The following is a 144,179-nucleotide window of genomic DNA, read 5'->3' on the forward strand; positions in this document are numbered from 1 at the left end:
TACTGTGCTAACTCTTGAGACCTGTTTACACAGGAGATGTTTAACCCTGTTTTTAAGTCACTATCTCACACATGGCTGACGATACATATATGCTTCTATCATATTCTGTCAATACAGATGTCTACACAGGCTGCCTAATGGTGCAAACTTCACACACTATATGTGCACAAAGGTTCCACTTTATATTCCACTATTGTGCTTGTGTGTTGTGTTCTAAGCACTGCTGAAGTGTGGGTGACTTCTACTTAATACTGAGCAGAAATACATCACAGGCCCTGTAGAGAGTGTGTAAGTCTTGTTTTCACAGGTTTACAAAGGGTGATAAACAACCACAGAATTTGAAGGTAGCGTAGCCTACTTATGAACATAATTTCACAAACTCAACAGCCATCAAGGAAATGCATTGAAGACAGGCAAATGGCAAAGATACATCAAAATGTATTTTAAAATAATATCAAATGCTCAAATTTTAATCTATGCCATGCCACTTATCTGCTTTGCATCATCTGAGCTACAACAAACACGTGTGGTGGATGGGTTGACGTGTGGTGGATGTTATCTAGGCATTCACCAGCAGTAAGTGGTAATAAATGAAGAGCTTGGGAGCCGAAAGAGCCAGCTCTTGGAAAGGACCATGAGATTCATCATTATTTCTGATCTCAACAAGTCTGGGCAAATTACTGAGTAGGCACCAATCAGAGGCAGCCTTTTTATGATGTCATCAGTTACACTTCTCACAAAGTATTTAACAGTATTTTTAAACTACAAACATTTACTATAAATACTGTCCATTCATGACTGCAGGTCAACAAAAACACACTTGAGTAGGTATATGTGTGTGTATGAGAATTGTGTGTTAGGATACAGCGGGAAGTGAGGAGGGGAACGTTTTTACTAAGTGGCATCTCTGACCAGGCCGTCCTTGGTGGGAAGAGGTGTTGGGGTAAAACCAGAAAAGGACAGAGTGTTACTGACTTATTTTATATGTCTGTTTCAAATTTTTCTCCCTTTCTTTTAACCATCTATTTGTCTATTTTGGTTTTCTTTTGTTGTGTTAGTTTTTCCCTTTCCCCCTCCTTTGTCCCTGCTTTCTTGGCTTTCTCCTGCTTTGGGCCGCCCCCCCTGACCTGTAGGTGGTTGCTGGACCAGTGCAGGTCAGATCCCCTCTAGAACAGCCCCCTCCTTTACAGGAGGAGGAAATGCTGTTTTTCCATTATCACACAGTATATATAACTATTCTTCTAATATTTACTTCAATTGAAATAGAAAACACTACATATTGTTGGAAGTGCATTGGTTCATTTTGGAACTGCACCCCCCAACCCTGTGTTCCTTTCACTTTTCAATGTGGTCAAAGGTAAATGCAGTCTTAGTGTGGCCTTTCCCCACCCTGTTTTTGTATGTGATAGTGTTTGCGAGAGGGAGAGAGATGTAAAAGCTCCGTATTTGTATAGCGCCTTTCTAGTCTTTTCGACCACTCAAAGCGCTTTTACACTACATCTGCATTCACCATTCACACACATTCATACACAGAGCATAAGTGCTCAAACAGAAACTAACATTCATACACATTCATACACTGGTGGAACAGCCACCAGGGGCAATTCGGGGTTCAGAGAGAGGGATGTTAGTACACAGGACCTGTAGGAGTCAGATCAGTTCGCTGCCGAGCGATACCACTCAGATGCTTCCTGCATTCCTCAGACCTCCTCAACACAGTAGCATATTTTACAGCCCACAGCAAGTCATGTGCTCTGTCCAAGCATGCACATATGTGTGTGTGAGAAAGAGAGAGAGAGGCAAGGAAAGTTTATTGGAACTCCAAATGTTTGTGTGATTACGACTTTGTATTTTTATCCGTACATGCCTGAAAGTGCCTTCACAGAGGCAGGATGATGACTGACTTTGGACGTGGGCTTTGGGTTAGGATTGGGATTCCTGTTGATTTAGGTAAATTGGTGGATTTAGTCATGAACTGTAGTTGTTAGGGTAACAGCAACAATACTCTAAATGTGTGAGCACGTGTGTCCGCCCCAGTTTAGACATCTCTATCTCACCAATTGTGTGTATTTGTTTCTATAAACACTGAAAGACTGAGATACATTGTGTCTGTATAATTCTCAACCATGGATCCACAATCTAACACATTTCGTTTAGACTTTGAAAGAAAAGCCTTTCAAACTCGGTCGTTTGCTACCTTTCACTGCCAATCTGTGATTCCGTCACCACTGCTTGACTTGATTCAACATTTAATTAGTCACAGCTCAGCGGGGTCCTGTATGCGAGCGAATGATCACTCTTGGAATGAGCTCATAATGCCTCCAAAGGAGAGACAGGCGGTGGCCCTGGGTTTGTGAGCTATGTGTGTGTCTGTGTGTGTATGCATGTTTTGGGAGGAGGGTAATGAATTCAGCTACTCAAGAATGTTGCATGTCTTTTCTACAGTTTAAAATATGTTTTTGCACTAATTAATTGCTGTATCTTGCCTGCTGTAAAATTAATCATTAACAAAGGTGATAACTCTTAACAGCAGTAGATTCTGCATAACACTACCACTTGTATTAACGTTGCATTATTTGAAATAACCTGTGTAATCCACTCCCTCTCAATAGGCTTTTGCTTAATTTTTAGAAGCTGCCAAAGTGAGTGTTTTTATATAGGCTCAAATGACAATGTGCTGTATGAAAGGGGTCACTCTTAATCGCAAACCCACAGAGAATTATCACCAGCTCTTCAGTTCACCTTAGCTTTCCAAGTCTTTTAGCATCTTATCAAGTAGGTGGACATAAACACGTCTCTAAATGATTGCTAATGTTTCTCCGTATCTGCCAAATGTGTAAAGAAGCAACTGTTACCTGGTTATGTATTTAAATCTATCTGTCTTCTGCTAGGCGTAGCCAGGAGAGAATCATACGTTGTGTGCATGTGAGCATGTATTACTCATTATGGGGACTCACTTTCTTTTGGGGACAAAATGCAAGTCCCCATAACGTAAATCATTACATTTCAGGGTGACGTCTTGGTTAAAGGTTAGGGTGAAGTTAGGTTTATGCAAGTAGTGGATCTGTTTAAGGTTACTGTAAGTCTCCAGGAAATTAATGTAAGTCAACGCAACGTCCTCTGAAGTGATGAAAACACGACTGTGTTCATTTGTGTGTGTGCGTGTGCATCTGTCCACAGCTGATCTCCATACTACTGGACCCAGCAAAAAGCATTTGCAGCAATCGGCTAGGCTCCAAACAAGGCTTACCTAGCGTGTTGCAGGCCACCCATTGGCCTTTTTCATGGCTCAAAACTGACATTCATAGAAAAGTTTGGTCTCGTCTTGAGCAGGAGCATCTGCAGATGAATTCCATACCTGATATCTGATGCTCCACTAAAGTAAGCCATGATTTTTCCTTTCTGTTTTTGTAATCTCTTCCAACAAATTCAGTGAGACTGACTCATTGTTTGGTAGGGCAGAGGGAGGTAAGGAAGGGATTTGTTTTGTGAGCCGTGATACAACAAATGTTCTGAATAAATATCAAAATGTTCTAAATAAATAACAATGTTTAAATTCAGAAGCTTGGAGTTATCTTCACTGTTTTCTTACTAAGCTTGTACAGTTAGGTGAAACCCAAGACGCTCAGTAACAATATGTATTACACTATGCATCTTATAGAAAACTGAGACTAGACTAAAACACTTCACTGTAAATTGGGAAGGTGTTGGAAGCCTGACTGAGACTTGTGAGTAACTTTGTTTGGGACCCCAATTGAGTGAAGAGGGAGAGACACCCATAGAGAGACAGCAAGAGTGAGAGAGAGAGAGAGAGAGATAATGGCTGGTGGGAGGACGAAGGGGGGCTTACAAATTGAAGTTTGCGCGACTGAGCAAAGCAAATGGCGGTGGGAGGTGGGGTGGATCTCTTTTCAGATTCTTCCAGGCTATGTGAATAGGGAAGACAGAGCGACGGAGAGAGAATGTGAGTGTGAATGGCTCAGTTCTCAGTGCCCCTGTGTGCCAGTGCTGCACAGTGTTGGCACAGAGATGCCATTGTCAGAGATTAACGAGCTGAGGGCCACTTCATTCTCCCATCCCAAATGAGCATCTGTTTACAGAGTTTACTGAGTGTGTTACACTCGTAATACAAGCTGACAGTGGGGTGTCTGTTTGCTGTAATGTCAGTCTGTTGTGGCTGTGTTTTTTTTTTTATCACTATTGATGATCAGCCCTTTTGAGTTATTGGCCTCTTATATGAAAGATTACAATACAGTTTTGATGATGTCATCTTTATTGCAAAGATAGGCTGGTGTTTTTTTTAAATGTATTAATAACATTAATTACGTAAATCAACAGATCTCATGAATATACCAAAAGCCTTAATTTCTAAATACAGAGTGTGTTGAGAAAGTTGTGTTCTTGGGAGTTCAAACTTAGCAAGATGAATGGGAGTGGGAGCTGGCGTATGTTGTTTACAGTTTGGACAACATGTACAGCTAAGCTAGGATCAGATGATTACACTGCAACACAAATGTATAAACTTGTTATCCTCATTAATATCATTCACTACACTGCCTCTCTTCATTTTCGTTTATGTATGTGTTTTTATTGAAGTGTGACAAGATGTGTGATGCCACAGGTACATTATCAATTACCAGCTAAAACTAGCTAGCTCCACTAATGGAAGTTCACATCTTTATAAGTGAGCAGGTGGTTGAGATTTACTTTATGCTGGCATACTTGCCTTATATTGCTAAATGCAGTTCTTGGCCAAGATGAACAATGCATTAGCCTGTTTCTCAATACAGTTATTTCTTAATGACTGCCCTACCCTGTTTGTAATGCTCATCTCCAAGCTGAAGACTGCCTCTTTCACAAGTCACAGATCTAATTTTGCTTTTTACAATACGGCTCAGTAATTTCCTAAAGCAGCTGGACATTGTAATTTTTATGAAACATTTCAGGATGCAATGCTGCTTTAGTGCTTTTATGACTTTTTTTTCAGTGGGAGATAATCCACATTTGGTGCTCTAGGAAGTATTTCTGGCAGCAAGATGGTGTATGTGGGATTAATAAAGAGTGTGTATTCATGCTAATGGCAAAGCATCAGTAAGTGTAACAGTGTGGCTCACTGAAGTGTTTTTAATAGTGTTTGGATGACAATGGAGCTCTGGCACAGAGGAATAAAGTACTTCTGGCTTTGGACACACACACACACACACACACACACACACACACACACACATACACACACACACACACAAACACACACACTATACTGGTTAGTGGGATTCATTGATTTCATTCATAAAATTCAGCAAGTTAATACATTTTTAGAGTTGTAGAATGAGTAGTAGGGAGGAGTCATAGTGTAAGCATTAGCGATATTATTCAGGTTTGAGAGTGCCAGTGTGCCAAGATGATTTAAATCTAATCTAAATGCCAGAAATAATGTAAAATTGTGTGATTGATTCAGAATTTCTTGGCATAAAATATATATTTGTTATTTTTATATGAATATTTTTTCTCACAATGATTTCCATTAGTTTGTGCATTTATCATTCAATAGAAAATTTAAAGAATTTCATTGTGTTTCTTTTTCACTGTCATTGTTCCAGGATGTCAGTGCAGCAAATGCTGTGTCACAATGTTTGGCTCATAGATCAGCCCCAAAACAAGCTATACCAAGCTGGAATATGACTATACAGATATGTTTCCTCTTCTGTCTCAGCATTTCTAGAAAGCCTTCAAGGAAGTTGAATTGTGCAGCTCACTTCCTGTTCCAAAGATTGTTTCAAAGATGACTGGCCAATCTAGACTGAGTAAAGGGAGCATTGTAAGGAGGAGAAAAGTCAATTTTATACTCTGGGATTGTATTCATTTTACTTTTTCCTGGTTGAATGATGAGGTTAACTGATCAAAGAAACTTTATAGAGTCCTGGTGAATTATTAAATCTTGGACCATCTGTACTAGTCCCAGATGGTAATTTCTCTTCTCTCCCATTGGCAAGGCCAAGACAGAATTACTGTAAATGAATGTGTCTTTGTGAACACCTGCATGGTATCACACTGTATCATATCATAGTGTATTTATGTTGTACTGTATATAGTGTATCCAATCATATTGGTCTGTGTCATATAGGATATTTATGAATTTGTAACACATTGTTTTATATTATATATGTTTTATATTATATATTGTGTCACAGTATATTAAATTGTGTGTTGGATTTGGCTGTTGCTCAGGAGGTAGAGTGGGTTGCTCACTAATTGGAAAATCGGCGGTTCAGTCCCTGCCTCCTCCAGACTAAAAGCACTTTTAGTGGTTGCAAGGACCAGAAAGGTGCTATGCAGAGCAATTGCATAATATTGTTTAAATTGTATCGTATTGAAACGTTTTGTATCTCATTGTATTATATTGCATCATACTGTAATACTTGCTTTTGTACTACTTTGCTTAATAGTAGGATAATGTACATATGTTTTGAATGCAATATATACAATATATACATATACATTTTCACATCCACCATTTAAGTCAGGAGAATTGTTTCTGTACCAAGTGTTAGTTCTTGTGAGTGTCACATGTCTGAGTCACTCTCCCATCAGCCTACACAACAGATCCACTCATCCTCATCTCAATACCTTAAGGCAACAATATCCTTTCCCCCTCCCTTCCACATTTCTCCTGTTTGTCTGTCTCTTTCAGACCACAGCAATATCTTACATAATTCTGCTTTCTGACCCCATTTTTGCTGTCTCCAACCATCACTGTCCTTTTTTCTTTCTCTTTCTATTCAACTTCACTTTCTCACTCCAATTACTAATACACTGCGCACATCTATTTATTGCTGAAGATGCTCTAATTTTAATTAAACTATAGCTCTCTGCTTTGCATGAGTTACACCCACTAAAATAATTATTCATTTATTGGACCTGCCCTATTAGCACATTGCAGTGTCTCTATAGCCATAAGGTTACAGTGAAAGGTCAACTGCCTCTGTGCGCACGGTCCTTATAATAAGAATGAGAGTGGCTGTGCATTTTAATGTGCATCTGAATGACTCCAAGACCAGTTTTTATAATATCACTGTATATCAAGCATGGGTCAACTGGAGAGCTATCTGGAGCTATCAGGCACTGATCTGTAAGCTATGACTACATGTGTTTGATTCATGATTTAGGCCTGTTGTCTTGTGAAGGGAACTTAAATTGGATATACACAAGTGTAAAAATGTAATCCAAGAGAACGTCAATTTGATTTAGATCCTCACAGCGGAATCTTACTTACTTAGTTTCAGCAACTTTATCCTCAAACAGAAATAGCTCAGCATGTACTGTTAAATGTATCAGACTCACAGTGAGCCTTTCTTACAGCAGACATTTTGAGTTAAGGAACAGTATTTATGTCCCAGACTCTGCGAAAAACAAGGATGTGATGTGACCGGAAGCAGGGGGAAACAGTAGCCTGGCACTGTCCATAGGAAACAGAAACCTACGCCGACCTGTTTCTACGCCGACCTGTTTCTTTAAAGCACATGACTTTTTCTTGACTCTGAGCAGTTGCTAGGCAACCTACCCCCTATAAAACCACAAAATGTTGTTTTTACAATTTAGTTTTTGATTAAACACATTAAACAAAAAAGTAAATAATGTTAAATTAATTAATTTAAGAAGTGTTGCTAGTTGTATTTTGTTACCATTGGACAAGGCCAGGCTAAATGGCTGCTGGCTGTAGCTTCATATTTACCCTATATACTGTACATGAGAGTGGTCTCAATCTAACTAACTAACTTCCTGCATGAAAGAGAATAAGTGTATTTCCTAAAATGTTGAACTAGTGACAGTGAAGCACAATATTTGCCTCTGAAATGAACAGCATACAATGTGGCATAGAAAGGAAATATGTAAATAAAAAATTAAGTAGGTAGGTAGACTTATTTTGTCCCAGTATCACAGGTTATATAGTGAAACTGAGTTTGTAACTTCCCTCTGCTACATAGCAGACAATATACATTAACATAAAAGCAATTATAATAATGGTACACAGAAATAAACTATATTCAATGGAGCAGTGCTGTGGATGAATTAAACAGTCTGAGTTTTACAGTCTGACAGCTTGGGGGAAAAGCTGCTCTGCAGTCTGGTGGTGCGGCAGAAGAAACTTCTATATCTCTTCCCAGAAGGCAGCAGGGTGAACAGGCTGTGGCTGGGTGGGTACTGTCCTTTAGTATCCTTTGGGCTCTGCAGGCACCTCACCTCACCGATATCACTGATGCTCAGGAGATGGGTACCAATGATCTTCTGAGCAGTTTTAATCACCTGCTGCAGAGCCCTCCGGTCCTGGTCCGTGCACATCCCATGCCAGTTAGTTTTCAATCAGAATGTTTTCTAGTGCTCCTCTGTAAAGCTGACAAGAACTTGGCATCGGAATTTGGCCTTTTTAAGCTGCCTTAAGAAATGCAGTCGTTTCTGAGCTTTCTTCACCAGCGTGGAGATGTGAGATGACCATGTCAGGAACCTGAAACTGTTCACATTGTTAAAAAGTGGCTCATTTCTAGAATCATTTAATTGGTGAAATCTGCAAATATCCTGTAACTAACATCGAAGTGGAATGCAGCCATTATGTTATTAGTTACACCTGTTATTAAAGGTTTTAAATGTGTGTGACTCCAGATTTTAAGAAGCATTGTTCCCAGGGCTGCTTTCTGTAACAGGTCTATTTTACAAGGTTGCACTTCACAGTCAAAATGGCAAGCAGAAGTCCCAACACCCACATGAAAGATGTGATGACATCGTAGATTATTTCAACAAATGAATCAGCCGTCACAGAGGCCAGAATGAGGAAGCTGTCTTTCACTGCAGCTGACAGAAAAAGATTCTTAATAAGTGTGTATGTGTATGTGTATGTGTATGTGTGTGTGTGTGTGTGTGTGTGTTTGTTTGCTTATTTTAGGTTAAGTGTATGGTTGGTCACTCTCATGCAAGTATTTCCGTTGGGCTTGTGCTGTTTCACAAGGGTGATTCATTAAAAGGTTAACTTCCACCAGCCTTTACCCAACAACTCTCCCCCTTCAACACATCGAGAAAACTTCTATCTACAGAAAAATGTATTTCTTTTGATTTTCATCTACCTAGAAATCACATGACAACAAAGTTCTGTAGCAGTGTTTCAGAGATGACGCTCAGCTGCAGCCTGAGGTGGCACATTGTGGTGCATGCACACACGCAAGTAGCCTGGTTTTTTATAAAAACAAAACTCTCAGACTCAGAGGAGTGTCTGCCTTGTTAAAATCCTTCAGTGCACACATGCAAAGCACATAGGCATAGGAGAACAATGTGTATAGGAACTCATTACTTTTGTTATTTTACTATGAGTCCTGGGAAACACACATTTCCTCTTCAGAAACACAGAAAACAGAACAGATAATGCTTTGAGCTGTCTCGTTTGCCTGCATGTCATTGTGTCTTTGCAGATACTCACAAAAAATTAATGAATATTTCATGTTCACAATCTTTGCCTTTGGACTGAGAATCCAGACAAAATAATACAGAACATATAAGTGACTACAATTACATGTGGCAAGCAAGAGCAGAATAGCTTTTCTTGAAATGGATATGCAAGAACACTTTGAAGTTGGGTGACAATTTCAGTCCATCAAAGTGCATGTGTGGTGTGTGGCTTTTTTTTTCTGAACTAGGTATTCAAATGCTGGATTTCCTGTGCAGTCACTCAGCAGTTAGACTTTTACCATATAGGGATGCAACTGAGAGGAGGGTTAGTGGGCAAAGGGAAGAGAAAGAAGAACTAACAAGACTCACTTCTCAAGTCCCGACATGACACAGTTCATAGTAATCAAGCCAAGTTTCTCTTTTTTAAAGGAATGTGTGCGTATACACAGTCATATATCAGGGAACCACGTGTGTTGCCTGGTTCTGCCTGTATCTGCTTGAAACACCAATCAGGCAAAAGAAACAGCAGGAATAGGGAATGAAAAGAGCAAAGAGAAGGCATCAGATAGAGATTGTAAACTGGTTTGATTACACACATAGGTTTAACCACTGTTAACCACACATTGTGGGTAGATTACTTTGTAATGTAAACTCCAACTTTGAATAAGGAAGATCTTTTCTTTCATAATCCACCTTAATGGGCGAACGCCTGCTATTTATAATCTTTACTTGCTATGTCAGTAAAAATTGTTACACACTGATCTCTCCTCATTGAGTTACTTCCCTGGTAATTGCAGTGATGTCACAAAACATAAATTATCACTCTATGATGCAAAAGTTGTAAAATCCCGTCTCATAGTATTATGACCTGCTGTGCAGTGTCTGGGCATTGGAAAGTGGTTAAATGTATGGATTAAATCTGTTAAGGTATTATCATTCCAACATTTTGGAAAAAAACATTTAAGGTCAACATGAGTTTGTAAAGAAAGTGTAAACTGGGAAGCAGCAGCTGAACTGTACATTTATGTTCAGTTCTTTCACTTTTATAATGACCTTTCTCTGTGACTTGCAGATACATTTGCACTCACCTTCTCAGTTTCAACCACTTATAATTGGAACTAAAAGGTGGAGTTATTTTGGGTCTTATTTTGAATCTCTCCCTCTCTGATTTTGTTTACATATTTTTAATCTCACAAGGAGCAAATGTTTTGCTTGTGCATGAGCACAATTTATCATATCATATTAAGTCCTTTCAAAATACTGCCAATAGGCCTATGTACTACACAATGCTTTTTTACTTTTAGCTTGAATATAACAAGACAAACCTCTACTAGAATTCATCAATACTAACAGTAACATCTTGCATCATATTGCAGACTCTGCAGTCATAAGGATTTTATTTAAACTGAGTAGCATCAGTGCAAAGAGTTTGATCATTTACTTATATCCTGTGTGTTTACATGATGATCTGGCAGGGATTAAATGCTTCAGTGCCTGCAGCACTCCTTAAATGTCTCAGCTTACAGTGGTGGAAGAAGTGAAAATACTCCACTACAAGTAAAACTCCTGCATTCAAAAGCTTTCTTAAGTAAAAGTATCAAGCAAAATGTACATAAAGTATCAAAAGTAAAAGTATTCATTCTGGTCCCTGTCAGTGTTTTACTATTTATTTTATGTTTATTTGTATGGCGCCATTTCATGACAGAAGTAATCTAATTGCACTTTTCATATAGAGCAGATCTAGACTGTAGACCCAACAATTCCCAACATGAGCAAACACTTGGCCACTATGGCACCTCCGAACACACAGTAGCACAATGCAAGTTCCCCATACAGATGTAAAGTAAAAGTAATGGCAGTGTCAATACTAAAAAATATGACTATTAATAAGTAGTGTAGCAGCAGGTATTGAACATGGGGACAACAGGTGGCCCTATATGATGTTTTTTTTTACTGCTGCTGATTACTGCTGCATTAATGTGTATGTTGCATTTTACTGCTGTAGTTGTGTTCATTGTAGCTACTTGATACATTGTTGGGTAGTTTAATCTACAGCAATGCATCATATTCTGTAAGATCATCACATGTTTGTACCATCGCTGTACGGTGAGAACCATGTACCTCAAAAAAGTCAAATTTTCATGAGCTCAGAAAAACAGTCTTGTTTTAAGCTTTGTGATGACGCATTTTCCAGTTGATCAAAGTTTTTTTCATATATATATATATACTTAATTTAGCTTAGCGTGTTGTAGGATAATTTCCTAAGCCCATAAAAGAACACTTCATCCTTCTGTTTATTAGAAACATTGATATTCAAAACCACCAAATTTGGAGATAAATGCTTTTCACTGGACAGGAAGGATGTGACAGTGTGTAATCTGAAAAGTAACTAAAGCTGTCAGACAAATGTAGTGGATTAAAAAGTGAGATGTAGTGGAGTAGAACAATAAAGTTGTATAAAATGGAAATACTTAAATAAGTACCTTCCACCATTCTCAGCTTGTAGCACTGGTGAGTTGGAGACTCTGTAGGAACAAGTTGCCCACCGCTAAGCTACATAAGTTTCAACACGCTTATAGGCCTACATACAGTAAGAACAGGGAGAACACCTTACAATGTTGGTGATTCAGCACTGTTGAAACTGATACATTGACTCACTGTTTGTAGGGTCTAGACTAGCAGTTAATGATTCATCAATGGTATCCTGTTTACATCAATCTGTTTAGGCTACTTGACGTGGGCAGATGGCTGCATCTCACCTACACATTCGGCGGTGCGTCCACTGTCCTACAACACTTAATTACAACGCAACACACCCAGCCCAGTGCGCTCACACAGTCAGCCTCATGCCCTTAAAAGGCGTTTTTCAACTGCCTGCTGTTTCCTCAGAGGGCTCTGCCTCTCTTCAGTTACTCCTGTGCAGCCTCAACTGGTGAAAGTGGGGATAGGACTCTGAAATTACACTTCCTCCTCATTTTACTGTAGGAGGTTTTCTACATTTGTAGTTTAGTTTGCGTATATAATTTGTGTGTTTGCACGCGCAATGAGTTAATGGGATCAAATATATAGGCCTAATTAGGTAAGGGAAGGTCAGTGATGTCATCGCAATCTGTTTAGATTTATTTTCTGGAAACCCATATGAATATGTTGATGGCAAAAAGGTGGGAAGTCAGTGCTGGACTAGCCACTAACACTTCCCTTCAGTGTGATTAATGCCTTAAGAATGTAAGGCCTATAAAACCTATAAAATAATTAATTTCCTAAATGTTACTTCCAATAGTTTAAAGTATCAGTGTGTACTGTGATAAGATACTGGTAATACAAACGAGTAAAGTTCCAATTTCTTTAAGCTCTAACTAATAATTTTAATTATTAGTAAGACTGCTCTCTATGAATTCATGCATTTCATGACAATGAAAGCCTAATTACTGTCTGTGTGCCTTTCTGTTCAGTGCCTGGATGTCTGACTTTGTGGTTTAATGCTGCACGGGCACCAATAATTAAATTAGCTACGTCTAAACAAACAAACAAACAAACAAATACCACCTAGTGTGTTTATGAACATACCCCTACTAGACAACGGTCTATTGTTCCCGCCTCCCGATGTCATGGACCAGTCACAATGAAGCAGGTGAACGATTGGCTCTTGTGATTGGCTCCAATCTGCGTCAGCACCAGGAAGTTTACATTTGGCTGTCACTACATGCACGATGGAAAGCTTAGCTGTTGGTCTTTAAAAGGTTAGCGGCACACAGACCCTTTTCGAGTTAAGTTGCCTAGCTTTGAGAACATATAGTATGACATACATTACGTAAGTGACAAAGTGTTTCATTTTGTCTGCAGCCATTTGCGTAGGAGATACAAACGAAGGAACGTGCTAGCTAGCGTTAGCTAATCAATCCAGGTCCTTAAGACGAAAATGTTTTGTTATTTACCATCTGTAGGCTAGCTGTATTATTAAATTCTGATTTAAAATGTTTCATTGATTATTAGCAAGGGTCAACATCGCGTAGAATGGGACGGATCTTAAACAAAACAGGGTGCAGCAACACTTGGCAAAATGTAATTTAACACAACATTGCAAAACAATTGTCGTGGACGACTTACAGAATTTAAGTTGTGGGTGAGCCCTAGAATAGAGTTGAGATACATCGTTACTATAAAAATACACTGTTCAGGCAGCAGATGAAATGAAACAGGTGCCGAAGCTAACTTACTCCCCTGATCACTGGTTCCCGATTTGGGACCCTCCACGGGGTCACACGATACATCTGAGGGGTCACAAGAATTAAGAAAAGAAAGACACAGGCACAGATGTTTTTAAAAAATAAAACTGATTGATTAAAAAATATATTTCCTTGTTAAACACTGAACCTTCCTCTCTTCAACCTATAAAAATTACACTATTGGAAAAGATACACTGAAGCAATAACCTGTGATGGGGGGGTCACAAGTTGACATTGCTTCATTTTAAGGGGTCATTCCAGAAATGGTTGGGAGCCACTGCCCTAGATTCTGAAAAATGAATCAGTTCAGTAGAGACGACAGGACATTTTGACAATCTGCTGTATTCAGTTGGAAATGATATGTCAAACCTCTATGAGCCAACAAAGTCAGTCACTAACTGAGTGTCAAACTCAAAGTGATTCATGATATCTTAATTTTAAGGCCTGACAATGTGAGTTCCATTAGTAGTATCTCACTTTGAATATACTGTCTGAAAGCAGTATAGCACAATATAGTATTTGTTTTAGGGTGGGTTTCTCCTTTAATTGTAGCTGACTGTATTTAAACATAATGACTGGTGTGTGTGTCCTGCCATACTGTGTCGGACTGCAGAGCAACATGGGTAACACAGAGAGTGTGGTCGTGCAGAAGCGGCTGGCCCGCTTCCGCCCTGAAGAGCGGCCTGTGGTTGAGGGGGTTTTCGATAGGCTCCAGGGTGGTGCTGGGGGCCCTTCAGGAGCTCAGGGGAAAACACCAGCGGGGAAGACTCTAACGCTTGAGATGCTGCAGGTGTGACTGTGAACACATATTGTCAATGTGAGATTACAAGTTAATGCATAACCAGATAAAACTATTCTCTATTTATTTAGATAGAGTTATTCTTCTTTCTAGTTTGATGTAGTATCACAGATTACTTTAATCCTATACCTACAGACGGTTTATAAATATATAGAAATATACTGTGTTTCTTTAACTTTGAATATATTTTATGCTGTTGTTCCGCTGAGCATATGTTATAATCCAATGTATTATATCAGTGCATCTGTCAGGGAAAGGTAGTTTCTGCCAGGGTTTGTCTGTGGATCATCAACCCCTCCTTTTGTCTCTCCTAGTCTTCAATGGGCAGCCTGGCCCCAGACTCCATGGTGAGAAGGGTCTACCAGTGCATGTGTCAAATCGACCCTGGACCGGCAGCACCTGCAGTTTCTGGGAAGACCAGAACCTCTGCTGTCTCTGGGGTAGGTCGAGAGCAATTGGTCATCTTCCTAGCAGACACCCTGCGAGGCACTGCAGAAGAACGGGCTCCTCTCGCCATGGCCATGTCCCAGAATGGAGTGGGAGAATCAGCAGCGGTTGTCACATGTGAACAGGTAGCTGAGGTGAGTAGAGGGTAAAATTAAATAGTGGTATTTCACTTCTTATCTACTTTTTCTGTTGACACAACCCTACCTTTTCACTTCTCCGGCTTTTTCCCCTTTCTCCATAGTTCCTACAGGACCTGATTTCTGCTGTGGTTCAGATTCTTCTCAGCAGAGGGCGTCTGCAGGGCTGGAAACCAGAGAGAATGGGTGATTGCTCCCTGGGTGTGAAACTCCTGGCAGAGCAGATGTGTTCTGAACTCAAACCCTCAGGTAAACAGGTGACAGCAAGGAAACGTGACTGTAGATGCTCCCCCCTCTCCTCTGCTCTCCTTTCTTCACCCTGTTTTACTCCTCAGATCAGGGAGGTTGTGATGTTGCCTGTCTGGAGGACTGGATCTTCAGGGTCTCCCAGGTATCGTTGTACTTGGAGATGCTGGTAGCTGAGGGCCTAAATGTGTCCCTGAGTGGCCGGTGGGCCTCCACCCTGCTGCCCCCCTGCAGGGAGACTCCCTGGAAAGAGCTGAGGTGTCTACTGGACCTTCCCACCCTCATGTTTCTGACACCACAGGTCAGAATAAAAATGTATACATCATCATGTTGGTAGAGTTGGACCAAAAGTTGTTTACTTTCTTTGGTTTGACCACACTTTTGGTGAAAGTTCAAAACCATAGATTAACTGATTTTTTTAATGTTTAAAAGTTAAAAAATTAAAAACATTTAGACACTCGTTGTAGCACCACCATCAGGAGCATTGTCCCCATGTTAGGACTGCAACTTCAACCATCATTTTCATTGTTGATTATTTCCTTGATTAATTGTTTGGTCTATGGACCAATGTCAGAAAATGGTGAAAAATGGCAGTTAGCATACGTCCACAAATGTCTTGTTTTGTCCACAACCCAAAAAACATTCATTTTAATGTCCTAGAGAAGGAAAAAAAAAATCACATTTAAGAAGCCGGAATCAGAAAATTTTCTTTTGTTTCTTAAAAAATGACTCAAACAGATTAATCAATTTGCAAAATAGTTGGTTATTAATTTAATAGTTGACAAGTTATTGGTTAATCATTGCAGCTCTAGTTCCAGTATACATCATTTGCAGTGCTTAATTTGTAAATAAATAGATGTCGGTCGGACCTTTTGAAATGTTCCGCCCACTGAAAATAAATAATTAATGTTTTATGATCAAATAATTAATTATTTAAACACATTGCGTAGCCTACCTGCACATTCTTTTAAAGGACGAACAGAAACCATTATTTGCTATATACGCATAACATAAACAACAATTATCCCTAACATTTGTTATATTGAGACCATGCCAAGATACCGTGACATAATGCAGTTTAAAAATAAACTTTGTTATTGTTCTAAATAGTACAAAAGTACAACAAAGTATATTAAAGTTTTAATAAATAAGAGTCAAATGTATAAAACTACAGAAAACATTTTAAATATCTGATTTATTATAAATTACAGAGTACTACTACTAATGAACATTAAATCTTTATTGTTTATCTTTATTTATTAATCTAAATCTTTATTCTCTTATTTTGTATTGTTTTTGTATTATTGTCTCTTGGGTATTATTGTCTTTACACTTGTTAAAGCACTTTGTAACTTGTTTTAATCTAACACTATCAGAAATGACTGACTACTGTCAGAAATGGTTAAACCAGAGGGGACTTGTGAATAAACGTGTTATTCACAAGTCCCCTCTGGTTTAACTGGTTTAACCATTTCTGACACTACAGTTTAATCATTAGAACTGCCAAACTCTTCCGTAACATTAAACACACTGCTGAGCCTGGAGATGGCAGTGAAAAAGGGAGGGTTATCAAGTCTGGTCTCCGAAGATGAAAAGTGATGATGGCTATTTTTATTAATAATTCAAATTAGCTTTACTGGCATGAATGTAATAACAACAACAACAAGATTTTATTTGTGTAGAATGGCAGTGCAGTGACGGACTGTACTTTAGAGGTGCCAGAGCGCAAAAGGCTTAAACTCAGAGGTACTGGAGTGGCGCTCCAGCTAGCTCCGGCACAAATTAAGCAATGATTATTTGGGGATTGAACGGATGCTGTGTAACATTTTCTTACTTTTTATTGAAGGCAATATAAGTAAGAAGAAAGAAAGAGACAACAGAAAAAGTTAAAATAAAAGAATGGAAATGCAAGAAAGAAAGAATGACCTTCCAGCCCACTAGGCTTAGTCGTCTAATAATATCCTACCCTGCCTAACCGCATTACTGACATCAAAACCAGCAAGTATACCACCACCTCATATGCCATAACATTGTGGTGGAAGATACAGTAAAGGAAGTACAGCCCTATTATAACCCTCTGTTCTGTTTTTTGGCATCTAAGTATCCTTTTAATTCGTGGATCTGTTGTTCAAAATGGACTTCTGGATAGTGTTTCAAGTTTCCCATGTACCTAAAAGCAACACACCCCCACCAGCGCAGCTCCCTGTTTGCAGGCAGAACTGTATCTTTCCCTAACCTTAACCAAAGTGCTTTTTTTGTTACTGTTTTAGACAGTAACCCATGGGTTCTTTTTAAAACCTTTTTTGCCATTCTGCTTCATCTGAAGCACTCTGAAAACACGTGTGATGAGGGATGGTTCACATCAGCTTGTGAATAGATGAGTGTCCGTAACCAACATTTTTCAGGTGTATTGTATGGAAAGAGGCACACCTAACCCCTGACTTGTACTTACTTTTTAGAGGTTATTTGTGAAGAGGTTCACATGTACTATTTCAGAGTAGGATTTTCAGTATTGAGATAATTTAATAAATATGCCAATTTGGGAATAATATTTGAGAGTGTATTTGTCTATTATAGTTCGTTTGATGAAGAACAGACTCGAAAACGTCTCTGATTTTACGAATGACTGAAGTTCCACAGAAAGCAACATGGAATGCAACATACTAGGCTCATTATTTAGTGAGCGTAAAATGAGGTTTACCTTTCACACAGTTTCTCTTGACTGTCCCTGAATATTACGTTACATCTGTAGTGCCCAATCCGTACTGCCTGCCGGATCCGTTCTGCACATGCGCAAAAGTGGTCCTGTCTGTCAAAGAAGGTTACCACAAATGTGCCTGTTAATAGGGATCCTGCAGGCAGCACGGATTTGGTACCTACAACAACATTAGTCCAACATCTCCAAACCTGTTAGCCACATTAGCCGTGCAATATGCTAACTCCAAGTTAGCTAACCTACTAAATAAATAATAAAATTACACACAAACCGGCAACATTTACAGCTCGCAAGTCTGTAAATGGCGAGTCTGTTTCTGACAGCTTGGTCAGAAACATGCACACCAGTAGCCTGCTGGAGTTCATTTTGTAAGGCTCTGGCAGTGCTTCTGCTTTTCCTCCTTACACGAAGGAGCAGCTCTATTAGGGTAGTGGCCCATCTTCGGTATCTCCTCCATGTTATTGAAACTGTGCTGGAAGACACAGCAAACCTTGCTACAACACGTTTGGATGTGCCCTCCTGGAGGAGTTGGTCCAGCTGTGCAACCTGCATGGGCTGGAGGTACCACCTCATGCTACCAGTAGTGACAAGGACACTAGCAAAATGCAATATTAGAGAACAATCAGCCAGGAAAGATAAGGAGTGAACAATTTTCTGTGGCCGCCACCTGCAAAACCATTCCCTTTTTGGGGGGGAACTAACAGCACTGAGAGCATTGAATCAGGTTGAATTGCATGAACTAGAAACCCAGTGGCAGAGGAACAGGTTGTTCAGCAATGTGATCAGTTCCACCTGCCTTATTGTCATCTAGTTTTATTATAACTTAAGACAGCTCATCAGACGTCACTATCACCCCCTCAGTAACAATAAAAGTAAACCTGCACATAATTAATCAAGTCATAATATTAATGTTTAACTTCATTATTATCAGGTGGTAAATGAGTTTTACTGTTATTCCTAGTTTTGACCACACTGTTAATCTCTCCAGTTGCCAGACAGCTACAGTGCCCCCTGGAGACTTGTGTTTTCCACACGGCTGCATGGGGAGAGCTTCACCAGGATGGTGGCCGGCCTGACCAAGCGTGGGCCCACCCTGCTACTCATTAAAGACACAAAGGGACATGTGTTTGGGGGCTTTGCCTCCCACGCCTGGGAGGTCAAACCTCAGTTCCAGGGTGAGAGAAGCATTGTCATATTGCATGACTTCTGGACTTAGATGTAATTTGCCATTTGATGAATGCCATCTCTGGTTTATCAGCTGCCTTCAACAATTGTACAGAGCAAGCGACCCAGTGTTACCCAGTGTTTGAAATACTATGCTTGGTACAAAATATAACATGTATTTTAATAAAACAAACACAAAGTTATAGTATAGTTTTAGTTTTGATTATTGTCATTATTGGTATAGCTGATACCTAGGAAACTAAGCTTCTCCTAACACAAGCTATGGTTAGGCAACAGCTAACCAATGATAGCTTGATATCGAGAGTTACCAACCAAAAGTGCACCTTCATACTTTTAATTAATTTGCCACCATGTTGACATAATACATCTGCATTGGCCTTTGGGTTAAGAAAAATTTTGTCCAAGCGTCAGACATGAAATAATTTCTTCAGTTTATTTCTCCTAAAGACATTTTTCACAGCAGACATTTATTGCCCAGGGAAGACACAGGTCAAATGAATGATATTAATGATGGCTCAGTTACACTTAGGTGCATCCGTCTTCTAGTGGGCACATTATCAATGCACTGGCACTGGAATATCTGAATATAAAGTACAGTGAGGAGAACAAATATTTGATACACTGCAGTTTTTGCAGGTTTTCCTACTTACAAAGCATGTAGAGGTCTGTCATTTTTATCATAGGTACACTTTAACTGTGAGAGACGGAATCTAAAACAAAAATCCAGAAAATCACATGATCACAAATAATGAATTTGCATTTTATTGCATGACATAAGTATTTGATCACCTACCAACCAGTAAGAATTATGGCTCTGACAGACCTGTTAGTTCTTCTTTAAGTAGCCCTCCTGTTCTCCACTCATTACCTGTATTAACTGCACTTGTCTGAACTCATTACCTGTATAAAAGACACCTGTCCACACACTCAGTCAAACAGACTTTGCTTTTCTGCAAAGGGGACAGGACGACTGCACCGTATTGAGGGGAGGATGGATGGGGCCATGTATCGCGAGATCTTGGCCAACAACCTCCTTCCCTCAGTTAGAGCATTGAAGATGGGTCGTGGCTGGGTCTTCCAGCATGACAATGACCCGAAACACACAGCCAGGGCAACTAAGGAGTAGCTCCGTAAGAAGCATCTGAAGGTCCTGGAGTGGCCTAGCCAGTCTCCAGACCTGAACCCAATAGAAAATCTTTGGATGGACCTGAAAGTCCATATTGCCCAGCGACAGCCCCGAAACCTGAAGGATCTGGAGATGGTCTGTATGGAGGATTGGGCAGTGTATCAAATACTTGTTCTCCCCACCGTATCTGATAGTGTCAAGACCTTCAGTTCCTCGAATGGCCGCTTGAGGCTGGCTTCAAAATCAAGTTAATTTCCATAGAGCACCATGTTAAAATGCCCAACTTTACAGATGAATTAATATATTTACAGCCTGATAGAAAAAGGGTGTGGTGTCTATATCTAATTTCCCCATCCATGAACACTGTGTGGGGGAATTTTCATATAACTCGCCTGTTTAAATTATATTTATACATTTCTGTAGTTCTCTAATAGGGGTGACATCATCAAAACTGATCTATCTGAAAGAGCAGACTGTATTGTGGGCTGAGGTCAGCATTTCAGTGAGCTGGATTTAGATTTTTTGCTTTGCCTGCTAAGGTCACAGTTTCAGACTGCTGGAAAGTAGGAATATGCAGAATCAGAAAATGTGATACTGTGATTCAGTTATGTGTTTATTGCTTATTTATTTAGGTTTTGTATGTTTGAAAACATGTTGTTCATGTAAATGTCACTTCATTTTTTAATGTTGTGAAAACTATTGTAAAACACACATAAAACTACCTGAGTTATCAAAATTTACAGCTGAATTCAAATTTAACAGCAGTTGGAGTGTTTGAGTGATTCTGTACTGCTGAATAAAGAACAGAGGTGATTTGAACAATAACTTATACCTCATGATGACAACGCTTCATAGACCTCACAGGAGTCAAGTGTGTTGTCTCTGATAGATAACCGTGAATTTAGACTTCTAAATCCATAATGCTGTGATAGAAAAATACCATCACATTAGCGTTGAGACCCCAGTGCTTTAATATCAAGACTGATACTGATTAAAAAAAAGGGCATATTGAGGAAGTAATACTACTTGTTTGAATACTGTGGGCTGTCACTTGATTTTTCGCTCTGATCTTCAGAATTTGTATATTTGTGTGTGTGTGCAGGTGACTCCAGATGCTTCCTGTTCACTGTGTTCCCCAGACTGAGAGTTTATACAGCAACAGGATACAACCAACATTTCATGTACCTCAACCAGAACCAGCAGACCATGCCCAACGGACTGGTGAGGCTGCACTAGTTTAACAGAGGAGAACTGACCGAGCTTAAAATATAAATCCTTTAATCTAAATATTGTTTTGTAGATGCCGGATTGGGTTGTGTCATTTTACAAGGTTTCTGATTTAGGGGACAGATAAAAACCGCCAACAGCCAACCAGTGCCGATCCAGTGATATTTATTACATCCGGTATTTAATGTATAACCTACGCATTCACTTGTCACAGTAGGAGAACAGCAATATAAAAAACAGTGAACAAAAAGGGTAAAGTTCAGCCAAGTGGTGTTGTAATAATCAGCTAAAATGCTTTATGCTGTAATCAGAATGTTTTATTCACAATGGATAAATAACTGTGTCTGATTGTATTGACAAACTTGCACAGAATTATCACCGATGAGCAGCCTGCAACTCTGCTCTCATCAGTGTCATTTGCAGCATTTTTTGGCATCAGAATGCTCCAATTTTACTGTAAGTTTGATTTCACAGAATGTTTGTGGTATTAAATAGAAGAAATATTGTTTCCTCTTTAGGGAAAAATACATTTACATGGTTGTCTGCATTCCCACTGTGTCCCTTAGAGTGTGTTTTCTGGCCTTCATTAGGGTATGGGCGGTCAGCATGGCTACTTTGGCCTATGGCTGGACAGTGATTTTGGCCGTGGTCATAGCCGCGCACGGCCCAAGTGCACCACCTACGGCAGCCCTCAACTCTCTGGAGAGGAGGACTTCACCCTGGACTCAATGGAAGTGTGGGCGGTCGGAAAACCCCCAGAACCGGAGGTCAGAGTACTTGCTCTTGTTTTCTTTTTTCTGTTCTTTTTTTGCCTTTATTTGATAGTAGGCACAGAGGGAGTGGGTTTCCAATTCTTCAGTTGAATGGGGTGGAAGAAAGATGTGGGAATGAAAGAGGGAGACAGATGTAGGCGCAGCCACAGGTGTTGCATTTTCATGCCTTTTATTTCTATACAGTCATATTTGTATGCAGGTACATAACTTTCAAGTCTGTTTTTTTCTTCTTCTTCAGATGTGAAATGGTGCTGAATTTAAGTGCTTCTTGAGAACTCCTGCTTAAGAGTTGGGGCATTGCAATTACAACTTGTCACACGCTGAAATCCATCCAGTAGAATTATGGCAGTTTTAAAAGTTAGGCAGAGGACATTGAACATTCTGTTTAATTCATTTTTATTTATATAGCACCAATTCATAACAGAAGTTATCTCCTTGCACTTTTCATACAGAGCATCTGCATCTAGACCATACTCTTAATACTCCCGAATGTAAATGCACATCATGCATGTAATTAACTGTAGCAACTGTACCACAAATAGAGAACCTCATTTATATTCCTGCTTTTTATGTTATGCAGCTGTTTCCTTTAAAATGTCAAAAATTAAAGCGGTGGTATTTCTGTATGTTTTGTGTTTCAGGGCGAGGAGGGAGAGGCCAAGAAAAGTATCCTGGATGTGGATCCGGAAATCCAGGCCATGATGGAGATTGCAGGGAAGACTATGCACAGTCAAGGCCTCAGGGAACCGGAGGAGGACCAGGAGCAGTGAGGGGCAACTGGGCGATAGACAAAAACAATCTCACCACCTGGCACTGACACAAGTCTTTACAAGACTTTAAGACTTGTCTTCAATATGTTAAAGACAGCGTTAACTGTGGAAGATGTTATCAAAACATAAACCAAGTAACAAAGCTTAACTAGGTCAAAAGGCAGCTGATATGTAAAATCTGATCTTACCCTTTCACACACAACTGATGGCCGATAGTGTGCTTCAAGCCAGCTTTCATCTTCGGTTTGAAGGGGACTGTCGTGGAAATTATATTCCAATTTGTCATGGCTGTGTTGTTTTTTCTACCAAGATACACTGGTATTTCAATGAATATTTTAGAAATATCACAAGAGAGAGAAGAGGCAGCAGAATTAGTGTCTTCACCAGAAGTAGCCTCAGTCAGCCAGAATGCATCGATATATCTAGCACTACCTGAAGTATTAGGTTGAAGAAAGGGAGCACAACAAAACAATAAGTTACACCATTAATAATTGTGTATAGTAAAATATGTAAAAAAAATGCTTGCTATTTTCCTGAAGGTCTGGGTTTGAAGTAGATCGTCAACCCATTTTAATAAAAGTATAAGTGAATTGTTGTGTGACAGATTATTTATTACAGGATTAAAAAAGCTGTAAATTTAGGAGACATTATCTGACACGAGCCTGTTAGTCAGTCTCTCTCTAGATGGTTCTTCTTCTGAGCCATTCTATTTATGTGTGAACATGTCAAGATCCTTCATAAGTGGTTTAACTATCTGAGACGTTTCGAATGCAAGAAGATATATTGACTGTTGAAGTACCATGGATTCTAAATACTTCATCCCTTCTCAAACTGAACGCTATGGATACGCTTCAGAAGTACAAGAGAAGCTTCTTCTGGCTGCTCATTTATCCAGACTTGATGCGCCTCAGGATTTCTTTTAATTTTGTTTTATTTCTTTTTCGATCGGCGTCAGTGGCTTGTCCACCCACATCATGACGCAGACATTCGATGTCAAATGTTTTATGATAATAGACCTGGATCGTCCATGCAGATGTGATACTGTGCATTATGTTGTTTTTTTTATTTTTAAGTCCATGATTTTTGAAAATACTGTAAAACATCAGGCGAAGTGGCATTGGTAGGTGTTAATTTCATTAAACTCCAGTAGAAGAGCAGTGTTGAGCTTCAAAGTGACTTAAAGCAAGATGCACCTGTAGCACCAGGTGTAGCACGACAACAACTAATGAATTAACAGACATGCCGTTGTATGGTCATTTTGTAATGTTGTACATTTAGAAACATGCCTCTTACTATAATTTCATAGAATATAGTGTTTGAAGTTGATGTAGGAGATTCTGTGTGTGTGTGTGTGTGTGTGTGTGTGTAGTGAATACATTATTGTATTAAAGTAAGAGGGCGCCTGGAGGTTGCACCTACTTTTACTTGTGTGTCTTCATTTGATTATCTCTGACTTTGTAAACTGCTGTCGTAAATATAAATGTCAAAATCTGCACTTTGACATCTTGAGTGTACCAATATAAACACCTCCTCAGAGATTGAAAGGCAACTCTGTTCATTCCCCCCTCCTCCGCTTCTGTTCTGCTATCATGCAAATTACTGAGGCAAGTTACACATGCAAATCTGTTCTATAATCTTACAGCAATTCACACAGTGACATGAAGGACATGGTTACAGAAAGAATTCTGTCTTCATATTTGTGTATGTAAAGTATTTTAAAGTATTAGTTTATTCTCCGGAATGAAGATATTTTGAGCCTCAGGATAATGTCATTATATGGTCTTTATTACAACCGCCCCCAGCTTGATAAAATGCTGTTTAAAACAACATGTGTATGTGGATTGTCACCCTTTGTTCCTTATATCATTCAAACAATCAATCAATAAATCAGTCAAACTTTACTTATATAGCATCTTTCATACAGGTTAGGGTAGTTCACAGTTCTTTACAAGCCTATGACATAGCTACCATCTTGTTGTTAAGAATATACTGTAAGCCGTAAAACAATGGAAGACCAATTCACAGATTTCATGCATTACATAACTATATATTTTTCCATTTAAAATGACTTTATTTCCCTCTTCCTTTTTCTGCCATTCATGCACATATTTGCATAGTTCCAGTGATGGGGCTATATTTTCCATTATCTTCAGTGGTTGGGTTTGCTCAACCTTTACGTGATTTCAGTCTTAGTTGATGTTTTTCAAAATCTTTCTCAACCTTTTCACATGTCAGAGACCCCCAACGGTTCTATAATCAAATTCTAAAGCAGTGGATCCCCACCATTTTTGTTTTGTGGTCCTGTTAAAGTACTGGCAAACAGAGAGCAGACAGTGGTGGAATGTATCTAATTACATTTAATCAAAAACTAAAATAGCATTCCAAAATATAATATAGGCCTATAATAATAAAACTCAGAAAGGGACCATTCTGCAGCATTACAAGTAATAATAATAATGATAAGTCCTTGGTGGTAGTACTTCATAGTATATGGATCTGAATATTGCACCTATAACAGATTAGACCAAAAACATATTCTTCCGTGTTTTCTGGGATTGTTTCAAGTGAATAGAATAATTCTTAGTCCTCTAAGGACCCTCCGGACCACCTTAACGGATAATTCGGAGTCCTTGCCCGCTTTAAGAGCCATCTCTAATCTAGTTCTGTCTTGGGTTTGAGGTGGCGCATCTTTCGCCGCGTCCTCGAGCTTCCCTCAGCATGAGAAGGGACTTTGAGCAGATTTTCACTCGTCTTTCATTTATATAGCTCGGTCCCAAACATTTATTTAAAGAAATATTTTCCCCCACATCCTGGCAGGTCAAAGCGCTCACATGTCCTCTCTTCCGATGGGACTTGGGTAGTTTGCATAGATAGCCTACCGTCCTTGCTTCCGGCCCTTTTTTTTTTTTTTTTATAACTTGTGGGCTATGCTTGTTGCAATGTAATGCAAGTTAACTTTTACTTCCTTGTACACACAGATAGAGGAACTGACCGTTTTGCGTCTGGCCTTTTTTGTCAACACTCTACATCCTCTCCAGCTTCATTTCATAACTTTCAAATCATGATCAGATAGAAAACAAGCGGGCCACGGTGTCGAGCTGAATATAATCGATTTCACTTGTAAGGTAAGTCTTCAACTTTCCTACACTCTTTTTAATCCCGTTAACTGCCCGTGGTTTGACAGAGTTAAGTTAGACGAGGGGAAATCCGCTTTTTACTGGCAGCATATCTGCCGGGCTGCAGATGTGTGACCAGGCTGCAGCTCACAGCGGAGTCAGTCCCGAACCTTGTCAGACCGGGCACCCCGGCTGCACACAGACAGAAACCGGTGTGCTGCATTCTCCATTGAATTTAGATTGTCCTTTGTTATAGCTGAGTAATGAGTATGGTTACTGGGTTATACAGGTGGCTCTGGAGTAGGCTGTTAAAAAATAATAGGTTTATAGGCCTACAGCAGAACCAAGTGCAGTAAGTTATGGTGACACAATTATGTAGCTTTTGCCAATCCTTGTGTCACCATATACAAAGTTATAAAGAAATTTTTTTATTTATTATTTGGCTGTTTATATTATTATTATGATTTGAACAAAAATGATGATGTGAATCCAAAGGGACCGCCTAAATTGTTGATTTGGGGACGCTTTCTAAAGAAAAGCCTAAGTTGCACTACCTACAGCATAAATTTAATTAAATGTGTTAACATACCAGTAGGCTACAGTACCAATAGATATGACTACAAAGGAACACAATGTGAAGTTAGGGTACAATGGGACCCTAAAAATAATCCATCCTGTAGGAATTTTGGAACTATAACAGGTAGACTATATTAAATGATAGGCCCAGTATGACCTACTGAGCAACAGGCTGGCTTTTGGAAGGATTTTAAAGATTTTACTGTAGGTTTTTTAACTACCAAGTAGCCTACCTGATCTAACAGGTGGCACACAGAATGATCAATAATGGACAACAAAGCTGGATGTTTTGGGGGGAGATGGGGTAATGAGTTGTAGAAGGCTACTGTGATTTATTTCAAAATAATGCTACTTACCAACACTGGAGGGGTACACACAATAACGAAAAGAGGATAGGCTATATATAGGCTATATGTAAATTACATTGTTCCCTTTTTTGTTAGGTTTGGGGGTACTTACTAATTAACTCCAGGCTACATTAGTGCTTGTACTTTGACACAAACAGAGGTCCAGGGAAAAGACTTTTGTCAGGAACATAGCCTAGGCCTAGGCAAGGCAAGTTTATTTGGATGCACATTTCAACAACAAGGCAATTCAAAGTGCTTTACATCAAACATAAAAGCAACATAGGGAAACTGAAAACACAGAAAATAAAAAGAAATAAAAACAGGATAAAATATATTTTATAGAGTTAAATAGGAAATAAAAACAGGGTAAAACAGGACAGTAAAAGTCACAATGCCGTGTAAAAAAGACAATTTAAAAGAACTGACAGTTTCAGCAGACCTCCAGGTTTCTGGGTTTGTTCCAGATATATGGACCATAAAAACTGAACACTGCTTCTCCTTGTTTAGTTTTGACTCTGGGGACAGAAAGCAGACCTGCCCCAGACGACCTGAGAGGTCTGGATGGTTCAGAAGAACAAAGCAGAAGATCAGAAATGTATTTTGGCCCTAAACCATTTAGTGCTTTATAAACTAACAGCAGGATTTTGAAATCAATTCTTTGACATACAGGAAGCCAATGTAAAGACCTCAAAACTGGAGCAATCACTTTCTTGGTCTTAGTGAGGACTCGAGCAGCAGCGTTCTGAATCAGCTGCAGCTGTCTGATGGATTTCTTAGGGAGTCCTGTAAGGACACTGTTACAGTAGTCAAGTCGACTAAAGATAAATGCATGAACAAGTTTTTCCAGGTCCTGCTGAGACATAAGTCCTTTAACCCATGAAATATTCTTCAGGTGATAGTAGGCTGACTTTGTTATTGTCTTAATGTGGCTCAAATTCAGGTCTGAGTCCATGACTACACCAAGATTTCTGGCTTGGTATGTGGTCCTCAACATTACCGATTGAAGCTGAGCACTGACTTTTAAAGCCTGTATGTTACTGTATAAATTGTTATACTTGTGTACAAATTGTACTTATAGGAGACTTTAGAAGCCTGAGGTGGTAGGGTTTATGTGGATTGACATTGTTATTACAGAGTGCTGTACATTGTTGTTATGGTATGAAGTGAAGAAAAAAATAAGAATATGTAATATAATATATATATATAATATAATATATATATATATATATATATATATATATATACATATATATATATATATATATATATATATATATATATATATATATATATATATATATATATATATATACACACACATATATACACACACATATACATATATATATATACACACACACATATATACACACACACACAGTATGTCTTCAAACTCTTGGAGGTAGAGCTGTTCATCCAGTGGCAATGTATAGATCATTTCCACATGTGTTATTGGAACTAGCTTGTCTAGTGTTAGCCTGCAGTGAGGTGTTTGGTGAAACTGGGGGAATATGACCTCTGCTTTAATTTGCAGGTGAACTTGCCATTAGAATTCTGTTAAAGCTGTATTATGAACCTTTTGGCCATTAGAAGGCAGAATTCCACAACAAACCGGCAGACACACAATCCCTGACACATTTATCGCCTCATAATGTTGGTATCACTAACAGTAGCTAGTGACCTACTTACACATGCAGTAGGCAAAGAGCAATATAGTATTCATTCATTCAGTCACGTTTCACCTGATTAATGACTCTTCCAATTTCTGAAAACACCTGGCTCTTAGCTGTAAATTGTTTGATTTTCTTCACTAGCTATAGTTTTTTTTATTTTGCCCCTCTGCCATTTGTTGCTGTGCAGGCAGTCTCTGCATGTTGCTGCTGGAAACAATGCTGATGGTTGTAGAGTGCTGAGAGTAAATGTGCCATAGAAACAAAAACAACGGGCTAAAAGAGGCTAAAAAGAAAAGTAGAGAAATAAAGTGGGGAGATAATTGCTGTTGGTTTACAAGTCACACTTCCGCATGATACATTATAATTTTATTCAATGTTAATATCTAGCAAGTACAAAGAGAGTTTGTACAGCCAATTTGTCAGAATGTTCCTATTATTCCTTTTCCTTTGCTTATTACAGTCACAGTCACAGATACATTTAGTTTATTGATTGCTTTCAGGATATAGAGAATTTCAACAAATCCAACAAAAAATTCTATAATAAATTGCCTACCCAGCTTAAAAGACATTTTACTAAAGTAAAAGTACTTGTGTAAAAATGTAATTAAATATCAGTGTAGTGGAACAACGTCATACCACTGAGGGTAATATCCAAACCAAATTTCATTTTTGTAGACAGTACTTTCCAGCCTGTGCAGACAACTGATTGTCAATTCTAAATATGCAATTGTGTTCCTCATTGTAGCCTTAAAATATGCCAAGGTACAAAATTACATATTCTTTAATTTTAATGCATTTGCTGCGCATTTTTGTACTCTTCAATGCTAATAAGAGTAGGTAAATGTAAATTGTTACTTCGTCCCCTGCTTAAATCTGTGTTAAACACTTACTTTCAACTTTAATCTAAAATCACATTAAAACATTTTAGTGGGGTAGCACTCAGTGAACTGTGGTAAAAGTACCTTTGGTATAGCCTTTCCTTCACCAACTCCATTGTTACTTAAACTACTGTATCATCCATTATTTATCATCCTTTTTTACAATGGCTTAATTTAAGAAAAATACTTCCTCTGTTGCATCTTATGCAATTAATGCAGATTTAACCTGGTGAGTGTGCAATCTGACACGAAGTGCAGTTTAAAAAAGCAAAACAAGCCAAATTACATCAATGTCATGGGAACATGACATTGATGTAATTTGGCTTAACCAAAGAGTTTGTAAGTGCAAGTATTTGTGTAAATACATGTATGCATTCATTTGGTGAGTATTTGTGAGTGTGTATCTAAGGAATGTCACACCAACAGAGCGAAAATTAAAATTCAGCACAGTGGATCGTCACATCCTCGATTCATATGAACACGGGTTTCCCTGAAGATGGTGTATTTGTGCATGCCTACCATGAACAAATATGGCACAGTATTTGTTTTATACTGTATTACTGCTGTGTAAGTATGAGGAAATTTCTATTGTAAATAAGTTTGCAGTGATCCCAGTAGGGACAGTCCCTTCACAGGGGTAAAGGTTTCAGCAGGGAAAACAGGGGAATAGTTGTGTCATAATGTCAGTTGATCATTAATTTCACTTCAGAACACTAAAGAACGCTTTTTAGTTTTTGTGTTTTATGTAATGTTTAGGTTTTTTAATATATGCATTAGTGTAAATGAAGGCTGACAATGGATATTTACACGATAAACATGTAGTTTCACATTTATTAATATTAGGAAGGAAATCATTCTTAACCCTATTTTAATGATGAGAATCAAAAAAAATTTCTGAAGCCTTTCTGCACCTAAAGTATACACACTAACACATTTCTTTTCAATCTTGATACGAAACAATGGGGTCCCGGTGCCAAACAATTAAATGCACAAGCTCATGGGATTTCTATTTGTTATTATTTCTTTTTCCGTGTAGACACATACTAAGAAACTCTCCACAGTACCTTGTTATTGATATTTCAGAGTTTAGTTTAATTGAATTCAACAGAACTCCTCCTGTGGCACTGTTGTGTTTTCATATCTCTGTGTTCATTTGCAAGTTAAATATTAGGTATTATGGCATACCAGGTTCAACACTACTCTTAAATCCACAAGTACTGTATGGGCACACACTATTTCTAATGAACGCTCTCACTGCACTACATATTCCTAGTCTGTTTGAAACAGGTTTGTCACGGATTGGACTTGAGGCGTCAAATCTATAACAGAAAGCCGTTACAAGCTGGAGGTGTGGGGTATGAAAGAAATGGGCATTTAGGAGGCAGAAAGTGTCTAATGAAAGACGCTATTGAGTTGTAGCCTATTGTGGAAAATGCACAATCTAGTGTTTTTCATCCCACTCCGAGTCCAATTCAATACTTATATTGACCAAAATGCATCTGTCTAAATTTGGCACAACTAATTTTCCATGAGTTTCTTGATCCAAATGCTGTCCTGATTCAAAACTGTTACGTTGATCATCTTAAATTATTAATATGAAATAAATAAAGGCTTAACTGGGAGAATGTGATACTTTTTTTTTTTTTACCTCATAAACAATCTTTGACAGGGTAACGTTTCAGACTCCTCTTTGAAGAAAGCACATAAACCCGAAGCCAAAAATTAAATTTTGGTTTGTCATCCAGTTACTGGCGGAATTAAAGGTACAATGTGTAATTCATGACCACATGCTCCAAACAACTAGGGGGCAGCATATCATCTTGTGCAAGATTTGCATGATTTACCAAATGCAGCAATGTCACTGTGTGCAGTTAGACACATCATAAACCTTGCAATGTCTTAAAAAATGTATGGTGAACTTTTCATACTTCTGGTCTTGCCTCATCTCAAGACAGTAATGCCAAGTGGTTACAATGTGGTGTCATTCTACTACTAAGATCATGTACTCAATTTAAAGCCAACTACTAATTAATACTAATTAACAGCAGAACAAGAATACACAAAATTTGTCTAAACTGCTGAAATTCTGATGATGGTTCAAAATAACATACCTATCTTGTAATTTTCACGTGGCATCGGTCTATAATTTACTTTATTGCTTGCTTAACTCAGTTTTAGCAAGACCATAGGTGGCAAGAAAACAGCCACATAAAACCATTTGCTTGCAGTGTCAGCAGTGCACAAAACACAATAGAGTCCAATAAAGAACGGGCTGGATTCATTTTAGCCAGGAAGATGGAAGATGACACCACAATCTGACAAAGAAATGTGGATGTATGTGAGGGGCCGTCTGTGGCTCAGAATGTAGAGCAAGAGATAGATAAAGCACAATTGCAGGTGGAAGAAAAGAATGTCTTTAAAAACCTACTGTAGTTTTGTCCTAGGTGTCCTACTGTGCCTGCTAACTCATTTCTATCACTCTACATGGTGTACGTGGACATTCTACTCTGAGGTTTAAATATGTAAATACATAAGTAATATATTTACAAAATGAAATTGCTATGCAAAATAAATGTCAGACAAAGACAAAGAGATGTTTATGTTATACTCTTCACAAAGAGTATTAAAGCAAAAAACATAACGTTGAATGCCATGTAATTTAACAATAATGATGAAACAGTGATGAAATATGATGCTTCCCTTTCATCATTGTCCTGTAACCCAAACAAAGACAATTCATCATTATACTGATCATTCCACGCTGATCTCTGGATTATTTTGACTCCTTTAGCTCTAAAGTTCAATTTAATTTATCGTGCTGCAGTGGGGAAGCTCGTTTGCAGTTGCAGATGTGGTAAAAAAACTTTATACACTGTTTTTTTTAAGGCCATTGTTGGACCCATAGATCACCGGAAGACGATTTGGCTGGCTATGCCACAGTAAGGTGTCATATGCCTTTAACAACCTGTAACATGAGTACTTTTAAATTTAGTTTATTTCACATAAAGCTGCCAAGTACAACTTGATCAACAAGTTTAGAGAACACAAGTGACAAAGCCATAAAAGACATGATACAACTGTTTTCACAGAATGAGTTGTATTAGTGATTAGGTAACTACGTTTTACGTTACGTACTTCATGTGTAAAAAAGCTGCTTAAAGCTTCCAACACCTCAAATTGTTTGAAAGACGGGGTAATAAAATATCTCTAAAACAACACCTGCAGAGCGAGCTATATGAAGGTGATTTAAATTTTCTAAAATTCTGTGTTTAAGAAAACTTCATAATTTAAGCCTTTTACACATGTCGGCGGTTGTTAGTTGCCAGAGAACGAACGGCTCTGTCTCTCCTGTCCTGTCTCAGCTGCAGAGATGGCTCACTGGGGGCAGCAGGGCGAGATGACGGAGTACAAAAAGATTGTGATCAAACGGGACATGGAGATGGGCGTGGTCATGACGGTGTTTCGGCAGAAGGCGGAGCGGCTCACTGTGCAGGTCATCATGGAGACCCAGCAGGTGGCATGGACACGCACTGCAGACAAGACTGATGGTGTCTGTAAGTATGTAGTATTTTTCTAAATACAGTGACAACATCTCTTCAGAATAAAAACCACTGGCTGGTAAGTTTTTACATACTTAGTTAACTGAATTATAATGTATAGCTTTTGTTAGCTATAAGCAATATTGTTACTGTTTCCTGCAGGGAATGATGCTTCATGAAGACTGTATTGAAATAATCTTTTGTCACTTCTTAACAACACAGTTTTGGATGTCAAAATTGTTTCTGACTGAACCCATTTATAGTCCTGAGCCCCTTTAAGATCAGTTCAAATTTCAAAAATGTATCAAATAAGTTTCACCACTGAATTGTGGCAGATGTCTCAGAGGCAGATATAAAAAAAAAAGGAATCTGTTTTTATGATCTGGGAGAAGTTGTGAACTGAGCCTGGTCAAAACTACAAAACCCTTGGAATAAAACGTGACAGTGGCAAACAGTTGGATTATTAAAGAATATGGCGTGGATAGATAGATAGTATGTGGCTCAGGAGGTAGAGTGGGTCATCCACTGATCACACGGTTGGCCGTTTTATCCCAATCTCCTACTGTCCACATGTCAAAGTGGGCAAGACACTGAGTCCCAAAATGCATTGCAACTTGCATAGTTACTCGCTGCCACTCTTGAGAATGTGTGTGTGAGAATAGGTGAATGACATTCAAATGATGTAATAAAGCGAATATCACCATGGCTGAATTTTAAACTTGTGGTGTGAGTGCTTTAAGATGCAGATACTAGATACTTGATCTAAATGCTTGTTTTTTTATTGCAAAATTTAAGTGTTCCTTTAAGGGATTCTGAAAAACATTGTTCCATCAAGAAGATATTAAGGCTTAGAGAGGGGCAGTTATTGCACACCACACCTCTCTGTGTCAGGTTCTCTGGAGGATTCATAATGACCCTAAATAAACTGCATTACCCAGTGGGCACTATGATGCGCTCAGTTGTTCTCGACAGCCTGCTTACCTCTGTAGGAGGAGACAGAGTAGGGAGAGGTTTGGGTTCATGTTCATCTTTTCATAAAATCGCTCATCAGTGTCACCTTTTGTGAACTGACTAATCACAGCCTGGATGGGGCAGGACATTAAAAAAAGGTTGTGTTACAATCGAAATGTTGAACTTGCTGTTATGCATGAATGGCATTACCTTTAAAGAGGTGGTATTCTGCTTTTTGGCTTTTCCCCTCTCCTTTATTGAGTTATATCTCTTTTTTGTGCATGTAATAGGTTTGCAAAATGAAAAAACCCAAAGTCCAGCCCAAACGGAGTTCCCATCTCCCACAGAAAGCTCTGCTCTGAACTGACTGAAAACAGCTCGTTTGTAGCCCAGCCGCTTCCCTTTGATGCCTGTGACGTCACAGGGATGAAAGCTAAATGCGCCTCATATAATGCTCGCCAAGCGGCTATTCACTAGCAAGGACCACGCCACAACAATGTGTCATTTTAAAGATTTAATGAATATTCTGAATGCACAGATAGATAAATGGATGTAGCGGAGAAGGGTGGTGGTGGAAGAAGGATGCCGTCTGATGGCTGATCTGGGAGGATGTATAATGAGCGGGCAGAGGAGACTCAGAGTCGGGGTTCCGTCTCGTTAGTGGTTTTGCCCGAGTGATTTACTGACCTCCGGATTATATTGCTCTGAGTCGTGTGTGGGCATGACGGAGATTGTTGAGCTTGTTGTGATTGTATGCGCGGTATGCCTGGGATGACCAGCGGCCAAGAACCTTAATGGTTTGGTCAGAGATGGAACCAGAATTAAGTGGCCATTTTTCCTGTTTCTGTAAGGAAAAGTGGATGTTGGAGGTGATGCCTTGGTAGCATACCTGGAGCCAATGTATTTGGATATTGGCTCTCAAAAACATGGTGGAAAAACAGTGAGCTGCAGCACACCTCTCCTCTCCCTTCCAAACACTAGCTACCCTCCAGGCAGTCAGAGGAAATAAAGTTGTTACTGTGATGTAGAGACAGAGCTCAGTTAAAACTTTCTGGATGAAAGATACTTTTGTTACAGATTAATAACTCACCACTCTGAAACTCTTGCTCCAGTCCATGTTGCCAAGCTGGTTGGCAACATGTAGCCTACAGCTGAATCCAAGCTGTTTACGGGCTTCTCGCTGACCCGCCCTTCTCTGCTTCTGATTGGCTACTAGTCCTTAACTAGGAACTGTACATGTGCAACTCCCAATAAAGATCATTTAAGCCTAGTTCACACTACATGATTTTTAGCCCAATTTGCTGCTCGGCGAGCTCAGCGACCGTCAGGCTGCGATCGGGAGTAAATCAGCGGTTGATCAGCGGTCACCAGTCATTATGTGTCATGCGAGGCATAAAAACGGCTCCCCGACGCATCACTGACACATCGCCAACGTCAGCCAGACATCTAGCATGCCAAATATCTGGAAGAGTCAGACGACTCAACATCCAAAGCCAGCCAATGAGAGCAGGCAGCTACTTTTTCACCACAAATGTATTATACTCCCCTCCAACTCTCTCTGTAGCTCAGACAATCCCTGCTACCTGCGTGTGCTAATCCATCCTTTCACCCATATTCTTTGTCTTTATAATTGCTATCTTTGAGAGAAGATGTATCACTCCATAGTCTTCAACACAGGGTGAAAAGAGGAGCTGCAGCAATGTGCAATATGAAAATTAAATTAAACCATGTTGACATGTTCTGGTACAATCCCTAAATAGGATTTTGAACCTGAAAATGAGCATAATGCCACCTCTTTAAGTTAAGCATTAAGTTAGCATTAACACATTAGACACTAAACACCATGTAGACCATTTTTCTTGTCCAACCAAAAAATGAAACTGCTGTTCTGTCCAACTGGATTTAATAATATACTTGTGGAAAGCTATATATACTACTATATACAAACATTAGCCCTAATCAAACCAAGACCACAGTGATGAAATATCAGAAAATAGTTTTATTTGTTGAACAGCTGAATTGTTGAATCTCAATCCAAATGCTAGTTCCTCCTCTAGGTTGTGGATAGTGCAGCTGCAGTAGATTTAGCCAGAGCCAGGATGTCATTGTGCCAATAGGTGCAAGATCCCGGCCTGAAACACAGGAACCCTTAGTTGTTTGTTTGCCTTTTTGTCTCAAAATAAAAGAACCACAGTGACATTATGATCATCATGCTATACACATATTTCAGGTTATGTCCTTGAGCAACAGTAGGTATTACATTTTATCATGACAGCAGTCATAGTTTGTGATGTAGCTTTAAAGTCTCTGCACCACTCCTCATTTATAGATATCTAGTGTGCATGTTTAATATGCCATCGCTTTCCCTCCAAGTGTGAAAATAACCATGCCCTAAAGAACGAGGACTATAGTAGTGACAGTATGAGAGCTGAAAATGTGTGAAACTGAAAGAGACTGTATTACTGTTTATCACTTGTGTTTTGTGATGCTGACTACAGATAATCTTCCCTGAAGATGATTTGCAAATGGCAGCCCCCGCCTTAATTGTTTTTTTTACCTGAAATATGTGTGCTGTGTTTCAGTGGACCTGTTTGAGATCAGAGAGATTCGTCCAGGGAGGAACTCCAAGGACTTTGAGCGCTTCAAAGATGGCAAGGACAAACATGATGAAAATACCTGCTTCACAATCTTCTATGGCTCACAGTTTGTTCTCAACACCCTCAGTCTGGGAGGTGAGGTCTTTACCTGTGTTTGTAGCCTTGTGTTCAGGTCAGATGCAATTTTCCAATTACTTTTCATCAAAAGTGAAGACAAACAACATTACCAACAATTGTGAATAATGTTTGGCCATTTTTATTGAAAGGGATAATTTTGGGAAATACATGTACTCTTTCTGTCACAGAGTGACATGAAATGATTGAAAATAAAGTCTGTTTGGAGTAAGTCAGTACAGAGCTTGAGATAGGCCATGGTTAGCCTAGCTTAGCATAATGTCTGGAAGCTAGGGAAAAAGAGCTACCCTGGCTCTGTCCAGAGTTTAAAAAAACACCTACCAACCCCTCTAAACTGCAATTACACAATTTCATTTGTTTTTTGGGGGGTGGTTACATGTTAGGTGGTTACTATTTCTTGAAATCAAAAGAGTTTGTCCATATGCCCAGCACTTCTGTGCAGCATCTCTGGCTGTTGTGCAGATTGCCAGATACGGTTGGTGAGCACAGGTTTTGGCACCTTGGTACCAAACCTGGCTACCTCACTGTGACTCCAGGAAGCCGCCCACTGTTGGTGTTCGTCAAGAAACTGCTGCAGCACTTACTCCACCTAAAACAACAACTTGTGGTTTTTACACTTCAGTTCATGTACACAATACAATGTGTTTAAAAGCAGCTGCTCATCATACCACAGTGCTAAATGTCAGTACATGTAATAACTTCTGTTTTGCTCATTTTCCAGCGGATTCTGTGGAGGAGGCACAGAAATGGCTGCTAGGTCTAGAATTGCTGAGGCAAGAGACGCTGGCTGCTCCGACTCCAGTTCTTATAGAGAGGTACACACACACACACACACACGTTCACACAGTTACTAGTGATAAGTACTCCTCTAATCATTGATCTCTCTGTGTCATTTCCCCTTCAGTTGGCTGAGGAAGCAGATGTATTCTGTCAATCAGACAAAAACAAACAGGTACTGTCTACTATGTATATGATCTGATTACTCAGTCATACTAGCTTGTAGTTCATGTCTGGCAGGATATGACTTGATACTACTTTTTCTTTTTGTGTCCTTCCCAGCATCTCCTTGAAGGAGCTTAAGGCTCTGCTTCCTTTGCTCAACTACAAGGCCCCCAGCTCTCGTGCTCTTAAAGACAAATTCATGGTACTCTTCTCTCCATGTTATGTCCTTGTCGTTGTTGTGTGTATTTAATTCAAATGAATAAATTGAAATGATTAAGTTTTTGTCTTGGACACCTCTTACTGGTAACTGAACCTACTTGGACACAGACAATTGAAAAACATCGTAATTTCTATGATATCAGAGAGATTAGACCTGACCTGATTTGGAAATACATTTTTAAACTTTCTGTAGGCTGGCTTGTTAATTCCATCCTGTGCTTTTATTGTTCTACTTTTACAGGAAGTGGGAGCAAAGAAAGACCGCCTGGATTTTGAGCAGTTTCATAAATTATACAACCATATAATGTTTGAACAGAATGAGGTAAGTATGAATTGATCACAGTAAAATAAATATATGCTGTAAATATTATTACACATGTTCATTGAACATGTTTTTTGAGCATTTTCATTATTTTTCGAACTCAGATCCTTGAAGAGTTCAAAAAGGAATCGTGTGCTTTTATTCTGGGGTGAGCTCCTGTTTTTCTCATCTTTGTTAAACACTTGATCTTATTATAATTACGGTCTAAATCTGTTTTTTAAAGTTTCCTGAGATAGCTACTGTTATAATTTGGTGTTATATAAATAAAATAAAATGGAATTGAATTGAATCTTAAGAAACTTATATAAAAGAAAGGCAGCTCGTAAAGATAGTTTGTAGTTTGTCAGCGTGTTTTTTCTGTTTGCTCTCTTCCATTTTACAGTAACACAGATAAACCAGATGCCTCCGCAGTTCTGCTCCATGACTTCCAGCGTTTCCTTATCTACCAGCAAAAGGTAAAATAAGCTGATACAGTGAATGATTAGCGCCCCAGACAAGAGAGGTTTTGTTTTTAACTTTGCATGCCTGACTCATTTTTATCTGCTCCTGTCAAACAACTATTTTGTCATTTCCTTTCACAGGAAATTTTAACAAATAAGAGCCAAACAACCCTAACCCTTTAGTCTCAAATAAACAAATTAAAATGGTCTTTATCGTTTGGCTAATGTTTCAATTGTATGATAATTTCAGCAAAATATTCGCATAACAAAACAGATATTGTCTTTACAAAATGGTCTATGTCACACATTTACAAATGTCATCACTTTTGGTATCACATTGTCCACAAACTACATCCTGCCTTCATTTTAATGCTTTGTTTTATTCATTACTAGCTGTTATGTTTTCTCATGTTGTGAGGTTCTCTGTGTGGAAAAACATACAGTAAAAAGATGAAAAAACATTTTCCTGAAGGAAAATGAACTATGGTGACTTTAGAGGACAGACATAATTTAAATAGCCTACGTTTGTTTGTTTCTCTTTTGCCAGTTTGAATGGAACATGAATATATTGTAGACAGTGTGCAGAGCTAGCTCACACAGTTATTTATATATAATTATTGAGTATTTAATGGCCCTACTGGCTGTTCATTCATTCTAACACTTTTTCTGTGTCCCCTCATGCCTCAGGAGTCCTGGGCCAGTGATCTGAACCAAGTCAGAGAAGTGATGACCACCTTCATCGACGACACCATGAGAAAAACTAATGATCCCGAGTTCACTGTCAGCGAGGTATTCTGCTCGGTGCATGCATGCATTGTGTATGACGGAGATTGAATGTGCAAAGATGTAACAGACTGTGAAACAGGCCACTGTACGTAGGAAATGTTTTTATTGGCATACTGTTTGTGGTTTGGCATCAAATCACTAATTTGTAGCCTCTCCACTGCATTTAATGTACCACTGAGCTGAATTTCCCAGGAATTAGCAGGCTGGATTGTTATCTGTAGGAATGCAGTTAAGTGACCTAGGTGAGAAATATGTGTGAGTAATGACGAAAATAGTTTCTTGAAATCTGATGAGTTGTTGTTTTGTAATTTTTGAACATGTATCATTACTAAAATGAATCACACAAGTAACGAGGGACTGTATTAATTGTTAAATCTTAAGCCGTTCTCCTCTTCTAGTTCCTCAGTTTCCTGTTCTCCAAGGAGAACTCTGTCTGGGACGAGAAGTTCTCAGAGATCAGCAATCTGGACATGAACAACCCTCTGTCCCATTACTGGATCAACTCATCCCACAACACGTCAGTATCACTCTACACACACACACACACACACACACACGCACACACAGCATGAAGTAAGAATTGAACTATACATGTATATGGAGTGAATCAAAGTGGATCATACAGACATTTAGCAGTGGATGACTGCCTGATTATTCAATAGTCATTATTCAATTAGAAATCTGATATAGAATTACTTTAATTGTGTAATTGATTATTTCATCACAGTCTTGCCGTTATTTACGTGAAGATTTGTCGTTTTAAAACAAATGCACCGGGATTCCCATACCAACAAATACACAGTGGATGAATTCATGAGCTACAGTTATCAGGTTTCTTTCCATCATTTAAGTTAAGTATTTCCTAAAAAAATAGGGACAGTCTTCAAAAACATCCTCTCACTCATTGTTATCAAATAACTAAAATATAACCCCTGAAATGTGCCAGATACGAATCAGGTCTTGTTTGCACCAAACGTCTCTGAAATTTGTTTTTGAGATATCTCAGGAATCAGATTTCAGAAATACTTTATTGATCCCGGCAGAATTACTTTACTTGGCAAGTAAAGAAATATCTAAATATAAAAAGTATAAATATAAAATATGAAAATAAAATATAAAGGAGTGTGGATATGTACAATATTTACATTATTAACAGAAATGTAATGATGAACATTAGTAGTGAATAAGAATACTGCACATTAAGTATTAGTATTAAAACAGATAACGTTGCACAGAATGTGAAAGATAGATTGCACTACAAGGTCCAGTTAAATATTTAATAACTACGGGTCCATGTGTCAGACGGGAGGAGTTAAAGAGTTTGATGGCCACCGGTGGGAATGATCTGGTAACTTGCTTGCTTGAGTGCTCCTTGCAGACAGACATCCTGCTAATTAACCAACAAGCAAACGAGGTCAGCGAACGAAGGACATAAAAACACAACAACAACAACCAGGGTTTCATTTTGTGAACTATATATCTATAAATATATAATCTAACATGTCTCCCATTGTGCGTCGTTCAACAGCTATCTGACTGGTGATCAGCTTCGTAGTGAGTCATCCACAGAGGCCTATGTACGCTGTCTACGTCTGGGATGCCGCTGTGTTGAATGTCAGTATAAACAGCCCCATTGTGCTACACATTTATATTTGGCAGTTGCATTAACAGCATTAGTCTCATTTGGCCATTCCACCCAGCACAAATCTAATCTAGTCTAATATGATCAGATTTTATCTTGGACACCTGTTTTTTGTCTTTTGTGTGGTGCTGAATCTGTACAGTGGACTGCTGGGAAGGGCCCGGGGAGCCAATCATCTACCACGGCTGGACCAGGACCACCAAGATCAAGTTTGAGGATGTGGTCAAAGCCATTAACGATCACGCTTTTGTCACATCAGAGTAAGAATCACAAAAAACAACAGTCACTATGTCTGTGACTCTCTCTCTCTCTCTGTCTCTGTCTCTCTCTCTCTCACACAGAGACACGCGGATATTGAACCACTCTGGTCGGTGGTTGTACTGGGCAACATCCTGGTCTGAATGTCTATATCACTGGTTTGATAAAAGTAAAAAAAAAAAAATTAAGGGTCTAGTTTCATGATTTAAAAAAAGACTTTATCTACTTTATTTCTGTTTTTTCAATTTATCAATGGGTGTTTGGTCTCAGTTTGATGTTAATAAAAAAAGAAATCCATTCCCCTCACGTGGTACTTATTTATCTGATTTTTACAATAACCGATTTAAACTCTCTCTGTTAACAGTGCCATCGCCATTTTTCTGAAACACTTCTCGATAAATGTCTCTTAGGTTCCCGGTGATCCTGTCTATAGAGGAGCATTGTCCTTTAGAACAGCAGCGTCAGATGGCTCGTATCTTCAGAGATGTGTTTGGAGACAAACTGCTGACTGAACCTGTGGTGCAGGTCGCTGAGCAGCTGCCTTCGCCTTCACAGCTGAAGGGCAAGATCATTCTCAAGGTATTGTGTGTGTGTGTGTACATGTGTGTGTGTCTAGACATGTGTGGAATGAAATTGGCATGTCAGTGAGGAAAGCTTTTGCTATGTGTTATCATTACTAATGGTCATGACTGTGTTCTCCTTGTTGTCTTTGTGCAGCACAAGAAGCTCAGTGTGGAGGGAGGAGGAATGACTAAAGACTTCAGGAAGGGGCAGAAACAGGGAGACCTGGAGATCTGGGACCCTGTGGATCAGGTACAAGGGATGAATGGGTACTCCTTTAACACCAAGAACACAAGTTAACCTGTATTTCCTAACGCAAAGATGAGTGGTGTTCATGTTTTACATCACGCCTGGAGCCTAATTCACAAAACAAGTTCAACTGCTTTGTGATTAAGCTGGTTATCAACTAGGGTTAACTCTGGGTTTTCCTGTTTGGCCCTGAGTATGTGCACATGAAAGAGGTCATAGTTACAAGCCAATCAAAAGCAACATTACCAAAGCCATCCTGAGTGGAGTATTTAATGTGGAAGAAATGTATAAATGAAGCTTGATTGAAAAAAAAGGATATGAATGCAGCACCAACGACCCAGAAAGTAGCGAGGGAGAGCGAATTCTCCAGGGCTTTCACTTACTAGTGGGCCTCTGCCTGGCTACAGCAACTTCTGGCACACTACTTTATATATAGACTGAAGCGTTTATAATTTACTGAGCTAATTAACAGTGTGCCCAACAGCGCACTGTTAATATTCAGCTATAATCACTTAGAAAACATCAAATTAGACTGTTAGTGTGGTAAACCGTTTTGTGTGGCTTTCCTGCTCAGACATTTACTGTGCTGGAAGGAAGCACCTCCTTTAGTGAAATCTCATCCTCCCACCCACTGTCATCAGGGGAAGTGTATTGGTGTTCATTGTGATCAGGCAATATACATTTTTATGCACTTTGTTTAAACAGTCTGGCTTTAAATAAAAAGTCCCAAGAAACTGCTAAGACTCTGTGTAATAATTGAAGGAACACAACACACTATGCCATTCTCCAGTTACGTCTCTCTAATGTTGATGAGAGTTATTGTAGCTGTAGCAACAATAGTAGCAGAAGAAGTCTAATTCCTCTGCTGATCATACAAAGGGAAATCATCACTGTATATCATTGTTGGGATCTCTGGAAGGGAAATTATTTATATTTAAACTTCCGTGTGTCATTTCCAAATCCAAACTACTGCATGTTTCTCTGAAAAGATCCCTGTGTGAGCTTGTTTGCATGTTTACTTAGACATGTACATTTTCATTTCTCTTTCAGCGGTGGAACAAGCACTACTGTGTGATCTCTGATGACAAGCTGTACTATGCAGAGGAGTATGAGGAGGAGGAAGCAGATCCCAGGAAGGTAAAAGAGAGATAAGAAAGTTTTTTTTTTGCACTTGGTCAATTTAAAATCAATCAACTGGTTCAATATAAAGCATCACACAATAGAGGGTATGCGCATGACGTCAGACAACGCAGTTGGCAGAAAGACAAGCAGCAGTGTTAGCTTGAATCAGCTAAAACACAAACAACACATCTAAAATCGGAAAGAGCTGGACCGCTGGTTCTTTGGTAAGCACTGTTGAGTCCGACTGCCTTTAATGTGAGCAAATAATCACTTGTTTTACTCCCGGTTAGCTAAAAGCAGCCATGGTAACAGATGTTTTGCCACTCAGTCCAGCGTGTTCCAAGTGACATCAACGCAAACCCTCCATTAGTACAAAAAGATTACAGTAGTGTTGCTGGTTAACACAGTTGGTAGAGTGCAGGACTCCTAATTCTAGAATTGTGGGTTCAGCAACCATGGTTTTTCTTCTTTTGTGTTTTTACTATCCTCTTCAACAAAGTTGTTATGAAGAGATTCAGGGGAATCCAATTTACACATTTCTATCTCAAAGGTTCAGAAATAGCCGTCAGGCAATGTGTAACGTTAAATGGATTCCCCTGAATGAGAAGCAGAGGAATTTCCTCTGCCTGGGAATGATGGGGAAATGAAAAGTCCAGAGGTTGTTGTTGTTCCTCAAATGAAAGTCGCTTTGGATAAAAGCGTCTGCCAAATGAGTAAATGTAAATGTAAATGTAGGTTGATGGATGTGGACCAACCACCGCACACAGTCCAGCACGTGCTTTATTGTGAGCATGTGAGACAGTGTTTTCATAAGAACTTTGTTAAAGAGGATTATGAAAAAGATAAAAAAAGAAATATATATAGGTCTCTATTGAGGATCAAACACACAACCCTACAATCAATTCAATTCAATTCAAATTAGCTTTATTGGCATGAATGTGTAACAACAATATCAGACAAACTACATCAATCAACCCCATACATTTCATTAAACAAGTAATTAAAGCGTAAAGTAATCAAAGCGTATGTGTGTTTGTGTTAAAAAAATTAAAAGTATATTAAAAATTAAAATAAAATAAATAAATAAAAGGGAACTGATGAGTTCTACCTAACTGAGCTAACCTATGACACTGAAAACCACACTGAAATTATCACTAAGAAATACCCCTTTGTTAAACTACTGTTTTGTTATCTCGAGATCACGAGAAAATTATCCCGTTATCACGGGAAAATGGAGTAAAAAAAATAGTTGAATCGATAGGCCTTCCATAATAATCTAATCATACAGATCAGTAAAAAAAATGTATTGGATCAGGTGAAAGATTAAAGGTACCCTGTGCAGTTTTTGACCTCTGGTAGCACTATGGAGTATTGTTTTGATAATGGTTATACCATTTAACTGAAGTCAATTTTATGATGTGATTAGTGGCTTTATTATCATTCACAAAATTTAGGCCCAAAGCTCACATAGAAAAACTGATTATGGTAGAAACAATTCTGATAACTTAAAAAAGTGATAATTTTCTTAAGTAGATACAATATCATGTGTACATATTCATGAATGCTCATGGTACCTATGTAAATGAAAGGTCAAAGAATATGTGTTACCCTAAAACAAACGTGCATGTGTTAAATCCAGTGTTGTTCTTGTCTTTCTCAGTTCCAGGACCTGCACTGTTCAGAGCCGTGGTTTCACGGTCGCATGAAGGAGGGCAGACTGATGGCCGAGCGACTGATCCATGAATACTGTGCGGAGACCGGGGGAAGTGATGGCACCTTCTTGGTCAGAGAGAGCGATACCTTCGTCACGGACTTCACACTGTCCTTCTGGTACAACACCCAATTTCTTGATCTCACAGTCCCATCCCACAACATCCCAAATATTATGAAGGTGTGGGTGAAAATGTGCCTCTTCTTCAAATGAGATGATCCACAGAGGATTCAACGCTGTGTCATAGAAGGTTTTTTTCTCTTAAAATTGGGCAAAAGGTTGTTGAATATCTTAGTCATATTATCACGTCATATTTGAAGGAATGGTACAACCATGTTGACGTGGGATAATCCATGTGGACATGAAATGTGGACTGGGTTCAGGTACTGTAGATAATAAGCCAGTGTGGTATCCCATTAAGAATGTAAAATATGACTATCAGGTCCAAGCACAGTGTAAGTTTGGCATTATTTGGGATCCGACCTATTCCAGTCTGTAGACAACCTTTGTAACTATTACGCCATGCTGTTGTCATGTGTTAACTCACACACTCATTCCAATTTGCACGTCTTCTGTGTGTATTTCAGGCGGAATGGGAGGGTCCAGCACTGTCGCATTCGCTCTGGTTCAGATGGCGGACACACTTACTTCTTCCTGACGCCAAACCTGCACTTTCCTAGTGTGTACTCACTGATCCACCACTACAGAGATAGCCCGCTGCGCTGCCAAGACTTTGAACTGCGCCTCACTGATGCTGTACCACGGCCCAACCCACATCTACATGAAGGGTATATGAACAAACATGAGTCTGACACATCACAGGGGACTGGATACACATGCTAAAAATCATTATACAGTGTAAGCTAGCGAAGTATGATACCTTGATATATTTGTTTTGTAAATTAAAGCAGTTATTCTGTATTCCTCAACTTTTAGGCAAAACCACTTTTTTCAGTCAGATAAAATGTCACTTAATCTCTGCGTATCCAGTGCTGAAATATTGAAGGTTGGAGATGGGTTTAGCTTAATTTAACATGCCAAAAGTGAAAGTCAAATCAGTTTTACGTACATATAGTATGTACAGTAGCAATATAGTCAACGACACATTTGTACCGATTAGCGGATTTCCCCCCCATAACGTTGTCGGTCACGAAAATTTACAACTACAACTTAAAAGAAAGGATAAAAACTGAGAACTGAGAAGACGCTTTTCTTGGGGTTAATAGCGAGATTAACTTGTGATGAGATTTCTCGTCGGGTTAAAAGCTGTCCTGCGAGTCTCACGCAATTGACATTTTTCACGTGCTGTCAAGCCACACATTATTTTTGTCAAGCAGTGAAATACAAATGTCTACAAACTGATAAGACTCGCAGAGCTAATCAACTCCGCCCAGCTGAGTGACATCGGCGGACGCCCTGATAGTAATCAACTGCACCGCTCGCGCTGTGAGTCCAGACCAGCACATCAGTAACATAATGCACAGCAGAGTAAAGGGCAGGTAGACTTCTCATCAAATGATGACATTATTCTGGTAATATTCTGACTATTTTCTGGACATGTCAGAGAACACAGGTTACTATGTGGGAGAGATTCTGAATGTGCAGAAAGTTTTGAACATGAGCAGAAAACCTGCTGAAACACAGGAGCTATTGAAGTGCAGTTTATAACTGAAAATGAATTTATTATTGAGGTGGAAAGGTGCCACATGCACATTTAAAGAGGTTACTCCAAACCCCCAGATTTGTTTCATTTTCAAACTTGTAGATTTCGGCCCAAATCGATGCCGCCTCAAGTGACATCACTTTGCTCAACCATAAACGGCTTTATACAACTTCTTTTCACGCATGCATTAGTAGTACGACCCAAGACCTGTAAACGTACTTTGCTGTGTAAAATTGCTAGAATTCCCCTTTAAGAGAAGGGGAAGGCCAAGGCTTATTTTATTTATTATGTCATTTGTGTTATTATAAATGTCAAATGTCAATTTTGAATGAGGTTTTTGTACGTTTGGAACATTACCTGGAAGGTTAGGTTTGACTGTGTCTCGCTACAAAGTTGCTGGGGCATATCTTATTTTTCCAGTGTTGGTGCAAAGCTAAGCTAAACATGTAATAGATGTGTGTCCAGAGCTATCTCTGGACACAGAATTTAGATATCGGTCTTCACATCTGACTCTAATGGCAGGCAGGCAAACAGGCATTATTCTTAAAATGCCATGGCGAATGTATAGCTATGCTGGTGTACATTACAATCCATTGTTCATACAGTGGATATATGGAAGAGATAAAAAAACAAGTACTTGGTTTTCCTACTGAGACTGTATATTGGTTTTTCTTCTCACTCTTATTTTGTATCAACCGCACATGCATGGCTTCTAGCTTTCACATTTCACTTTCAGTCTCATACACCCACAGAAGCATACTCTTTCCCCTCTCTCTTTCTTCGGTCCAATCTGAATCCATTTCGATATGCTTTACTGACATGAAAGGAAAAACTTGCCTCTTGCCAAAGCATATATATAATATAATATATCTGTCCTTGTGTGTGTGTGTTTGTGTGTGTGCAGGTGGTTCTACAGTAACCTGAGCAGAGGACAGGCAGAAGATTACCTGCTGAGGATTCCCAGAGATGGAGCTTTCCTAATCCGACAGAGAGAAGGAGAACCAGACTCCTTCGCCATCACATTCAGGTGCAGTGACACTTATGACATTGTTTGTCTTTGCCTGATTTGTTTGCTTTTTGCATCAATCTAAAGTTCTCTCTCTTTCAGGGGTGATGGTAAGGTGAAACACTGCCGGATTCAGAAGGAGGGCAACATGTACCTGCTGGGCACCACTACAGAGTTTGAGAGCCTGGTGGAGTTGGTCAACTACTTCAGAAAGAAGCCGCTGTATCGCAAGATTAAGCTACGTTACCCAGTCACCCCTGAGCTGGTGGACCGCTTCAGCACAGTAAGTTACTGTATGAGACATAGAAAGAACAGAGAAAATTTTAAGAATCTTGTGTCGCTGAAGCAGCATATAGTAAAAGAAAAGTAAAATTAAGACCAACTAATTATCGGCCCAAATAATCCTGTAGTGTGAAAATCGGTCGCCGACTGGATCGAAGGCTCGTCGATTTCGAATTGTGAATATCCCGCAGCAGCCAATGAGAGCAAGCTGTCTACATGTGTATTTGCTCGCGATATAAAATATAAATAAACCATGCTGAGTTCCTCTTCTGAACCACAAATTCATTGGTTCATCCACAGTTTTACTCTGTTTTTGTAGTTTTCTGTGCAAAACATAGCACACATAAGTGCAACTAGCTGACGATGACTGTCTATGTCTGAAGTCACATTTGATCACATGAGTTTAGTATAAACGCCAAGTGTTTGGTCCTGCCTCTTGACTGAAGCCTCTATGTGCGGTTCATTCAGTGGTTTTGTCTGTGGTATCCCACATTTTTAAAATCTGTTAAAATTTTACAATTCTCCAGAGTGCACAAGGCATTAGCCTATTATGGGCTAGAATCATAATAATCTTAAATGGGTAGTCATTACAGCTTAGCGTGGAGGTTAACTCCTCATCTACGGGGCTGCATGGTCCAGAACTGGTTCATATTGACGTTAAAACACTAAGGCAGTTGTGCTAGTGGCTCCGCGACACTGTTCGTAGGCAGCCGAGACTGATGGGATTGTTGTTAGTTTTGCAGGTATTTCTTAATAAACCAAAGTATTGGATAAACTGAAGTTTAGGTCTGATGAAAAAGTCAGAGATCACCAAAATGATTACAATTTGTCCTCAGAGGCACATGAATGACAGTCCAGCTAATAGTTGGAGACATTTCACTCTTAACCAAAAGTGTCAACCTACTGGTGGGGCTGCATTGAAAGTTAAATAATTCATCATCTGACAACCATAGACATCTGTACGACATTTCAAGGTGATCCATCCAATAGTTGTTGAAATATTTCAATCCCTAAGACTGATATTGCCATTGCTAGGGTCCACTGCCAGTGTGGCTGAAAATCATAGAAAAATTATAAAAACATACCGTATGTCTTCAAAGCTTTTGTATTTACATGTTCTGATCATCTTGGTCTCCTGCAAAGTTGCCACCAATGCAACATAAAGCCACCTTTATTTTGCTCATTGTTTTAGCCTCATTACTTGACATTTAAGGCCAACATCAGTTCGGTAATTGTTTTTAAACCCAATAACATGTCCTTTGCACTGACTGGTACCTAACAGTGGATTATGCTTCACAGGAGACAGACTGTGCCTCTTTGTACGAGTTGAATATATACGTGAAACCCAACGAGATTGAGCCCTCACTGGTGTGTACAAACCACTATACTCTATATACAGCTTTGGCTGTCTGTTATCCTTTGATAAAGATATTCACAATTGTTTGTGTTTGTCTCCTTTAGCCTAAAAATACAGTTAGGGCTGTATATAGTTACCAGGCTACAAGGCCGGATGAGCTCAACTTCAGTAAAGGTGCACTGATACACAATGTATCAAAGGAGAACAATGGATGGTGAGTCCATACACACACACATGGGCAGCAACAGGCTGTATCAAGGACTGGCAATGAGTCTTCGCCATGTCGTAGGGATAATTAACTTTATCCCCCTGCATCATGCATGTTCATCTGCATATACTTGGCTAACACGTACACAGAACCAACAGGACTGTTCACATTTTCTTCCTCATTCTACAGGTGGAAAGGTGACCATGGTGGAAAAGTGCAGCTGTTCTTTCCATCTAACTATGTAGAGGAAGTGTCAAACAATACCAAACCTGAGATCAAAGGACAGGTGAATATTAGAGTTTAGGTCACAGTTTAACTGGAGGTTGATCAGCATAGAGTTGGAGGAAATAATCTATGCGTGATTGTGATGTGTATTAAAACAGGACATAGAAGACAACCCACTAGGTGAACTATGTAAGGGTGTGGTGGACATCTCCAAGTGCAACATCCAAAACTGTGAGTGCAAGTTATTTTAAAGTCTGATGCATGCAGACATAAGTATTGCCTTTGAAGTGCTGCACGTGGTGTAATTACAATTTTGCATTGCCTATTAAAATAAACTGAGAGTTGTTCATCCCTCTTCACCCTCTCTCACTATGTGTCTCTTTTCTTCCTTTCTTGTTTCTAGTGAAAAGTGGGAAAAATGGCAAGACCCACGTGTTGATCCTGCAGGACAAGGAACAGGATAGTCTGCAGTTTGACCTGTCAGCAAGCACTCTGGAGGAGCTCTTTGAATGGTACAAAGTGGCCTGGGACATTACTCAGAGAGAGATGAGTAAGCAGTACAACAGGGAACAAGAGGTTAGTGTGCCATGGCATATGATACTATACTGTATACAGTAAAGAGCATACATTAATTAGTCAACACCTTGAGTGGCCAATGTGGTGTTTCACTGGTGGTCTCTCAGTATCACTGTGCAAACAGGAAGTGGGTGTTTTTCTGTTCAATCTTAGATCAGACAGCAGGAGGAAGTTGAGAAGAAGGCAGAGGTTGCCATGGAGATGTCGGACCTGGTGGTCTACTGTCAGCCACGCAGCAAGGAGAAGGACCGCTTTGGTAAACACATGCAGAGTCACATACTAAACACAAAGACCTCTGAGATACATGATAGTGTGACAAGGGCCTGAGGGGAGTAACTTTACCACAGCAGTGTAATTATGCTCTGTAATAAGCTTTCAGTAAGATTAATGATGGATTCTTTAATTTCTTAAGTTTTAGAGAATACATCAATGCTAAACTTGGTCTGATCTTTGTAACCTCTATGTCAGTTCATAAGCTGAATATAAGCTTCCAACCACCAGTTAGGAAAGTAAATGTATAAATACTCACAAATACATTACATTACATTTATTTAGCTGACGCTTTTATCCAAACAACTTACAGTAAGTGCATTCACCCACGTGGATACAACCAAGTACGTCAACTTCATCAAATATGCTGAACTAGTTCAGGTACTACATTTAGAGTTAGGAAGTGTTTATTTATTTATATGGGCCAAGGTGCAGCCTGAACAGATGAGTTTTCAGTCTGCGGCAGAAGATGTGTACAGTTTCTGCTGTCCTGATGTCAACGGGAAGCCCAGCAAACAGTCATGATTTTGTTGAGCTGTGGGTGTGCCACCCTCTGAGTGAGGGAATAGCAAGTAGAGAGCATAGTGGACAGTCTTGGGTGTATGGATTGACCATGTACTGGATGTAGGATGGGCCCACGCCATTTACAGCATGGTAGGCAAGTATCAGTGTACTGAATCAGATTGAAGTAGCCACCGGGAGCTAGTGCAGGGTGTGTAGGGTGGGAGAACTTGGGTAGGCTGAAGACCAACCGGGTTGCTGCATTCTGGATATGAGCTGCAGTGGTAGGGTGGTCCATGCAGGCACACCCTCCAGGAGCGACAAGAGCGTGCACTGCCTCCTTGGTGAGGAATGAATGTTACGCATGCAACCGTGCATCACAGCATCACTGTAGCCACTCCTTTGTTATCTTAGCTGTGTGCTGAGGGTTATTGTCCTGTTGGAAGATGAACCTTCGCCCCATCCTGAAAAACCAAGGTGCTCTTCCGCAGCATTTCATCAAGGATGTCTCTGTACATTCCTGCGATCATCTTTCCCTTGGTCCTGAATAGTCTCCCAGTTCCTGCTGCTGACAAATATCCCCACAGCATGATGCTGCCACCACCATGCTTCACTGTAGGGATGGTATTGGTCAAGTGATGAGCGGTGCCTGGTTTCCTCTAGAGATGCGCTTGCTATTCAGGCCAAAAATTTCAATCTTTGTTTCATCAGACCAGAGAATTTTGTTTCTCATGGTCTGAGAGTCCTTCAGGTGCCTTTTGGCAAACTCCAGGTGGGCTGTCATGTGCCTTTTACTGAGGAGTGGCTTCGTCTGGCCACTCTACCTTGCAGGCCTGATTGGTGGAGTGCTTCAGAGATGGTGGTTCTTCTGGAAGTTTCTCCTCTGTCCACAGAGACACGCTGGAGCTCTGTCAGAGTGACCATCGGGTTCTTGGTCACCTCCCTGACTCAGGTCCTTCTCCCCCAATCGCTCAGATGGTTTATTTACTTGAAAAGTGGGTGTAAAAAGGTTTCTGGTTTCCTTATTGACAGAAGCGAGCTTGCCAGGTTAGCCGTTTCCCCCTGCTTCCAATTTTTATGCTAAGCTGAGCTAACCGTTTCCTGGCAGTAGCTTCATATTTACTACATAACTATGAGAGTAGAATCAATCTTCTCATTGCCTGGAACTCTTGGCAGGAAAGCCAGTAAGTGTATTTCCTAAAAGTATTCCTTTAAACAATAAAATATGATATATACTGAAGGAAATGCTATTACCTTCTCCATACTTTAAATAAATGAATGTTACACTACTTACAACTTGTAATATAGGCAACAGGTAAGAAGCCTACAGGGGATCGGTGGGAATTTCACCTAAACAGTCCCTTCTAAGATGTGAAAAAAATAAAATTAAGCTGTGATTGTAAATGCAGCAGCAGAATTTTGGTTAATTTTTCATCTGTAATATGAAGTTGGAAAATTTTGTGAGTCAGCTGTACTGTATCGTATCAGACAAATTCATCTGCAGGAAATGGAAGTCCAGTACTTCATATAAATGCAACACGATATGTACTCATTGCCTCCATTATGCATTGTACATCTGTACCTCCCACCCGTAGAGGAAAAACTGAATGTTTTGAGCCCCTGACCTTATTTAGTGAGGGTCTACCATTGCTGTTCTTATACCACAACTTAAGGTTCTTCAACAAACAGGATGTGACCAAAGGGGAAGATCTTAAGACCAGGCAGCTTCCTACGTTACACCGATCAAAAACTGAACATGCGCTGAATTATACATGACTTGCATCCACACCACAACAGTTTTTATAAGGTGACTCTGTTGTTCCAGTACGGTTGTTATATATTTAGTGGTTATTTGTCACTTTCTGCCTTTCTACCACATTGTTAGTAGTCTAAGTGGTTCAGAAGCGCCTAAGGAAAAAAGGAAATGCTCTAAATGTTTTTTCCAAGAGAATCATTTATCTTGACCTGTCATTAGGCCCTTAAGCTAACTACCAGCAAACAACAACCAGCTAACAGCATGATAAGTTGAAGATATTCACTGTAACCACAGTATCCAAAGTTTCATTTAGGTTCATTGGTCTGTTGGTATCAACTGACACAACCTGGAACCGTATTCAACTGACCCCGTACCTCTCAAATGACTGTTCTTTAATCTGTCCGTACAGACAGTTACACCTACAAAGAGATCCGCTCCTTCGTGGAGACCAAGGTGCCAGTAAAGATCCGCACCAAGGAATTCCTGCAGTACAACCGCAAAAGTCTGAGTCGCATCTACCCAAAAGGCCAGCGTGTGGAGTCCTCCAACTACGACCCTTACCCACTGTGGGCTGTTGGCTGTCACATGGTGGCTCTCAACTTCCAGACTGCAGGTACAGTAGTTTATATGGGCTCAGAAAGTTCCCAGAAATGACAAATGTAGAGGAAAATGTTGTTGTCTTGTACTGTGACCTTGATATTCTGTAGACACTGTTTCTCAGTAAACTCTGTAAACTTTATGGGGGAAATAAAAAACGTTATTTACCTGTTGTCCAGCAGTGGTAGGCATCTTCCAAGGTACATTCATGTTTACTGTCACATGGATGAGAACACCATTGCCCAGGGCGAAACCTGGGACATGGCCCCACTGTTCTCTTCTTCACTGGACGAGCTAAACACTACATCCACTGTCCAAACCTATTGGAATCTTTGGTCATTGATGCATTACGCTTGAAGGCACAACTTTTACCAAATAGAATTTTTGGGGAAAAATGTATTTCTTAATGTACGTACATTAGCAAGCATTTAGATATGAGGGACTGGTAATGCAAAACCGCCATGCAGATATCCCGGTGCTTCCAATCGTTGAGTCTAATGTTGAGTCCTGCAGGGCTAGCTTAAATACAATAGCTACGTTCATTTGTTGATCCATAATTAAGCCAGCTAATTAGCAAAATGTTAAAATGTAAATAAATGAATAAATAAATAAATAAATGTTGAATAGTTACATCTATTGGTATTGTAAATATTCAGCTATAGTTGTCATTAGTAATGAAGTAGCAAACTTTTGAATACAGATTCCCTGTTATCCCCAAATATCAGTCTCCTTGATTATCAATAATCAATGTTGGCCCTGAAAAAACCTTATCGGTTGACCCTCAATATGGAGTGCTGAGGTTGGCTAGGTCACACCAGCAACTATAGCGGCAAGAGAGGTTTGACATTTTGGTGATGTTTAAGTCACATGTTTCATGTACAACATGATTTATTTGCTAAGTCTGTTTCCATTGCACTTTGTCGCATTTTGCTTTTATCAGTAAACTTACTTTTCCACCTCAGCCAAGCATACAAACCATTTTTTACAGTCAATTCAATATAATTCATTTGTAGTTTTTTTATGCGTAAAACAGGTGGATGGAAACCAACCCAGTGTGACAATGAACCAGCACGCACAACACCAGGACCCTAAAACTGAAACAGCTAAATGCATTTCAGCAACCATTCATTTTATTATTTACAGCGGTGCTTTTTCTACTGTCACATGTCAAACGGGAAAAATAGGGACAAGTGAGTGAGGTCCTGAGGTTGGAAAGGTGGAGAGTCATCTATCCTTATAAGGAGTGTTTCACTTAGATTTTTACAATACTTTCAATACTTGCTGCCTAAAGGCTAGGTGAAACTGTGCTGGTATGACACCTGTAGAGCAGAGCTTCACATAATATGTATGTGTCCACCCAGATAAATACACCCAGCTGAACAGCGCCCTTTTCAGTCTGAATGGACGTACAGGTTACGTACTGCAGCCGGAGCTCATGCGCTATAATAGCTACGACCCTTACCAGGAGAAGAAGATGATCAAGTACAACATTGTGGTTAGGGTACGTCTGTACACACACACACACAAGCAGACACACACACATTTATTAATAACTGGTAATTCAGCTTCAGGGCCAAGTGTTATATAGTGTCATCCTGTTAGAGGTATATGATGCCGACTGGCTGACCTTTATTTTGTAAAAAAGTAAGTAAATGGATGGATAGCAGCATTCTGACATTTTCTTTGTTGGTCAGGAGAAAACTTTATAACAGGATTTGTGTTTGTCTTCTGTAGGTAATTGCTGCCAGACACCTTCCTAAAACCGGCCGCAGCATTGCCAGTCCATTTGTGGAGATCGAGCTGTGTGGACACTCAGAAGAGAAGTACAAGACCGTCGTCTATCGTAAGCAAAGGGGGGGAGATGGGGAGATGGGGAGGGTGAAAGTTAAACCTACGGGGTGGAAAGATGGTGGAGGGGGAAACGAGACTTCGGTGAGAGGTTCTATGTGAAGAGTTCTGTCGTTATGCCGGCTGCAGGAGACAATGGTCTGAACCCGGTGTGGAAAGCCCCAGCAGAGCCTGTGATCTTCACTGTGTACGAGCCTGAACTCACCTTCCTGCGCTTTGTGGTTAATGAGGAGGACATGTTCTCAGACCCCAACTTCCTGGCTCAGGCCACGTTTCCTGTCAAAGGCATCCGCTCAGGTGGGAACACATACACACAGCACAGAGGGCCAGAGCTGGTGGACGACTGCTCACATGAAGCTCATGTAGTACTCATTATCAAGCAAGTGTAATACTCATAGATGTTGTAATTTCTTTAGAAGCAGGATTTCTGTACACTCTACTTACTTTATTACTTTTTTAGTTCTACCTTCAAGCTTACCTTTTCTAAGACAATTCAGATTCCATATGTAGTATGAATGATCAGTGAGACATCTTTGATGTCAAATGCTCCTTCATTTGACATGGTGTAAATGTATACATAGTATCACCTCCAGCGATTAGCAATAATGTTTTGAATTTGATTTGAAAATCCTCCACTGGTTTCACTACAGTGAGAAAATCAACTTGTAGAGGCTTGAAATAGTTAATCCATCACAGTCTGCTGTAAAGTCGGCTCTGCATTATCACAGAACAGTAATAACTTGTAGACATACACTGTGAGAAACTGCATTCAGTATCTCAAACGAGTGCATGGACACCAGCAGCTATGAGGGCCACAGGTTTACTGAAAGGACAATGGTCTGATTTGATTCTTTTCAGTGAATTTGCATTTTAACCGATCTTAATACCAAGTGTGTAGGTGTGGTTTCAGAAATGTGCGCTCACAAAGCGTAGTTTTGCTCTGAGAACATGGTAATAATGAAAGACGACATTGATTAACAAAGCAACAATTGATCACATTTAATATAGCTTTGTTGTGATATGATGGTGACATGGTGCATACTCTTAATTTAATTTTTGTTTAATGAAGGTACCACAAAATTTACTGACACACAGCAGACCTGGAGCAGGATAGTATCCCAGCGTAGAGGCACTGGCAAAATATAATGAATCTGCATGTGTTGTCTGAAGTGTACCTGATGGGTACTTGAATACAACAGGATGTATATTTGGTAGGGAGATCAGGGGCCTGCAGATCCTTGTTGACCTGGAGCCCCCTAGCAGGTTTATCTGCCCTGTAGCAGTAATGTTAATTATATTGTAACAGTAGTAAATGGACAACAACAACCAAAAACAAAGGTGTGATCTGATTGGTTAATATTGAACTGTCAGAAACAAAGTTGACTGTGTGCTCACTGAGCTGAATGTTTTCTGTTTCGGCAGGCTACCGCAGTGTTCCTCTGAACAACGGCTACAGTGAGAGCTTAGAATTAGCCTCTCTGCTAGTCTACATCAACGTGCAGCAAGCAGGGGTGAAAACTCACACACACACTCATTAATGATGCGTTATTTCTGCAGAGTGACGTCAGAATGATTCTCACTCTCTGATTGTGATCACATGTCTCTTGTCGTTCAGAAAGTAGAGGAGGAGCTGTACTCGTCCTCCAGCCAGCTGAGGAAAAAGCAGGCTGAGGTCAGTAGTGAACCTTTCCTGTACGACACACACAGCAACATCCAGCGCTCCACCCTCCCTCGCCAACACGACCACCTCTCGAGGGAGTACAGCACCAGCGAGAAACACAGGTTAGTCTCAGACCCACGGGAGGTGGGGGGATAGGTGGTTAAATCAAACGAAATGTGTTATGTCCCTAATTATTTTTCGGTGTGTTTCTTTGTGCCCCAGGACAAAAGAAAAGAAGATAAACAACAGCAAGTTTTACTCCTGAGGACTCCCTGTCCACGTCCTTCCTGCCTGAGTGGACTACAAATCTAATCTCACCTCTATCTGCTTACTCAAGGATGTGTGATGTGTGCAGTTAAGACTTTTCTAATTGTGTGTTTTAATTTTTCTTGTCCATACCAAAAATGACAAAAATACAATGTTCCCAAATAGTTTTCTATTTATTTAAGATTAGAAACGTATACTGTTTTCTCAGGTATGGAAATATTGGTACATATGAACATGAAGCCATCTGTGGAATGTAGGAAACCATTAACTTAAATAGAACAGGGTCAGGCCGGTTGAGGGAAGGTGAATTGTAACTCCTTTACAACATAAAAAAAGAAAGGTTGGAACATTTCCTCTGAGAGACCCCCACAGACAGACAGTGTAATGCTGAACAGGTCTGCATGCAGTCTGCAATCAAACTGCGTCATGTTGGACAACACTGATACTTAGATGATATTTATTTTCAATTAAAGAGGAGTGTCCACTAACTAAAGTAATAGACTCTTGTGTTGAAATCACCCCTTTTTGTGTCTAATTTCAAATAGTGATGAGTGTAAAACTGCTGATATGGAGCACAGCAGAAAGGCTGCTGTGTGAGTGATGACAGAGATTTTTTTTTTTTTTTGCCGCGTAGTTTCACCAGTGTGACATTATTTACTCTGTGTGGTAATGTGTTGTATCTTTGAAAGTTAGATGAATGAAAACAGGTGAACTAATCCAGTTTAAAGAGAACATTTTATGTATTTAATGTGATGCCAGGTGATGTTTATAGCTTTTCCATAAGACCTTATTATGAATTAAGTCAATAAAGTTGGCCTGGCAAACTATTTGATCTTACTTTCTTTGTTTCCCTAAAGCTGTGTTGGATAGTATTTGCTTTAGTCATCACTGGTCCAGCTAAAGGTGTGTAGAAAGTCCTGATGATCGATCTTTTTATCTCTACCAAGACAGCTAGAGATACAAATGAAACCAGTGTCCCCTGGTTTGTGTGCACTGCAGCTGGCATCAATAAATACAACTGAATTACCTCATACCTGTTGTAAAAATGTTACTTTAAGATATAGGCCTAATACAAACCTGTTCTGTTGTTGCAGTTTCAGGTGTTGCCATTAGAAATCACCCAGTGTCTGTCTGATAAACGGCAGAGAGGTCAATGTGTGGCTTCTAATCCCACTTCTGACAAATGACTTTGCAGTCCTCGGTAGTCTGTCCATTGTAGTTCAGGCTGTTCTCAGAGCTGCTATTAGAGCTATAGCTGCTATAAATATTGAACTTCCTTGATTGGCCTAGGAATGGGTTGATTTTCAATACAGCAAAGAACAGTCATTTTATTATCATTATTTTAATATGTTTTGGGAGATGGGTCCTCATGCTGATGTTTTATTTAAGTACAAGAACGCAGAGTATTTCCAGTTCATTTTAATCTGGAAACAGACAATGGGCAGAGTTGCTCCACTCCCAGTGATAAAACAGGTGAGTGCTCAGGTCCTCAACTGTGATCATTCTTAAATGTGGCTTTGTTGAATCGTATTAGCAGTAAGTTCATTCACAAATATCTAAACATGTCACAAAAATATACAGTGGGATTATATTAAATATATCACACTGACAGCTGTTTCCAATCGTTATTCTATGGCAAAAGGTAACTAAAGTCCAGTACTTGAGCTGAGACTGCTTGTGAAAAATATGCCAAAGATGTCCCTTACAATGAAGTGTACCAGTGCAAAGCCAGAGTTTGCATGTACATGTACAGTACATAACCTTCAGATTATCCAATGAAGGTTAAAATCAAGGGCAACCTTAAGATTGTTTCAGGGGCTCCGGACAGACAGGTAGAATATTCCAAAACATGGACCCTGAAGATAGGTAATGAAATCAAATTTCTGGAGCTTTAGTTACTCTCTTCTCATATCTGTTTTGAAAATGCTGTCTGTTGTATATCTGTCCTTGCAGTTTCAGCTTGTTGCCGCTAGGGGTCGCCCTGTATCAGGTCAGGATGGCTGAGTGCTGTGTTCAGGTTTTCAGTCACACCTGGAGTTGTGGGTTCAAATCCCAGTCCTGACAGACTTTTGGAGTGACATTCATGACTAACTGATGAGCTCAGTCAGTCACAAATCGTACAGTAGCCAAAACAGTTTATGTGCAGCCTAATTGTCAAAACAATACTTTTCCTTTCCTGCCTAATTATTAATTTTATTATTCCCTTAATTTTATAAAGGGAAATATATTTAGCTGCATTTCTACTTTGGTCTACCTTCAATGTCTGCCTTTGTAAGAATGATGTGATTTACACCCATCTTAGAGTGGAAATTTCACTGTTCAAAAACCCTTGATGGACATCGCCTTAGGCCACATATCATTTATATAGAATGTGAATGATTGTGCTTCTGTTTACTTTGATGCTTTAACAAATAACTCTACATGGAAAGTCCAAGCCTGAGTGCTAGTAAGCTGGTTCTTGACAATCTTTTGTGGGAATCAGTCTTACCTATCAGGTTGGGGCCTAAAGAAATCCCCCAAAACATGGTAACTAATAAAGAACATTTTGATACAGAGATAGAAGGGTTTAAAAGTACGCTGTTAATGGCAGAGAGTGAATTCTAGGGAAACAGGCTGAATATTTCTACTTGATGGAATGGCGCAGCCATGTAAAACTTGAAGTCTTGGCTTTGAAAATGTCACCCAGAATAAGATTAATACCTCTTAAATGAGGAGTTGGAACAGCTGACACAGGACTGGTTCTTCCATTAGATTGCAGTGGTCACAAGAGACAAAAAGAATGGTCAATATCAACACAGCAGGCCCCAAGATATGACTAGTCCCTAGCATAGATCAAGCTCCAAAAATACTGGATCCTACATTATCCATAATAAAACTGTGGCATCTTTTGTTAGACCCTCCCAATGCCCAATGTCTTTCAATTTCCATACTCCGAGTTTGTAACACAAGCTTTCTGAGCTAACCCTGATGACATCATCAGAATCGAGCAGCTATAAAATATTATTTTGTAATTAGGGATTGTGATTAGACATATTGATATACTATCACACACATAGATATCCAAGGAAGGTTAAAATCAAGGGCAACTGGACTTGGTTGAAGATACGTGAAGATGTTTCGCCTCTCAGTTGTCTGAAGAAGCCTCTTGATTTTAACCTTCCTTGGATAATCAGTTGTAAACGAAGTCTTGTCTTATAAAAAGATGTATAAAAAAAACAAAGGCCACACACAGCTGAAACATATTCACAGACAATTTATTTTTGATTGAAATTATTTCACATCATAGTTGTTATTTTTCCTGTTGAAGATCTTTTGTATTTTTATTACAACAGCCACAGAGCAGCAGCAATAATAATAATAATAATAACCCAGCAGGAGAAGCAGATCAAAGCATAAAGACTGAAAAAGAGAAAGAAATATGATGGGCACCCATTTTCCAGCTGCCAAAAAAAGATTTTACTACAAGGAACTATGGGAAATAGAGTAGATTTTCTTCAGTCTGTCAGACGTGTCAGGCTGTGCTGCATCTGACTCTGTTCCTTCCATAACAACTGTTAAGACTTGAGCACAGCTGTGCACAACTTGGACATGGTAGAAACTCTTTACAGTTTGTGTAGAGTAAAAAACATCGGAGATAATCGACAAGAGGGAGGAATCAGGATGGCAATGGAAAGCAAAGCACAGTGAGCTCCACAGGATACGGAGACATGACAGAACAGAAGAGGCATTTCTATTCAACCATTACATGTTCTACAGTAATACAAAAACCTTCCATTATAACCTCAACAGGCTGGCCCCCAGGCTCACAGTTTGGACTAGAGGCAGCTCATAATGGCCTAAAAACTGTGGGATGAGTTTTAGTGACAGAATTTTCCCCGAGTCTGCCCACTTCTTTAAAGGAGTAGTTTGACATTTTGGTGATATGCTTATTCGCTGAGTTAGATAGAAAAATCAATACCACTCTCATGTCTGCACATTAAGGATTGGGCTACAGAGGAAACAGCTAACCTGGATCCGTCCAAAAATAACAAAATCAAAGCAGCACCTCTAAAGCGTGAAGACGACACATTGGGATTTATGTTCTGGACTACTCCTTGGTGCAGAGACTTCCTGGAGTCTTGTCATCACCGTGAGGTTGCCTGCCAACCAGCAGAGAGACGTTTTCCACGTCAAGATATAATATGGTCTTCAGTGAGTTTTAGAGATGCTGGTACGAGGACTTTGGACAGAGTCAGGCAAGCTGTTTCCACCTGTTTCCAATCTTCATGCTAAAGATAAGCTAACAAGATGCTGACAGTAGCTTCATATTAAATGGATGGACATGACATTATCAATCTTCTCATCTAACTCCCATCAGAAAAGCGAGTAAGCCTATTCCTTTAAAACTTTCATACTTAGACAACATCAACGATAAAACAAAACTACAGTTGCACTGAATTATCAGTTTGCTGATGCATGGAACCAACAACTTTATTAAAAAAGATAATGGCCGGTCAGTGAGGTCCACCTCTGATATTTTTGTCTGGCAGGATTACAACAACATACTCGGGGAAACAAGAAGTATTTGCACTTTTTGATATGAATATAGTCAAACTAAAATGTTAAAGTACTATTACTGGTATTGGCTTTTCAGAAAATCAATATCAATCGAACCCAAACTGCTTCGACCAACAGGACCTGTCAAGGCTCATGGGTAGATCCTGTCAACAACCAGACAATCAGAAAATAGTAGGGATCTCTCCATTTCAGTCCCTAACCTCAGTGAGATAGTGATCAGACCCTTTATCATATTTATAAAACTAAATTACAAAATAAAAAGACCAGATGACGCAGCAACATGTACATGCAAATAAAAACTAAACGAGTAGTACACTAAATGTTTGATTAAAGTGATCAAATCAAAGACTTAAAAGATATTATGAAAACATACTTTGTTAGATTACAGTGCACTTTTGTGTGAAAAAAACAACCACACAAACATGAAGGCAACACCAGCCTGCCGCTGAAGGGAGGCCGAGAGAAATAGAGAAAAGATGAAGGAAAAAAGGGGTTCAAAGAGAGGAAGGGAGGAGACAACTATATACACTTGTATATACATTATACAGGATACGAAAGAGAGCACAAGGTCCTAAAAGCTAGACCCAAAGATGGTCGTACACAAACCGAGTCTACAGGCCAAACAGGATTCTGTTATGGCACCCAATAAATAGGAAATAAAGCATCTCTATGCGGACGGCATCATGTCCTCTGCTGCAGCTTCTGCCTTGATTCAACAAACATCTGGAGCGTTCTGGAGGTCGACATGAATAAATAAAATGGATGGATGCAGTCAGAGCGAGGCTGACTGAAGAAAGGGTGGAAATCTGACTTGTCTTGTGTTTTCTAGGGCCACTGAAACAAGACAAATCTAGACAGAGAGGGACAAGAGATTCTGAGAGACTTGCAGTGTGTCAGGGCAGTTACCGCATCATATGAAATGTTGCAACAATAAACAGGCAACATTTTGAGGGAATGTAGACAGACAAATATGGCCGAAAGGTGCCTTTTTCCAATCATTGTCCCTTATAGCTCATTACGATAGAATATGTGCACTAATTTTGTCCCATCTTCTGATGAGAATTATTCATCCACACAGCCTAAAAATGTCACCTATGTATTATGGCATAATATAAATACAGCAGAACAATTCAAAACAGGTGCTGTGACAGATTAAAAACATAACAATAGGCAACTCATCCACAGCTCCACCTGAGGCACTGCCACTCTTTACTTTGACCTCAGCAGGGTGGTGGTGGTGGTGGTGGGGCGGTCAGATACGTGAATCCAAACAGTGTCAGTGTCTCTCCACAGGACAGGTTCCACTTGATAAACCAATCAGTAATGAGACAATGCTCATGTTAGCCTGATGAAACAAGTGCACAAAACAAAAACTAAAGCCGATACAGATGTTTGGCAAGAGTCCTTTCTTCTTTTCAAAACCGTCTCAAATTACAGAGGATACGAAAATATACAACTCTCAGCTGGTTGTTTACAGGTCCACTTTAGATTAACTGCAATCCACTTTACAGGTCTACATTGACACCATGGCATGGTACAGAGAGATCCATGTTTGGGCGTCCTCTTGGTTGGCTTCTTGTGTTATATGTTGCAAAAAAGACAACAGGACCTGTGTACTTCATTACTGTGGGACAAATCCAGGAGAGAGAGAGCAAAGGAGGCTTTAAAGAGACAACTTATAAATATTAGGCAGTCCCAGACCGCCCAGCTACTGCTACACAACTGTCCTATTAAATAGTAATGGGCATGTACACTGAAAACAAATGAAAAATGAACAAATGTTGCCATCGTCGTTTAATGTTCCTGCAGAGCTCCCGCAATGTTTCTGAAATGTCATCACTGGGCTTTTCTTCATATATATGTTTTATATAGAAACGCACAGTATATGAAAGCACAGATGTCTGGAAAAATATGTTCATTCAAGTTGATAAAAACCTTTTTTTTTTTTTTGTGTGTGTGTGTGTGTGAACGTGTCGTGTATGAGGAATAGGCACAGTCTTGCAACTGTTCTTTTCTCAGAGGTAGCACCTCATTTTCCCAATGAAAGACTTGAAAAGACTGGAATCTGAACCTGAAAGCTCGAGCCAAAGAGCGCGAGAGTGAGGACCGGAGTGATGAACAGCTCAACGTGTCCCTTTGGAGAGCTACACTGTGGGTCAGATCAGAGAAGAACTGGAATGTGAGCTGCTGTATCCAGCCTTCATCGCATGAGAGAAAAAGAGAGGAAGGCTCTGAGGGGAGAGGGTCGATTCAGGTTTTCCTCACGACACGGACACACAGAGGTGGGAGGGCAACGGCCGGGGAGCTGGATTGAAACTAAATATGAAAACCGAGAGACCATATATGAAAGACAGGGCACAGGATAAAGACAGAGAGAGAAAAGGGTCCCTTGTGTCACAACATAGCGGGTCTTTGCATGTCCTCAGATGCCCCCAAGTCGGTAAAAACAAGGTCCTCGGAACATCCGTGACAGAAGTAAGGGGAGCAACGAGGTCCATAAAGATTTCTCATTTAGAAAAAAGTGATGCTGAAGCTGACTAGACAGTTCTTTCCTGGTGATGGCGTCACTACAGGGGTTAGTGATGCCGTCTGAAGCTGATGAAGGCTGCTCCTCTGACGTAAATGTGTCAGCGATGTTCTGGTCAGGTGATCCTCATGCTGGGATGATGTCAGAGTTCCTGGTCTAATGATGGTGGCGATGGAGAGGACATCACCGCAATTTTCATGGTACGTATCTGAGCCTGTGTGCAGTGTGTGCATATGTTTGTGTGTGTGTCTGGTTATGTATGAGGGGTGTGTGAGCATGGTTGATCACCAGGCCTCTGTGTACCGAACATCAACGTCTTTCAGGTTGGGAAGTTTGGCCTGCAGAGAAAGACAAAGACAAAGGGACACTGCATCATCACCTAGACACATACACTTACAGTCAGCTTGAAAGTAAACTCACATTTGGAAAATACATTTATTTCCCCTCTCACCCCGAGTCAGAGCTAAACCAAGATTTATATTAATTTTGTCTCTTTGCAGGTCCTAATGTGTTTAGCCTAGCTGCAACTCAGTCCTTGCTCAACTGCCTGAGAGATCTTAAAATGTGGTTGAATCAGAACTTTCTCTGTCTGAATGAAAGTAAGACTGAGGTTGTTGTGTTCAGTCGACCTGGGGATTTAAGTGCTTGTGTAGATGCTCTTGGTACTTTAGGAACGTATAGTCGTCCATTTACCAAGAATCTAGCTGTGATCTTCGACAGAGCTTTTAAATTTGAAAAACAGATTAGTTCTGTAGTGAAAGCCAGTTTCTTTCAGCTGAGACTGTTGGCCAAAATCAAGCCCTACCTGCCACGCAAAGACTTTGATAGAGTAATCCATGCATTTATAACATCTCGTCTCGACTACCATAACTCTTTGTATGTTGGAGCGGATCAGTCGTCTCTCCATCGGTTACAGTGAGTCCAGAATGCAGCAGCTCGACTTCTAACAGGAACTAAAAAGCGTGAGCACATTACTCCTGTTTTAGCCTCGCTCCACTGGCTTCCTGTCCGCTTTAGGATTGATTTTATTGCTCGTCTTTAAAATTTTAAATGGGTTGGCACCTTCTTATTTATCAGAACTTTTACATGTACACTCTCTGGTCAAAGCACTGAGGTCATCCAATCAGATGCTCCTCGATGTCCCCAGATCCAGGCTAAAAACTAAAGGTGACTGAGCCTTCTCAGTAGCTGCTCCTAATCTTTGGAACACTTTACCTGTTCAAATAAGTAATGCCCCCTGACTCCTGACACTTTCTAATCCTTGCTAAAGACCTATCTTTATTCATTGGTCTTCAATATATATTGAAGTATATTTGTTATTGTGGAAAGCACTTTGGTCAACTAGTGTTGGTTTTAAATGTGCTATATAAATAAACTTGAACTTAGCACAAAGACTGGAAGCAGGGGGAATTTGATAGCCAGGTCCGATCAAAAGTCCACAACTGAACGCCTGTCTTATCTATGTATGTGCATGTATTTGTATCATGTTAGCTATCTAGCTAGTCACCAATTTATTTAAGAGTTGTCTAGACAGCACTTTTGAGATGCTGCATCTTCCGTGATATTGCATAGTAACTCTAAATTTTACAAGACTGCAATTTCCAAATAATTTCCTGACCATTGCAAAGACGTTTCCTGGAAAGAACAATGTCATTTGGAAATGATTATAAGGAAAAAAAGGAATTTTATATATTACATATTAGCAGCTTAGTTGATGACGCTAACATGTTAGAAAACACTATTTAAACATACGTCAGAGAAGGAGCAACATATTGACAATTTGCACTTGGTATGAGTTGTCTGGCAGTCTTACCTTGAGGTCCTCATATGTGTCAGCTGTGAGCTTGGTGCTGTTCATATTCAGACTGCACAGACTCTTCATGGCTGAAACGGTCACAATTAGCCACAATTAGTTCACAAACTTACAAACAACTGACTTTTATACCATCAATGGTACCAACATGGTACCTCTGAACTTGTAAATAACTTAATAAAAGTGCTTTCTGTACACTACTGCGATACATGATTTATTTAGTGTGTGCTTTCTTACAACTGAGAGCCAGCAGGCCAGCGTCGGTGACGGGCGTCTCACACAAGTTCAAAACCTGAAGACAGGCCAGATGCTCCGATAACAACCTCAACCCTGCATCCCCAAACTAAAGGAAGAAAAAAGCAGACAGGACATACATTAAATATCAGATTATTATATTAGTGATTACTAGTCTGTGTGTGTGTCTGGAGTAGTGTTTGTGCTGTGATCCTGTGTGTGTACCTGTGTGGACCAAAGGTTGAGCTGTTTGAGTGAAGGCAGCTTGATGAGCTGCTCAGCACAGGCACTAGTGACGTTGGTGAATGCCAGGCTCAGGTTCTCCAAGTTCCCAAAAGAACCTGAACTCAACAGGCGGGCCAGGTCAGCATCCTAAAGAATGTTGAGGAACAAACAATCAATATCGACAAAGCTAAAGCAAGTATTGTTAGGAGTCTTATAGCTGTCATTGGCCAGGACGGAAACTGCGGAAACTATCTTTGTGTGCAGCAGTCGAGGCATGAGTGTAATCTCACCGTGGACTTTGAGGGAAGAGTCAGCCGGGTGGGGCCTCCTTTTCTTTGCTAAGGAGAAGACACACACAGAAAAAAAAGATGGCGTCTGAGCTCAATGCCTAGCAGGTACCTTTTCAGACAGTAGATGGTGTGTGTGAGCAGCTGCACCCATTCTGGATTTATGTCATATTGAGTAAATGGGTCATTTCAGGTTTCTAACAAACTTCTGGTTACCATTTTATCAAATACAATACCACCATGCTCTGTTACACATATCTCGTATTGTATGTTTTATCTATATATTAAGTGAGAAACCTCTAATCGGGGACAAGGATAACGGAAAACTTGAATCCTTGCACACTTCCAAATGGTTTCCTGTCAAGTTATTTCTTGATTTTCTCAACTGACATAAATGACATAAATACAACCGTACGTATTTATGCACACAGCGGTGTACATAAACGACAAGACACCATTTATATTTCTTCACGTGCTATGCGTAAAGTGTATCTTTGTTTATGCTTAAGTATGTACAGAGCGCAAGTTCAGTGGTTGCTTCACTGGACTACCTCCACATATAAATAAACAGCTCAGCTCTGCAGACAGAGTCAAGCGACTGTGACTCAGCTTGTGAAGCATGCCGACTGAGCAGAGAGGCCCAGTTTACTGTTACTGGTCTGATCTTTACTCTTCCAGGATTTCAGGACCAGTCCAGCTCCGTGAATTTTCACACTCAGTTTCCTGAGAAGTGTGCGACATCGAAGAATGATCCAGTTAGCTGTGGCCCTTCTGGGTATGCAAGAGTGGAGGAGGAGGACACGGCTGCTATAAGCCACCAGACCGGCTCTAAGTGTCCGAGTAATGTGAAGGCCATTTGTAGAATCTGATGGACTACAGCAGCAGATGAAGCTAAGTGGGCACCTGATCATTAAAACCAGGCCATGACTGTAGGTGACGAGTGGAGAAACAAGACTATGTCTATCAAAGCCTGGTTTATGCTGTCACATGATGACGACAGGCTGTTATACTATATTCATTCATACCTCACACCTTTAAACTCCTCCTTTATGGCATGTAATGGATTCACAAAAAAATATCAGAGGTGAGATTATGACCAAACTGTGTACAGAAAACCTTAGTAACATCAACACGGATCCATCTACTGGAAAAATTAGAGAGCAAATCCTAAAATGATCTCTTAAAAAACAGGTAAAGTTCAGAACAATAAGGGACTGCAAGAACATTTCATAATGTATTATATATCTTTTGAAGATCCAGAAAGTTCAGTTGTATATTACTTGAGATGCCCCCCACTTTTAGTGTTGAGTACAGACAAAACGTTTTCCAGATTAAGCGAACACTCAAGATGACCCAGCAGTGCGGTGTATGAACATTTACATCATGTAATGAAATCTAACTATTATGAAACTTCCTGTTAAACTGGACTTGACCCTCAAAGCAACTCTTGAAGATGATATTTATCTATGAACACTGTGCAAAAACACAGTTACAAAATAGAGGGACTTTTTACCTCTTTTGCCATAAACTGACTTCATCCTTCGTTGAAAAGTGGTCTAAAAGCTTCAAAGGAACTGAAATTATTGCTGGACCTTGTTAAGGTCTGTGACAGAAATTAATGGGTACACCTGGTATTTATTAGCTGATGCCTCCTGACACCTCTACCTGCTCCTGGTGATGCTTTTAAAAGAAAACCCAAATCGACACTTGTAGAGAGGGGGCTTCCTTTCTTGTCTCAAAGATAACACTGCGTTAAATTCATTTTGCAGACGCTTTTGTCAAAAGCGACTTACATTTTCAGCTCTCACACATTAAGTGGGAGCAGCTCGGGGTTCAGTGCCTTACTCAAGGACACTACAACACGTGGATCTCCTGGAGGACCTCCGCTATCGAACTACCAACGTTGCGATCAGTCGACACCAGAGCTGTAGCCGTCTGAACAAACTCCTCTTTACCTTGTATGATAACTCTGTTCATGTCCCTGTATAAGACACGATCCAGCGGTTCATACATGACGCATCATTCTCCTCAATCTGAATCAGAAACAGCTTTACTGCTAAGTAGTTTTTACACTTAGAAGGAATTTGTTTTGGTGACTAGGCGCGTACAATAGACATTATATGAACCTTGTGTCTTCCCTTTGTTCTCATCTTTTCCAGTACGTGCTTGGTTCTTAACTTCCGGGGCCTTCAACAGTTGCTGTTAGCAGTGTGTTGGACTTTTGGATTGACAAGTAGGTCACAATAATTTGTACGTCATGAGAAACGGACGACTTGGTAGTCGCTGCAATTCAAGGTGCAGATTGTACATCAGAAAAAAAAAAAACAGTTCTTGTACTGTTGCATTGTTTTGCAAAGAGTACAGCACCATGTTATCTTCAGGCTTCAGTGTACTTAATAAAGTATGGGGAGTGTGTGTGTGTGTGTGTGTGTGTGTTTGTGTGTTGGAGCAGTAACTCACCAGTTCTTTGAGCTCTCTCTGTCGGTCACAGAGCTGCTCGTACATGCGTAGGCCCACCTGGGTGCTCTCCAGGGTGGAGATGATCTGCAGCTGGGTGTCTTTGTTCTCAATGATGTTGTACTCCAGCATCAGACACAGGATCTGGACACGTATGTAAACGCATACTCAGTGTAAAGTGGTACTCTGCGCATTTTACATTTGATGATCAGTTTACTGGTTACTAGGAGTTCTACTCAGCATGGAAAAAACATTTGCAGAGTGTCTTCTGTAGCTCTGAAGGACCTTTGTCAAATTTGATAACATAATATCATCACTGTCACCAGGGTTATCCTGGCTTGGGTTTGAAAACTACAAATAGTCGGGAGGATCTAATGAAAAATTATATTGGTTGCATTATGGGAAATGTAGGATCAAGCATTTTTGGGAGCTTGAAAGTGGGCTCTGCTGCTTTGTTTTGACCATTTAGAAAAAGAAAACCTGTCTCCTCTTGCAATACTAAACTGCTTGAATCCCCTTCAATTCGGTCAGTTTATCCTCAGCTTGATCAGCTGTGTTAAAATTAATACTGCAACTATACTATTTTTTGTTTTTTTCCTGTACCTTCTATGATAATAAACAGTGTATCTTAGATTTTGAGTCTTAGTTACACAAAACAAACAGTGTAGCTCTGGTAATTTGTGATGGACATTCACTATTCACTATTCTGTTCACTACTTTCTGACCTTTTTTCGACCAACAAGTAATTTATTAACTGAGAAAATAAGTTTGTAGATGAATCAATTATGAAAATAATTGTTTGTAAAGGCCTAACTGCTACTACTTAATATTATTTATTTAAATAAACCACCACATGTTAATGCACCAAGATGCTATGAGAGAGTATTAAGAATAAATGAGAATATTTATTGATAGAAGAATTAGCAGAAACACAAACATGGTCATACCTCCACCATGGTCTGGTTTCCACGCAGGGCCAGGAGCATGCAGGGACCCAGCTTGTTTTCAGCCAGAGAGAGCAGGAACTTCTTGGTTTTATAGCAGGAGCCCATCAAGATATGAACCTGGTGGAGATGAAAAGGAGAGGAAGTCAACCACAACCGCACATCCATTAGCCCTCATTAATAGTTCAGACAGACTGTGTGCATGTGTGTGTGTCAATAGACTCACCATACTGGCAAACAGCTCTCCATCGTCATCACAGGCAACACCTCCTGGACTGTAGAGCTGGAACCAGCCATCTTTACCAGAACGCACGCTGAGTAGGCAGGAATGGACCTGGAAAACACACACACGGATGATTTTTCTGTCTGGATGATCAATCTCAAGAAGAAATGTAACTTTAAAAGTTTTCTTTAGTAATCTTTGACAGATTTGTAGCAGAATATTCACTGCAAACAGTTAATTACTTTGTCTACTTTAATTACCTGTGTGGAAGCCTCCAACTTAAGCAAAAGTTTGTTACTGATTTTAGTTTTTACTACCTTATACTTTTTACTTCACCGCTTGTATTTGACAGCTGTGGTTAGTATTAACCTGAACTTTAAGCTGTAGAGCATTTAGAGTTGAAACTGTGGTAAACATGCACAAAAGAAACTCTCACCTCCTGCCTTGGGTCCTCCGCAAACCTCTGAATAACATACTTCAGTTCCCTATTTGGGCATAGAAACATTGAGACACAAATGTTAAGTTGTTTTCAAACTGGAGTCTAATCTAAATATGTGAAGAACAGATTACGACGTCGCAGTAACTTACTTTGTGAATTTGGCATGTGCGAGGGCCCTGGGGAGAAAGAAGACAAAGAGAGATGTGAGATATTATACCCTAAAACACTTTGGAGCTGAGAAATAGGATAAAACACATGTTTCTGTTGGGAAACATTCATCGAATGCATACTTTTCAAGCAATATATCTCAGATTTGATGTTTACAGTGTATACAAGCATTTCTGGAGTTCCCCTTTGTGCTACCTATTACAGTGACGTTCAGCTCATGACACAATAGCACAGTGTTACTTTACATGGGCGGATACAGTCAACATGCTCAGATAAGCTTCAGAGGGAGTGCAGGGCTTGTTATGACATTTTTAGCATGTGTGCAAAAGACACGAGCATGTGAACTTCTAGGGATTGTTTGTTACTTTAGATGACATTTTAATGGTTCCTGTGGGGAATCTTTACATTTAGGTCTCAGAAGCAGTTGTAAGAGGTTAGCTGTGGTGATCCTGGATATAAATCAGATCAGGGAAATGGATAGTTACATTCTAAACTGATGGCAAATGAAAAGAGAAGCACATGTGTTGTTCATTAATTCAAAACTTAGGATCTCCACTAGAATTTTTAAATAACTGTACACAAAGTGTTTGTAATGACAGATAGAAGTTGGACCCAAAGGTTATGCTTTGCGTAAGCTATTACAGGAGCAAGGAAAGAGAAATGTACACATTCAGCTCCAGGGCAGACCTCATGATGTTTTTTAAATATAAATTCAGCAGTTTATTAATAAAGGACTAGTTTGACATTTTGGAAAATACTCTTATTCGATTTCTTGCTAAGAGTTAGAAGAACGGTCCCACTCTCATGTGGTAAATATGAAGCTACAGCCAGCAGCTGGTTAAATTAGCTTAGCATTGAGGACTGGAAACAGGAAAAAGCTAACTTAGCTCTGTCAAACGGTAACAAAATCCCCCTCGCAGCACCTCTGAAGCCTGAAATGAACTCACTATCTTGTTTGTTTAGTGCAAAGAGACAATTCGCCATTGCACAGGGGTTATGGGCCGAACTTCCTGGAATCTCTGCTGCCGTAAAACCATAACGTGTCGTTTTTTAACTTCAGTTTTTATACAGATTCAATACAGAGCAATGACATATAATTAGATATACTGTATTAATGAAACTGTTTGGATTTAGAGGTGCAACATGTTGTTGTTTTCTGCATGTGTGTGCATGAACTTATCTGAGAATATCAGCGCCTGTGTGTGTGCGTGTGTCTCAGAATATATGTGCGCATAATCCTCATTATATGCTCAGCAACAGGGTGCTGGGGAGTATTGTTGCCTTTCCTAATGACGCCTGAAGCCATCAGCCAGGCACCAGTGGCGCAGGTGAGTAACAGGTGTGTCCCAGTGTTGGAGAAACAACAATTCAACGCTAATGAAGCTCCGGATCAGCCAGCCAATTACAGATACAGCTCTGGGCTGCTTATAGCCCATTACAGCGGGCTCTCGGGGGAGAAGAACGCCACCCCTTCGGTTCACGACTCCCAAGAGGCTTGGTAAGGTACCTCATCCACGTCAGCAGCTGGGCCCCAACAGGAACCTCCTAGAAACATGTCTACATCCCCAAAGACAGCAATATGAGGGACTGGAAGAAAATGAGGAGGGAGGGAGATCGAAGGGACTGAGGTGCCAGGGGTGGCATGTAGCACTGGGCCAACGTTGATGGTAGCAGTTTATGATTATGGTTATGGCTGCCGCTGCACTGGTGTTTTTGGACTGGAAAAAAAAGTGCTTTATCACATTTCTCTGAAACAACATTTAGACTGTTATGAGACACCAAAACAAACTGCTGCTAGTATTACTCTTACAGTCGTGTGAGTAGTATTAGAACTTCTTTTAGGAGCAGAGTCACATTTCTCTCTACCGAAAGAAAGAAATCCTTCACCACACAGGCTGCGCTGACATTGCGTAACTCCATCAAACTACTGCATGTTCACAGGAAAATTAAAAACCAGCTGAGGCCACGACACTGGCATTCCTGACCGAACGTGTAGGTTTAGTTTCAGAAGTCAGGTTGACACAATGAAGTACCTTCATTCACTGTGCTTTTTGAGGTACATGTACATTTACTTTTATGCTACAATACATTAAATCCAATATAGAAATATTTTATAAACATATGATGAGCTTCTACAACATGATTAATACTACACAGTATATACAGTATGTGTAAACAGCTTTATTATGCTTCAGTAATCTTTGACTGATGCACTATTTTGAGTCTTTTTCAGAGCATATTAGGATTAAACAGTTACGTTATGTTTTTTACTACTTTAAACTTTTACTCCACTGGCTCCACCAGCAACATTAAAAACAGTAATCAAATGTTTATGCATTAGTAATAATATTCCAATACCATAATATATAATAATATACCTCTGTAGCATAATGAGTACTTTTAAGTAAATCTTGCCGATATAGCTTTTGAACCTCAACTTCTACTTGTTATAGAGTATTATCAAACTGCATTGCTACTTTTATTTAAGTATAGATTGTGAATAGTTGTCCTCTTGCTTACTGCAAATGACTTTTTTTAAAACATGCATAGTTTAAAGTGTTGTTTTTAGCACTGAGTAATGTCTGATGTCATCTCCGGCCCCAACAGCCTCCACTAAGATGATAAGGAGGCAGCAGAATGTTGCCTGAGATGGTAAAACATGTCTGCAGATACCTTGCTGTTGGTCATACAGCTACTGCAAGCTAATTTACCGCAAGCACAAGATAATTGTAGATGGGTGTATAAATATTTTTAAATCGGTCTTCTCATCTGAATGTAAATGTACAAATGTAAATCAAATGGAGGTCATTTTAAGTAGCTTCTATGATGGATTCCTAGATAAATGAATAAAATGCATTTGCTACCTCCGGTATAAATATGAGCTGAGGTGTGTATGTGTGAACACTCACTCTTTAGGGAAGGGGATGGGCTGCAGCAGGCTGGCCAGAGCAGGTCTCCAGTCATCATAGTCCGACCTGACAGAGACAGACAGTCGTAAAGCGAAAAAGAAAGACAACAGAGATGAAGAGACTCAGCATAACAATGTAAAGAAGAGGGTGTAGCCTGGATACGGACAGATTAGTAGTTGTAACATGAGATGAGATGACGCAGACCTGCGCCGTTAATTTACCAGAAACCAGAGCAGCTTCACATTATTGTGAGTTAAGTAACATTGGCTTTGTTACAAATACTACAAACACACAGACGCTATCACTTTTTAGGCCATCCTTTTGGTTACCGCACCTACACCCCGACAGAAGGAGACACACACGTAACTGCTGTTCCAGTTTCACACTGTGTAATCAGTACCGAGGCTCTTACGTTCATTCATTCAGTGCTGTTTAACCCATTTACACTGTTCATCAGTTCTTCAGGAATACACACGCTCACGTAATGTCACCTTTACAAACTAGGACGCTCCCAGGGTTGTTGACATGTCATTTCTTTGATATGACATCGGCCTGAAGTTTATGTAAGTTGCTTCAGCATGAACACCCCCCACCTTTTCTATAACAAGCAGCACTAGATTTCAATGACTTTTCAGTCTGATATCTGTTCACATGTCAGTTAGGTTAGACTGTGTGCCTCACATGTAAACTGACTTGATATTTTTAGTTCCCACTGTTAATCTTAATATAGGGCACTGGTTGAACTGGCTAAGGTTAGGTGAGACAAAACTAAACTCAGTATGCAGAAATTACTTCTCTGTTACTTCTTTATGATGAGCAAAAGACATAAAGGTGAAAATCTTCCAGTGTGTCAAACCCTCCTCAGACAGGTGAGCTGGCAAAAGGACGGCAAGCTTATGTCAAGATCAGTCAAGTCAAGTGTTTTTTGTGCCTTAAAGTGCATTAATCACAAAAGTATTGAAAAAATTCCAATATCCCACTTATTCACCTCTGTTTACAACATAGAGCTAAAACTTATACGGATATTCTCATGTGACTCTGAAAACAAGTGCATTCAAAATGTTGGACTGTTCCAATAATACTTAGTAGCAGCGACAGCTTTATGTGTAGACTCACAGCATCTTGAGGATGAGGGCGAAGCAGCCCAGCACTCGGTCGGCCTGCGCTGGCAGCTGGATGGACAGAGTGTTGACGGCCGGGCTGACCAGCAGACAGTCGATGAGGTTGGGTTCGCTGTCACCCCCCGACGGTCCGCCCTTCCGCCTGGCGTTGGCCGAGTTGTTGTTTCGCTCCAGCTCCACCAGGATCTCGCTGGAGTTGACAACAGAGGGAGGAGGGGAGAGGGGCAGGGAGGGCGTTGAGGAGGAGACGGGAATGGATGTGGTGGGATTTGAGGCGGCGGGGGGAGGTGGCTGAGGGGGACTGGGGTTAGTGGACAGGGGGAGGATGGTAGCAGGAGGCGGTGTAGGAGGCTCAGGACGCAGCAGGCGGAGTGGCATCGGAGGTTTACGGTCGTTCTGCTGCTGGCAGCCGTTTCTGATCTCCTTCAGGCTGGGGGAGTTGTCCCGACTGCAGGGACGGAGAGGGGGAAATAGGGGGAAAGGTGATTGGACCACATATGAAACCTATACTCAATGCAGGGACATTAAGTGCCAGGTACAGCAGTACTGTCAATGAAAGTACGTATAAGCAAGAGGGCTATAAATAAAGTGTAATGACAGAAGGGAAAGGAAAAAAGTTAGGGTGTTGTAAGAGCCAGGAGAAATGGGCACCAGAGTGATGGCTCCTTTGTGTACTGGAGTTTTGGAAAAAATTAGCTATGAAGGTTCCTCTCTGGGCCAAAAGAAACCAAGGAGAGGATGCTAATTAGTAAGGAAAGCCTATGCCATACATCATGCCATACAATAAAAATCCTCTATGGAACACACAAGAAAGAAACAAGCCCATTTTAATGTAAATCACTGGAATGAGGTCAAAAGCATACCTGCTGTGATTTTCCTTTTGGAAATGTTAAACTATTTTTCTGAAATCATTTGGTTTCATGACATAAAATTCTATTAAAAAAATGAAATCCTAGATGTTGTACAAACAGTTAATACAACAATTACGCTGGTTCACAAGGATCGATTCAATGTTGGTACATACAATGGCGGGCAGCTGCTTTTCATTCCATTGAAAATATTTATTTCTATATTTGATGATTGATGGAGGCCATTTACCCCATAAACAACGTACTACATTTAATAACTATACCCAGACCGAATGTAAAGATTATATCTTGCAAAGCGGCAAAATGGATATGTAGAAGGTTACGGATCCGTTTCGGCAGCTGTAATGCTGTGTATAGTCACTATTAAACCCATCTGAGCTCTAAAGAATAATGAGACAAGCCAACTGCCTCAAACAAACACCAACACATGGCCTCGCCTGAACAGTCTCCTTCTTAATAAACATAGCTGAGTTATGTATTCAATGAAGTTCTATTTATTGTTTGTATTTTATTTAATCATGGGTATATTTGCATTGCACTGTGGAGATAGTGTTTCTTTTTTTCATTATTACTGGGACATTGCAAATTAGTTTAGACGGGTCTAATCTGTTCTTCCAGTAACATCTGCAAATTACTGTTTATACTGTTTCCTTCATATGATTCGTACAAGATGCGGGAAATTACCAATCATGTACTTTATGTGTAATCAATGAAAGAAAATAGACAGAGGCAAACAAAAGAATGACCCTTCTACCACAACGGCTGACTGAACAGGTTTCATGTGGAATGGTCAAACCTTAGAAAACAATGGCTGCTGCAACAAAAGCTTCTTTCTCACACCAGATATATCTTTATATATTTAAATACTTGTTCAGGACATGACATAATGACATGACATAAATGACACGACCTTTGACACCTTTGACAAAAATCCCAGCAAACATCTCATAAAGGTGGGGTACATGATTCTGGAGAAATCCAACATCATGACAAATACCATGATAAAGAGCGAACAACGACACAGCAACTAATGTAACTAACATTAGCTTAGATGTGGGTTATCATACTGTCGCGACAGCTGCTGTGACGCTAACATGCAGAGAGGACGAGACAGTCCCAGAGCAGCACAGCAGCTCCAGACAGCGATACTCACACTTTCCTGCTGCTACAGCTAAAATCCCAACAACAGCATGTCTTGGTGAACTAGAAAGTAAGCTCAATGTCTGTGGGCAAGTCATTTAACGTTACCTGACACACACATCATGGCTGGAATAGTGCTGTGTTGCTCGGTCTGGGCCACTTTGTTTGTTTCCCATTTACTGAGACAGGTCTGAGTACAAACACTGGATTTATTCAGTGCGCACACTGTCCGTTCTGGGCAGCTAGCGGACCGTGAGGAGATATTCACTGAATTTGACAAAAAGATGTGTATTGGATTAGAATCTACAATGTTGTTGTGGGAAACAAAATTAGTAACCACAGACCCAATTACTTGTGCACTTTTCGCTCTGACTAATTTGCAATTCAGGAACGTTTACTTACACTCACTTGCCAGTTTATTATCAAGTAAACTATTGCAGTCTAATACAATGCAATATATTCTACCTTCATTAACATTTATTAATTCAACAGGAGCACAAACCACCGCCTCCAAAATGACCACAACATTGAATCACCACATCTCTAAAATGGGAAACAATGAACACTGAAACCTTCATAAAGGTTAGATTTATTGCAGGGTTGTGCTGTTAGATTAATTAGTTTTAGATTATTTAGATTCATTTTTGATCTGAGTTTTATATATATATATATATATATATATATATATATCTCTTATAAAGAGAGTTGTTACAAAGAATATACAGGATCACATTGTACATATAAGGGAATATGGCTCAAAGTTATCATTGTAACTCATTTCTGATAAATTGTCCACATAATTAAATTTCCTATAATAGATAGTTTCACATTACTGATATAATGTATGTAAATTACAATACATTACTAAAACATGGTGTTAGATGAGCACTTAAACACTGTCAATAAATAAACTACAATGGAGGGAGCTATCTCTAGTGTAAAGACAACATAACATTTCACTTCACTTTTGAGTATATTGTCAGGAATGTGCATACATTATATGATGGAGAGCGCTCGCAGGTAGCGTTTTGTATGCAAGTAGTGTGGCAGCATGAAACCCCAGGGGAGCTGTCGCTTGTCTAGCCTTCCATGCTGCTGACCTTCAGGCCCGACAGATCTGAGCTGCTCAAACTGCAGCGGTCATATAAACAAGATGTCCGGACATGAGCAGAAAGGTAAGTAGATAAAGCTGAGGGAGAGGCGAAAAACTGACAAGATCAAATGTGAAGGTGGTGAGGCACATCATGTTCGGGGAAAAGAAGAGAAGCTACTGTGTGTGTGTGTGTGTGTGTGTGTGTGTGTGTATGTGTATGACTGACCTGTTGATGAACTCCTCATAACAGGAATAAATCGCAGCGAGACACACTGCAACCAGGTTTGGCAGGACACGTGGGTGAGGGCACTGCCCTGTTGGCCCGTGCATGCTGCAACACATAGGTGCAGGTTAGATACCATGGTCAGAACTATCTACTGAAGGTTCAGCATTTGTCGCAGCACATGATGAATAGTTTGGGTATGAAACCCATCAAGTATAGTACTGTGCAAATGTCTTAGGCTGGTGTGGGAAAATGCTGTAAAGTATAACATAAGATTAAGACCTCTTACCCCTAACATCTAACATGCACTTCCTGTGCTCTTCTTCTTCTTTCCCCTTACAGTTATCTTGTATTGATTGCACTATTTTGTTAACTCTTACTTCTTTCCCTAGGTATTTGTCTCATTGATGCCATACGTGCTATTAGATCTTACTAGAATTTATTGCTGCTCTTAGTAGCATCTATTGTCACATGTAGATCTCTATGCTATTGTGCTTAACAGTTTCTCACCTGTGGACAAACTTCTTCACGACCTCCATCCCAGCATTCAGCTCGTTGAGAGCCAGGATGTACTCCTGAGTGAAGAGACGAAGTCGAGGGCACTTTCCAAAATCCTGCCAAACAGACACACAAAAACAAGTTAAAAAATAGAGAGAGAAAAGACAGAACTTGAAAGTTACATCCAGAAAAGTGAATGTTTTCTAATCTCTGTTTGGTTTAGTTAGTTTTGAGTAATTTTAGATTTAGAATTAGATATATGACAGGAAATCAAAGTGATATGGCGCCTCATGGTTGGTGCCTTAACAATTTAGCCACAAAAATTACTTACTTTAATTTCATTTTTGATCTGATATATCAATTTCCTTATCAATCACTCTATGATTCATTGTTGGGTAGAACAGAATACATACATGTTTTATATTGTCTATAGAAAAGAAAAAACATTACAGCTCAAACAGTAAAACAGAAACAAAAATGTTTTTAACTTTTATAAAAGTTGACAAAATGGCGGGTGAGGGGCTGCTTAAGAGCTCGCAGCTCACTTTTGGCCCCTGCGGGGCCCCCACTTTGTTAATCTGGCTCTGTCTAATAAATATCACAACATCCAGTTTTTATTTTGGTTTTTAAGGTTTTGGGTAGTTCATCAGGTGGACTGGGTGCATTTCTTCTTCTTCTTCTACACTGAAGGGATGTAGCATGTTCACATAAATTACCAAAAACATAAAATTGCATCCCGCGACCCTGTACACAGGATAAGCGTTTGATGATGGATGGATGGATAAAATTGCATGCAATAACCAGGCATCAAAACAGGAATCAAGCAGAGTGGAGCCAGGACTAAATTGGAACTGATCACTTATTCTCATTTCTACTACTGAATGCTCAGTGCAGCTCTTGAACGCAGCTGTTCTCACCATGTTATGTTTGAGAATTCTCTGGACCACAGGAGTGAACACTTCAATCACGACCATCGACCGTGGTCGCTCCCGGCAGTGCTGCAACACACAGGAATGACTATCAACAGGAAGCACTTTTATAAGCTCGAAACTACTTTCTTCACTACTGAAACTATGTGTTAGTCAGGTTATGATTGTAGCACATCATCTCACCTTACAGAAGAACTCACACAGGTCAGGTGGTGGGTGGTTGTTTTCCAGAAGTGGAGCAATGGCCTGAACATCCACACACACACACACACACACACACACACACACACACACACACGAACAGATGAACACTTCCATATCCTATCTCTTATTTACACTGGCTGGGAGCCACTAGTATAGATCTGTCAGGTGCAGGAGCCTTGTAAAAAACAGCCCACAGGTGAGCTACACAAACACCAGAACCTCTCTTAGCATCAAACTCTTCTGTTCCACTCAGATACCACAATCAGGGCATCGACAGCAACAATCGAAAACACACAAATCCACAAGTGTAGCATGAACAAATCCATCAGGGGAAATCTATATTTTCCTTCAGTTTAAAGACCAAAACAACATGAGGCCGGACTCAACTGCGTTAATTATTAACTTCAGCCTGACATAAAATTTCAATTTATAGTGACACTCACCACTATGATGTTCTCATGATCCTGAGTGCTGAGGTTAGAGTTCTGCCGGGAAGAAGAAGAGAAAAAAAAACCCAGAGGAGTTTAGGGAGGAAATAAATGTATTAGGCATTATGTATTGTGTCTGTGTGTCATGCTGTAAGCAAATGTCCTCACATCATAAAAACGTTCTATAAGGGATTACGTTTATATTAAAGGGTAACTTTGGTATTTTCAACCAGGACTCTATTTTCACCTGGAGTTGTGTCTGAGCAAATAAGGTCCAGGTTAAAAAAATACCACAGTTTCCCTTTAAGATTTGGGTTCAGAGTCAAGTTTAGGTAAGAGTTAGGTTTACAATACAATAAATAGTGGTTGATATTCCATGGCACTGTGTGATGATACTGTGTAGTGCCACATCAAGACTATTCAAACACTTTCCCTGGAATACTTCTCCTTTGTTACATTACATTTCCATTTTTTCATTTAGTTTTTATGCAAAGCGCCTTACAATTGCTATACATGTCACACGCTCTGGAGCAACTAGGGGTTAAGTGTCTTGCTCCGGGACACATTAGTGGATGTGTTGCAATGGGAATTGAACCCACAGCAAAGGCACATCCACGGTACCATCGCCATGTCTACAATGTTTGTCTACAAAGAAATAGAAATGAACGCAAATAAAACTCTGTGAAGTCTGTTAGAATAATAAAATAACATTTTGGAATAATAAGGATGTGTTTGAATGATTTGTTCATTAATATATTTTATACCATTTCTTTATGTGATTATTTATTTCATAATGTATTTTTCCTTAATTTTGAACACTTTGGGGCTCCGTACTAATTAAGAGGCACTTGCCTCGAATGTTTACTTAAGTTACTTAAGAACTGAAGGTTCTCTCCCATTCTTCAATTCTTACTCCAAAAGCATATCACATATCAGGCCATAACTGCTGCAAACTGCTGTTCGCTAGTTAGCTCAGTTAGCTGTACAATTAACTATTAGCTGACTGAGGCCGGAATGGGCACCAGAGCCGGGGCCGTGCAAGCAGGCTCAGTAGCCTCCAAGACAGATGGAGCCAGTTTGACGACAGGGAATAAAGTACCGAGGTGATTTACAGCAGCTCCGACCAGGACTCTGACTCCAGGAACAATGAAGAAACAGCGGGAGACACCAGGTCCTCAGTAGTAATATACTCATGAGTGTATTTGTGTTGCTACCTCAGCCAGCAGGGTGGAGATGATGTGCAGGGGGGCCTGGTGGATGGACTCGTCTTGCAGCGGTGAGGTCAGAGCCATGTCTACCAGCGCTCTGATCTCCTTCAGCACCACATCCCAGCGGCTCGGGTTGTTCAGGACCTTGCGGTACTTGTAGATCTTTTTCTGTAGGAACAACATTGTAATACAGGGGGTAGTACATTGACTACCTAGCGTTTGGAATATATTTACATACAATACAATAACATTTGGTCTGTGAAACCAGCACTTCAACACCTTGTGTTCTTGTTTTGGGCTTGTTTCATGTCACTATTCTATTAATCAAATGCTTGTTGGGTTGCAATGGAAAACAAACAAACAGGAAATGTTTGAAGAATCAGAGCTGTGTAAAGTCTACCTACCTTTTATATGTGTCATGTCTTTCTACGCAAAAGCTTTTGATTATTGCTTGAGAAAGTGTTGAGTGTGGAGGAAATTAAACACAGAAGATTTTTTTTTTTTAAACCATAGGAAGTTACTGTGAGCTCCACCACTCTGAAGTACCTCAGGCATACTTCCTTGTATAACATTATTTCGCTTGGTGAGCACCGCATGGCTGTACTACTGACAGGTTTAGAGCTCTGATCCTCATAAAGGTCTGTAAAGTGCCATAAAATTGCGTGTCAGACTGTGAGAAGAATTTTAAATACAACATAAAATAGTTTTTGGTGCATTCACATGATGGTTTCGTGATTAAACTTCAATGGATGTGCTAAAATATAGTACAAAAATGCTGTGTGTGTGTGGGGGGGGGTGGGGGGTGGGGGTTCAAGGCCTTAGTATGATGCTTTAATGGGGCAGATGAATCAAATCAAGACAAACTGTAACCTTACCTTCCACTGCAGGGAGTGAAACCACTGGTCCCTTAAGTAGCTGTTTGCAGCCTGTAATGAAGCACACACACATCCGTGCAGAGCAACACAAACGATTTGTTAAATCGGATCTCAGGTAATAGAAAGCAAACCCACAGACAAGGACTTCATGACACTGGCTAAGTAGACTGCATCCTGAAAAAGGCTTAAAAAAATAAACGTTCAGTTTTTGTAACAATGTAATTCAACATTAATTGAAAAAATTGTTGTACATTGTCATAGTCTTGACATTTACAGTTGCAGCCCCCTCTCTCTAACTATGTCTGGTTACTCACACTCAGTGTGGTAATTTCACCTTGAAACGGCCCAGTAAGTGACTGCTGTGGAGGTTTAACAGTAGTCATGAATACAGTTACTACATGCAAAGCACTTTGCAGTGCTCGCCAAATGAAAAATAAATTAAACAATGATGGTTGGGCTTTAACAGGATACATTCTAAAAATTAAAGTTGCACTAATTAATATAATTTATTTCTTAAGAATAGGTCAATTGACTATGTGTAAAGTGACAGTGTTTGCTTGTAGTGAATAAATAGAAAATTACCACCCGCCTCTCCAGTTCCCCTCAGCTCTACTGAGTGTTTCATTGTTTTTTACCCGTTTTATTAGCCCACAACTTTACTGTGTGGTTCACTCTCACTGCTCTCATCAATCCAGTGCCCAGCAGCAGTAGGCAGCTGTTTTCAGTAAAAAAAAAATACTGATAAACCTGCTGTAACTACCTGCCCAGAACCAAAGAGCACACTGACAAACCAGAAGATGAACACAGTGGAGCATAAACATCTAAAGAGCCAAGTATTTTTTTCAGGAGCTGGTGGAGCAAAACAGAACTTGAAGGAGAGTGAATATTGGACTAACATTCAACAGATGGACAGAAAACACATCCAAATAAATGTTATGTTGTTTCCTGTCGAATGGCTGCGTAAACAAGCTTTTTTTTTATTTTTATTAACTCACTCACCACAAGGCCTATGTAAGATGATAATGTATCAGTGTTTACAGGTAGTTCTGCTGAAACCCAGGTGGCCCTAAAAACTTGGTTGCAAAGTATTTTTGGACTGTGTGGGTGTTGTTTGACCTGGCACTATAAGCAAAGAGCCGGTCATCAAATTTAAATTCAAACGTTGCTACACTCTGATTGGTGTACGTATATGACCAATGAGTATCAGTTTTGCAGCTTGGCCCTGCCCCCAGTGAGAAGAGCACAGACAAAACAAGAAACACAGAAAAACATGTGTATTACCAAAGTGTTCTAACTGTGGCAGAAAATGCGTTTGTATCGGTTCACACAAAGCTCAATGAGAAAACAGGCTTTCAGGGCCTTAGGGGAACACAGAAATAAGTGTAACTTTAAAATGAACAATTACTCCACTAAGCTGCCTCCTTTAATGCTGTATTAATCATATTAAATTAATTCCCAGCCAAGCCTGACACACCCATATTAGGTCAGTGTGTGAATACACAGAGATACCTGGATGCAGCCAGTCTGACCACATGCACATTTCATTTATTACCTCCAAAACATTAAGCTATTAGCTGTACAGAGAGATTTAACTGTTCTCTTATTCTCTAAACACAGCAACCAGATGTGTAACTTTGAACTAACATTCATTATATTATCAGGTTACCAATGACTGACATCTGTTGTTGCTAAGGTTTCCCACTCTTACGCTTAAACACATGATCAAATATTTTTACACCAGATCACTTTTGGTGGCATGCTGTGTATCATCTCTGACAGACTGTTTGTTACCGGTAACAGTGTGCTTTTTATTGGAGTCTGGTGTATGCTATACCGATCATTATCAGCCAATCAGGCGTTCAATCATAAATATTAATACAATATTTGAACTGAGAGACACACCTACTTATACTAAACGTGGTTTACACAGAGGAGCAGAGGCAAGAAGGGGAGAAAAATGAATTGACGAGTTCTTAAAAATTGACTTCTGCGAGACCCCAGATACACTACGTTGTAAATTGAAATGACAACAACTGCAGAGAGACTTTAAAAATCAACTTTGTCTTCAAAACAAACAGCCAGGACCAGACAACATGCTGCCCTTCTCCCCATCTGCTTCCTGTGTGTTTGCACTTTTTACTACCCGTCCCAATGTTTGTTAACAGTAAAATAACTGATCGCCAGCAAAACAAAGTAATGACTTTAAGGTCAGACCAGTCTAGGCGCGGTGTGTATTTAGAGAAAAAAATAGTGCATGTTATAGACCTAGAGTAGAAGGAACAGTATGTTCAGTACAGTATGTAGCCTACTATTTTCAGTGAGAGAGCAGATAAATGATTGGTTTCTCTGTTTGGATCACTTTCTTGCAAGATATCAAGATATTAAAACTGTGTGAAGATATACTGAAACTGAGACTTGTCATTCTAGTCTGCTTTATATTATGCTGCAACTCTTGCTAACGGGTCTCCATTTCACGATGTGAAAGACCTGCACTTACAAGTAATTCATTGAGGACCAACTGCACAGGGTCTCTTTTGTCACAAAATAGTCAAACGTAACAGAAGTCAATAAACCACCATTAACAAACTTAGTAAGGAAGCTGACTGAGTTGATTCATAATGAAAATGGAACTACATTGCATTGGTTATTACTTGCCAAAAGTGACTTTTTGAAGTGATGCAGCAATTTAGAAAGAAATCCATGACGATAATCTGGCCTATATTCATCTACTGTTTCCCCACAGGAAGCATACAATCACATGAGCCAATTCGAGCAGAAATGATTCCGTCAATGTTTTAATCATATGTGTCAGTGTTTTTTTTATCCCTTCTTTGTCATACACCATGCAGCTACATAGTTTGTATGGATGAGGATTTGGTTGCCATAGCCCTAACCAGTATGTTGGCAGATTTTTCAGTTTTCTACGACTTGTGCAGGAACCCTGGCTGATCTTGGCTTGTGGACAGAAACCAGTGGAGCTTTTCCTTCAAAGCACAAACTGAATCCACCTGGCAGTGGTCCAAACAGCTGGCAGCAGGCATAAGCAAACACAGCTGAGGAGGTGGGTATACATTGTTGACCCCCAACACCCATAATGGATTGGATTGTGTATCAGGGGTAATTGGGCTAATGGGCAACGGTACCAAATATGCTCACTGAGTGGCTCTGGTTTATGTCGAGATGATTCTGTCCCAGGAACTCAGCAGTCTCTCAGAGATAAGCAGGTATATGATGTCAGGGTCCAGTGTAAGTGAAATATTACAGGCACCAAACTAGGCAGCCCAGTCCAGCTCTTTTTTTCATCATGTAATATCTTCATGGAAAATTAATATCAACCAAATTCACAACAAATCTACTTATGTAAAAATACATCCCAACAGGGAGCAATCAGGACCAAGGTTCCCACTGAACTGCAAATCTCAGTCTAATCATAATCATGGGCCATTGACCAAATAGTGTTCAGTTATCAGGCAGTGCTCTACTTTGTCCCCAGATATTTAATCTGTTTATACAAGTGGGTTTAGAAGTTTTTGTGATCCATGATAGTAGATACAATGACTGGCCCCTGAATGCCAGAATTGCTGCCAGATTACACTGGCTGTTTCAGATCGTGCGGTTGTGTCCTTTGCACTGTCGCTGATGCACCTTGGGCATAACAACCACAAGGGACAGGACACTTTTTACATCATTTAACATCATTTCCATTCAGTCACATTCCTTGCCTCTCTCCGTGGATCGCTGGTGGGATGCAACAACACGCAAGTGAGGGAAACGTGGATGCAATTAAAAGAGACTTGGGACGTTCCCATGCGAGGAGAGAAGAAATGAGGAAATATATTTTTAGAGAAAAGAGATGTCCTTTCCTCTGAAGGACCATGCGAAGCAACATCCGTTTCTGATGACAGCTGCAGCTGATGACAGCCGGATCAGACTTTGATGGAGTTTCTGCACACATGATGTAACTCATTTCAAAGCAGGAATAACGAGCCTCACAGCAACCAATTCATAACTAACATCTACTAAGGGGGAGTGTCGGCCATTAAAAGACTTCTGTGAAGGCTGCTCTCCTGTATGCTTATTAATTGCTCCTCAGAGATCCCTCCTCATTCTTCGGAGCACAAATAAGACAACAACGACTTCAGGGTCAAGTGAGGAGAAAGGAAACATCAAATAAGATACTTGGGATGCAACCACTGTCTGTTGAATGTGCTTTTTCCAGGTTTTTCACGTATTTCAAGGCCCTCTAACGGCACCCTCCCCCTTTTGTTTTTTCTCCAGGGGAAACTCCAGTAATTTGCAGAGCTGTTCAAAGTACCTTTGTAGATTATATCCCTAATTGAATACCACAGCATAATATGTTCAGGTTCTGGGCTAAACATGCAGAGGCAGCCGTTTCTGATGATCAAATTAAGCATGATAGACATCTTAATAGCTGGGTATATGATAAATCCATTTTTCGGATACCACAATAGATAAATTTTTTTGAGTATATGGTAAACACATTTTACAAAAACCTTTTAAAAATTGTTCAACATAGTTGAGCAGATATTGCCATAAAGGAACATATGATTAATAGGGATGCACCGAAATGAAAATTCTTGGCCAAAACCGAGTATAATGAAAGACTTTCCCGAATACTGATCTTTTTTTTAGCGTTGCATAAATTAAATAGTCAAAATGTGCTTTTTTTTCAGTGTTCCCCACAGGGTTTGGAGAGACTGTAGTGGGTGGGTTCGAGGACCGAGAGGGTCCAGTAAAGTAAATTACATGTGTACATTTACTTTTAATGTACAAATGTAATATGTTTTATACTTTCTGTGAATATAATCCAATTAATCTTATTTCTATCCTGTATAGACACCTTATTTTGAAAACCGGACGTTGTCACTCTCATACTGCAACACTTGTCTTTGTAAAGAGACAAACTAACAGGATAAAGTCTTTAACCTGCCTGTCAGCTCGCTCTTGTCCATTTCAGTGGATTTACCATAAAGGCTTTAATACGTGTGCACTCCAAATAGCTAGCTTAATCATCTTCTCAGAAACAAGTGACAGAAACACTCAAAGCACGTCAGACCATTTGTTGCCTTTTCTTAGAAATCAACCACAGGTGGAGGACAGGAGACAATTCAGCAGTAGAGATTTTTGCGTCTTTCTAAGACACTAAAATGCTTCCACACTGCCGACATGTAACAAGTAATTGTTTGGTAAAATTTTATCAGTCTTTTGACTTATTAGCTATTTTCGGCCGATTAATTTCGGTGGCAGAACATTCGGTGCATCCCTAATGATTAATGTCAGGATATGTTTAATTAAAAGAATAAGTAAGCAAGACTAAAAAAATATTTATGTTCCCTCCCCATCCCTGTTGAGAAATCAAACTGCATCACTTCATCCCTTCCCCTTGTTGGACCCAACTGATTGACCTGATTAAATTGGAGTAACGCACTTTGTCAACATATTGTTTGTAGCCATTGCTTTTGCAACCAAAATAAGCACTTATATATGGAAACTGTTAGATAGAAATCTGGCAAGCCTACAAAAATATCAAGGTAGCTTACGGTTTTGTTTTATTGTCACAAATTTATTTCAAACCTGCGTTACTCCTACCTGTATTAACAGCTGACCAGATGTGTACAATGATTTTTTGTGTACAATGAACAGGTAAATGATCTGATAAAAACGAATTAAGTATGTAGCCACTATTTTATTTTTAAGATGACTGCAGGCACGTCCATTACCTGCAGCAGGACGGTGCCACCAGGGAAGCTGAGCTGGACACAGTACTTTGGAGCGTTGTCCCATGAGAGGAGCTGCAGGTCTTCTATGGAGCTGTAGGACAACGACGTCTCCATGTAACCCGTGGGCTGGAAAGGAGAGAGAAAGAAAGAGGATATTAGTCTGCCACTGCCCATTTACAGTACATACTGTATATTTAAACAGAGAGAGGAGAGAAAGGCATTATTTTTACTGGCAGTCAGCTGGAAAGACAAAAAGAAACATATCGTGCCCTGGGTACACACAAGGCCAAACAAAATGGCAAACGCTGTTACACAGTACACAGAGTAGTCTTTATCAGCGGTGGTGACATTTGATGTAGTTCCAAGTGAATAGTTACTGAATGCTGAAACAAAGTGGAAAATCAATTTAGCAAAAGCCATTAATCACACAAATACACACACATCACCTAGAAAGACATTGTTCATGTAGCTTTGAGTCAACACACACAGACAGCAAGCCCAGTATGGTGTGATGCAGAGCTCTGATCCCAGTCTCACCACTGTGACAGCTGGGAGCAGATGCAACTGAATAACAGGCCCACAACTGTTTGCTTGTCTCAAAATGATTACAAAAGCGCTGACAAATTACCACAAGTTTCCGAACTCAGGAATAGAGGAGAAAAGAAGAAAAATCTAAACATATAAAATGAACATGGTCCAGTGAAAACCACAAGGAAACCGAGCTTTCTAGCCCCCAGAAGAGAGATGTTTAAAGCCACAGTGCACCTATAATAAGACATGTGTCTGTCAGTACTACAGAAATGGCAGTAAATGAGTCACCAGTTGATTTCCCAGACATTAGCGTCACTGCATGACTTAGTACCAATTATTGTTGATGGGAGATTAACTGTATATCCACTCAAATTAGCCCTGCACACGTCATCTGCACTGGCTTTTGCTGCACCCTAATTAGGCAGCAATGCTTTCTGACATTTATGAGCATTTATTTTCCCTTTTCCTTTTCATTTTTCAAGGGCCATTTTCATTTTCAAAACTCTCAGGGGCTGAGTGAATGTAGAAAGTTTCATCTGGATGCGGCTGTCAAGTTCTGACAGACCACACTAATGTAGTCACAATTCTAGGAGCTAGCTTGTTAAAAGTATCTTAGAAAATCTTTGTAAGTGTGTTTGTTGTATACAGTATTTGTACTTATGGTACTGAAATGTAAACAAGTCAATATCCTATCAATGAATATCCAAGATTACTCATTTTTAGCACACTACGAAATAAAATATTTCAACCATTGTGTTTTGGCCTGCAAACAGATAATGGGACACATCAGCTTTATATCAGGAAAGTAAAAAAAAAGAAAAAGAAGAAGACTAAATTAATATAAAAAGTGTACTGGGTGATATGAAGAGAGAAGTGAAGAAAGTGTTGTTGGGCTGATATATGTGCTGAAGTGACTGATTCAGAGTGAAACTGCTGACGACTCTCAAAGAGGAACCTCCATAAACAAAAGTCTTACTGAGTGAGTAACTGATGAAGTTACAGCTTTGGTCAGTTGAGTGTTGGAGTTTCCCCTTTGGTCATTGCTCTTTCAAAATGAATTGGCACAGGCAATCCTCATCTACGTCCTGAGGCTTTGAAACTTTGTTCATGCTCGCGCAAGTCGGGGCTCAGCAGATGGCGTGTGCATGCGTATGCACGGGCTATACGCACATGCATAAGACACAGATATTTGGCATGCTAGATATCTAACTGGTGTTGGCAATGTGTCGGGGAGCCGTTTGGACGCGTAGTAGTTGAGTAGTTCACACATAACGACCTGGGGCCGAGCTCACCCAGCGGCAAATCGGGCTTAAAATCCTGTAGTGTGAACTAGGCTTTAGTAAGGAAGCACTACAAAGACTAACTTTTGCAGATCTCTACTTCATTAGCCTAACAAAGAAGGTTGAAACCGCTCCCCATCACTTACATTCAAATCCCTTTAGGAGGGGGATCTCTTTGTTGTACTTATGGGCAGGTCAGTATTGTTTTGAGAGAAAATGGTAACCTATTGTTGAGTTTTTTTTGACAAACAAGACTAGGCCGAAACCTAGCATAGGTTCATTCATTATTCTGAAAGAGTAACGGCACCATTGTTGTAACTTTCTTGTCCATTTTGCATGCAGCCACCACGGGCACTTCTGATACTAAAGAAAAGGTCTGAATGTGATGATTATGAGGCAAGATCTAAAGTAAGGGCTGTCTTCATTGTATGATTTCAAATCAGATTTATGTTGGTTTATCTTAGGTAGACATTAAGGAAAAAGATTTCTCCTCATTTTTACAATGTATTCCCTTAAGAATTCAATAAGGGAAATAGTAATAATACTGTTTAATGAAGAAAATAATTACTGACATTACTCATTTTTACAATGATTTATATCTACGAAGAATGTGAACAAAATGTGTCATTCTTTAGTAAATATATAGCTCATATAGATGATAAAATGTAAATATTATATAGTATCCATCACATCACAGGTAGACATCCAAATAATTCCTATCATTATAATATGAATGAACTAGGACCGTCAAACTAGTCAGTGGCTCAGTGAAACAGGCCTCCACAAGCTGCTCTGGTATCACTCCACTTCCCCCTTCATCTTCTGTTTCTGCCGTTTCCAGACAGATAAACAGCCTGTCTCTGGCCTCCTCTAGCACTCACACACACACACACACACACACACACACACACACACACACACTCACACACACAGAGTCACGGCTCCGCTCAACAAAAACACATCTGAGTAGTTACATGGAAGCAGCAGCAGCGAACGCCTGCTTTTGCCTTGGCGTCCCTCTGCAGTGGAGTCGAGCAGACAGGTGGTTCTCTTTATTTGCATCCATCTCACTCTTGATAGAGCCCACAGGCAGCTCTCCCTCTGTTGCCCCCCCCCGCTGAAGAACAAACACGCTATTCTTTTATTTACACCTCCCTCCACAGCTGATAGAGCAAGCTGGCTCTTCCATCTCCACACACACACACACACACACACCCTGATTTTCATTACTGACGACGTTCATGGCAAATATTGATTCTGGGCAAGATGTCTCATTTCCTTGGTAGAGTAAACGTCAGCCTCTGTCTCTGTCTGTCCATCTTTCTGTTTGCGTGTACGCTGCCAAATAGAGTTTCTGATCGAGTTTTTGCTTGAGTTGGTGGCAAACGCCACACCAACCAGATGAACTGCAAAATAAAGAGCAGAATATGAAATTGTGTGCTGAAGGAGGAGATAAATTGAGTTTTTGAATAGGCAGAGCAGAATGGAGACAAACAGAAGGGGCTTCAATTTTCTGATAACCAGCCGAGGTTACCATAGATACTCCATCCTGCACAAGAGCATGCAGTTATTGCCGGCCTCCCTCTACCTTCCTCTCTCTCTCTCTCTCTCGTCCTATACAACTCGGCCTTTCCTTAATTGTTCCTTTCTTTCTACTCGACTCGTTTTTCCTGCTCCCAGTCCTCTCTTTTTTCTCATTTTGTCTCTTTCTGTTCTGCTTTTCATCGTGGAGCAGGGTTGGAGGAGGCTAAAGCTCCTCTAATCTTCTCTCCTCACGGCTGTGTTGCCATAGAAACAAGGGGATGGAGATGTATGTTGTGTTTTCTTTTTGTTTCCAGGGAGACGTAGACAAGGAGCAAAGATAGAAGAAAAAAGAAAGAAGGAAATATGAAAGAACGAAAGCATGACCTATGCACTGTACACCAGCGCTTACTCCGGAAAACTTCTCCAAAATCTCCAAAATGTCAGCTTGTTTGCAACTCATTTCTTGGGTACAAAAATTGTCAATATCCATTCCACATACTACATCCATTCTTCTTCAAAGAAAAATGGGGTATAAAAGAAGACTTTGTTCTTCACATAACATTTGATCTAGATCATTTTAATGAATTACTTAGCTGGTCAAACATCTTTTGTCCTGTTCATATAATTTTAAGGGGGTAAACTCTCTGAAATGGATAATTCTTGAAACACTTGACAGTTCACCAAAGAGACTATAAGTCCACTGTCCCTCTCTCCATACCATGACTTTGGTTTTGGGCCATCTGCCTATGGCCTCCTTCTGGGATTCTTCATCAGTGAAAAACACCTCTGACTAGTGTTGTAGTCAAGACCGCCCAAACCGAGACCAGAGTTTATCGAGACCGAGACAAGACCAAGGCTTTTAGGGGCTGAGACCAAGTCGAGACCAAGACCATTTCTCCACATTACATGACGCACGGTAAAATGTGAAACATGAAAATAGGTACTTCTCAAATTGATCTGAAAGATCCACATTCCCATCAAAACGCCCACATACAAACACTAAGAGCTGAAATCAACGTAAGCATCTTTACTCAACACTTTCCATGTTTACCATCGCGGAGAGGGGTGAGGGGTCGTTAACAGGAACAACACATGTTTAAGTAGGGTTATTGGTTGCATTCAAAGCAATATGTTTTCCATCCAGTCAAAGTTAGGACGTTAACAAATAAATCAGACAATGCAAAAGCAATTTATTCCCAAATTTATGGTCTTGAAATAAAATCCAGAGTCCTCAATGACCGAGACAAGACTGAGTACAAATGCGGTCGAGTCCGAGACGAGACCAAGATCATCAAAAAGTGGTCTTAAGACCGGTCTCGAGTACTACAACACTACCTCTGACACCTCTGACAGACGTCTGTCGACTGTTCAATGTAAAACTAATATCCAACTTCAAACAAACTTCACTGTGGTCCGTTCTACCACACTTGCCGGTGTTGCAGGGAAGAAATTTGCATTCAGAATAAGCAAACATAGAGGAGAGGGAAGTTTACTCAGAACTGGATAATACTGAACAGGAGGACACAGGCCCCATCCACACTGCTGCGTTTTCAAATTAAAATGGAGACCTTTTGCTACGTTTGCACCTCCCGTCCAGACTACAACAGCGAAAACGAAGACCTAAAACTGAGAAGTTTGGAAACGCTGCCGACCCTGTTTTGCGTTTCAAAACTCCGGAGTGCGTTTTAATGAAGACGGGCCGAAACGGAGGACTTTAGAAAGAATGACACAGCCGCTCACGCTCGGTTCTCTGATTGGGTCTTGCAAAGCAGAAACACGATGCTACTGACCGGGTTTTTGACATCATATTTTTATTAAAATATTCTGTACCGTGCAAATAACACTCATCTGCCTACACTTGTACTGTGCATGTCGCCGTTTAGTTTGCAACAACTCCCAGTCTGTTTTCTGACAACACACTCCCGTGTTACATTCAGTAACAGTCCCAGCTCGTTATTGATCCATGCAACAACAACAAAAAAATCTACTTCATGTTTACACTGGCACACGCATGCCCAGTGCGCCTGAACGGGTCCTAGTTGTGCGTTTTCAGTCATTTTAATGTAGGCAGATCCACTCCAAAACACAGCGGAAACACTGGTGTGGACGGAGATCGTATTCGTTTTAATTCTCCATTTGTAAAGTAAAACGGAGTAGTGTGGATGGGGCCTCAGACCATCCAAGCAAAAACGAGGAGATCACACCAAAGACAGAAGTCTGTTGTATGGACAAGCCATAAAAAACCAACTTCGTTACTCCGGCCATTTCAGCCATGATATGTCAGGTAACGTTAAATGACTTCCCCCAGACATTCAGCTTACTTTCTAGTTCACCAAGACATGCTGTTGTTGGGATGTTAGCTAGCAGCAGGAGAGTTGTATCGCTGTCTTTGCAGCAGTTAGTAGCAACAGTTTGCTAACCCAGAACCTAGCTAACATTAGTTACAGTACTTGCTGTGTCGTTGTTCACTCTGTATCATGGTATTTCTCCTGGTGTTGGATTTCTCCAAAATAGCTTATGACGCAGAAATAAATTTGTTGAATTTACAAACAGTGTTCTATATCAGGATACGTACCATTATTGGGATATGAAATGACCTATATTGGGGTATGAGATTTTAGTCATGTTGCACAGACGGGCTGTGCAATATGGCAAAAAATTATCAAAGCTATCATTTCTGCTAGCTTCTCAAATTGTGATTTGCTGCATTTCTGTTTTATTTCAATGTAAATTGTTATATGTCATGTATATGCCATTAGTTAATTAACTAATTAAACATGTACAAGTTTATATGAATGTTTTGTTGATGATTATTTTATCGTTAACTAAGAGCCTTATTATGATTGATGGTTATTATAAGTGTTAACAAATATCATTTATTCAGACAAAACAAGCAACATGATGATGATGAAAATAATGACTGTCGCCCCATATCAATGGTTTTCACAAAATGGCTAACTGAAGTTTGCAAAGCATTACTGTCAGATCCAAATGGAAACCGATGGTATACCTTTAGTGTGGAAGTCCTACAGGACCGAAAGGTGTAACAATATTTAAAATCTAAAACCATCTAGCATACAACACTGATATAGCAGTACTGCATTCATTTGAACAATTTTGAAAATAATGTGGAAAGGAAAGGAAGGAAAAGACAGTACATTACATATTTTTCATAGTCAACAACTCCCATAATACAACCAAGACCATGAATTAACTGATTCCACTAACTAAAACCCCTTTTCCACTGTGTGGTACCAGCTCGACTCACCTCGACTCTACTCGCCTTTGTTTGGTTTTCCATTGCGAAAAAGTTGTACCTGTACCTGCTACCAGGTACTTATCACCTCTGCCGACGTTCCAAGCGAGCTGAGGGATACTAAAATGGGACGTGAAAACACGGCAGACTGCTGATTGGTCGGAGAGAATCGTCACTATTCACTGCATCATCATTGCGCGCCTGACAGAGGCCAGCGACAGAAAGTTTTATATTTTACAATTTTCACACGTTATTTCATCACTAAATCCACTTCTGAGAAGTTTTGAGGTGAGAAATCAGCTGTGTAGATTGCAGATATTGACAGTTTTACAAAAAGTGATGGTGGAACAAAAATGTGCCTGAACGTTTTTGGAGTTGAGGAGCTCCGCAAGTGGCTGCAGGGGAAACCTGCGCCAACCCGCGGGAGCAGCTCGCGAGGTCGGCCAGCCGCCCGCTCACAGAGCCCTCTGCTCCTGCCGTCACACAGACCGCTGCAGCAACAACGGCAGAGGAAAACACAGCTGGAAGCTTTTCATACCGCTTATCTGTCTTTACATTCTGAGGAATGTTGAAACGTTTTAACTTAAAAAGGAGAAAGCTGTATGTTGGTCGCTAGCGTGTGTGTTGCATTGAATATTACATCACAGCAGTTGTGTGTGACATTGCTATGATGACCAGCTACACTGAGGGGTACTATCTCTGGGTACTCCCTACAATGGAAAATGAAGCACAGGCAAACCGAGTCAAGTCGAGTCGAGTTGGTACTGGTAATGGAAAAACTGTAGTATTGTGTGTGTATCTACAGCCTGATACAGTATATCATTCCACATCAGTGAGCCACACACACACCTTTTGTATATTCTGACTAAATCCCGTACACACCCTCCCTTTAAGTCTCAAGTTTATGTTGTTACATCATTTCAGTTTATTTATTAATAAAAATTACTAATCATCTTCTGGCTGCGAGTCATAAGACACAACATACTATGAAACACCCGTGTGACAAAGGGTATGTAACAAAGCAGGATGTTACATATGTAACCATATTTACCATGAGATTGTGGACACTGAAAGAAGTTTGGCTCACATGAAGCCTCTGTGGCCTTTTGCAGCCACTGTGTTTACTGCATCACACAGAGTGACAACCACAGCCCTCTTGCTTAAGACGGAGTGGATAAGAGGGCATTTGAGTGCACATTTCTTCCTGTTCCTGTCATCAAGCAAACATTATCATTTCACATCCTGCGCTCCCCCGGTTTCAAATTTACCAATAATCACACAACAGTAGTTCCCAAACAAAGGGACATTCAGCAGTGACCCAGATTTGAAGGGTGACTGAGGTGATATGATAGCCCCGTTTGTTCAAAGACCTTTGCTGTGACCAACAGATTGACCACACACTAGCATAAACATGTCATATGCTCGGTTCTGGGACTTAGTCACATTGTGGAACTCATGCAAAGCTGCTGGACTCGTGTGTGACGTTGCAGAGCATTAAAAAGTCACTTCCCTGAACAATATACTGCTCTACTTCTCCATTTGCTAAGGAACAACCAAACTGCTGCTCTTAAACTTAAGAGGACAAAAACACACTGCTGACCCGAAGTACACTGTTAACAAGTCATGCAGTCCTTCACAGGGGAGAGGATACGCTTCTGTTGAGTTAGCTGTTTGCTGACAGTCCTCTGTGGTTTGACACTGTTACTGTCAGTGGAAACACAGTTCCAAGAAACCTTTTAAGACAGAAATGAAAGTGTTTAAATCTTGACTCATTTGAATAAAGATATTAATGACAGCTCCTACAAATTACAGTCATGTGTTTTATAAAGACAAAAGTCTACATGAGACTCTGTCACATGACATGAAACAGTATTGTAGCAATACAGCACTATCCGAAACTAGCTCAGTATTGCTGGTTAAATGATTAGTAGACTGTTCAACAGCGGTTTTTGCTTCTAAAATGTAAGAATGATGCTTTTTGATGCTCTGTCTCATTCCAGTGGTCGGACTAACCCACTGGAGGGTCCCTACAAGAGATAGGTAAAAACCCAGTATCTGTTTTGTTTGTTATTTCGTGCACATGCATAAGGACCGGGTCCCGTGATTCATCCATGCAATGGTTTCATGCTGTTCCACTGATCAACAGTTGTTGCAACACAGTTGGTGTAATCAATGTTTCAAATACTTCCTATAATAAGCTCAACAAATGTTTTATGAGGAAAGAAATGCATTCAACACATTTATTAGGGCTTAAGGATTGTTAGGACACTGTAGGATTTTTTAAACCTTGTTGTTAAATTCCACCACACTGTACCAGTAAATTGTGCAATGTAAAGCCAAAGCTCACGATTTACGTGCTCACACGCACACAATGGATGGAGCGTTCTGGTTTGGCAATAAAGATTTGTGTGAAAGCTCTGTTTGCTAGCAATAATGCTAACAAGGCAGAAATGTGCTGCCTAGATCTTCTTGCTCTATCCTATGAGCTAAAAGGAAAAGATATGCCGGTATATTCAGCCTAGATGGCTAGGAAGACGTGGACAGTATGGCTTGTCCATTTTGCATTGAGAATTGGAGGTAAGCTAGCTACATCTCACCGTATAGATTGTTTACTTGATAGCCAGAAATTCGGCCCAACTCGGGTCAGAAATAGGCTCAAATCGTAGAGTGTATGCCCGGCTTTAGGCTCTGATAACTTGTGATGGGCATTTGGCATTACTTTTGAAGATTAAATTATTGATGGAGCAATTACATACATTGATTAGATTTAAAAACAATTAATGATGAAAATAAATATATATATATAAATGAAAATAATTATTCACTGTACTCCTGCGCAGTACAACATACAAACACTATGTAGTGCAATGATATAAATACAATCAGTACAACAACAGGTTTTAAAAAAGAATGATAGAATTGTATCCTGGAATAAGTACTGGAAAACTGGTTACTTTAGGTTTGGGATACAATATTTTTCTTATCTTCTTTGGTATCCTTACTAACAGAAAGTGGAATGTGATCAATACATGCTTTAAAAAAAGCTTGATAACTTGAATCTTACAGGCGTTTGATTTAAAAATGAAGAATTCTTGGAGTGTGGACAAATAAAGTAATACTTAGAAACTGCATAGAAGGCACTGTACTAAACATACACAGCAACTTAATCCAACAAAAAAAACAAATAGAAAAACCGCCCAAAAATGGCCTCAGAAATAATCACAACAATAAAGAAAAATCCACATCGACAGGAAAAAATGAGACCGGTGACAAAAAAACAACAATATATTATAAAAGAGGGAAGCGGGAGTAACATCACCTCCTGGCAGCTCAGTCCACCTCTTACACAGTGAATGGGAGTGTAACAGCTGGAAAATTCTAAGTAGCTCCACACTTGATCCAAATATAACATTAACCCAAACAAAACTATAAATCAGATTGGGAAGAGCCTCGCATGTGCGGTTCTTAAGGCCACAGTGGAAAATATGCCTAAAAATTGCCATGGTTATTCCCTGTAGTAGCAGGTCAGCATTCAGTAATAGGATACATGGCAGACATGTGCACAAACACACATGCCAGAGAGTGAATCAGTGGAGTGAACATGTCCAAATATCTTTCTACCGGTCATTAATTTGAATATAAATGTCTCAAGAGCAGCACTGAGACAGCAAATTGTTTCCCACAGAGCTCTAGTTCTCTATGCTTTAATATTCCATGGACACACAGTCCATCATCACCTGCACTGCTAGACACACACGTAACAACAGGAGTTAAAACAGGCTAAGTACAAGGAAAGCTCACACTAACAGATAGACAAAAATGTTGATCAGATGGTTGATGTTAAAGTGCAGAGAACTGAGGAGTAACTCCGAAACTGTTTTGCATTGGTCTGCATACGCACGTCATTTCATTCATGCAGGTCGATAATGGTCATTTTGCATTTTAACACTTTAGCCATAGTTTGAATGCAGACCGCAGGGACTTTCACATTTGCATTCCAAACTTGAAAATATAAAAAACTGAACAGATCCAACTTAATGTCAGCTTAAGAGTGTGTCTTACAAAAAGAGAAACTTTTAAAATTAGAGTCTGTTTTGGCCCGTCTGATATTTAAAGGGCAGCTGCTCAAAGTTAGCCCACGGTTTTACATCTCATTTTGGTCTGGCAAGGCCACAGATGAAAAGCTTAAGACGTCACTTCAAGTAGACTAAACAATACATCATTGACAGTTTTCTTGTCCAATCAGACATCAGCAAGGAGCCTTTCCAACACGTGAGTAAACATACTTTCCAGTTTCCAGTTTCTAACAAAAATGGCGACTGTTTCAAAAGCTATAAACTAAAGTCACTCTCTAAACATATCATATTCAAAGCCATGAATAAAGGCCATGCAGCTATACATTTGTTCCTTTCCTAATCTGCTGTTTATGCAAAATCTTCATTTATCTGGTGACTATAAATTCAGTAAAGGTTTAACGAACACAGCCCTTTCAGTATGATAACATAATCATGTCACACACCAAATACTGCTTTTATTCACTAACTGTAATCACTTCTACCTTGTAGTTTTTTTTTTTCTGTGTTAAACTAATCTCAATAAAACATCATGCTTCCTGCAGGACTTTAATATAACACATCTGCAGGAAGTGTGCACTTTCTTTGACATTACCATAACACTAATCTAAAAACAGCAAAGGAGAACCTGTCGGGTTTAAATTAGTGGAGTGGCACATCATTATCTAATCTATGGCTCTCAGATTGGCAGAGTATGCACAGGTGAATCTTTGAACTGTGAACAGGGTCACTGCCAATGACTAATATCGAAGTCTCCACTAAAATTAACGACTGACTGTTTTAAAAGGCAGTCAATGTGCTGACTTCATGTGTTAAGTTTTAATGTGTCACATATGATGAACTGTGGGTTCATAATCTAGTTCAGGCTCCCGCATGGCGCAACAGGATGAATATAATTTAACCTCTCCATGACAGTCTTTCATCACACCACCCTCTCATTACTAACTCAACTCTTCCTCCACCCTTCTTTCTCTATTTAGTTTTAGTTTTTCTTTTAGCAACAGATATCACACATTTTTTCCTGCCTTTATCAACAGCTTGCCGGAATAATGTGTGAAATGATGAAAAGCTACAAAAAGTTTTTTTTAAAAGCTGACCAGTCAAATGCATTTCATGATCTATTCATGAGTTTGTGTCCGTATACATCTGTTAACTGTGGTCCAAAACAACAGTAAGAAGCAAAATTGTCTGCAATGGAAAAATGTTTTTCCGCAGTTTATGAGCTATAGCTATTAACGAGCATGAAAAACATATTTTTTTTAACACATTAGAATACTCTTCCACATTAAAAGCACACTTGTAAGCTTATTCTGGGCATTTTGTTTTGCTCTCATTTGAATTCAGTTTCCTATTTTAACTTCCTTCTTCTTCTGTATTTAGCCCCATGTCACTTGTCACCTGTCATCTATTACATGGGCAAGGAAAAAGAAATATAGAGATTAAACTTCATCGCAGATGAATTCATGATTTTAAATACAAATTCTAAAGTTTATTAATCAAAGGAAGACTTCTTGTTGAGAGTTAAGATGAGAAGATCTGTCCCACTCTCATATCTGTCCGTTAAATATTGAGCTAAAGCTATGAGATGGTTAGCTTAGCTTAGCTTAAAGACAGCTAACAGGGGGAAACAGCTAACCTGGCTCTTTCTGAAAGTAACACAATCTGCCTCTTAGTACCTCTAAAGCTCACTAATTAATGGTTTGTTTGTTTAATCCTTACAAAAGCAAAGTGAAAAAAATAAGTTTTTTATGGGGAGTTACGCCTGACTATTTCTTGACTGGTTGAAGTCACTTCCCTTTTCTGGTCAAGAAATAGTTCTAGCACATAATTTCCCCCAACAAACAATGTATAACATGTTAAATTGTGACATTTAAAGTATTTGTTACGGTATGTGTAATTGTTGTTTGAACAGAGCAGGCGACGACGACAATGAATGAAACAATCTCATTACTTCAAAGTCTGCTGCTTACAGAGCTGACTGAGATTACTCTGAGTAACGTTAGCATGCAGGTGAATAAATTAGCCAACAATATGATAGACTTTTGTATTTCTCACCTCCCCCTGATGGTCTGAATAACTCACTAGGTTTGTCGCTAGTGTCTTTTTAGAAGTGAAGTCGCGAAAGGTCTGAAAAAGCTAAGCAGTGGAACAAACCACTTTGACTGTGCATTCAGACCAAACGTGAATTTAATCCTCGCAACGGGTTTTATCGCTGGAGAGCTGCCAAGTGTTCAAACACAATGTGATAACATGAATTTGCGATTACTACAGCTGTATGAACCTAAAGTGAACATTTGCTGTGATTTAATTCCAATAAACAGATCGAACTTATGACAAAATAACTACAATATGATACAGATTTGTTAAACATATGAAGTCATGCTTTGTCAGGTCTTTCAGCAAGACAACAACTTCTAAAATGTTTGTTTTCTGAATGGAGTTTGGATCGATCAGGGCCATGCTGTGCTAACTTGTTCACGATAAAGTACAACAATAACTGGAATAAAGTTACAGACACATTTTAGTGTCTCGCTTTCTTTTCTCCAAGTAATGTCCAGTTTTTATATAAAGTAGTAGTCCAACAAGGCTCTGGGTGCCAACTGGCGCTAACAATAACAGTGGAACTGGAAATGTACGTAAGCTAGCTGCTGAGAAGCTCGAGTGGGGATAAATCAACACTGTAATACCAAAAACTCTAGACCGACTACGGGTGTTTATTTGTCCAAAAGCTGCATCACTGTTCCTGGCTCTGTCCTCAACATATCCCCGCATCTTAGCAGCTCTCCGTCGGCCAACAGTTTTACTCCCCTCGCTCTGCCTGGTCCTCTCCAAACTACGCTCCGAAGCCGTCGGTGACGTCCGGGCAATCTCAGCGCTGATAGGATATCACGACTCAGCGTCATGCGACTTTCTCACTCAAGTTGAAAATTGTCAACTCACGCGTAGGCCTTTTGTGTCGCCGGCAGCGCCCCCTCCGCATGGGGGAGGACATAATCTTTAAAAACTTTGCACATTGTTCTCATAGTAGAGAACTGAGCTGTTCAGGAGGGAACAGCTTCAGGGACAATTCAGTAAGTCGCTGGATATTGGTAGGGACACGTCCCTACTAAATTCTTCACCCTTGAAAACCTTGAAGTTCAAGTTTTTTATGCACAAGAGATGAAGTTTCATAGCATCCAACAATAGAAAAGTGGTATGAGTGACATCCCACTGCCCTGGCTGAATATGGCTTTTTTCATCATGGTTACACATGAACACACAGCTTCCCTGAAAGACATGACTAAAAAAAGTCACAAATAAAGAACGAGCGCTGCAGGGCTTTAGTCCCCATTCCCTGTCAAGAGTTTACTCCTCGCATACTATCCTGTTTGGTTTCTCTGTTTTCCTTCACCTTATCCATCACTCACAGGCACACATAACAAGGCAGAGTGAGGGGAACGAGTCCAATCTATTCTAAATATCATAAATCAATATGGCAGAGAGCACTATCATTCCCAACTTTTACTCAGATCTTTGCCTAATGGCTGCATTGTTCAAACAAAACAGGGAGGATCCAGTATTTGAATATGAACATGCACTGCAGCTTGTCCTGGAGGCCTGCCCAGAGCCCTTCAAAGCCTTGTGTGTGTGTGTGTGTGTGTGTGTGTGTGTGTGTGTGTGTGTGTGTGTGTTTATGAGCTCAGAGATTGTAGCCCCGGCCTTTCGTTTCTCTTCCCTTTCTTCTGAATTAAAATAATACCACCAACAAGGTCTGACAGTGAAATCATATTGTGCTGCTTCTGCTTTGAGGAGCACCGTGACGTGCTGTGGTATCAGCTTATCTGGATGTATGCTATAATATACAACAAATATACTAACCTTTGGTTGTGCTTCAGCAAAGACACACTCGCTTGATTGTTGAGTACACAGTGTCAATTCTAGTATAATTTTAAAGGACAATCCAATCTACATTTAAGGATTTAGTCTAGCAGTTTAAAGCTGGGGTAGGCAATTGACTTCCTTAGCATTTTAGCATTTGTTATATTTGTTGAAATTCTCTTTACATCACCACACTCAATACAGTCAATAAATAAAATGCTTTGACACAAAAATTAAAACCTGAGGCTGTCATAGGACTGTAATAAGCACAGCCAAAATATAAGTTTTTTAAAATTTGCTAAGACATATTGTGGAAAGATTATGAGGTACTTTTGTACCTTCAGCAAAGTTTCCTGTGCCTTTGTGACCAATCGAATTGCTCTGTTTAGGCCTAGTTTAGAGATGGCTAAGATTAGGATCTGGGCCATGCTTTGGGTTGAAGCCAGAAGAGAACAAGGTGGTATGACGCATTATCCAACCACATCAGGAAGCTCAGTTGTATACACTTTTTTTTATAGAAGTGGGGGAGTTATGACAGCTCAGCTGTAACACTACACACACCACACAGATTCAAAGTGTATACAAAGTGGCAGGCTGTCGTTAGTAATGAGTACTTAAAGCAAGACTATGTAACTTTTGAAAAATAATTAACACATTCTTCCTCTTAAAAATTAAAATATTTAATTCACAAGTAATAAAATGCACCCTTGTTTAACTTACATAAAGAATAGCTTCTAGCTCTGCAGTATGTTGTTGAAGTCGGAGACCACTATAATCAGTTTTAGCTCCATTTTGTTTAAAGCTACTTTACGCAGTGAAGTGGAGTGGAGGACAACTTTATGCCGCATGCAGTGGGAATAAAAAAAAGGAGTTGTAAAGTTTAAACATTCCTCACCTCCAGTACTTCACACCACTGGGTACCTTCAGAGTCCTGGTGGGCGGTCCCAGCATATGTATTGAGGTTCAGTTTACAATGTCTTGCATTCTGAGCCCGTATGCGTGAACACGGCATACTTATTTATAGGGTGTGGTGCTGAAAATGGTATGAGAAAGAAAAGCAATAGAAACCACTGACTACAGGAAAAGCATTGTGTTATGCTACTGTATTTTTCTTTATGGTGTACACTTAAGCCCTAAGCCTAGGCCAAATTCACATTTATGTGTCATTTCATCTACACTGGTGTTTTCCACCAGCAAATACGGATCACTCCCCTCCAAAAATGTTGTTCTCTCTGAGAGGTCAGGAAAAGTGGATCTTTTTGAAAACACTGACGTCTGACTGATCTGATCCATTTTAGGTAAACCTGACTTGATGAATGACGCATCAGGCTTAAATACAGCAAAACACTTGATGTTAACTGTGTAAAGGTCTCATCTCATGGCCTGTGCATGCCCAATAAAGGAAATGCAAGAGTTTTTCTATTGTTTCTATTTATTCTTAAACTGAGAAAGCAACTGAAACGGCTCGTATGCGTGGATGCATGCAACACTGTGGCCGTGGAAGAAAGGGAGAAATGTCAGCGCTTTCTTATTGCCCATTGTCAGCTTACACACGCACACATACACTCCTAAGTGAATGACATGTCATATTTTTGACCCCTGAAGCCAAAAGTATTTCCTTGCAGTACTTGAAGGCAGGAAAAATAAGACTTGCAAGGTTAAACCAGCATGCTTATCAAATAACCAACCAATTAGTTAGATGCACATAACGTGTATATGGTATTGGATTATTCTTTGCCAATTAAAACACCTAAGATCTTCAGTGCAATCAAAATTAACACTGAGGATCCGACTAATCATAACCCAAAAAAGTACCATCATTAAAATAGATTTGTGATGTGGCTTCTTATGTAATCATTGGACACGTCAGACTCACATACATGACCAGCAAACACTCAAGTCTCCCCGATCTAAAAGGCCCCAGCTGCCTATAATGAACCCCTTGTGCACAACTAGATTCCTTTCATCTCGCCTTTTGTGAGCAAGGCGCAACACAGGAAGAGCTTGCTTGCACTAGCACCCTTCTTAGGCAAATGTGAGTTAGGTTAGGTTTCTGAAATTGTAGCAGGGTGGTCTGTCAAAAGAAAAGAAAAGCGAGTGACAATTCTCTCTCTCTCTCTCTCTCTCTGTCTCTGATCAATGACGCAGCTCCATTCATGTCTTAATTCCTCCTTAAATTAGTGAAAATCAAAGAAATGAACAGCTAAATGTAATACTGACAGTGTAATTTCTATAAACCTCTCAAAATAGACAATTATTTAGCAGTTGTGGAAAAATGAACTCACATTTCTCTATACATTACAGTTAATCTTACAACCACTGCACTGATGCGACCAAAACACTCTTGTTGTTTTAAAGGGATCTTTCACCCTGACAACATTTGTCAAGATTCCATTACAACAAAAATAGTCACTTTTTCATTCCATTGATTGCGCTACCTTGCAGTATATATTATGGAAATGAATCAGAAATAGTGGAATATGCTTAAACACTAATAGAAGTACTTCCAGTAATGCAACAAAAACTACACATTTCACTATACATACAATATGTAGTATAGGAGAGCTACTGGATATAGAAATACATCAGTGCTAGTCCACCCTGTCTTCTGCATTTAACCACAAGTTCTCATCCACATCACTGTATTTTTTTAGTCTTGTTGGTACTGTTTTTGAACATAAATTCAACAGTTTTGTTAGCACATATGTGCAAACAATAAATACAAAGAGTTTTGGAGGTGTCTGAGTCTGAGTGAGAAAACTGTTCATGAAATTTGCATTTTGCGTGAAAGCAATGAAAAGTGATTCATTGCTTAGTTCACAGTAAGTGAACTAAGTTTAGTTCACATTTAAGAAAGTAATGAAAAATTGAACTCAGTAGCCCTGAGAGGACGGAGCGGCCCACAGGAGGGAGGTGGCCGGCCTGGTGGCATGGTGCGAGGACAACAACCTCACGCTTAATACTGACAAAATGAAGGAGATAATAGTGGACATGAGGAAGGAGAGATCAGCCACTGTTTATCCGAGAGCTTGAGGTAGTGAGGGTGAGCAGCACTAAAATATCTGGGTGTTCACATCAGCGAGGACCTCACTTGGACACTGAAGGCCACACAGCTGGTCAAGAAGGCTCAACAGCGGCTGTACTTCCTGAGGAGACTGAGGAAGCTCAGTACGTAACCTAAGATCCTCAGCAACTTCTACAGCGGCACTGTTGAGAGCTTTCTGACCAGCCGCAGAGCATTTACCATCACAGAGTCCACAGAAGAGCTGCATTATCAAGGATCCCACCCACCCCCAACACGAACTGTTCACACTTACTTCTACCCTCGGGTCGGAGTTATAGGAGTGTGAAATGTACAATTTCTACATGTTTATAATTCATCATTTGTATCATTCATCAGTTGCACAACTGTTTATAATTAATCTGCCTGCACAATGACGACATGTATATATTTGTTGTTACTTTTTTATTTATTTTTTTTACATCTGATGTAATTTTTTACATTTTACATCTCTATTTATCGTATTTTTATTTATACATTTATTTTATTTTAATTTTACTGTAGGCATTTGATGTGGACAGCAAAGTAAGAATTTCCGTGTACAGGGAACATCTGACAATAAATACTTTGAATCCTTGAATCCTAGAGAGAAATGCGAGTTAGCTGTGAAAATAATCTGTAATTTAAAAGGGATTCACATGATTTTTGTTACAGAAACTAATGAAACCCTCTTGGCAGCCATGCTGACTTTGGCAAAGCTCTTTTCTCACAATCATCTCAATTATTTTCTGTGCGTGGGGATGTTGTTGGAGACGCAGAGTCAACGCTCTTTGCCTCCTAGTTGGAAGTACTCTCTCTGTAAGAGAACGGAGCAAATGGGTCCACATTGTTCTTCAGCCCACATAACCGCTCTCTTCGACACCGAGCACAACAACGCCACTCAGGAAATGCACATTCATGCTTCACTCTGAACAAAAACCCTCTCCCTCACATTTCAGCCTTTACAAAGCAAAGAATATGGGACATCGTCAACAAGCAAACTCTCAGACACAAGATCACCATACATGGGGTGTCACCATTCACACACACACACACACACACACAAATATTGAGAATTGCTGGATAAGTCGCCCACATGACTTGATTCAAAACAGAAGAATTAGTATCAGCATCATCATTTCTACCACTGGGGTCTGCATAGATTCAGTTTTTGCCATGAATACAAAGCAGATAATGGGACAGCTATACAATTATACAGTCTATGATAGCTACGGTAAGGTTGAGGTTAGACATATACAACACTTGGTCAAGATTAGGGAAAGACTGTGATTATGTTTAGTAAAAAGGCGAACATAAATGGCAGATCTGTGACGGCACGATAAATTACACTATTTTGAGTAATGTCCATATTTTCGACTACATTAATGAAAAGTGCAGTGCTTTGAGCATGTAAAGCTCTTTGAGTGGTCAGAATTCTAGAAAGGTGCTATAAAAGTACACAAAATTGACCATTCTCAAGCACAGCGCAATTGCCATCCTAAAATTACTAATATAAATGTCCAATGCCAAAGTTTAAAAATGTTTGCTTTCTACACACTGTGCATGTCAACCACAACGTGGTTAAAGTTAGGAAAACAGCATTGATATTACAAATAAAATATAGCTACAGTATACGCAAACTGAGCTGTGTGCTGCACAAGCGTCCCATATGGATGTAGTTGCTGGAGAATGCTTGGTTGGAAACCAAGTGATACATGCAATGATGCAAAATTATGCAATTATCTGTAACATTTTCATATAAATAAATAATAAAAGCAACACGGCCAGAGGTGTTGATTAAACTGGTTTTGCACTAGACTACATTATATTGAGAGCTGTTTCTAATATTCTATTTTGTATGTAAATAGGGTGGACATAAAATTTGAAACAATATAATATAATGCTTTCCAGCACCGCTAACTAAAATCTCAAAGAGTAACATACACTTTAGTTAAACTAACACCTCTATTACAGTATTAACAAGAACTGAAACATAGAATCGACAGCAGGGCGGGTGTGTTGGATTGCATCAGACTGTACAGGTGTACAATGCTCACTAGGGATGAAAACGGTATGAAAATTTCATATCACAATTATAGTGACCAAAATGATCACAGTTATCAGTATTATCACGGTATTGTAAAAATGTGCCGAAAAAGATTAAAATGTACTGATACACACACTGAAACCATTTCAACAAGTTTTATATTGAAAACTACAAATACAATTGCCATTTTGTTTGCATAAAAAATAAAATAACAGCAAATACGTATTATAAACGTGAAAATCATCAGTGTGCATTATCAAGATTTTATTTATTATATTATATAGGTAGGCCTAATACAATGACCCTGTGGACAATTACATGACAACAAATAAGTCTTTAGAAGACAGTGGTAGTGACTGCAATGTGCCCAAAAACTGACATAAATACAGAGAGTCTGTAGCGTTTCTAGATATGCTGGTTGGTTGACTGAACTGCGTAACGTGTTATCATGTGAGTGGACGAACAGACTCTGCAGACACACAGCAGCAGAACAACGTGTAGCGTTTTTACAAGAGCAGCAACACTGAGAGCTTCAGTTTACACGCTGTTAGCAAGTCAGAGAGATAAACCAAAGCTAAAAGTTAACTAAAAGTGTTTGCTGTGAGATTATAACGGCGAGGTTAACCGTACCCGGTTACCATGGTAATTAAAATGTGTACGGTAATAATAACCGTCGGGAATTTTACCATGGTTTATCGTTAAACCGTTAATCGTTTCATCTCTAGTGCTCACTGAATGTACTGACTTACTTTTGCTACTGAACACAAAAGTGATTCAACTTACATCCAGTCTATGACAGCTTTTACATTAGCTACTTCTTGTAACACTTGGTGTCTGGCTGCCAATTCATGTTTCTTTTGGAGTAAATAGATGCGGTAGTTCATGTAAATAATAAGCTTCATAAATAGAAATCCCCCTCAAAAAATACACCCATTATCATCTGATTGCCAAGAAACCTGAGAAAAGGCAATACAAGACCACCACAGCAATGAGCGTTTAAGGCCAAATGTGCAAGACACTTCCCACGAATTCTGATGTAGAGATGTAGAAATAAGTTTTGCCTAATTCCTTCTCCCACAGAGATGATTTCCTGGCAGTCGCTGAGGGCTGCTGTTGACTGGCCAAAGTTCGAAGGCTGCCCCCGTTTCTCACTGCAACCAAAATCAATAAAGAATCACTGATGTGCAGTGGAGCTCACAGCACACCATTTAAAACCCTATCTTGGAAAAGTGATCAGAGCAATACAAAAAGCCCCCAAATTTGCACTGGACTTTAATTGGAACTGTGAATTCTTCCAAATATACACAACAGATACACACGTCCTGCACTACCTGTCAAAATAGCGTTTGCTGAAGTGTTGGCATGGCTCTTGTCTTCGCTGAACCGAGAGTCTAACCTGGGCTATAACACACAAGTAAAACAAATGAGATGAGAAATAGCAGAATGTGCAGAAATTAACTAAAGCCTCGTCTCTTCCAGACGTGACAAATCGATGCGACTGATGCAAGCGCTGCCTGAGTGCACATACAACAGATTCCTTACAAAAGTGAAATGTGTCAAACATTCAGTAGATGTTCCGTCACTTTGACAACTAATAAGGAGGTAAAAGCGCAGACGGCAGCTTATTCTGCTTCTCAAGCACCAACTGCTTATTCCTAGTCTCACTTGTGCTGTCTGTGGTAGACGTAGGGCTGGACAATTCTATAAATATCGCAATATAATGTTTTTCAATAACAATATAACAAATGTTCAATAAATATTCAACAAATGTTTGATTTTATTTACTTGAATCAAACACAAATTAACTTAATTTGTTATTAATGTTTTTTTATTAGTGTTAAAACTTAATTAATGTTTATTTTGTGGAGGAAAAACAAATGTTCTACCTCAGATTTGTGAAGTGATCCCCTGTTTGGCCTCAAGTGTTGACCATAAAGATGAGTCAATCAGATTTCTTCAACTTTCACTCAGGAGCAAAAATCAGCCTTTTAACTCGAAAGACATAACGATTTGATACTTATCGTGATAATTATCGAGATCAAAAAATTATGATTACATTTTTGGCCATATTGTCCAGCCCTAGGTAGAACCTCAAGTAGTTCATCTTTTCATCAGCCAACATGTTGTACAAAAAAGTCCCCCAACTTTACTGTTTTGGTTCCTTCTCAGCTGTTTTTACCAACAAGCACTACCTTACATAGCACCAACCAGCAGACAGACACAGGAGAACATCGTAGAGCTTTTAGTAGGTGAAGAGCAAAAATTCCTTCAGGAGTTGGTAGGGACCAAAAACAGAGCCACAAGAGAGTGAATTATTTTACTTACATTCTTCATGTGGCCAGAAACACGCCTCCAGATGAATGATAATGTTGCTCTACATCTTCTGAATGAGTAAACAAGCAACTGTTTCCCAAAAAGTTATTGGAAGTTTTGGTTAGCTCTCTTGTTGGATAGTAGGAAGAAGTTTGGTGGGAACATCGAAGATATAACTCAACACTGTTCATGCTAAAAATGTTTGCATGCAGCCTACTTTATTATTATTATAAAATCCCATTTGCGTGGTAGTGTGCTTTACTGGTGATGCCAAAAAGTCAAAACTGAGCTCATAATGTGTGTCAACAAACTGGAGCTACAGGCCAGGAGTCAGCCACCAGGCAGTTTTATCATAAACTAATGTGTATGCTAACAAGTCAATGAACTACGGGGGATGAATATAAGAATTGGGCTCTTAACATGTGATCTGTGCACTGGAAGAATCTACTGAAAACAACGTATGCTCTTTTAAAGAAAACAGTGTGTATCCATGCAACAGTATGGTGTGTTTACACTGTTGTTAGGTCACCAGGAGGAAGCTTTCATTACATAATGCTTCATGATCGAGTGTTATCTTCCAAAGCATGTTTCATAGACTCATAATAAATACCTTGTATCAGCATGTAACACCCACAACAACAAGCTAATGTATACAAGCAATCAACAAGTAATCATTTTGGCGAAAAATGAAAAGAAGTGTCCAGCCAGTGATTAGTTTGAAGGACCAATATAAACCAAATCAATGTAGATTTGTGCATTTTCCCATAAACGGTCCAATACCCTACCCATAACATGCATAATTATTCTTACTATGATGTAAGCAATTATTGAGATATACAGTGGACTAAAAAGGCATAAAAGCCCCATGTAAACAAGCAGGTAAACCCAGTTCAGGTGAGTTTAGCCTCAACTATATCCACAAGTGTTTTCTGCAAGAACAGACTCCAAGACATTGCACACTGCAGTGAGCGATTTAGCACACTCTCTAGCGTGGGTGTGATAGGCAGCCATCCAAAAAACCTCTAACAAGGTGTGTTGATAAAACAATGGGCCTGGCTTTGTGGAAAATGTCAAAAGTGTTGATAATAACAGAAAGGGAAATACAGGCTTTTGTTATTTTGGCATTATTCTGCTGAATTATTACTAACATTTACAATTGATGACCACATAACTACACAGCGTATGATTCCTCCAGGCTGGTGTGCATATCGGGTAAATGAGTTAACATTATAATGTAGAAAATAATGAGGATTTTGTTAGTTTAGGGAGGAAATAAATTGTTGTTTCCTGAAAATGTATTTAATTTAGGTTTTGCCACTGTTTGGATCACCAGTTAGAGGTTTAGTCTCTCCTCCTTGAAATGTATCACTCCACCATCAGTTAAAATATCCATGCACAGTGATATTTATGATGATATGTAGGCCTGCTGGCATTAGCCTGATACACTGAGTAGGCCAGGCATCTGATCAACAGGACCTATGGGCTGCCACATCCGCAACAGAGGAAATATCCTCCATGTATTCCCACCACTACAGCTAAACTGGCCTGTAACATTATCAGGTACCCTGTCTCTCCATTCTGCACTCTGTCCATAGGACAGGCAGGAAGCGAGACACAAAGACAGTTTGTGATGGGGATGCAGGCTGCTGCAGCAGGGGTTCTCAACTGGTTTTATGTCACACACCTAACACCCCATGCTGTTGGGCTGTATTTCCAAGGACTAATAAGAGAAGATCTTTCTTGTTTAATAATTTAAATTAACAGTTTAAACCTATTAGAAGCCACCTGGGGCCAAATAACGACCCATAAGACACATGTACACACACACACATGCACACACTTCGGGAACCTCCACAAGGGATCTTGTGCGTCCCCTGCACCCCCACTTTGACAACCAGTGGGCTGCGGGTGTCAGGTACGGTGAAGATGTGTAGCACACGGAAGTGATGGAGAGGAGTTCGTGTGGGGTGGAGGGGCGCAGGCCACAGCGGCAGTGTTGCAGATTTTATCAGCAGAATGGGCCGTGAAAGCAGTGACACACTGCCTTCTCGTACACTGCGTCAACAACAGACTGTGCGTAATCTCGGTGCGCGTCTGCTGCGTTCAGACAAGAAAAGGCAAACACCAAACCTGCCTGTGGAATGTGTAACGCAGCATATTACATGGTCTCTCTCTCTCTCTCTCTCTCTCTCTCACACACACACACACACACACACACGAGGCTAGCTAGAAAACAACTCACGGTAGCCGAGGTCAGGCTGCTGTCTGTGAGCGTGAGGTGGTGCGGCTCCCATCTCCGCAAGAACTTGGAGGTGAGGATCTTGCTGAGGAAGGTGCGGGGGTGTTTGACCACGCACACCTGGATGTCCCCCTCGTGGAGCAGCTTGTATCGCATCCCGCTGCTGCTGCAGTGGTGCAGGGACCTCTTGCACGGCCCTGCGCCCAGCTTGGTGTTATTATTCCCCTCCGACATCTCCCCCAGCAGAGGCTTGTTCTCCTCGCACTGATAAAACTGGTTGTTGTGCAGCTCGTTGCTCCCTCCGCCGCTGTTGAAATCCATACTTAAGTAATCCAACAGTTTATTGTTTCCAAATGTTGCTCTCGGGGGGGAAGGGGGAGGGGGGGCGAACGCGTCACAACGATCCAAGAATCCTACATGTATATGAAAAATAGAAAGATCAGGTCGTTTTGATCGAGCTGGAGCAAGGGGGAAGGTGGGGGGTACCTACCTACCAACCGCTATAACACGACCTCAGTTACTATAGACACGGCCAAGACAGGCACAGAAATGCCACCAAACAGTGTCTTACGGTAGGATATCGTATCGTATCGTATAATCCACCATTTTCCTCCCCGCACAATGCCCCATAAATTGTCTCCACTGTGCGCCTCTCGCCTCCCCCCACCACCACCAACGAGCTATTCAATATGTTAGGGCCATGGCCTTATCCATTCCGTCCGCCCCGGTGCCAAACACAATAATCCACACCGAGGAACGCATGGGAGTAATGAAAAAAGGGCAAAATATCCAATGGCGGCAGCTGTAGGCTCTTCCGTGGGGTTTTGTGGTCATTACAGGATCGCTGGCACGGTTTCCTTTTATTCAGTCTTTTCCCCCTATCTTGGTGTCAAGGAGCCAGCACTCTCCGACAGCGCCGATTGGTCCCCGCTCGTTCATGTGATACCGGACTGACGTCAATGGGGAGGCGAGCGGATGAGCAGTGTGTCTTTGCGCTCGACTGTCTGCCGAGGGCGCCCCCCCCCCCCCCCCCCCCCCGCAAGATGGAGGATTCAAGTGAATCCACCCCCCACTTCCCTTTCACTGGAAATGATGCAGCGTGTCCTGTCGACATCCACATCTTTTCCAGAGTAGGAGTGCAGAGAAGACCATTATTGACAAGGCATGTGAATCAATATGGGGGACTTTATTAGGAGCGGAGAACCAAGGACGTGATGTCACTCAGGTAGAGTTTACTAACCTTAAGTGCTTTTATAAATCTATATCACCTTTATGTACGGGAGGAAATGCATCATAGGCTTTCAGTAGCCTTTTGGGTGAGGAAAAATATTAAAAAATAATGAATGTCATAGAAGAAAAATATTACTGGATTACTGGATTGCCGATTCTGTTCCAAGTAATTTTCCTGTTAATTACCTTATGATTATGTATGGTTTCCCCTCTTTTTTATTTAACCCACCACTACAGCACTTCAGGGAAAAAAGTATAGGCCTATGTACTTACTGATTAACAACTTGAAACCAAAAGGTCTGCAGACGTTTTTAATATAGCTCAGATTTATTTAGTTAACTACAGTATCTCACAAAAGTGAGTACACCCCTCACATGTTTGTAAAAATCTGATTATAGGCCTATCGTTTTCATGTGACAACACTGAAGAAATGACACTTTGCTACAATGTAAAGTAGTGAGTGTCCAGCTTGTATAACAGTGTACATTTGCTGTCCCCTCAAAATAACACATCACACAGCCATTAATGTCTAAACCGCTGGCAACAAAAGTGAGTACACCCCAGGACTTACATTCTCAGGGAGAATGCTAAAGCTTTTATTAACTTCTTATTATTTTTTCCAATATAAAGTCACATAACTTGTGGACCACGTAACTTACAGCAAAATGCTGTAACTTACGGATATCGGCATAACAGTAAGTCTAAATTGAATGTTAGAAAGCAAACAATGTCAGATCCATGCAAATCTATGTGGCTGCCCCTGCCTTGCATCTCTATTGGTTTTAGTAACAAATCGCTCCACATTTGCTTTGTAGTGTTACATCCTTTCTTGCAGGCTAAATCAACATAAATTGACATAATACGGGTGGTACAGAGGATAGTAATACTCAATGGGTCATGATAACTGGTGAAGTAATGTGGCAAGCCATACAACTCTAGTATTTTGCAACGCATAATGTTAGCAACTGCTCGGTGTTAGCTGGTGTTACATCAAAATCTGTGAGCCATTCAATTCTGTGTCTAATCCCAAACCACAATCCTCTCCTAAACCTAACCAAGTAGTTTTGGTGCCTAAACCTAACGTTTAAGAAAGCCCTGAGGGTTTAACTTACCATCTGGGTCACAGAATGTGATGGGTGACAGATTTTGGTTTCACCGGCAAGCCAACGTTATCTAACTTGAGCCAACTAAAGCCCAAAATCACAATATATTTCACATGCTTTGCAGTAATGTTAGTTTACCCGTTCAGTATGAAAGCCAACTCTGGGTCTGTTATGAAAATAAAGCGGAGGTCTCTCCATGACTCAGACACCTCTCTGAAGTTGACCATGTTTTTGCCGACTGGCTGTTGCAAGGGACTGAGAATGCAGGTGTGCGGTTCATTTTTATGTGAGGTTACAACCCATTCACAAATAGATAATAAAAAAGTGTTTAATCAAATCATTTCATTAAAAAAACTACATATAGTCCCTTTAATTGTAGAATGTAAACTCATGTTGCTGACACCCACAAATTCACAATAAAATAATTTACATTATTTTATGCAGTTGCGCTGCATGTTTTGGATTCTGTCTGAACACGCTTTTAGGAAGGATGGGGGTTTTGTTTTTTTAGCCCTTGACCTCATATCAATGCTCCCCAGAGTATGAACCCTTTTCAGGACACACTGAGCTTTCTTCTATTACAGCAATATGGCCAGATTTCCAAGTTTGAACACAAGATACAGTATTCAATGCCATGACATTTGCAGTGGGTATTCCTGGTCCCCAGAGGATGAACCTTGGTTGATTGATCCTATGACTCCAACCCAACATTTCCACATACATGAGATATTGTATAATAGGCTGATTAGCTGGCTTTAGGCTGTCAGTCTTTCAGATAAATTCCACCAGATCAAGTTTGGACTCAGGTAGGTTGAGTTACAGTACAGAGAGAAGCACACCATGCCACACCTTGGTAGAGATTTATTGTCTTTGTCATGGATACTTTGGCAGGGCGGCTGTTGAACAATACAAGGCCCTGAAGTCATGCCTTCCACTAAAAGAGCCACCCCTAACACTAGTCACTTATGAATGCGCCAATGCTGAGTTCTTTAGTAAAACTATCGCTCTGATCCTGTCAAAAAGGTCAATACGAGAGAAAATAAAATATAAGCTTAGCCTGTGTAAACTCCCTGTGATGAAGTGTCAACTCTGTGGTTTTTCTGAAGTATTCCAGTAATCACCCTGTCAGACCTTATCGTATCTCGTATTAAACGAAATCACTTATCATTGGATCACCTTTTATTTGCCTGTTTGTCAATGGGTTGGAACCGCACATAAAAATGAACCGCACACCTGCTTTTTCCGTCTCTTGGAACAGCCACTAACAATCTCATTTATAATATTCAGTCTAGCTCACTAACAGTTTTGGGTTATCATCCAATAAATTTAGTAATTTAGTAAATTTAATAATTTATGCTGACTCTGCTGAGCCTCTCTGGTGAAAGAGACACAACATCAGCGTATCACGTCAGCTTAATGCAGTCAATGTAGTGTTATCATGTAACGAGCATGGATTAGTTCACGGTCAAGCTGATAAAAATGTTACTGTAACTCTGCAGTGGGAGTTTACCTGAGCTTCTCTTGACTTGTCCCTGTTTTGGCAGACGCAGAGTGCTAGCTCATGAGTTCGAGCATGCGCACAAACTCATTCTTGGAAAATTTAGTGGTTGTAATCTGAAAGCTCACTGCTAGAGACAACTGAAAACTACATCCAGCCCCATTAAAGGTTTCAACAAGAAACAACTACAGAAAGAATAGAGAGTAACATCTATCTATGCCCTACTGCATACAAACTCCTGATCATGTCTTTGAATGCTAAGCTTCACCCTTCTTATTTTCCAAAGCATGCAGCTTTAAAGATATTAGGACAACAGGGCAATATGACATATTTAAAAAGTGATTAAAGTGGTCACACACTGTCAGTCAGTGAGTGTTGTGTCCAGATGCTTCAAACATAAGCAAGCGGCAGTTCAGAAACTTACCTATAGAAACCTGATGAAAATTTGTGTTACGTTTAGGGTCTGACTGAGATATATAGAAATCCCAGTGTTAAATTGGAGTGTTTTAATTAAACCTGGTAAAAACATCAACTTAATCAGTTAAGTGACGTGACTGTCCAGTTGTGTGCTTGCATGGGTGCCATATCCTAGTACCTAATGTACAGCAAGACCTGGAAAAGCTTATCCATGCATTTATCTTCAGTCGACTCGACTACTGTAACAGTGTCCTTACAGGGCTCCCTAAGAAATCCATCAGACAGCTGCAGCTGATTCAGAACGCTGCTGCTCGAGTCCTCACTAAGACCAAAAAGGTGGATCACATCACTCCAGTTCTGAGGTCTTTACACTGGCTTCTTGTATGTCAAAGAATTGATTTCAAAATCCTGCTGTTAGTTTATAAAGCACTGAATGGTTTAGGGCCAAAATACATTTCTGATCTTCTGCTTCGTTACGAACCATTCAGACCTCTCAGGTCGTCTGGGGCAGGTCTGCTTTCTGTCCCCAGAGTCAAAACTAAACAAGGAGAAGCAGTGTTCAGTTTTTATGGTCCGTATATCTGGAACAAACTCCCAGAGTGAAAAGATAATGAGAGTGAGAATGAACAGAGTGAAGGAAGTGGTCTTAATTCTCGCGTCTGAGTGATTTGCAGGACCCTCTGTCCACCTGTAAACGCGCAGGTGGGTCCAGAGTATAACTGGATCAAAGCGGCCTGCGGACAGACATGTCCTGGTTTCTCTGTAGTGTCCGAGGGTTTTTGGAGTTTCAGTGGACCCAAAGATTGTTGTGGACCTGAGTACAGACTAGCTAGAAAGAGTAGATTAAGTCTGCTTCTCTGTTTATTCTCGTTTCAAAATAATTGTAACTCAATTATTTGCTCAACCCCTCAACCTGTTTTTATTTTCCATTTAACTCTTTTAACCCTGATTGTACACTGCAATGTAACCTTTATTATATTTTAATGTGTATTTTTTCAATTTCCCTATGTTGCTTTTAAACTTTTTTATATTTCCCTGTTGCTTTTATGTTTTATGTAAAGGACTTTGAATTACCTTGTTGTTGAAATGTGCTATACAAATAAGCTTGCCTTGCCTAATGTGGTATCACAAGGAGGAGCTTTCCCATCATAAGATCCAGAAACTAAAATGTTCAGCTCAATGTGAAGAAATCTTCTGATTAAAAGTGACCATCTCCAACTATCATTTAATCTCCTCTGCTGAAAACAGATACACTAGTGCTCAAACGTCATCGTGGGCCAAGCGGCAAACTTCCAGTCTCAGGTCTGAGTCTATATTGGAAGTAGCTAAAACTGCAATTCATCGAGCGGTCACTTGAGGCTGGCTTCATAAGGGAGTCAATCTACATTGATGCACAGTCTATGTCATTAGCATGTATCTACATTTCTTATTAATAAAAGTTTCCTTTCTCTTGTCGCTCCTATATTTTTGGAGCAGCTGGTTGTGTAATGTAATGTAAAGAGTATGCACATTTGTTCCTGCTTGTTGGAGGGTGGCTGCATAGTGGACTTTTTCCATGGCAGTAATCTTGTAAAGCTACTTTTTAACAGTAACGTTGCACATGAGGAACTTTAGAGGGTCGGTTCATCCAAATTACGGAAAATAATCATTAACTTTTGCTTTCACTTACCCAGATCTGCCTCTCAGATTTTTGCCTCCACTCCAATACTCTAGAGTTAATTGTTTTTTTTTTTGTTGTTGTTTCTTTTGTGGCACTTACAGCATTAACAGTTATTTACAGAAATCAACAGCAACATGTCTCAGTTTCCTTTCACAGGGCCAATTTCTTTGGTATTATTTTACAAGTCCAACAAGAAAAGTGAAAAATGTGATTGTATGACTATGATTGTATTACTATGTAGTAACAGTAAACTCAGATGGGTATTTACAATATTGATACAGATATGTGGGAAATAGCCTTTTGCATCCCTAATATACAAACTGAAACATGCACTTTAGATCTAATGAGGCTAATAACGCATAAACATAGGGGATGATATCATGTCAAATGCAGGTGGAAAAAACCACTGCTTCATGACGTTGTGAAATTCCTGGAAGAATAAGCCAGAGGGAATGCGGCTTTAGAAACACAGGTGAGTGTTACGGCACAGCTGCAAGATGCAACAGTCTGTGCTGAAGGTAACTGACTGGGAACAGAGGCCTCACAGCTTCCCATCTCATGGGTTCCAACTAACAACAACAACCACCTCTGTGTCACCTCTGAAGTTTCCACATGTTCCTGCCGGGACATCCCCCAGTTCTCCCACAGCCTCCTTTCCGCTGACAATTACGCATCAGCAGCGTCCTTCTGCCGCAACACCATCGAAACTCCAGCCAGTTTTGTTCTGGAGACAAGTTACAACAAGCCGAGCAGCCCGTCAGCAGACTGGCTGCTGTTGAGTCAACAGTCAATGACAGCCAAAGGGAAAGAAATAAGTGCAGCAAGAATGGGATGCGTCATAGAGCCAGACTGATATACGTGAATGGAAATTACATATTACACAACATTGAATCAGTGCTGGAAATCAATAACAAATATTGCTAAATACAATAATTAAATTTGTGTTCTGAAGATGTATGTCAATAATATGAATTTCTCCTGTACATCACAGAATCAGTGGAAATGATTTGATTACATACTGTAATATCAGAATCAGAAGGAGCTTTATTGCCAAGTAGTGTTTTACACATACGAGGATTTAGCTGTGGTGATAAGATGCTACATGTAGACAAACATACAGTTGACATAAATAAATGTAGAAATATATAAATATTGAATAGAAAATGCAAGTTATATAAAAGTATTAAAAAGAATAGAGAAAAATAATAATTATGAACTATTTGCAGAGAAAAAACAACGTTGCAGATATTTACATGTGCATTTTTCTGGGTTTGTGCTGTGCAGATGTATGTTATAAAACTGATCAATACAACACTGATTGCCTGCGGGAAACTGAAATTGTTACGAAGAGACATTTTGATTCCATATGAATGAATGACCTTATATATATACATATGATGACCTTCAGAGAAAAGAAACATGGTCTTGTGGATTGACACCTATGCTCTGCTAATCACCAGGTCACATGTCGAGGCCAGTCAGACCCCCGTATGAGTGTGTGTATCTTTACACGAGGGTTTAAATAATTTTGAAAGATGATACTACTTCTTGATAACTTGGTCATTTTAAAATAAAATCATTTCAAGAATGGAGAATTTAAAGAGAGCCAATGTAACTTTTTCTGAACAGCAGCCTCTGAGACCACATGAGGGAATTCCAGGATAATGGTAAATGCTAAAACAGAGCATAACAGTAGCACAAGCAGAGAAGACCTACGAAATCTTTGCAAACATTATCCAACATAAACTCTGGACATACCAAACCAAGTAAGGCTGTAGCACCAAAACCTCAAAGTGTATTAAATTAATCACAAGTGTTATATTACTTATGATAACTTTTACTTTCTAAGACGTTTATTATATATTTTCTTTCAGAAGTAACTATGAGATAAAACTATTATGACACATGTAGAGACTGAAATTGGTTCCAGTGAGGAACATTCAGCATATGACTGATTTCTGCACTGCACAACACCGCTGGCTGATGATTAAAAGTAAAACATCCTATCAGTCTAACAATCAGTTATTCCAAGAGCCCAATCAGTGTCGCAGTGATCAGTTTTGGCTATTACTAGCCTCTACTAGTCTCACAGTGTAAGTCTAGTTCTGCACAAACTTTCAAAATGCCATGTCAGCAATCCCTCCCCCACACCACATCAGTCACAGGTCCCAGGTCAGCTAGATTTTGGGATAGGTCACGAGAGCTGCTCACTTTAACTGAATAACCGCCATCCTGGTCATGCTACATAATCCTGTTTGGTTAATCCCTTGTCTAGACCTTTCCTAAGCAACACGCACATACAATGTATACTGCTCATGAAGATAAACCCGGCTAGACGCTCCAATTACACTAAATGCATGTTTAACGTTCACACTTAACAAGTACACATAAAGCATTGTCTGTTCATTTTCAGCATAAATTCAAAACTGAACTGCTGGATTGATTATAGGAGGAATCCTCGCCCTGCTGGTGTCAGAACATGATATCTCAACAACAAATGGCCACATTCACGTGAAATTTCAAATGGATAATCATGATCAACAGAGGATGATCCCTAATGGTTTTGCTGACCTTTAAACCAGAGCCACAGTCAGGTCAGAATTTTACTCATATTTTTGGTTTTGCCCAATTTTGAAGATATTTTGGGGGAAATTCATGTAAAAAAAATCATTGGAAAGCCAACAGAGGTATATAAATAAGTATGTTTGCAGGAGTGGCATGGCGGTTAGCACTGTTGCCTCACAGCAAGAAGGTTGTGGGTTCAAACCCCAGTTGCCCCGACCTGCATGTTCTCTCCAGGTGCTCCGGCTTCCTTCCACCATCCAAAGACATGCTCTAAATTGTGGTGTGAGTGTGACTGGTTTTGCCCGATGTCAGCTGGGATTGGCTCCAGCCCCCCTGTACGCAGGATAAGCGGTTGACGATGGATGGATGGTGTTTGTTTGTCATAACTTTTTGTTGTTAAATTTTATTCGTATTTTAATACTTACAGTGGGGGAAAAAATTATTTGATCCTCTGCTGATTTTGTACGTTTGCCCACTGACATAGAAATGATCAGTCTATAATTTTAGTGGTAGGTTTATTTGAACAGTGAGAGACAGAATGAGTGAAATAAGTATTTGACCCATCTGCAAAACATGACTTAGTACTTGGTGGAAAAAGTACATTGTTGGCACTAGAGGTCACAGAGGTCAGATGTTTCTTGTAGTTGGCCACCAGGTTTGCACTCATCTCAGGAGGGATGTTGTCCCACTCCTCTTTGCAGATCTTCTCTTAAGTCATTAAGGTTTGGAGGACAACGTCTGGCAACTTGAACCTTCAGCTCCCTCCACAGATTTTCTATGGGGTTAAGGTCTGGAGACTGGCTTGGCCACTCCAGGACCTTAATGTGCTTCTTCTTGAGCCATTCCTTTGTTGCCTTGGCCGTGTGTTTTGGGTTATTGTCCTGCTGGATTACCCATCCACGACCCAGTTTCAATGCCCTGGCTGAGCGAAGGAGGATCTCCCCCAAGATTTGACGGTACATGGCCCCGTCCATCGTCCCTTTGATGCGGTGAAGTTGTCCTGTGCCCTTAGCAGAAAAACACCCCCAAAGCATAATGTTCCACCTCCATGTTTGACGGTGGGGATGGTGTTTTTGGGGTCATAGGCAGCATTCCTCCTTCTCCAAACACGGCGAGTTGAATTTAATGCCAAAGAGCTTGATGTTGGTCTCATCTGACCACAACACTTTCACCCAGTTCTCCTCTGAATCATTCAGATGTTCATTGGCAAACTGTACATGTGCTTTCTTGAGCAGGGGGACCTTGGGGCGCTGCAGGATGTCAGTCCTTCATGGCGTAGTGTGTTACTGATTGTTTTCTTGGTGCCTATGGTCCCAGCTACCTTCAGATCATTGACAAGATCCTCCCATGTAGTTCTGGACTGATTCCTCACCGTTCTCATGATCATTGCAACTCCACGAGGTGAGATCTTGCATGGAGCCCCAGACCGAGGGAGTTGTATTGTGTTTCTTCCATTATCGAATAATCGCACCAACTGTTGTCACCTTCTCACCAAGCTGCTTGGCAGTGGTCTTGTAGCCCATTCCAGCCTTGTGTAGGTCTACAATCTTGTCCCTGACATCCTTGGACAGCTCTTTGGTCTTGGCTACGGTGGAGAGTTTGGAATGTGATTGCTTGCTTCTGTGGACAGGTGTCTTTTAAAGAGGTAACAAACGTGATTAGGAGCAGTCCCTTTAAGAGTGTGCTCCTAATCTCAGCTCGTTACCTGTATAAAAGCTACCTGGGAGGCAGAGATCTTTCTGAGTGAGAGGGGGTCAAATACTTATTTCACTCACTAAAATGCAAATCAATTTATAAAATTTTTCACAAGCATTTATCTGGATTTTTTTTGTTGTTATTCTGTCTCTCACTGTTCAAATAAACCTACCACTAAAATTATAGTCTGATCTTTTCTTTGTCAGTGGGCAAACGTACAAAATCAGCAGGGGATCAAAAAAAATTTCCCCCACTGTATATATATTTTTCAAAATGATAATAAAAAGGTCAAGTGCATAAAAAATAGTACATTAAAGATCCCAAAGGTAACACCCTGATTTTAAAGATCACATGCCAATCATGCTAGAATTCACAATCAGGTCAAACCTTGCATTTTTAGCCGCAAGACAGGTGAAAGAGTAGCAAAATCTTTATTCCTTATATCAACCACAGAAATTGGATTTACAGCGATAACTGAAATGCAACTGCTTTACACTTTACTGCTGATGTACTATCGAACAATGCTACCAAATACATAAAAAAAATTTAAAAAAGGACTTGTATTATAATTAATATAGAACATTAGCAACTGCAGTTATTCTGTTTTCAGTATTCCTTTGGACATTTTAAAATAGGCACTATGAAGTAACAAATTGTGTTCAAGGAAAATCTTTGATCATTAATCAACGACTAGTTTACAGATTAAGTATCAGCACATGGTGTTTGGTTGCATACAAACAAAAAATAAAAATAAATGGGATAAGACATAATTGACCACTGGAGTTTTAATTTCTTTGACGAAAATGAATAACACTCATGGGCAACATCTTACAAAACTTCCTCATGCATCGGCTACAAAAGTACAAACTGAAACAGCAGTTTCACTCTTCATCTTTCACAACACGACTTTGGTTAAAGCTGGAATAAATCCAGTTTAGACTGCTAATTTTCTTTAATGGTGTGTTCCAGTATATCACAACAACACAGACAGCCATATGATGTTAACATGTGAGAACTAGAGAACAACTAGAGACCAGCAGCGACGCCAGATTGGTGTGTATGCTGCGGTGAAACACATGGCATGAGAGAAGTGAGCCCGGCGAAACAGGTGCCAGATTTATTCAATATGCATAGCCGTCCTCGCAGGGTCAACTCCTAACCTATGTTTGTTTATATTTTTTTTGTGGTAAAATATTCCCTGGTTTGATACAAGTAATGTAGAACATTAAACATGGTTAGTCACAAATATAGAATGTGTCATTATTGGCAAAAGATAAATGAAAATTTGTTTGGCAAGAACATAAATATTGAATGTCCAACAGCAATTGTTTGTTTTGGCTGTCTGGATCTTGCCATCTTAGTCAAGCTAGTTCCACAACTTAAAAACAAATGTGGGCCAGGGGTGTAAAGTAGGGGGCCAATGGACCCTTCCCTACTTCCTACCCCCTTTGTTCTGGCTCCATTGCTCAGACCAGCCATTTTTATACTCAACAGTCATTTTGATCTCAACTACACAAGTGTAAAGTTTCATGACTGCATCTTGCGCTGTTGTGACACTATCGTGTTGACAAAGAAACACCTGACAAAGTACTCAAAATGTTTCAGTGGTAGTTCCCGCCACAGTAAGTGTTCTCCAGAACCACATTTTGGGTTGATGATACACAAACACACACACACACACACATACACACATCCCAATGACACTGTCGTGGCTGGTAACCAGCACTGTTTAGGATACAGAGCAGCTCGGAAATTAATGTAGTATTTACTGTAAATGACGAGACACTATGGAATGTTAAGTGTCTATGCAAAAACAAGGAAGCACACTATTCACATTGAGGCCCTCAGCAGACTGGTCCTGCTGCTTTGTAGTGTCTCAGAGGAGTGACTATGAGCTCCAGGAAATCCTGTTTTTAATCTGGTCTGTCATAACAGTTTGAACATAGTGGATGAGAATTGTTGTTTTTCTCCCATATGTTTCAACTGGGGTGTGACACAGTGGCAATATTGACCAATACTGACCTTTTCACTTTTTCCATATAATATAATAAAATATATAATTTTGCTTCTCATAATTCATAATGTAATCCTGTTCTGCTGCTGTATTTACAACATTAGTGATGTCAACAAACCATTTATAACAGAAACCAGCTCAAATATAGTTGTTGGCTAATGTTGGCCTGTGTACTATAAGACTTGCAGCCTGTTGCACTAGTTGCGTTAAAATTTGTAGTCTATGTCTAACATTACATTACACTGTGACTTAGTAAAAACAGGTCGCACCATACTAGTTACATCAGCAGAACTTAAAATTAACACCTCCTGACGATATTTATCAAGGTAGGACATTTCCAGTGACACACAGTTTTGCACACAAGAACACATAAATGTACATTATTTGTTTAAATTGTATAGGATTATCTCAAGTTTTTGTGTCCCATGATTACAATACAAGAACAAGAACTATTGGTCAGACCTCAGTTTCAATCCTGTCTTTAGTGTGTGAGGTGTATTGCCTTTCTGATATTATGAGAGTTACGTTTCTATCAACACAAATAACCTCCACCGAGTGTGTGTCTGCTTTGTAAGTGCTGCCCCTGTGCTGAGGACAGACAGCAGCAGCTGTAACTCACACAGAACAAATGGGGTCAAGGGATGCCAAAACTGTACTGACTGGAAAGCCATGTCAGAGGTCACGAAGGCAGCAACACATCCAGCAACTCAAGAGTGTCACTCGCAGCCACGTCTATTTCTGAACAGAAACTGACTGTCAAGTAAAGTGCTTGTGCTCGAACGTGCAAACATTCGTTTAATGCAGTGCATCTGGGCAGAGCAGAGGTTTCTAGTGAAACACTAGTGAAACTAGTGGCACTAAAAAGTCCTTACACACTGTGTAATTTTGTGCTGCTCCAACTAAAACAACAATGATTATCTGATTTGATGCCCTATCAGCAGGAAGCCATCGTTGGTGTGTGCCTTCAAATCTGATGGTTAACAACTGGTTAGGGTTAGGCACAAAAACCGCTTGGTTGGGGTTTGGGCTGAAATTAAGGTCAGGAGGCCATCGTCGTCATGGTTACAATAATAACTCCTTGGTTAATGTTGGGAAATTGTTAAAAGCAATGTTGACAGTCGCTAGGAAACAAGAAGGTCTCTCAAGTTAAAGTCAGTTGTTTTGTTGATCCATCCATCCACCCCAACTCCTCCTCCCTGTGCGGACTTAATGGCTTTATAAAAACCTCACGCTGCTTCCCGCTCTGCTCCCGATGGACAACAGACATCATTCCTACGGTCACTAGGGGGCTTTGAACTTTGAATGTAAACAAATATGGTTTTTGGCATCTGCTGAAACAATCAATATTATAAAGCTTCAGTACCAGAGGCTGCATTTTCAGGACCCCCGCAGCCCTGGGACCGCAGTTCAAGGACTGTAGTTATTTTGTGACAGCTCCATCTAGTAGATTGGTAGTGGTCATGCACAGCAACATAAAGCAGGTTAACCCTGTCTGTACGGCCAACGTGCGCAGCTGTAGGTTTAACCGGTGGACGATAACTTAGGTTTAGGCACACACCCTGTGATGGTTAGGTTAAGGCTAATGGGCTTCGGGGGGCAGTCAAGAGTAACATAGTGTCAAGGAAAACAAGGGTCCTACAAATGCAGTTCCGGTACTGCAGCCACAAACTACTCGAAACAGCTGATGCTGTTTGTCTTTGGAGGACAGTCTCAAAAAGCTGCATCAAAATTCTGACAGCCAGAAATTTAGGACCAAATTCTCACAATGTGACTGCTGCTGCGGCCCACATCTTACAAACCTAACAATCAAAATGCAACATAGAGTAAAGCAGGACACACTGGCTGACGCAATTTGTCAGCATTTTAAAACGAGAAAGCTGCACAGACGAATTAGGCAAGCTGATATTCCACTGCTTTGCATATTCTTGTGGCAGCACTACATTCTGGTGTATTCCGAGTCTAGCAGCAGTGGAAAAAGGTGGTACTGGTATCTGCTTTGAACAGTGGAGTTCTTCCCATGTGACTGCTGCAAAAAGTCCCCGTGCTCTCTCATTTTAAAAGGACTGACACCAAAGTCTCACTTCCCACTGAAGATTTAGATCACTGATGAAGATTTTCTACCCACTGCAGCGGTTGCAGATATCTGGAAAAATGATCATGTCATCTATGTTTAACCAGAAAGATGAACAATACACCGTCAAACAACACAATAGAGCCTAAAATGCAAATTGCAACACAGCGGTACTTTTAAAATGTGCATCATAATCCCCTTATGTAGTTACGTGGTAGTTCGTTATCAAGTGTTGTTTACAGTTTAAATCCCTCACCAAGCAACATATTACCAGTAAACATTACAAATGAGGAATGTCCATTAAAATAAAAAGCAAAAACTGATCAAATCCCACATTAAAAAGAAAACACTATTTAGATTTTTTTTAAATTCCACAAAACCTATAATATTATAATAACGCGTTTAGATTAAGTTTTGTGCCGTCATACAGCAAAAGGGTCTCGAGTATGAACCCTTGAACGGACAGTCACAACCCCAACATCTAGTCACTGTAATATTTCAATGTTAATACAACCCCTAAATCCAGACTATAGCAGGTAGAAAGTACCAGTGTGCAAAAAAGGAGTCAGACTCTGATTCGGAACATGCCCTGGCTCAACTGGAGGCGGAACAGTCGACAGTTGGCGATGCGCAGGGCGGCACAGGCTGTTTTGGAGAGGTCGGTGGGTAACATAGGCTTGGTGCGATGCCATGTTCCAGTGCTGCGCCGAAACTCCCGGATGTAGTCAAAGCTTGTTCCTGTACACACAGGAAACACCAGCTTTACACATATATCTTACAATATTGGCATTGCTATAACCCCATCAGAACACTGCTGTTGTTTTACATTGTTTTCTTTCACTGACCTGTGTCCAGGTCTCCCACTACATAGATGCTGGCTCCGATGGGCACAGCACCGTACACGAAGGATGAGCTGGTCTGAATACACAGGTTCTGGTCATCCAGGAACATCCACCTTCACCCATCATACCAACAACAACAGATATGGGCATCAAAAACAAATACAGGAAAAAAAATGTTTCCCTTTATTTTTATTGACAATTTGATTTGCGCCGGTATTTTGTGTGCATTCTCTGTGTGAATACTTTTTAACCTTCTTTACTCATGTCCTTATGTCCCCATCAAATTAAATGCATATCGTAAGTAAATAAACTGGTCGCCAAAAAAAAACAATCAATAACTTTGTGGTACCTGATGGGAATAATAAAGAATAAACTTTCAGGAACTTCATCTGCTAATGGAGATCATGCATTATGGTCAAAAGCACTACAATAGCTACCAAAATGGTCCTTTCGGTGAGACTGTTTTCTCAACAGCAGTTTCCGAGGTTATTAATGATCTTTAAAACTCAACATTTAAAACAGATGGGATAATATAACACAGAAAATAGTATTAATAATAATAATACATTCACAGAATCTAATAAAAGGTTAAAATTTGTAATGTCAAAAGGAACGGAGGCAGTATTTCTATACTGACCTCCTCATCTCATCATGGTAGAACTCAGACTTGCAGGTCATCATTTGTCTTTGCTCGGGGTTGTCGTGCTCTTGGCTTCTAACTCCACCGAACACATAGAGCTCCTGACCGACACCACACGCCACCGAACCAAACCTGCCCAGGAAAACAACAGCAGAGAATGTGAGAGTTAGGAGTGAGCAATATGGATAACCTATTTTATCATGATATGTTATTTTATTTTTCCATATTAAGATATATATATATATATATATATATATATATAGTTCTGGCTAATGCAGCAAATTTAATTACTGACAAATATACATAATTTATCACATTGAAGCAAAAATCCTAAAATGACAAGATTGCCATAAAGAAATCCTGCTTTGCAACATTTTACGTGTATGTTAACATATTAGGTTAACATTTGAAGGTGTACTGTTCAACTCAAAGCGTGGACGTGTCAAACAATCACAACACAAAGGCCATTCACGGACCACGAAGAGAGGCTAGTGTTGACACGATAAGGGGCATACTTCAAAGTTCACAGCACAGGGGCTAATCCAGGAAAGCCCAATGCAATATGAAAAACTAAATTAATTCTTTACAAACCAAGAAAAAGTCTGATCTGATTTGGCAACATGTCCTTACTGACAGTCCTTTGAAGTGATGTTTCATGATGTTTGAATTGAAAATGGTGCCTAAAAAGCTAACTCTCCAAGACATGATGTCACGCACATCCTTAAGGGTTCAGTGTATACATTAGCTTGATTTCAACCTATTTCGCTTGATGGCTCTAGGATCCCTAATACACAAACATAAATGATATGACCAATCAAGAGATATGCAAACAGAAAGACTGCAAGTTTCTTCACATCTTAAGATCACAGGTTCTGCTATGACTAACAAACGTATATGGTGTGACTCAGCTGCCTCAGTTATAGCTACTTCATCCTGAGCAACCTTTTCATATGTCGGTATGACTGTGCCGTAAGTCGGGGGAGGTGAATCTGAAACGAAAACTGGCAGGTCTGGGAGTGTGACAGTGACCATGGAGCCATGTTTCATTTCTTGTTGCGCAAATACAAACACGTACAAAGTTAAGTATTACAGGCTGAGGTTAAATATTTGCATTACACTGCAAGTGCATATAACATGTGACAAGAATATTTTCAATGCACAGAAGAGAGAAGATGACAAAAAAAAGCTACAACTACTGACTTTAAACTGTGCGGCAGCAAATCAAATCATAGATCCTCTTTCTTTTTTTCCTGCTCAGACCGTAACAGCTAACGCAATCAGGGGATGTGTTTACCTTCTCTCTTTCAGAGGACAGAGGCCCGTCCAGTGCTGGGTTTTGGGGTCAAAGCATTCAACAGAGTCAAACAGCTTCCCGTAGGAGCCCCCACCCATGGCATAGATCTTCTTATTCATTGAGGCATAGCAGCCGACCTAAAAGAGAAGACAAGTCAGAGCGTGTGGGGAGAGGTGCACTGTGGAAAATGAATCACTTCTTCTAAATTCTGTCTAGTTCCTGGACAAGTCTGGACAAGGGTAGTACTGGCCCTGGGTGCGTTTTGCGTGGTCATTTCAGTAACATTGTTAGGTGTGTGCGTGTGTTACACTGTCCAGACAAACATAATTGCCTGGTGTGAGAGACCAAAAATAGGCAACAACCACACAAGGTTGTCCTGCAGGTTTATTTTGGATCTAATACATTCTCAGAACGGTTTCTCTTGAGGTTCTCGGGTCTTCCATGTCCCCTTTTATAGGGGTTTAAAAGAAAAGTTTAGTTTAGCACTTGATGATTCATTGATTGATGGAAAATTAATCAGCAACCATTTTTATTTTTATTATTTTGCCTTTATTTCGTAGATGGTTTCAGGAAATGAGGAGAAAGAGACAAAGGGATGACATGCGACGGAGGTCCACGGCCGAACTTTAGATGCAACAAGTTAAACATGCAGAGAGAGAGCGAATAATGCTCATCTTGTTCCCCCTTTATCACTGTGATAAATGTATCTCGATCAACATCTCTTAGGCACAAAGAAAATAAAATCACTTTAATAAACTATGAAACACACTGAAAGAGCCAGTTTTACGGGATTCCTCTCATATCAGATCAGTCTATACAAAGTATCCCATTAAAAATGATGCAGCCTGTGAGAGAACAGAAAGCTGTCTTCTTCCTCGATGTCAAAACATTTCAGGTGTGAAATGTTTAAGGGTGGCCAGTATCTCTATTGGCAGTTATCAGAGATTTTTAATTTGAAAAACAAAAAAGTTATTGATGATTGAAATGGCTCGTATTGCACCAACTCCGCCTACAGTTACAAGTGTGCTAAACAGACATTCAGTTCTTAGCGCTGCAAACTGCATCGTCATCTTTGGTGATTTTCAGGTGTGATCAAAACTCTCAGCTCTAGAACTGAGAAACGGAGGCTTTGACACGGAGCTGTTGAAGGTAACACCCGCGAAACTAACTTCACCCTGGTTTCCATACTCTTTTCTTTTGATGAGGCGAGTTTATGCTGTCGCTGCAGCTACAATTGTCACTATCTTCCACGTGTTGGATATCCAGCACCTTGCAAAACACGTATCAGCATGTTTCCCCTAAAACATAACGCTGATGGAATGAAATAACAGTAGCCATACAAGTGTTTTTCAGATCTATCTATAATATCAATTGTTTTCATAGTTGCAACAGATGTGAAATATAGAATATTTTAGTTTAATTTCCCTGTTTCAGTAAACAAATACTTAAAGAAACATAAACCATGTTTTTTCCTGTTAATTTTCAATACAAAGAATTAATAAGAACTGTACTATGACGGTGGAAACTCTTGTGCACAAGCCCTGCTATAGATCTCATATTAATTATAAATAGAATGTAGTTTAAAAAAACAAACGGAACAACAAAGAGAGAGATATAATGTGCTGATATAGAGTACTGTGTTGAAGCATCATTATATGTCTCAGTCATCAACAGCGTTACATGTTCTGCTGTCCTGTGAATGTGATGTGTGCATGCGTGTACCTTGCGGATCATGGTCATGCTGGTCTGCATTCTCCAGGTACTGAAGTGAGGGTCAAACACTTCAACAGTGACCAGCTCCGTTTCTTCGTTCTCTCCTCCGAGAACGTAGATCAGACCGTCCAGCTCCACCACACCAAAGTTCTGACGAGCCTACGTACGTCAGTGACATGACTATTAAACCACAGCTACGTCCCACACATTCAACCACACATAAGCTGACATTTTGAAATCCCATTTGAAGCACTGGTATGACACCAGGCTCCACTGATAACCTCACACAGTCTGGGGCTGTAAAACATACGTCTTTACCAACTGTTCCAAAATGTAGATTGCAAAAACACCATAATGAGGTTCCAAATCTTTAGACTGGCTAACTTTTGAAATGATAAAACCCCATGAAACCTCAGAATTAACGAGTTTCTTTCATTCCTCTTGCTTTACTTTTTTATCTCCGGCAGTGTTTTTAATTCACATTTCAGGTAATGTTTTACATTATATTACTTTAATATGATATTCTTAGGTATCAAAATATTGACATTATGAATAATAAATTCTAATGTAAGTAGGATTTTAATATATAACTATTGTGTAGAGCGTTTAACAATACATAGTCAGCATATAATGTGAATGCCACCACTTTCCTCTATAAAATGTCAGCAGCTGACTGGGGTTGTGTAGTCTCTGTCAAACCTGCCTGTACTGCCAACCAGAGTTAATACTGAACCTTTTTGCAGCACTGCTGACAACTAGTGGTCAAGAACGTATACTGCAACACGGCTGCAGAAACACACTTTGAGCCGGATTTACTAACACCCCGAATAAAGAGTACTAAATCTCGTATATGCATTCTAAAATATTGCACGTGCATTTGTTGTACCTTTATAGGTGATCAACTACAACAACGCCTCAAATTGCATATTCATTCAGGCAAAAGTAGTAAATGAACAGCAGGTGCTTTCTTCAACTTTTGAAAGATGTCATTACGTAAGTTTGCTGGTGATATCAAGTTTGCACACGTTTTCACACAAACCTTTAGTAAATCTGGCCCTTTGTATGATGGACAGATAATTTATCCTGCTTAAAAATCCTAAAGAGCAGAACTCCCATTTACAAAAATGATAACTTTCAAACCTCTTCTGTGTCCATTTGACAGAAATATTGAACTGAGGGAAAGTTTCTATACTTATGACGGTAGGATAATTCTAACTGTGCAGTTACAGAAAGGCATGCATGTACCTGTAGCATTGGGGGTATGGGGCTCCAGGTGTTGGATTCAGGGTCATATTTCTCTCCACTGTCCAGGACTGTTTTGTGTTCATCTGCTCCGCCCATCACAAACAGAAAACCCTCTAACAGACAGAAAACACAATGTTATTACTGACTTGCGTATTTGCTGGATCTGCCGTTTGCACTGTTCTACTCTTAAGCCCTAATCCTGATGAAAGAATCACATGTTACAGATGTGTTTTCTGCATCACTTCAGTTGAGGTGGATGCATTTTTCTGGTCTACGCCCAGCACTGACCGGCAGCGACCACCCCGTGGCCGAGGCGGGCGACACTCATTGGCTGCAGCTCGATCCAGGCCTGTCTGTTGGTGTCGTAGAGCGGACACATGCAGCGTGTCACGGCAGTCGGCTTCCTGCTTCTGTACAGGACAAAAATCATCAGACCAGACAGGATGTGATCCAACCGTGTGATCTGGGTGAACTCTGCATCAACTTAAACCTCTTCCTCTAGTTGATTTGACCACATTTATTTACCAGAAAATGGTGGCAAAACAGCTATGATTCAAGAGGGTTTCTAAAGGTCACTTCAGACAGTGCTGTATTTAAACTGCTAATACTTGATGTCTTCAAATCATACATTTTAATTCTGAAGAAATTCTGTCAACTGCTTAGTGTTTTTTCTCGAAATCTTTTGTGAAGTAGAAAAGCTTCTTTGTAGGTCATGATTGGACACTAAAGCTATCCACTGGACAGCAAAGATTGTGATAATAGTAATGCTGGTGATAAATAATTTTATGTCCAAATAGAATACAAATGATAAAAATAAAGACGTGGACTCACTTGCGATCCTCTCCTCCAGAGATAACTATACACTCTGAGTAACCTCGGGGCTTGAAGGCGGCGAGCAGCGCCTCACCCTGTAGCTGACCAGCCCTCAGCACCGGCTGACAGTACTCTCTGATCACCTCCCTCATCAGTGGTTCCCCCATGGCCTGATGGGATACCATTCAGCACACAACAAGGTTAGGTGCTAAATTAGCCCAGAGGAGTTTGTGCCTTAAAAACAGCATATTGTGAAACTTTCTGCAACACAGAACACTTTGACTGGACATTCACATCATCACATAGGTTCTGTTGTTACGCTACTGATAATTATTAAGGGAGCTCAGTCTCATACTTGTTAGCTACGGAGCTGGTTTAGCCTAGGAGTGACCTGGCTGACGTTTATTTGTTCTACCGTGCAGCGTGAAATGTCCATTTTTCTAGTTTCACTGTTAAACCACATTCTCTAAACAGTAGGCTGTGTCAAACAAAAGGTACCTTTATTCAAAACAACAACAAAACAACACTTTACAGTTCCCCTACCTGTTCTCTCAGGTAGCTCAGGTCCAGGCCCTGTAGCCACACTGCAGACATCACTTCCTTCATGTGTACCTGCAAATACAGATGGAATATCACTCACTTTGGGGTTTATAAACAACAGCTTACGGCCACTTTGGAGCATAGGAGTAAGCTGTAAACACAACAATGACTTATCGTCAACTTATAAAGTTTATGTAGTGAACAAGTTGGAACAAATATGTAGACAAGATAGATGAGACACACTAGCATTCATTTAGAGTCAGGATCCTCCACCTGGCAAATGTACGGTACTGTGCAAACATTAGGAGGCAGGTGTGGAAAAAAGTAAGTATTTCAAAAATAGACCTGTTAATAGATCATGTTTATCAAATAACTAGATACAAAGTGATTAAATAATAGAAAACTCTGAATCAAATCAATATTTGGTGTGACCACCCTTTGCCTTTAAACAGCATCAGTCCTTGTAGGTACACTTGCACAAAGTCAGGGATTTTGTAGGCATATCATCAGGTGTATGACTAAACAATTACACCAAACAGGTGCTGTTGATCACCAATTCAGCATGAAGGTTAAAACACAACCATGAAGTGAAACAGAAACAGCTGTGTAGGAGGAATCCAGCTGGGTGAGGAACAGCCAAACTCTGCTAACAAGGTGAGGCCGCCGAAGACAGTTTACTGTGAAGAGTCGCACCATGGCAAGACTGAGCACAGCGACAAGACACAAGGTGGTTACACTGCATCAGCAAGGCAGACAGGGGTTTCCAGATGTGCTGTCTTTTCAAGAGGCATGAAGAAACGTGCAACTATGAGGACAGTATATGCAGGGGTCAGCCAAAGAAACTTACTGTAGCAGATGAAAGACACATCATGCTTTTTTTCCCTTCGCAATCTGAAGAATTTGGAGTTGGAGATTTGGTCAGAATTACGGGTCTCCTCAATGCTGAGAAGTACAGGCAGATGCAATACCATTAGGAGGTATCAGATTGGCCCCAAATTTATTCTGCAGCATGACAACGACCCCAAACATAAAATGAAAGTCATTAAGAAATATCTGCAGCATAAAGAACAACAATGAGTCTTGGAAGTGATGGTTTGGCCCCCACAGAGCCCTGATCTCAACATTATGGAGTCTGTCTGGGATTACATTAAGAGAGAGAAGCAACTGAGGCTGCCTAAACCTTCAAAAACTTTTTGCAAGTTTACCTAGAAGAATTGATGCTCTGAAGGCAAAGGGTGGTCACACCAAATATTGATTTTGATCTTCTGTTCATTCACTTTGCATTTTGAGGATTGATAAATATAGTCTATTTTTGAAAGCTTTCCTTACGGCACTTATTCCACACCTGCCTAAAACTTTGGCACAGTACTGAAAGTTAAATTTGCACACTCCTTTTATCACCAGAAACTCCACCAAAATATCTATAGGGTTTTATTTTTGTGACGTTATTATGTATTAATAAAATAGGTTTGAGAGCAAAACTATCCGCAGTCAAATTACTTTTTTACTGCAGTCAAGTGAGTCAAGCCTGCTGCTGCTTGGATTGTCTATTCATGCAGCTGCATTCACGCAAGAACCTAAAATGGAACACAGAGCTGAGGGGAAGAATATGGGAAGAAATATTGATAGTGCGGCTATAACAATACAATGAGAGAAACAAAATATTATTAAAATTACATATTCATTCCTGTTTTTTTTTTGCAATTTCTAAATATTAAAACGTTTCCACATGCTTCAACAGTATTTACGAGGTGTATTACACCAAGAAATCTGAAGTTTAAGGGCACAACCTATAAAAAACATTTAAATGATGGACTATTTTAAGTGAAAAGCCCATTCAAGTTATTAGTTAAATTGTTTTTCCAGTGTTTCATTCCAGGTAACTATCTGTTTCATTTTCATCCTTACAAAAATCAATAATTTGTTTCTTAAGAGGTGTTATAGTTGTGATATCAATCACAGTGAAATACAACTCTACTTTAATTGTTGGCAATGTTTCATTCACAATGTGCGGTAAAGCAGTTTAAGTGCAGATGGATTTGAAAAGTTTGCAGTGCATTCCAGACTTGATGATTTTCATACTGTGCAGAAATGAGTGGAAACCAATTGATGCTCAGAAAGAATATGTTTACATTAAATCAGCGGTTGAATGTGCCAGAATTTTGTATAACTACACAAAGATAAAACTGAAGAAATTATTTTTGGAGCCAAGGACGAACGATAAAAAAGTCAGCGTTGAGCTTCAATTAGGGATGCTGATATCAGATATTGGCCTAAAACTAACTCAAATGGCAAGATCAGGTCTCTGTGACAAGGGGGCCGATCTATTCAATTCAATTACATGCGTACTACACAATGCCTCGGCAGTGCACTGCTAGACCAAAACATTTTGCTAGGAGAGCTAACATAGCATGAAGCTAAAAACAAAGGGTCAGCAGTTTGGAGGTATTTCATGTTTGATCAGGCCTGATGTTGCCTTACACATAAAGATTCCCAGTCTCTTCCTCACAGTGAGGAATACAACTTATTCATTTTACACTGGTATCCGATCGGTACTCGGTACTACAATAGGCAGTGTATAGAACCCCAAACCAAGCCAGAAATCTTGGTGTAGTCATGGACTCTTCAAATGCCACATTAAGATGATTACAAAGTCCGCCTACTATCACCGGAAAGAATGTATCAAAGATTAAAGGACTCCGCAGGATCTGGAAAAACATGTTTGTTCATTTATCTTGAGTGGACTGGTATACTGTAACGTGTGTCATTACATATCTCCCTAAAAATCGATCAGAAAGCTTCAGCTGATTAAGAACGCTGCTGCTCGAGTCCTCACTAAGACCAAAAAAGTGGATCACATCACTCCAGTTCTGGGGTCTTTAAAGAATTTCGACAAATATAACAACAATTCTTCTGAAATGAATTGCCTAACCTAGCTTTAAAAGCTTCATACACTAACCAATTTGATACACAAAACATTTTTCATAACCCCTCTTATCTCAACAATGAGAGCAACACCCACCCTGCGATCCTCTGGGTCATGTGCGAACCATCGCACCACAGCCTCCAGCACGTGCTTTTCATTGCCCACGTTCAACTTTTCCATAGCCAGCACCTCGCAGAGCCGGTCCGGCGTCAGCTCTGAGAACTCCTCAGTGAGCGCCACATCACCAAAATGTGTCTGCAGGAACTCAGTGGCGGCATAGTGGACGTGGTAAAGGCAGTAGTGCAGAGAGAAGAGCCGGATGCCGATGCAGTTCTCTGCAGTGATGCAGCTCTCTAAGAACTGGCAGCACAGGGACTTCAGGTCAGACATAAGGAGCAGGTCGGACGCCTGCACCATGTCCTGGATGGTCTCTTCACTTAAAGTGATCTGTGTGTGAAGGACAGACACATGCATGCAGGTAGTGAGACAAAGAGAAAGGTGGGGCAATACAGATCAAATGGATATCCACAGTAATACATTAGGATGAGCAGGACACATCACGTGCTCTTTAAAGCCTCCACACTTACTTCACCACTGAAGATGTAGTCCAGGATCTGTTTCATGATGGGCATGGAGACCCCCTGCAGCTCAATTCTGTATGTAGACCCATCTTCCTTTGGAGGATTGTAGTTCAGCTTGGTCCTAACAGAAAATCATTAGCACAAGTGAATATGTTAATGAAAACTAGGAACCTGAAGCTCTTTTATCACCCCAAGCACAAGCACTACCACTGCCACTGTGAAAGTGGACACACCCATTGGCGCTTTAACAATGTTAACACCAGCCAAAGATAACATGCGTGATCAGATTTGGGCTGATGTGCCAGGGCATATTTCTGACCTGATATAAGGGCTGGCAGCAGCCAGGATGTTTTTCTGAACAGGAAGCTCCTCTCCATCAACCACCAGCAGCGCATCGTGGAAGCTTTGCTCCTGCCAGAAGATGCGAAGGACCCTGAGGAGTTTCTGGGAATGTTGTGGGTCCGAAACCTTCGAACCGGTTTCACTTGATCCAGAATCGGGCATGTTTAGGCTTGGCTTTAAACAAATTTACAGGGGCATTCTTCAATTCAGCTGGCACAAATGACCCAACACCTATTTCGATTAAAAAGTAGGCTAATGTTAACGTTAACTTACTCATTAAATTATTCCACTACTAACGTTACAACACACCAAAGAGGGCGGCTGCGAGCTGTATTAACAAAATATAAAACGTCAATTTGTAACTGAAATAATATACTGCTAAGTGAATCAAATGTATGGCTAATACTGTGAGAAAACATAACGATTCGTCTTACGGATCTTCAACTGACAGGTTTCTACATTAAGTTTGGGCAAGCTGGTGGTACGTAAAGGCTAACGTTAGGCTACTAGCAAAACAACCGTCGATAAACAACTGTTCCCATGTCAAACACGAAATAATGTCGCCAGTAAAGTAATTTACAGTTCAACAGTGGAAGAGGTTAACTCAACAATAACTTAGATGACGTTAGTCTAATTTAATTAGCCAAATCAATGTTAGGGGAAAGCTACAAACACATAAACGTAACGTGGGAACCTGCACTGTATGTTTACAATGCTTCAAACCTGTAATATCAATATTTTTCCTTCTAACAATTCAAGTTTACTCTTTTTAAGTATCTTACCTTAACACTACGAAATGCGCTTGTCTTTTTATGGGCACAGGCTGTACCTTAGTACAACATGAATCACTCCATGCGAGAATGTTGTGAGTGGATGTGAAGACTCGACATGTATTGTGCTGCATTCATGGCCACGAGGTAAATAAGGAACTCCCGTTTAAACTTATGATTATGATGACTGGATGCCTATACAAATACAAACAAACGATAAACAGACAAATTCACGTACAAATATTTGAGATCAAAGCTCTCATATTAAAAAACAAAGGCAATCGATTGGTTAAATAGATTTGAATAAGTTGGGCAAGAACCATAAACTGTATCTAAAAAGAACATGCCTTTTATTATCACAGCAGTTCCGCTGGTACATTTCATCTGGCACCTGAACGCAGCATCTGTTGGGCGGAAAGCGTTATAGACAGGCAGCGTCCCAACACTTTAACAGCAGCCAGTATATCAACAGAATTGTGGATAACAACAGATACTAGTTAAGATATATGAACGTATTTGTGTAGCTTATCTTTTCAAGCTAAGACAAATAAAAGGTATTCGCGTGTTCTTTGTTCAGGTTTTGAAATGGATGTAGGAAGTGAGAATTAAAAAGAAGCGGAACAGGACCAACGGAAAGCGATCGATTTGGCAAAAATTCATCGACATTCCTACCAATCTGTATTTCCGGTGTGAGTAAAAACCCTTTTCGCCAACTAGTATAGTGTTAGTTGGTTTACCTTTAGTCATATACATTAGCTAAATAACATGATTATGTGATAACTGTTTTGTAAATCTAATTTTCACGGTATAAAAGTACATGGATAAACATTTGCGCTTTTAATTTGAAGGACAACTCTCCTGTCCACTGTTATCTCCCGGAAACTTGAAACAACTTTATGACCGCCTTAACTTGTTTTGTGCAGGATTAACGTCACATAAAGGTAATGGCACTGCCTACTTGTGTATTCTAGGTTATTATATGTATTATTATGCTGTGCTAGTTAGGAGGAAATCTTGCGACATTGCTGTGTACATAGTGGCGATGTCGATAATGTGCCAGTCGTAGCAAAGATTTTATTTCGCGCGCAACGTTAGCGAAAATATCCTCCCACTATTTAACTAGAATGTATTATGTTACACCAAAATAATGTGCATTGTAAAATGGATCATAACTGATTTGAGTTTCCTTTGTAGCTCCGGTTGAGCTGTTGTGATGGAGGAACCACTGAGCATCGTAAACGTTTGCCTGACGGGACATAACTGGAGACACACAGTTTGAAACTACAAGCATGCCTCGCCCTTCTTGGAGCAGACTGTCTCCATGGATAGAGAGTCTGATCCTGAGCTATGGCAGCCGGGAGGGGAGCAGCAGCGGGCGGCTGAAGGCTCATGTCATCGGGGTGGGTCAGATGTCTCAGTCCCAGGCTCAGGGTTCTGAGGGCCCCACAGGGCTGCTCTTTCTGTCAGACGGAGTGCTTCAGATCCCTGCCATTCTCACTGCAGCAGCCTGGGAGCATCTTCAGGAGCAGGAGGACCGCGAGTGTTTCACCAGTCTGCTCAACACCACGGTGTGCATTCAGGACTACCGGCTGCAGTTTCACATGGCTCACGAACAGACTAAATGCAGGTTCTTCATATCAGTTGGAGAGCTGGCTACGACCGCAGCCGGTCCAATTAAAGACAACACCCCTTGCTGCACAACACTGCCCTCCATCAGGATGAAGATCTATACGACATGGAGGGCCCTGCTGGGTCAGGAGGTGCAGGACTCTCAGAAGGGCCAGTGTGGGTATGATCTGTCGGAGCTGCTGGGGGAGTGGCAGCATGACTGTCTGCAGGCTGTGCTGGAGGATGTTAGGGTGAGGCTGAAGATGGCGAGCAGCCGCCCCGTGAGCCCGCAGCCCTCCACTTCGACTTCCACCTCATCGCTCACCCACCAAGACACATTCTCTGCCACGAGCTGGGATGTCGACAGGGTCAGATACAAAGGAGTGAAAGGTTTCAGTGTCCCCTTAAAGTGTCTTCTCATCCCAGAGGAAGAGGCTCAGCAGCTGCAAACACCACCAAATGTTGGAAGTAGAATGCTGAGTGGGCTTTCTGCTGCCTCTCAGGATAGGAAAAAACCTTCAGAGACCACACAGCCCTCTGTTGATGCTGCAGAGTGGCGAATAGCCAAGCCAGCATTTGTAGAGGCAGATCATGACGTCAGTGAAAACTCACCTCTTCCTGCGGAGGACAGCATGCTACATGAGGACGTAGTCGAAGGGATGATTGACAGTGACATCAGGCCTTTATCCAACCCCTGGGACATGTTTCCTCCATGTGACATCTCCTCCTCTGATGCATCACCAGAAGCAACACCAAAGCATGATGATGCTGCGGTCTTAACCAGCACGCAACTTCTTGCCCGCAGTTTGAAGGAATCCCTGCTGACATCAGAGCACAGCTACCTCCCACCTTACCAGAAACTGCCCCATTCAACTAGCCTCCCCGCCATTACCAGTTCTTCAACTTCTGTGAGTCCACCAGAGCCCTGCGCCAGACCGTCAAACCTGTTGCCTGCCACAGACGAACACCCCAACAAAACGGCCCAACAAAATCTGGCTTTGGATCAAGAAAGCCAGATTTTGGAGGAGACTGTTGAGAGAAAGTATAGAAAGGCAAAGAGAAAGAGAAGTGAGCCCACAACGGAAGCACTGAAAACCTTAGCGGAGGAGGAAGATGAGGAAGCTCAGATCAGCGGGAGCCCTCCATCTTGGCTCTTTGACACTCAGGCGGGCTCCGGGGCCGAAGAGGGCAGCGGTCACAAACAGGTTCAAACTGTAGGGACTGTCTTGAGAAGGACTCCAACTGTTCACAGCGATGGCAGGCCGTTCTCTTACTCCTACCAAGTGTCTGGGCAGAATCTGCAGGATTTCAGTCAATTCAAAGTTGCTGAATCCTTGCTGCAGTGGGCGGTGAAGTATCTTGTTGTTCCAAAGCAGACAGACAACCCACACATCACATCAGTGACCTCTAATTATACATCGTCTGACAGGGTTGAGGTCACTTCCCTTTAGGTTCAAAATGTTGAAAGATCATTGTTCTGGTATTATGTCAGTGTAGACTCGAGCAGCTCTGTAAAGTCGAGTCTATTTAGTTCATACCGTACAAAGTCTTAAGCAGTGAGTAAAATGACTATTTTTGGATTTTCACTGGGAAACATTTTATAAAATAAAATACAGAAAACACAATTTCCTTTGTGGTCTTTCCCGAATTGGATTACTTTCAACTCAAGGTTCAATTACCAGTTTTTCTGGGGCTTTAACATCAAACACACTTTTGACACATTAAGTTGTGAGTACAGTGAGTTTTAGCAGAGCTATTTTTTTTTTTTTTTAAATGAAAACAGCTCTGTGTTGCTGGAAACAAGGTTGATGGGAGTGGTGACAGTGAACCAAAACTGTGAAGTTGCAGGCTGCAAAATCGAAATAATGAGTCCATACAGCTGCAGAGGCGAACTGCAGGGCTGGCTGATCAGTTACAGTGGGTCCAGTGACCACTTTCACATTCGTTTGATCCACTGTTAACAGAAACATTCATTAGTGCAGCTTTAAAGTTCATTTATAATGCTTAAAGCACTGAAGTGGATAGTCATATCAGAGGAAACAGCTGTGACTGCTGTTTAAAGTCACAAACCACACACGTTGCCATCATGTAAGCATTCACAGTGGAAAAATAAGGCTTTCTTGAGAGTTTTAACTTTACACACTTACTAACACTCAGCAGGACATTTCCTCAGCCCTGTAAGACAAATCAGGATTAATAGTTCTGAAAAGGGTCTGACATGAAAACTGATTTTTATAAAAATTTGACATTCAATTAACTCATACATGAAGTTAAAATATCCATATTATTTGATGTTACCAAATTCCTGTATCATGTTTTACCTTTGCTTTAGTTACATTTCAGTTAAATAAATAAATAAAATGAACACTGCAGCATCGCTTGTGAGAGTAAAGCAGTTTTCTATTTGTCCAGAAGATGTCACCAAATACCACACACATTTAAACTTTGATTGGAAATGGGATGAAGTTGAAGGTTCAGTGCAGAGTCTAAATACAAAATATGTGAAAACTTCTAGTTAATTGTAGCCTAAATGGATACCAGCTCAACATTTTACCAGCATTATTAGAGGCCAAATTCAGCCTCTTACACAAACTTGTTGTAACAATGAACTTAAGTCTGCATTTCTGCCCATAATTTATCCCCTTCATTTTGGGGAAGGTGTTGAATGCACAAAGGTATATATGTGTGTGCTGCATGTTCTTATAGCTCTGTTGGGACTTTAACCACAGTGACCATGGGGACAGAAATTGAGGTAGAGACACTTTTTGAGGGTTAAGATGGGGTTTTAGGGTTCAGGTTGCAGTTAGATTAAGTATTAGGATTAGGCATGTAGTTGTGATGGTTAAGGTTAGGGTAAAGGGCTATAGGGAATGCATAATATAAATGAGATTTCCCCGTGGTGATAGTGGCACAAACGTGTCTGTGCTATAACAGAGGGACTGTGAATGAATGGAAATTAGGAATGGAGGCCTGGTGATTCTCCTTGCTCAAAAATGTGTTTTGCTAACTGTGACTTTGGTTGGAATATTTGTGCTTCACAGTGCAGGATGTTGTTTTGACACTAGAAGGCCATTTTCACATTCATCTGCTGCAGCGGCAACGTTTCTCTGGGCTCACCTTCAGTGAAGTAGGGGACATCTTGTTTCCAGCAGTTAAACTATCGAAATGAAGAATGTTTATATAGTCATGAATTCTGTATTTTTCAATGAGGGAGTATGAGGGACAATTGGAACTTTTGTGGAAAAGCCATATCAGATACAAATTATTATTAAAAACAGCACATTTCTGTTTTCAAACATCACATGGAAGGGATCTTTAAGGTAACTACAGCCAGTGCTTGAAGTGGGCCGGTACGCAGTACCAGCACCTCGACATTTTCTTGCGTACCAGGACTTCTCCCAAGCTGCCGGTACACTCTCCTCCGCCCTCAGGTTCTCTGGGCGTTACGTGACACTCACCTGTTCCCGTTCTCGCCAGCATGCTAAACTCGGTGTGCCTTTCAAGCAGCCGTGTGCTGAATGTAGCTCGTCTCCTCCAAAGGTTCCTAGTTCCGGGGTATAGTTCCTTTGGTTGAAAGCTTGGATGGGGCGGGGCATTTAAAAATATTGACAGATAGGTGTCATTTACACTGGGGACGCTGGGGACAGGTCAGAATCAGAATGTCTCCATCACTTTTTGAAAGCTTTTGTTAAAAATATTCTGAAAAACAGCAACAAGAAATGAAATAGAAATAAATAAATGAAACCAGGAAAACATGCAATGCAATTAAAATGTAGAAGAAACAAATGTATTGTCCAAAAGCTGATTATTGCATTATATTTTCATATTTTGAATCGTCACCTGCCACCTTAATTTTGTTTCCCTTCATATAAATACATTTCCATCATAAATTGGTGCAGGAAATGTCTCAAGAATGCAGGAAATTAAGTGTTTAATGCTCAAAGTCTTCTGGGGGAGGACCCCCAGGCGGCC

General features: G+C 40.2%; 5 protein-coding genes across 9 annotated transcripts; 3 read left to right on the forward strand and 2 right to left on the reverse strand.

The window, feature by feature from the left end:
• The first annotated feature begins 13,109 nt into the window (after nt 1-13,109).
• Nucleotides 13,110-24,631, forward strand: meak7 (MTOR associated protein, eak-7 homolog). 3 transcript variants are annotated; one of them, XM_038705074.1, is made up of 9 exons: nt 13,110-13,175; nt 14,275-14,451; nt 14,775-15,041; nt 15,149-15,293; nt 15,380-15,591; nt 18,995-19,181; nt 21,420-21,538; nt 22,135-22,311; nt 22,959-24,631. In XM_038705074.1, exons 2-9 carry the CDS (start codon nt 14,281-14,283, stop codon nt 23,085-23,087), a joined length of 1,407 nt encoding a protein of 468 aa, XP_038561002.1. In that variant the 5' UTR covers nt 13,110-13,175; nt 14,275-14,280; the 3' UTR covers nt 23,088-24,631. The 3 variants fall into 3 exon arrangements, with proteins under 3 accessions (XP_038561002.1, XP_038561001.1, XP_038561003.1); XM_038705073.1 differs by having other exon boundaries at nt 13,123-14,451; XM_038705075.1 differs by having other exon boundaries at nt 13,124-14,478.
• Nucleotides 24,632-26,012: 1,381 nt separating this feature from the next.
• On the forward strand, nt 26,013-58,194 carry LOC119893498 (1-phosphatidylinositol 4,5-bisphosphate phosphodiesterase gamma-2-like). The gene is made up of 33 exons (XM_038705706.1): nt 26,013-26,212; nt 33,040-33,231; nt 36,750-36,899; nt 37,621-37,714; nt 37,804-37,851; nt 37,959-38,043; nt 38,302-38,382; nt 38,487-38,530; nt 38,765-38,837; nt 39,510-39,611; nt 40,007-40,125; nt 41,137-41,222; nt 41,393-41,510; nt 41,919-42,087; nt 42,226-42,321; nt 43,369-43,455; nt 45,101-45,270; nt 45,739-45,939; nt 47,719-47,841; nt 47,923-48,103; nt 49,402-49,470; nt 49,564-49,673; nt 49,857-49,953; nt 50,051-50,123; nt 50,296-50,468; nt 50,622-50,724; nt 53,405-53,608; nt 54,954-55,093; nt 55,327-55,435; nt 55,570-55,737; nt 56,863-56,951; nt 57,056-57,222; nt 57,323-58,194. The coding sequence occupies exons 2-33, from the start codon at nt 33,048-33,050 to the stop codon at nt 57,363-57,365; spliced, it is 3,756 nt and encodes a 1,251-aa protein (XP_038561634.1). The 5' UTR covers nt 26,013-26,212; nt 33,040-33,047; the 3' UTR covers nt 57,366-58,194.
• A 2,406-nt stretch (nt 58,195-60,600) lies between these two features.
• Nucleotides 60,601-113,586, reverse strand: LOC119893152 (c-Maf inducing protein). Its single transcript, XM_038705113.1, has 21 exons — nt 112,644-113,586; nt 88,480-88,605; nt 82,739-82,789; nt 81,870-82,031; nt 80,671-80,712; nt 80,207-80,269; nt 80,012-80,092; nt 79,107-79,210; nt 78,600-78,704; nt 75,267-75,719; nt 74,151-74,216; nt 71,223-71,249; nt 71,071-71,119; nt 70,638-70,745; nt 70,415-70,531; nt 69,471-69,611; nt 67,014-67,061; nt 66,724-66,870; nt 66,502-66,607; nt 66,265-66,335; nt 60,601-64,789 (listed from the first exon to the last, which is right to left on the reverse strand). The coding sequence occupies exons 1-21, from the start codon at nt 112,959-112,961 to the stop codon at nt 64,736-64,738; spliced, it is 2,439 nt and encodes an 812-aa protein (XP_038561041.1). The 5' UTR covers nt 112,962-113,586; the 3' UTR covers nt 60,601-64,735.
• A 9,636-nt stretch (nt 113,587-123,222) lies between these two features.
• Nucleotides 123,223-138,762, reverse strand: gan (gigaxonin). 2 transcript variants are annotated; one of them, XM_038705715.1, is made up of 13 exons: nt 138,612-138,762; nt 137,807-138,003; nt 137,494-137,608; nt 137,003-137,353; nt 133,984-134,052; nt 133,459-133,610; nt 132,916-133,037; nt 132,628-132,740; nt 131,392-131,541; nt 129,670-129,806; nt 128,373-128,507; nt 127,739-127,848; nt 123,223-127,631 (listed from the first exon to the last, which is right to left on the reverse strand). In XM_038705715.1, the coding sequence occupies exons 2-13, from the start codon at nt 137,989-137,991 to the stop codon at nt 127,459-127,461; spliced, it is 1,812 nt and encodes a 603-aa protein (XP_038561643.1). In that variant the 5' UTR covers nt 137,992-138,003; nt 138,612-138,762; the 3' UTR covers nt 123,223-127,458. The 2 variants fall into 2 exon arrangements, with proteins under 2 accessions (XP_038561643.1, XP_038561644.1); XM_038705716.1 differs by having other exon boundaries at nt 137,807-138,060; nt 138,612-138,742.
• A 507-nt stretch (nt 138,763-139,269) lies between these two features.
• Nucleotides 139,270-141,832, forward strand: acd (ACD shelterin complex subunit and telomerase recruitment factor). 2 transcript variants are annotated; one of them, XM_038706677.1, is made up of 2 exons: nt 139,270-139,288; nt 139,794-141,832. In XM_038706677.1, the coding sequence occupies exon 2, from the start codon at nt 139,889-139,891 to the stop codon at nt 141,656-141,658; it is 1,770 nt and encodes a 589-aa protein (XP_038562605.1). In that variant the 5' UTR covers nt 139,270-139,288; nt 139,794-139,888; the 3' UTR covers nt 141,659-141,832. The 2 variants fall into 2 exon arrangements, with proteins under 2 accessions (XP_038562605.1, XP_038562604.1); XM_038706676.1 differs by lacking the exon at nt 139,270-139,288 and adding an exon at nt 139,433-139,540.
• The last annotated feature ends 2,347 nt before the right edge of the window (nt 141,833-144,179 follow it).

The sequence above is a fragment of the Micropterus salmoides genome, unplaced genomic scaffold, assembly GCF_014851395.1.
Source record: "Micropterus salmoides isolate LMB-PRFRI ecotype aquatic unplaced genomic scaffold, ASM1485139v1 Ms_hic_scaffold_8, whole genome shotgun sequence".
In the NCBI taxonomy this organism is placed as follows: Eukaryota; Metazoa; Chordata; class Actinopteri; order Centrarchiformes; family Centrarchidae; genus Micropterus; species Micropterus salmoides.

Bases quoted from the DNA above. Each gene is read 5' to 3' on its own strand.
- LOC119893498 (XM_038705706.1), top strand. From the start codon at position 33,048: ATGGCTCACTGGGGGCAGCAGGGCGAGATGACGGAGTACAAAAAGATT. The intron at 36,900-37,620 runs GTGAGGTCTTTA...CTCATTTTCCAG, and splicing joins CAACACCCTCAGTCTGGGAG to CGGATTCTGTGGAGGAGGCA. The intron at 49,674-49,856 runs GTGAGTCCATAC...CTCATTCTACAG, and splicing joins TCAAAGGAGAACAATGGATG to GTGGAAAGGTGACCATGGTG.
- acd (XM_038706677.1), top strand. From the start codon at position 139,889: ATGCCTCGCCCTTCTTGGAGCAGACTGTCTCCATGGATAGAGAGTCTG.
- gan (XM_038705715.1), bottom strand. From the start codon at position 137,991: ATGCCCGATTCTGGATCAAGTGAAACCGGTTCGAAGGTTTCGGACCCA. The intron at 137,609-137,806 runs GTCAGAAATATG...ATTTTCTGTTAG, and splicing joins GCTGCCAGCCCTTATATCAG to GACCAAGCTGAACTACAATC. The intron at 137,354-137,493 runs GTAAGTGTGGAG...CTTCACACACAG, and splicing joins ACTACATCTTCAGTGGTGAA to ATCACTTTAAGTGAAGAGAC.
- LOC119893152 (XM_038705113.1), bottom strand. From the start codon at position 112,961: ATGGATTTCAACAGCGGCGGAGGGAGCAACGAGCTGCACAACAACCAG. The intron at 82,790-88,479 runs GTAATGGACGTG...GCTTCATTACAG, and splicing joins GTGGCACCGTCCTGCTGCAG to GCTGCAAACAGCTACTTAAG. The intron at 80,270-80,670 runs GTGAGTGTCACT...GTGGATGTTCAG, and splicing joins ATCATGAGAACATCATAGTG to GCCATTGCTCCACTTCTGGA.
- meak7 (XM_038705073.1), top strand. From the start codon at position 14,233: ATGACTGGTGTGTGTGTCCTGCCATACTGTGTCGGACTGCAGAGCAAC. The intron at 15,294-15,379 runs GTAAACAGGTGA...TTTACTCCTCAG, and splicing joins TTCTGAACTCAAACCCTCAG to ATCAGGGAGGTTGTGATGTT. The intron at 21,539-22,134 runs GTGAGGCTGCAC...GGCCTTCATTAG, and splicing joins AGACCATGCCCAACGGACTG to GGTATGGGCGGTCAGCATGG.